At 41.5% G+C, this 134057-nt stretch overlaps 4 protein-coding genes across 13 annotated transcripts in view; 1 reads left to right on the forward strand and 3 right to left on the reverse strand.

Annotated features, from left to right (window-relative positions):
- Window positions 1–327: 327 nt before the first annotated feature.
- On the forward strand, window positions 328–21589 carry LOC133538336 (uncharacterized). Of its 9 annotated transcripts, XM_061879880.1 has the most exons (13): window positions 331–493; window positions 2318–2608; window positions 6561–6809; window positions 6914–7012; window positions 7243–7275; window positions 7658–7690; window positions 8071–8100; window positions 8456–8485; window positions 9380–9409; window positions 10727–10756; window positions 12059–12088; window positions 14970–15466; window positions 20572–21589. In XM_061879880.1, exons 1-13 carry the CDS (start codon window positions 451–453, stop codon window positions 20920–20922), a joined length of 1746 nt encoding a protein of 581 aa, XP_061735864.1. In that variant the 5' UTR covers window positions 331–450; the 3' UTR covers window positions 20923–21589. The 9 variants fall into 9 exon arrangements, with proteins under 9 accessions (XP_061735873.1, XP_061735864.1, XP_061735865.1 ...); XM_061879889.1 differs by lacking the exon at window positions 2318–2608 and having other exon boundaries at window positions 328–493; XM_061879881.1 differs by lacking the exon at window positions 12059–12088.
- A 33403-nt stretch (window positions 21590–54992) lies between these two features.
- LOC133538338 (uncharacterized) lies at window positions 54993–65796 on the reverse strand. Its single transcript, XM_061879893.1, has 2 exons — window positions 60412–65796; window positions 54993–59309 (listed from the first exon to the last, which is right to left on the reverse strand). The coding sequence occupies exon 1, from the start codon at window positions 64466–64468 to the stop codon at window positions 63752–63754; it is 717 nt and encodes a 238-aa protein (XP_061735877.1). The 5' UTR covers window positions 64469–65796; the 3' UTR covers window positions 54993–59309; window positions 60412–63751.
- Window positions 65797–67606: 1810 nt separating this feature from the next.
- On the reverse strand, window positions 67607–73495 carry LOC133538340 (uncharacterized). The gene has a single exon (XM_061879896.1). It carries the CDS (start codon window positions 69796–69798, stop codon window positions 68779–68781), a length of 1020 nt encoding a protein of 339 aa, XP_061735880.1. The 5' UTR covers window positions 69799–73495; the 3' UTR covers window positions 67607–68778.
- A 5007-nt stretch (window positions 73496–78502) lies between these two features.
- heg1 (heart development protein with EGF-like domains 1) overlaps window positions 78503–134057 on the reverse strand; it is a 68792-nt gene continuing 13237 nt past the window's right edge. The window contains exons 2-14 of one of the 2 annotated variants that reach the window (XM_061879894.1): window positions 125125–126010; window positions 116116–116552; window positions 114647–114760; window positions 106624–106746; window positions 106424–106527; window positions 103849–103904; window positions 92256–92434; window positions 88611–88745; window positions 88509–88551; window positions 88398–88435; window positions 88230–88317; window positions 78816–78993; window positions 78503–78728 (exon numbers count right to left, since the gene is read on the reverse strand). In XM_061879894.1, the coding sequence (XP_061735878.1) occupies window positions 78585–78728; window positions 78816–78993; window positions 88230–88317; window positions 88398–88435; window positions 88509–88551; window positions 88611–88745; window positions 92256–92434; window positions 103849–103904; window positions 106424–106527; window positions 106624–106746; window positions 114647–114760; window positions 116116–116552; window positions 125125–126010 (2525 nt within the window). In that variant the 3' untranslated portion in view covers window positions 78503–78584. Of the gene's footprint in view, window positions 78729–78815; window positions 78994–88229; window positions 88318–88397; window positions 88436–88508; window positions 88552–88610; window positions 88746–92255; window positions 92435–103848; window positions 103905–106423; window positions 106528–106623; window positions 106747–114646; window positions 114761–116115; window positions 116553–125124; window positions 126011–134057 lie in introns of those variants that run through there. The other variant, XM_061879895.1, reaches the window with a different exon arrangement.

Genomic DNA, 134057 nt, shown 5'->3' on the forward strand with positions numbered 1-134057 from the left:
TTATGATCTTCAAGGGGTTGAATAATTTTGTCAATGAGATATTAAGAAACATTTCCTTTTTTGGTATTTTGTAAAATATAGTGTTACAATTTAAGTTGCATTTGTCTATTTGACTTATCTTTATTTGATATGACTATAAACAAAATACGGAATAAATGTCCAACTTGCTAAAACACCAACATTGTGTGGGGGTTGAATAATTTTGATCTCAACTGTAACTAGATTATTTTTTTATACTGTATATACTTTATTATTTTTGTTGAAGTGGGAATGCTGAGCTTGCGCTCTTAATGTGAAAATCTCCTGCTCTATTATAATCAACATATCCTTGCTTTCACTTTCATTTTCTTGCTTGAAGAGGAGAGCAGGGCATTACATTTGTGCTCAGTGGTGTCTATTATCATCAAATAGTGTATTAATATTGCTGAAAGTGAATATTCAAGGACTACAATGGACTACCAACACATATGTTTCCTTTTTACTTGCAGTTTAGGTAAGTTTTGTTCTTACTTAAAAATATATATTGTTGTTAATGTGGTGTTGAAAAGTGCAGGTTAGAACTACATAGGACGCCATGTTAACATGTTTTGTTGCATGTGTACATAATTGTTGGGTAGACTATTGCATCATTTACAGTACAGTATACATTTGTAAATACTGTGCAGTATTTATTCACTAATTTCACTGAAGTATATTTGATATTTATGACGAGACATGAAGTCAGGTAGAACTATAGCTAGTTTTTACCCTCGACTAAAAGAGGAAGTGTGACATTCTTCTCCTTCCTGAACTTGCTAGGCTGGTCTGACATGTACCTGCTGCCTCTTGTTTTGCCTCACATCCTATTTCTCTACAATTCACTCTTTCTGATATATTTCTCAGATTTAACTTCATTTTCTCAAGTGTAGCTCATTTTTATTACATTAGAGTTTAAATTAAATGTCGACTCTAAATAGTACATGTAAATGTTAAATCTAATTCTTAGTTTTAAATATAAATATTTATGTTGAATCTAAACTCAAATCTTACATACAAATCTTTATGTTAAATCTAAATCGATATGTTAAAACTAAACCTAAATCTTAATTATAAATCTGTATGTTAAATCGAAACTTAAATCTTAATTATAAATCTTTGTTGAATATAGATATATATGTTGAATCTAAACCTAAATCATGTTTGCGACCAATCTAAACCTGAGACTAGATGTGACCAATCTAAGTCTAAGACTACTTGTGACTAATCTAAGTCTAAGACTAAATGTGACCAATCTGAGTCTAAGGCTAGATGTGACCGATATAAGTCTAAGACTAGATGTGACCAATTTAAGTCTAAGACTATGTTTGACCAATCTGAGTCTAAGGCTAGATGTGACCAATCTAAGTCTCAGACTAGATGTGACCAATCTAAGTCCAAGACTAGATGTGACCAATTTAAGTCTCAGACTAGATGTGACCAATCTAAGTCTAAGACTAGATGTGACCAATCTAAGTCTCCGAGAGCCAGTTCCAGCTCATGGTGCCCAAGACCAGACTTAAGACCAGGTGTGACAGGGCCTTCTCTGTGGTCGGCCCTAAGCTCTGGAACACTCTGCCCCTCCATGTTCAAACTGCTTCCACAGTGGAATGTTTTAAGTCTCGTCTTAAGACCCACTTTTATTCTTTGGCTTTTAACACTATGTGAGTTGTGTGGTCCTCTGTCCTCTGTTGTCCTCTGTGTTTTTTTTAAATACATTTTGATTTCTATTTTACTGTTTTAATTACTTTTACCCTTTAAAATTGTTTTTAATCTTACTTTTTTTAATATTGTTTTTATATTGGTTTTATATTTATTTATGTTTTGTTTTCATTCAGTCATTGGTGGAGTATAATATTGTTTTTAACATGGCTGTGCAGCACTTTGGAAACATTGTTGTTTAAATGTGCTATATAAATAAAGTGGATTGGATTGAATAAAACTAGATGTGACCAATCTAAGTCTAAGACTAGACTTGACCAATCTAAGTCAAAGACGAGATCTGATTTGACCAATCTAAGTCTACAAACCAAACAGTCCTGTTGCGATCGATGAAATGTCCTGAGAATATTCCACAGTCATAATTAAGTTCCACAGTAGTAATGATGTTCCACAGTAATGATCGTATTCTACAGTAGTGATGATGTCCTTTCCCCCCAGTCTGTACACATTTTACAAATGACTTTCCAAAATGAATGTTTTATTATACCCTGATCCAAAAATCTTGTTAAAATGGAGATCAAATGTCCATGTTTTATTGTTTGAAAAAAGGTTCATCCATTTATTTATGCATCTTTCCCAGTTTCTGCACGGGATGTGAAATATGTACTGAAGGGTCAGGAGATAACCTTGGGACCTTCAAGTTATCGACAGCCAACTAGAATATTCTGGACACGTCATGTCTACGACATTGTATCTTTTGATGGCACCGTGGAGTCTGTGGCCCCTACATACGAGAACAGAATCCTTCTGGACAGGAACTCTGCAGTACTCACCATCAAACAGGCAACTTATGAAGACAGTGGAAACTATGACCAGGAAGTCAGAGTCAACAAGAAGCTCTTTCACAATGCGTATAAAATTGAGGTTATAGGTAAGTTTACCTTTTCATCCATGAAACAGAAATATTGTACTTACACAAATCAATATGTAATACTGAATAATAAAAACAAGATAATGCTGGATCAGTTCGCAGCCAAGTGTTCAGCGGCTGGAATGAGGTTCAGCGTCTCCAAATCGGAGGCAATGGTTTTCAGCAGGAATCCGATGGTTTTTACAGTCCAGGTAGAGAACGAGACTCTGTCCCAGCTGGAGGAGTTTAAATATCTCAGGGTTTTTTTCACGAGTGACGGAAAGATGGAGAAGGAAATCAGCCGGAGAATCGGAGCAGCGGGGGCAGTATTGCAGTCTCTCTGCCGCACTGTTGTGACAAAACGAGAGCTGAGCCAGGAGGCAAAGCTTTCGGTCTACCAAGCTATCTACACTCCTACTCTCACCTATGGTCATGAAGTCTGGGTCATGACCGAAAGGAATAAGATCGCGGATACAAGCAACCGAAATGACTTTCCTCAGACGGGTGGCTGGCATGTCCCTTAGAGATAGGATGAGGAGTTCAGTTTCCCAAGAGAGAATTGGAGTAGAGCCGCTGCTCCTTGGCTTGGAAAGGAGCCAGCTTAGGTAGTTCGGGCATCTCGTGCGGATGCCTCACGAGCGTCTCCCTAGGGAAGTCCTTGTTGCATGTCCCACTGGGAGGAGACCCCGGGGCAGGGCAAGGACCAGATGCGTGGATTACATCTCCTCTCTGGCCTGGGAACGCTTCGGGATCCCCCGGGAGGAAGTTGCCAATGTTGCTCTGGAGAGGGAAGTTTGGGGGTCTCTGCCCGCGACCCGATTCCGGATAAGCGGTTGAAAGATGGATGGATGGATGGATAATGCCGTGTCTTCCTGATTATGAAGTTATTCTGACAATGTTTGATGCGCTTGAAAGAGTGGCAGCACATCACAGTAGCTTCTGTGACCTCTTTCATTTGACTTTATTTTTGGTATTATTCACAACTTTCCTTGCTTATTTTTTTTTTTATTACCTATATTTTCCATAAACCACTAATGGTTCCTGGATGCTTTTGTGTGTTTTCGTTACTTTTCTTTTTCTTTTTGGGCCATATTATGTTTGGCTTTGATCAGTTGAGCAGCCGGCCCTTTGTTTACACATGCACAGAGTTGTTAGCGCTTTCCTTGCCAGCTATGGGGATGGCAACACTTGAACAGCAGACTGGACTAGAAGGACAACAGCAAAGCTGTACACAAGAAGGGCATGAGCAGACTCTTTTTCCTGGAGAAGCTTAGGTCCTTTAATGTGTGCAGCAAGCTGTTGGAGATCTTTTTACAGTCTGTTATGGCCAGTGCCCTGTACTTTGCAGTGGTTTGTTTGAGGAGCAGCACCAGCAAAAGGGACTAAAACCGGATGGACAAACTGATCGCCGGCCAAACTTTTGGCATGCAGTTGGAAGCGTTTGTGTGAATGAGGGAGAGGAGGACGCTGGACAAACTGCTTGCCATCATGGACAATCCTGCCCACCCACTCCATCAGACAATTGAGGGACAGCGGAGTTCATTCTCCAACAGGCTCCTTCATCTACGTTTCCACAGTGTTTGATTCAAGAACTCCTTCATTCTGCACTCCATCCAGCTGTATAATCACTCGCCATACAGCAATAGATGATATCTGTCTATGACCTGACACCTTCTATGTTAGCTACCTCTCTTTGTTTATTATGTCTATTTTCGGCTGGATCTACTCTCTATTTTATGTTGCCCTTTTTTGCTGCAGCTGTTGTATATACTATAATATTGTTCATGGCATTTGGGATTTGTTGTGGTAAACTGAATTTTCCTTGTTTTTTCTGTACTGATTTGCACATCTTATTGACTCTCACTCTCGCCCACAGTCTGGAGTGCAGCTAACGCTGGCCAACCTTACACACCTGGACTTGATTAAGGGTGGCCTATTTAGTCTGGGTGATGACTGCCTGTCAGTGCCAGAACTTTGTGTCCACTGCAAGTTTCTACTCGCATGTGTCTTGGCCTCCTTCACACTAGCAGTCTCTCAAGTCTGTCTTGTGCACCTCTCAGTCTTGTGCCTGTTATATCCTAGCCTTGCCTAGCGTCTTCAGTTAGCATTTTGTTTCTTTGTTTAACTTCATTTTTGAAGTAATTATCCCCGCTACTTGGTACCTCTGTTTGGTATTTTTCCCTGCCTGTATTATTCCTACCTTTGTCTAGCGTTTTTTGTTGTATTTTTGGTTGTTCGATATAGTAGTTCTTCATGGTGTGTTTTTGTGTTTCCACCATCGCCTTTTGTTTTGGCTACGTCCCACTTTCGCCAAAATAAAGGAAGAACTTTGCTACAACCAAAATACGTCTCTGCATCTTTGGGATCCACTCTCATTGATCATAACATTTGTTATGGTGGCAGAGGGGTAGTGCGTCTGCCTCACAATACGAAGGTCCTGCAGTCCTGGGTTCAAATCCAGGCTCGGGATCTTTCTGTGTGGAGTTTGCATGTTCTCCCCGTGAATGCGTGGGTTCCCTCCGGGTACTCCGGCTTCCTCCCACTTCCAAAGACATGCACCTGGGGATAGGTTGATTGGCAACACTAAATTGGCCCTAGTGTGTGAATGTGAGTGTGAATGTTGTCTGTCTATCTGTGTTGGCCCTGCGATGAGGTGGCGACTTGTCCAGTGTGTACCCCGCCTTCCGCCCGATTGTAGCTGAGATAGGCGCCAGCGCCCCCCGCGACCCCGAAAGGGAATAAGCGGTAGAAAATGGATGGATGGATGGATATACCAATATAATATAATTGTAGCAATGCTTGTGCTTGGGTTCTGATGGATCACAGGAAGGTGGCACAGTCCAGGCAGCGTTTACACTTTTCAATGTCTTTTCGTTACACTCAAATATCTTTTCGTTATGTTCAAATATCTTTTCGTTACACTCAAATGTCTCTTGGACTTTTCAGCTCATACTTGCAATCATCAGTCCTTTTCGGGTTTGTCCATGCACCCTGCGTTCCTCCCGCTTGTGCCTCGTCTTTGCGTCTCTTCCGCGTTCCTTCTCTGTCAAGGTCTCCCGCGCTCCTAATAAAGGGACAGGTGATTAGATAACTCGTTCCAGCTGACATTTTCCACTCACCTGTCAGCTGCTTCATGGCCGATCGCTGCACACACCCCGCCCGCAGGCAACGCGCGGACTACGCCCCTTGCCACAATAATATACTAATATAATATACCAGTGTACCTCAAGTATCTCAGAATCTTGTTCACGAGTGAGGAAAAAGTGGATTGTGAGATCAACAGGTGCAGGCGTCTTTAGTAATGCAGACGCTGTATCGATTCGTTGTGGTGAAGAAGGAGCTGAGCCGGAAGGCAAAGCTCTCAATTTACCGGTCGATCTGCGTTCCCATCCTCACCTATGGTCACGAGCTTTGGGTTATGACCGGAAGGACAAAATAATGGGTACAAGCGCACGAAATTAGTTTCCTCCGCCGATTGGCGGGGCTCTCCCTTAGAGATAGGGTGAGAAGCTCTGTCCTCCGGGATGAGCTCAAAGTAAAGCCGCTGCTCCTCCACATGGAGAGGAGCCAGATGAGGTGGTTCGGGCATCTGCTCAGGATGCCACCCGAACGCCTCCTTGGGAAGTTTGTAGGGCACGTCCAACCGGTAGCAGACCCAGGACACGTCGGGAAGACTATGTCTCCCGGCTGCCCTGGGAACGCCTCGGGATACCCCGTGAGGAGCTGGATGAAGTAGCTGGGGAGAGGGAAGTCTGGGTCTCTCTGCTGAAGCTGCTGCCCCCGCAATCTGACCTCGGATAAGCGGAAGGAGATGGATGGATGGATGGATGGAATATACAGTATAATTTACTGTATATAATATGTAAATATTACATATGTTATATTTTATATTTCTACTATGGTACATGTTTATACCTGCTGAGCTACTGTGTTGTTTTTGTACTCTGACCCATTTTCTTCTTTGTGTTTTCAGACAAAGTATCCAAACCCAACATAAGTTGTGAGATGATTGACACATACCAGGCGACGCTCGTGTGCTCAGCAGAGTCCAAACATTCTCCTTTATTAAAGTTTAAGTGGAGATCAGATGGAAATGAGCAAACTGGACCAAATTTAACAATAACTCTCCAGAAGTTTCTTAATCATCAAGTTTATATTTGTGAGGTCAGCAACCCTCTGACCATTGAAATGGCTGCATTCACTGCTAAGGACTGCTTATCTGGTAAACATCATCAATAATAATGAAAGTGAGATATTGAAATGTGAACATTATTTTGATATGAATGCACACAGAAATGTTTCTATGACTTTTGTGTTCCTTTGCAGGCAAATTATCTGTTGCTGAAAAGGTTGTCGTCACTTCCATGGTTGCACTCGTGTTTATTGGGCTCTGCATCTTTTTGGTATTTTACAAAAAATATCGTGGTAAGTGAAAAGAAAAGTCACACTCTAAAAACACAAATTCACAAAAATTATTAGTGAAATGTAACACTCTTGTCCCTATGAGGAAGATTAAAGTGATGATGATCTCCTGATCTCTTGGTGCAATCAAAGCTGATTCATCAACTGCAACGTCAAACTTTTCTCTCCTCGTTTGTGTGCAAACATTTTCATGAAAACTGTACAAAAAATAATTTCTGTCTTTGCTCTTGCAGAACGCCGTAAAAGAGACCAACGTAGAATAGAAGGTAAGATCTGGTTGTAGATCTGCATGCAGTGTCTTGGTGATTGTTAACAATTAATCCTATGAATTATTTTGGTTGAAGTCTACTTTATTTCTTCTTCTTTTATTTGTTTGCTGCAATGTTAGTAGTTTCCATACTGAGTTAACTTGTTAGTAATAGAACATGTTAGCTATCATGTATGATCATCTGAAATCCATAATACATTAAGATAATAAGTATTTAAGGCTCGATGTGACCAATTTAAGTCTCAGACTGGATGTGACCAATCTAAGTCCGAGACTAGTTTGACCAATCCAAGTCTAAGATAAAAATTTTGACCAATCTTAGTTCAAGACCAGATGTGACCAATATAAGTCTAAACCAGATGTGACCTTTGCTCTTGCAGAACTCCGTGAAAAAGAACAGCGTATAATACAAGGTAAAATCTGGTTGTAGATCTGCATGCAGTGTCTTGGTGATTGTTAACAATTAATCCTATGAATTATTTTGGTTGAAATCTACCTTATTTCTTTTTCTTGTATTTGTTTGCTGCAATGTTAGTAGTTTCCATACTGAGTTAACTTGTTAGTAATACAACATGTTAGCTATCATGTATGATCATCTGAAATCCACAATACATTAAGTTAATAAGTATATAAGGCTAGATGTGACCAATATAAGTCTCAGACTGGATTTGACCAATCTAAGTCCGAGACTAGTTTGACCAATCCAAGTCTAAGATTTGTTTTGACCAATCTTAGTTCAAGACTAGATGTGACCATTATAAGTCTAAACCAGATGTGACCTTTGCTCTTGCAGAACGTGAAATAGAACAACGTATAGGAGAAGGTAAGATCTGGTTGTAGATCTGCATGCAGTGTCTTGGTGATTGTTAACAATTAATCTAAGACTAGATGTGACCAATCTCAGTCTAAGACTAGATTTGACCAATCTCAGTCTAAGACTAAATTTGACCAACCTAAGTCTAAGACTAAATGTGACCATTCTCAGTCGAATACTAGACCTGACCAATCTAAGTCTAAGACTAGATGTGACCAACCAAAGCCTAAGACGGCATGTGACCAACCTAAATCTAAGACTTGACATGGCCATTCTAAGTCAAAGACTACCCGTGACCAATGTAAGTCTAAGACTAGATGTGACCTATATAAGTCTAAACCAGATGTGACCTTTGCTCTTGCAGATCATGAAAAAGAACAACGTAGAAGAGAAGGTAAGATCCGTCAGCTGTTTGCTGCAATGTTAGTACTTTCCATACTGAGTTAACTTGTTAGTAATACAACATGTTAGCTATCATGTATGATCATCTGAAATCCATAATACATTAAGATAATAAGTAATTTAAGACTAGATGTGACCAATTTAAGTCTAAGACAAGATCTGACCAATCTAAGTCTAAGAGTAGATGTGACCATTTTAGTCTAAGACTGGATATGAACAATCTAAGTCAAAGACTAGATGTGACCAATCTTAGTCTAATACTGGATATGAACAATCTTAGTCTAAGACTAGATGTGATATATCTAAGTCTAAGACTAGATGTGACCAATCTAAGTTTAACACTAGATGTGGCCAGTCTAAGTATAGGACTGGATCTGACCAATCTAAGTCCAATACTAAATGTGATCAATCTCAGTGTAAGACTACACCTGAGCCAACGTTCCCTCTAAGATACGCGCCTGTGCAATTGCACACTGCTCACGCGTCCTCTGCGCACGGCAAAGCTAGGCCGCGCACAAAATCGATTAAAAAGACAAGCGCATAACAGTGTGCACGTCTGTCGTTGCTCACATGTGCGCCAATAAATGCTCAAGGAGTTTTGGCGTTTGCTCACACATATGAAAAAATGGAGGTAAAATTGCACCAATCTAAGTCTCAGACTAGACATGACCAATATAAGTCTAACTCTAGATTTCACTAATCTAAGTCTAAGACAAGATCTGACGAATCTTAGTCTAAGACATGATCTGACGAATCTTAGTCTAAGACAAGATGTGACCAATCTAAGTCCAAGACAAGATGTGACCAATCTAAGTCCGAGATTAGTTTTGACCGATCTAGTTTGACCAATATGAGTCTAAACCAGATGTGACCTTTGCTCTTGCAGAACGTGAAAGAGAACAACATATGAAAGAAGGTAAGATCTGGTTGTAGATCTGCATGCAGTGTCTTGGTGATTGTTAACAATTAATTCTATGAATTATTTTGGTTGAAATCTACCTTATTTCTCTTTCTTTTATTTGTTTGCTGCAATGTTAGTAGTTTCCATACTGAGTTAACTTGTTAGTAATACAACATGTTAGCTATCATGTATGATCATCTGAAATCCATAATACGGTAAGAAAAATATATTTAAGACTAGATGTGACCAATCTAAGTCATAGACTACACGTGACCAATGTAAATCTAAGAGTAGACATGACTAATTTCAGTCTAAGATTAGACTTGACCATTCTAAGTCCAAGACTAGATCTGACCGATTAAAGTCCAAGACTAGACGTGACCAATCTTAGTCTAAGACTATTTGTGTCCAATCTAGGTCTAAGACTGGATGTGACCATTCTAGTCTTACACTAACTCTGACCAATCTCAGTAATAGACTAGATGTGACCAATCTGAGTCCAAGACTAGGTGTGACCAATATAAGTATAAGACTAGATGTGACCAATCTAAGTCTAAGACTAGGTGTGACCAAGCTAAGTGTTATACTAAATCTGACCAATCTTAGTTTTAGACTATTTGTGACCAATCCAAGTCTAAGACTGGATGTGACCAATCTAAGTCTTATACTAAACCTGACCAATCTTGGTCTAAGACTAAATGTGACCAATCTTAGTCTAAGACAAGACCTGACCAATTTGAGTCAAAGACTAGATGTAAACAACCATAGCCTAAGACTAGATGTGACCAACCCATTTCTAGAACTGCATGTGACCAATCTAAATCCAGGACTAGACCTGACCAATCTATGTCCAAGAATAGACGTAACAAATCTAAGACTAGATGTGACCTATCTAAGTCTAAGACAAGATGTGACCAATTTTAGTCTAAGACTAGATGTGACCAATATAAGTCTAAACCAGATGTGACCACTTTAAGTCTAAGACTAGATCTGAGCGATCTAAGTCTAAGACTAGATGTGACCAACCTAAGTCTAAGACTACATAAGACCAATCTCAGTCAAAGACAAGACCTGACCAATGTATGTCTAAGACTGGATGTGACCAAACTAAACCTAGGACTGCATGTGACCAATCTAAGTCTTAGACTAGACATGACCAATATAAGTCTAACTCTAGATTTCACTAATCTAAGTCTAAGACAAGATCTGACGAATCTTAGTCTAAGACAAGATGTGACCAATCTAAGTCCGAGACTAGTTTTAACCGATCTAAGTCTAAGATTAGAAGTGACCAATATAAGTCCAAACCAGATGTGACCTTTGCTCTTGCAGAACGTGAAAGAGAACAACGTAGAAGAGAAGGTAAGATCTGGTTGTAGATCTGCATGCAGTGTCTTGGTGATTGTTAACAATTAATCCTATGAATTATTTTGGTTGAAATCTACCTTATTTTTCTTTCTTTTATTTGTTTGCTGCAATGTTAGTAGTTTCCATACTGAGTTAACTTGTTAGTAATACAACATGTTAGCTATCATGTATGATCATCTGAAATCCATAATACGGTAAAAAAATATATATATATTTAAGCCTAGATGTGACCAATCTAAGTCAAAAACTACACGTGACCAATGTAAATCTAAGAGTAGACATGACTAATCTCAGTCTAAGATTAGACCTGACCATTATAAGTCCAAGACTAGATCTGACCAATTAAAGTCCAGCACTAGATGTGACCAATCTTAGTCAAAGACTATTTGTGTCCAATCTAAGTCTAAGACTATTTGTGTCCAATCTAAGTCAAAGACTGGATGTGACCAATCTAAGTCTTATACTAAACCTGACCAATCTTAGTCTAAGATTAGATGTGACCAATCTTATTCTAAGACAAAACCTGACCAATATGAGTCAAAGACTAGATGTAAACAACCATAGCCCAAGACTAGATGTGACCAATTTGAGTCAAAGACTAGATGTAAACAACCATAGCCTATGACTAGATGTGACCAACCCATTTCTAGAACTGCATGTGACCAATCTAAGTCCAAGACTAGACCTGACCAATCTATGTCCAAGAATAGACATGACAAATCTAAGACTAAATGTGACCTATCTACGTCTAAGACAAGATGTGACCAATCTTAGTCTTAGACTAGATGTGACCAATATAAGTTTAAACCAGATGTGACCACTCTAAGTCTAAGACTAGATCTGACCGATCTAAATCTAAGACTAGATGTGACCAACCTAAGTCTAATACTAGATGTGCCCAACCTAAGTCTAAGACTAGATAAAACCAATCTCTGTCAAAGACAAGACCTGAACAATGTATGTCTAAGACTGGATGTGACCAAACTAAATCTAGGACTGCATGTGACCAATCTAAATCTCAGACTAGACATGACCAATATAAGTCGTACTCTAGATGTCACTAATCTAAGTCTAAGACAAGATCTGACGAATCTTAGTCTAAGACAAGTTTTGGAAAAGTTTTTGTTGTTTAAATGTGCTATATGAATAAAGTGGATTGGATTGGATTGGATTGACCAATACGAGTCTCAACCAGATGTGACCAATCTAAGTCCGAGACTAGTTTTGACCAATCTTAGTTCAAGACCAGATGTGACCAATACAAGTCAAAATCAGATGTGACCTTTGCTCTTGCAGAATGTAAAAGATACCAACGTATAAGAGAAGGTAAGATCTGGTTGTAGATCTGCATGCAGTGTCTTGGTGATTGTCAACAATTAATCCCATGAATTATTTTGGTTGAAATCTACATTATTTCTTATTATTTTATGTGTTTGCTGCAATTTTAGTAGTTTCCATACTGAGTTAACTTGTTAGTAATACAACATGTTAGCTATCATGTATGATCATCTGAAATCCATAATACGGTAAGAAAATAAACAGTTAAGACTAGATGTGACCAATCTAAGTCTAAGACTAGATTTGACCAATATATGTCTAAACCAGATGTGACCAATCTAAGTCTAAGACTAGATTTGACCAATATATGTCTAAACCAGATGTGACCAATCTCAGTATAAGACTACACCTGACCAGTCTAAGTCTAAAACGAGATGTGACCAATCTTAGTCGAGACTAGATCAATATAAGTGTAAACCAGATGTGACTAAGTCTAAGACTAGATCTTGTCCTGATTTTATAAATTATTTAATTACAAATATATGCAAAATATAATTTTAATGGCAATAAATCTTACTGTACTTTTATTTTTCTTTCTTTGGATGTTTTGTTGACATCTAATCTCTCTGATGAAGTATTATAGACAACATTCTGGAGTGTTTGCATCTTCCATCCATCCATCCATTTTCTACCGCTTATTCCCTTTCGGGGCGGCGGGGGGCGCTGGCGCCTATCTCAGCTACAATCGGGCGGAAGGCGGGGTACACCCTGGACAAGTCGCCACCTCATCGCAGGGCCAACACAGATAGACAGACAACATTCACACTCACATTCACACACTAGGGCCAATTTAGTGTTGCCAATCAACCTATCCCCAGGTGCATGTCTTTGGAAGTGGGAGGAAGCCGGAGTACCCGGAGGGAACCCACGCATTCACGGGGAGAACATGCAAACTCCACACAGAAAGATCCCGAGCCTGGATTTGAACCCAGGACTGCAGGACCTTCGTATTGTGAGGCAGACGCACTAACCCCTCTGCCACCGTGAAGCCCGTATTAGAAGACAGAAAAATGTAATTATTAAAATCATAAAGGAAGAAATTCAGTCGAGCACCTTTTTATGAACACCAAAATAAATTGGGTTCTTTGTTGTCAGCCTATAATCCATCTCCTATCTAACTTTCACCTAAACAGATTACATCATCCCAATCGATTCAATATAATGTAATAAAGTATTGTTAATATTAACAAACAAGTTAATGGCATTAAAATGTGTTCAAATAATTTTAATTTAATGCCAGAATTACTTTGTTGTCCTTTTTTAAAGACATCTGTACACAAAACCCAAAAGCAGTGAAGTTGTCACGTTGTGTAAATGGTAAATAAAAAGAGAATACAATGATTTGCAAATCCTTTTCAACTTATATTCAACTGAATAGACTGCAAAGACAAGATATTTATTTTTTAACTGGAAAACTTTATTTTTTCAAACATTAGTTAATTTGGAATTTGATGCCTGCAACATGTTTAAAAAAAGCTGGCAAAGTGGCATAAAAGACTGAGAAAGTTGAGGAATGCTCATCAAACACTTATTTGGAACATCCCACAGGTGAGCAGGCTAATTGGGAACAAGTGGGTGCCATGATTGGGTATAAAAGCAGCATCCATGAAACGCTCAGTCGTTCACAAACAAGGACGAGGCGAGGGTCACCGATTAGTCAACAAATGCCTGAGCAAATTGTTTCAGAACAACATTTCTCAACCAGCTATTGCAAGGAATTTATGGATTTCACCATCTACACTCCGGAATATCATCAAAAGGTTCAGAGAATCTGGAGAAATCACTGCACGTAAGCAGCAAAACTGAAAACCAAAATTGAATACCTGTGATCCCTCAGGCTATACTGCATCAAAAAACAACATCAGTGTGTAAAGGATATCACCACATGGGCTCAGGAAGTCTTCAGAAAACCACTGTCAGTAACTACAGTTGGTCGCTACATCTTTAAGTGCAAGTTTAAACTCTACCATGCAAAGCCAAACACATTTATCAACAACACCCAGAAACGCCGCCGGCTTCGCTGGGCCTGAGCTCATCTAAGATGTACTGATACAAATTTGAAAAGCGTTCTGTGGTCTGACGAGTCCACATTTCAAATTGTTTTTGGAAACTGTGGACGTCGTGTCCTAACGAACAAAGAGGAAAAGAACCATCCGGAGGGTCAAAGTAGAAAAGCCAGCACCTCTGATGGTATGGGGGTGTATTAGTGGCCAAGGCATGGGTAACTTACACATCTGTGAAGGCACCATTAATGCTGAAAGGTACATACATGTGTTGGAGCGACATATGTTGCCATCCAAGCAACGTTATCATGGACGCCCCTGCTTATTTCAGCAAGACAATGCCAAGCCACGTGTTACAACAGCGTGGCTTCGTAGTAAAAGAGTGTAGGTACTATACTGGCCTGCCTGTAGTTCAGACCTGTCTCCAATTGAAAATGTGTGGCACAATATCAAACCTAAAATATCAGAAAGCAGACTGTTGAACAACCTAAGCTGTACATCAAGCAAGAATGGGAAATAATTCCACTTCAAAAATGTTTCTCCTCAGTTCCCAAAGATTTACTGAGTGTTGTTAAAAGGAAAGGCCATGTAACACACTGGTAAAAATGCCCCTGTGACAACTTTTTTGCAATGTGTTGCTGCCATTAAATTCTAAGTTCATGATTATTTGCAACAAAAAATGAAGTTTCTGAGTGTGAACATGAAATATCTTGTCTTTGCAGTCTATTCAGTTGAATATAAGTTGAAAAGGATTTGCACAATATTGTATTCTCTTTTTATTTACCATTTACACAACGTGACAACTTCACTGCTTTTGGGTTTTGTAGATCAGTGATTACACTAACTGATGCATTTTGTTTCCACAGCATATCATGAATCCTTCCAAAAACTAAATCTAATGATGGAGTTATACAACATCAAGAATCCCAACGAGTTGTGGTTTTTGGACACATATGACCAACTGACGCCGTATGGTATTACAATTAGTGCCTGCACTGACATATTTAGTGACACCATATTCTGGATGGAAGCAGACAACAACCACGGTGATCCTGCAGTATTTCTCAACCACTTCCTGGACACAGTGACTCGTATTGGAGGTTGTCCACAGCGACTGCTGGTCACACCAAGGAGAGAAAATGAACACATCACAAAAGCGCAAGAATTCCTGCGTAGGAATCGTACAGACTGTTATGCTGGGGAGGACATTGTGATGGAAGGATTCAGCTTGAGACGTCACAGGTGGATACACACATGGGAGCCATGGAACTTAGCTTTTGCAAATCTCCAGGAATTAGGAAAATTCAAAGGAAACAATTTGGACAAGAACCTCATAGAGTTCTGCTTCCTCCACATCATCCAGGTAAATATAAAATAAATGTCTTATAACACAGCTGTCAAACTCAAAGCCCGGGGGCCCGCCACATCATTTAACACATCATTAAACCCTGAAATAATACCAGTCAAAACATTTTATCATTTACTAAATGTCATCTTTTCATTGTGACGGACAGAAAAACATGTATTGCATGCAATTGAGTATATTTTTAAAAAACTTTATTAACTATTAATGCAACAAATATAATAATATCATTGTAAGCTTCTTTACTCACAAGTACCACAGATGCACACTGGAAACCAGTGGGTCACGGTTGACAGGTTTTAATATCACACGTTGTTTTTAAATTCGCTCTCTGATCATTGACTTTTCAGTCTCTCCAACAACCGCTCCCTCCTCTGGTGCCCGATCACTGTTAAAAAGACAACAGATGATTAGATTAACGTGTACCACCTGCGACATCTAATCACCTGCCAGCTGCGTCTCGCCGTCCTGCCCATGCCACGCCCCCGTCTAAGGGTGTGCTGTCTCCAGCCACCCAGACGGGGTCGCTGATCTTCATACCTGCAGTGTGCTATTCACAACCTCCCTCCACATACCTCCACCGCCAGACTTAGGTTGGGCACCGTCTGGCCGCACTTACCTAACCCCCCCCCACCCCCGCCGTCCTGGGCGCGGGAGAGGAAGTCCGCCACGACCATCTGTGCTCACGGCCTATGGATCACTCTGAAATTGTAGGGTTGTAAAGCAAGATACCACCGGGTGGTCCGCACGTTGGCATCTTTCATGCGGTGGAGCGACTGGAGGGGCTTGTGGTCCGAGCAGAGGCTGAATGGGCGTCCCAGCAGATAGTACTGGAGGGCACCGACCGCCCGCCGGATGGCGAGGCACTCCCTCTCCACCGTGCTGTATCTGACCTCCCTTTCTGACAATTTCCTGCTGATATACAGGACCGGATGGTTGGTGCCCCCCCGCTGCTGAGAAAAAACGGCTCCCTGTCCTCTGCCTGACGCATCCGCCTGCAAACAAAATGGGATAGAAAAATCAGGCATGTGCAGTACCAGCTCCTCGCAAAGTGCTTTCCTTACCTTCTCGAATGCCTGCTGGCACTGCTCCATCCACTGGACCAGATCTGGGGCACCTTTCCAGGTGAGGTCAGTTAGCGGGCTGGTCAGGTCTGCAAAACGGGGGACAAACCTCCGGTAGAAGCCCGGCAGCCCCAAAAACTGCCTCACCTTTTTTGTCTTCGGGGTCGGGCAAGTCGCAACTGCTGCGGTTTTATCTATCTGAGGCCGCACCTGGCCTTCCCCCAAGTGGTACCCCAGATACTGTACCTCCCTCCCGCCAACCGCGCACTTCGCCGGGTTGGCGGTGTGCCCTGCCCGCCTCAGGGACTCGAGTACTGCTCACACTCGCTGCATATGCTCCGCCCAGCTGTTTCCCTGGATGATGACATCATCCAGATACGCGGCGGCATATGCAGCGTGCGGTCGCAGCACCCGGTCCATGAGTCTCTGAAATGTGGCGGGCGAATCAAACAAGCCGAACGGAAGGGTCACAAATTGGTATAATCCTTCCGGAGTGGAGAATGCTGTTTTTTCCTTGGACTCTGGAGACAAGGGAATCTGCCAGTAGCCCTTAGTCAAATCCAATGTCGTAAAAAAAGGAGCAGTGCCCAACCGGTCCAGGAGCTCGTCGACCCGGGGCATTGGATAGGCGTCAAAACGTGACACATCATTCACCTTGCGGTAGTCTACACAGATCCGTACAGACCCATCTTTCTTCCATACCAGAACTATGGGGCTACACCATGCACTGTGGGACTCTTCTATTACTCCCAATTCCAACATGGCTTTTAATTCTTCCCGAACTACTTTGCGCTTGAGTTCGGGTAGCCTCTAGGTCCGAGACCTCACAGTCACGCCTGTGCTGGTCTCTATGTGATGCTGGGTGAGAGTCGTGCGGCCTGGCAGGGGGGAGAACACGTCAGCAAAATGTTGCTGCAATTTGGCCACGTCTGCTTTCTGGGACAGCGTAAGATGATTATCACAGCGGAGAGGGGAGGGCCGGGGGGAGGGGGGAACCTCCGGCCCCAGCCTCGCTCACCGCTATCGCCGTCACCATGGAGACGTGCTCCGCTTCCCTCCACCCTTTTAGTAGGTTGAGGTTGTATATTTGTGTTGCCCCACCCCGGTCAGACCGCCTGACCTCATAATCCACGTCACCCACTCGTCGTGTGACCACGAAGGGTCCTTGCCACTTGGCGAGTAATTTGGAGATGGATGTTGGGAGTAACACAAGAACTTTCTCTCCCGGTGAAAATTGTATAAGTTTCGCTCCCCTGTTAAACAGGCGCTGTTGACGTTCTTGAGCTTGGAGCAAATTCTCACGTGACAAGTGCCCTAATGTGTGGAGTTTTGCTCTCAAGTCCATGACGTACTGAATTTCATTTTTACGGGGGCTTGGACCTCCCTCCCAGCTTTCTTTAACTCGGTCCAGTACTCCACGCGGCTTCCTGCCGAACAATAGTTCAAATGGAGAAAATCCTATTGAGGCCTGGGGAACCTCCCGCACTGCAAATAACAGGGGATCCAACCATTTATGCCAATTTGGGTTGTCCTCGTGTACGAACTTCCGGATCATGGATTTCAAAGTTCTATTCATCCGCTCCATCAACCCATCTGTCCGTGGGTGGTAGACGCTAGTCCGGATAGACTTGATCCCCAATAAACCGTACAGCTCCTTTAACGTGCGTGAAATAAAGGACGTGCCCTGGTCAGTTAGAATCTCTTTCGGGATTCCAACTCGGGAGGTAACTTGAAACAGTGCCTGCGTGACACTCTTTGCAGAGATGGAGCGCAGTGGCACTGCTTCGGGATAGCGCGTTGCATAATCCACCAGGACTAGTGCAAAGCGATATCCCTGGGTGTTCGGGTGAAATGGCCCGACGAGGTCTATGCCAATTCGCTCAAACGGGACCTCTATGAGTGGTAATGGCCTCAAAGGTGCTCTAGGGGTGGCCGCAGGGTTGACTAGTTGACAGTCCGGGCATGCGGCGCACGTCTGCTCGAATGCCTGGCCAATAGAACCGGGCCATTATCAGATTAAGCGTGGGTTAAAATGTGCCGCCTGGAAAATCTTTTCTCGACGGCTTTTTGGTACCAACGATTGGGTGATTTCCTCTCCTGTCTGAGTGTCACGGCTCATTCTGTATAGTCTGTCCCTAATCAATACAAAATGAGGGAAATCCCGCGTTATCCCCGGGCGAACCCGCTGCCCATACATTGCAATCACTTGATCCCAGGTCTCGCGCAGAGTGTCATCTAGAGACTGCTCGAGTGGAAAATCATCCGTGGGGCGCCATTGGGGCACCGGGAGGACCTCCTGGGAAGTCCCCGCAGGCCCGCCTTCCCCATCGGCTGCGTCGGATAATCTCGCGTCACCGATGAGAACAGCGCGGGTATCCCCTTTCCCTACCGTCCGTGAACGCACCCCTGCACACTGCTTCATTAACCCTTTAAATCTCGACCAATTTGTTCCCAAGATTAAGGGGTGCGCTAGGCGCGAACTTACTGCCACCTTAACACTATGTTTTTCCCCCCTAAAAAAAATTTCTACCGGCACAACGGGATACGTGTGAATAACCCCATGCACACATTTAACCTGGACCCGTGTAACCTTACTCAATACCCCGGGTCGAACCAGGTTTTGGTGAGTCATGGAATGTTCACAACCTGAATCCACCATCGCCCGGTGTATACTCCCTTGTATCCTTTCCGGTACATAGTATGTCTCTCCCGGTCCCGGGGAGGAGGCTGGAGGGTTGACCACCCGGATCACCTGCCCCACCTCCATCGCTGGACACTCCCGTTAGAGGTGACCTAGCCGTCCGCACCTCCAGCACACCTGCCCCGGCATTCGAGGTGCTGTTTGCAGGGGAAACTTAGTGTCTACTGCGGCCGGGCCCTGCGGAGGAGAAAACATATTCATGTTTCGTGGCCTGGGCCACGGCTGGGCTCCCTCTGCTGGTGATGACCGCATTTTGCGCGGAGCTGGTACTGGCCGCTCCGCTCCTCCTGCAGCCTTCTCCCGCCGTACCGTCAGGTGGTCCTCCGCCAAGGCTACCGCTGCTGTTAGCTCTTGTGGTCGGTGGTAGCGGAACCATGCTGACGTCCGCGCCGGGATCGCCTCCAGGAATTGTTCCAGGATCACTTGTTCGATCACCTCTTCTTTTCTTCCGGGGTGGAGCCAACTGGTTGCCGCATCTGTCAGCTGTTGGCCCAGGACGAAAGGCCGCTGATCTTGACCAAGTTTCATGTTTCGAAACTTTATTCTGTAGTCTTCTTTGGATCCTCCCGTCCGGTCCAACACTGCCCTCCTCATGTCCCGGTAGCTCATCCGGGACACTGGTGGCAGGCTGAGCGCCGCTCGCTGCGCCTCTCCCACCAACAATGGCAGCAGCCGCACCACCCACTCCTCCTCCGGCCAACCGCACGACTTGCCTGTGATCTCGAACATGTCCATAAAGCTATGGGGATCTTGTGTTTCCACCATCCTGTGCATGCCTACTGCCATCAAAGTCGTCCTCTCTGTCGCGTGTTTTCCTGCTCCAACCTCTCTGACATCGTCTGCAGAATCTGGCTCTGCTGTGCGATTTGGCCTTGCATCGCCTCCATCTGCCGGTGATTTGCGGAAGATATTTCTGCTAACAGCTGCCCCAGTGCTTCTATTGGGCTTGGTGACAACATCGCAGCTTCCTTCTTCTTTTTGTTGGGCGCCAATTGTAAGCTATATATATAAATATATTCATATATACATACATGTATATATACACACACGCACGAACGCACGCGCACACACACATACAGCTATACACATTCTGTACAACACCCATACATACATACATATATATATATAATGTATAAATATATAAATGCATGTATCCATACACGCACACGCTATACGCATGTACAGACACACATACATACACACACACAAACACACACACCAATATATGAACAAACAAATGCATACATAAGCCAGCGGAGCAGCGATCCAGTCCCAAGAACCATCCAATCCATTTTCTCTCTCCCAAAAGTCTGCTAATATTCTCATGTTTTGCCTTGTAGGATTGGCTGAAGGAGACTGTTGGAGACTTCAACGGGATCCTAAGTGACCAGAACAGAGCCAGGTCACAAGATGATGGACCAGCAGAGGACAAACTCCAACCTGTTCTCCCAGAGGATATTGATGAGTGCAGGAGGAGGTGGAGTACCCCAAGAGGGCGGTACCCCTGTGATGAAACACTCTTCAATCGCTGGGAGCTCATTAGGACTGAAAATGGTTGGGAAGCTCCAGTGGACAATATAGAAGCTCGAAAACTGTATTTACATTTAAGAGAGAAGATTTATGAAGATGTTATAGAAACAAGTCATGATGAGGAAGTACAGGTGCAATTGTTGGCAGGTTTGTTAGAATAAGGATGTTAACCAACATGAATGATTTTATCAAATGATCCATCCATTTTCTACAGCTTGTCCTTCTCATGGTTGGCGGGGGGATAGGGTGGGGGGGACATGTAACCAAATATTAACATTGCTATATGTATATAGATTGCAAAACATTTTAACGTTTTCAACTCTAAGTGAACACTTGAGTAAAATGTCCAGGTCCCATTTGCTTTTATTTTGAAGTAACATCCTGGTTTCCTGCAGAACCGGAAGCTGCTTTGTTACTTTGTTGTTTTAATATGTGGCACTGTGTTTTGGCACATAGTCCGTGCTTTTATTTTGAAATAATATCCCGTTTACTGGCGCAACTACAAGCTATTTTGTTCTGTTTTTGATTTTATTTCGAAGTAACATCCTGTTTCCGGCTCAGCTAAATAGCTGTTTTGTTCTGGTTTCCATCTATGTGGCAATGTGTTTTGTCGCAAAAAACGTGCTTTTATTTTGAAGTAACATCCTGTTTTCTGGCACAACTACAAACAGTTTTGCTGATTTGTTTTTTGATATGTGGCACTGTTTTGGCGTACAATTTGTGCTTTTATTTTTGAAGTAACATCCTGTTTTCCGACTCAACTAAAAACCACGTTGTTTTAATTTGTAGCACTGTGTTTTGGCAAATAAACTGGGGTTTTATTTTGAAGTAACATCTGTTTTCCGGCGTAACCGGAAGCTTCTTTGCTGCTTTGTTAAAGTTGGCATGTATCAACTACCAAGTTACATGACTATGAGGTGTACGGCTGTAATATTAGCTGAAGGAGTTAGCATGCTAACCTGATAAGGTTAGCATGCTGAAAGTTAGCCTGTGTCAAGTACCAAGTTAATTGACTCTCAGGTTCAAAATTTGATAGAAAAAAAAAAGTTTGCATACTAACATTAGCATGATGGGGCGTTAAGGTTGGACATTCAGGTTAGTTATTAAAATCTGTGCCATATAATGTAGTAAAAAGTGATAAATCATATTAGATGTTTATACATTTGGCAGGTTGTCATAAATAGTATTATATGAAGACTAGTTGGCAATTGGTCCAGGGTGTAGACCGCTGGGATAGACTACCTAGAGAGGGGGACAAGGTAGAAAGTTGTTGAAATTTGTGTTGCATGATTGATCATATTTCATATCCTATTTGCTCAAATCTATAAACTGTGTACAACAGTTTGACAACAAGACCATGTTTAAAAGGAAATAACATCCGGTGCCCCTTACAAAAAAGGTGAAAAACAGGTAAACGCTGAGGGGGGGTTACATAAAAGGATATTAAAGACATTAAAAGAGCAGAGCTGATATAACTAGCCACTTTTACACACAGCCACAAAAGTACAAAAAAAAAACACAAAAAAACATATCCACTGTGGTGGCCTCTGCGGTGTTCCACACCATCGTCTGCTGGGGTGGGGGGAGCATGGCCAGAGACAAGAGCAGACCCAACAAAGCAACCAATTGAGTCAAATTCACCCTCAGCCGCCCACCAACTCTCGGCCAGTGTCCAGTCCGCATGGATGAGCGAGGATACGTCCAAGGAGACCGACGTGTCCGATGCCTAGTCATTCAGCCAAGACACTGTGAAGCCTGTCTGTCCCGGCGCTCAGCACCAGCTCCGCAGCCAGTCTCTTCATCCGCATCTCTTCCAGTCTCTCCAAATGGACTCTGGTGTGGCAGAGACCCAGCAGCTGGTCTCCATGGCCAAAAGGCTCCCGGGAGGCAGATCTAGAAGTTCACAAAAAAGCACCACAGAAGTCACGAAAGTGGCACCCCTTGTCACACAGTCCCAAAGGGTACACAACCAAAAGGCAGAAAAAACACATGAAAACAAGAGGGAAACACCAGGAACACCAAAGGACGACACAAGAGCACAGAGCTCCTGCCACCAGCAGCCACTACAGCGGCGCCATCCTGAGGAAAAAAAGCTTAAAGTGAATCTTAATGTTAAAAGGCTACACAGTTCAGAATAAAATGATATAAAGATATATACCAAGCTACTTTGACTCATGGTGCTGTTAGAATACCCAGAAAGCAGTGGGAGTACAAAGGTGATAACTGAGAATGGGAGACTGAATGCTCTTTGGGATGCAGTTCATGGCGGCATGTTATGTACGAGCAACCCAATTATGTTAATGGGCCTCAAAAAATGTCAAATTATATCTCCCGGAAAAGGGTGGAGTGCAATTTCCTGGTTGGAGAAGAGATATTGCCCCAAGTGGAGGACTTAAAGTACCTCGGAGTTTTGCTCACGAGTGAGGGAAGAGTGGAAGGTGAGATCGACAGGCGGATCGGTGCGGCGTCTTCAGTGGTGCGGACGCTGTATCGATCCATTGTGGTGAAGTAGCTGAGCTGGAAGGCAAAGCTCTCAATATACCAGTCCATCTACGTTCCCATCCTCACCTATGGTCATGAGCTTTGGGTTTTGACTTAAAGGATAAGATCACGGGTACAAGCGGCCGAAATGAGTTACCTCATTAAAACACATTCTTTAAAACAAGGTGCTATGATTCTTTGACCGCACCCCCCCTTGTTTTACAAATAAATATTGCTAAATAGTGCTTTAACCACCTAGGCCTTCAGTGATGTCCCACTTCAATGATTACCTTGCCATCCATCCATCCATCTTCTTCCGCTTGTCCAATGTCGGGTCGCAGGGGCAGCAGCTTAAACAGGGAAGCCCATACTTCCCTCTCCTCAGCCACTTGGTCCAGCTCTTCCTGGGGGATCCCGTGGCGTTCCCAGGCCAGCCGGGAGACATAATCTTACCAACGTGTCCTGGGTCGTCCTCATGGCCTACTGCCGGCCAGACGTGCCCTAAACACCTCCCTAGGGAGGCGTTCGGGTGCAATTCTGACCAGATGCCCAAACCACCTCATCTAGCTTCTCTCCATGTGGAGGAGCAGTGGCTTTACTTTGAGCTCCTCCGGATGACAGATCTTCTCACCCTGTCTCTATGGGAGAGCCCCGTCACCCGGCGGAGGAAACTCATTTTGGCCGCTTTTACCCGTGATCTTGTCGTTTCGGTCATGACCCAAAGCTCATGACCATAGGTGAGGATGGGAATGTGGATCGACCGGTAAATTGGGAGTTTTGTATTCCAGCTCAGCTCCTTCTTCACCACGACGGATTCAATCAATCAATCAATCAATGTTTATTTATATAGCCCCAAATCACAAATGTCTCAAAGGACTGCACAAATCATTACGACTACAACATCCTCGGAAGAACCCACAAAAGGGCAAGGAAAACTCACACCCAGTGGGCAGGGAGAATTCACATTCAGTGGGACGCCAGCGACAATGCTGACTATGAGAAACCTTGGAGAGGACCTCAGATGTGGGCAACCCCCCCCCTCTAGGGGACCGAAAGCAATGGATGTCGAGCGGGTCTAACATGATACTGTGAAAGTTCAATCCATAGTGGCTCCAAGACAGCAGTGAGAGTCCCGTCCACAGCAAACCATCTCAAGCGGCTCAGCAGCGTAGAGATGTCCCCAACCGATACAGGCGAGCGGTCCATCCTGGGTCCCGACGAGCGGTCCATCCTGGGTCTCGACTCTGGACAGTCAGTACTTCATCCATGGTCATCGGACCGGACCCCCTCCACAAGGGAGGGGGGGACATAGGAGAAAGAAAAGAAGCGGCAGATCAACTGGTCTAAAAAGGAGGTCTATTTAAAGGCTAGAGTATACAGATGAGTTTTAAGATGAGACTTAAATGCTTCTACTGAGGTAGCATCTCGAACTGTTACCGGGAGGGCATTCCAGAGTACTGGAGCCCGAACGGAAAACGCTCTATAGCCCGCAGACTTTTTTTGAGCTCTAGGAATCACTAATAAGCCGGAGTCTTTTGAACGCAGATTTCTTGCCGGGACATACGGTACAATACAATCGGCAAGATAGGATGGAGCTAGACCGTGTAGTATTTTATACGTAAGTAGTAAAACCTTAAAGTCACATCTTAAGTGCACAGGAAGCCAGTGCAGGTGAGCCAGTACAGGCGTAATATGATCAAACTTTCTTGTTCTTGTCAAAAGTCTAGCAGCCGCATTTTGTACCAACTGTAATCTTTTAATGCTAGACATGGGGAGACCCGAAAATAATACGTTACAGTAATCGAGACGAGACGTAACAAACGCATGGATAATGATCTCGGCGTCTTTAGTGGACAAAATGGAGCGAATTTTAGCGATATTACGGAGATGAAAGAAGGCCGTTTTAGTAACGCTTTTAATGTGTGACTCAAAGGAGAGAGTTGGGTCGAAGATAATACCCAGATTTTTTACAGAGTCACCTTGTTTTATTATTTGGTTGTCAAATGTTAAAGTTGTATTATTAAATAGAGGTCGGTGTCTAGCAGGACCGATAATCAGCATTTCCGTTTTTTTGGCATTAAGTTGCAAAAAGTTAGCGGACATCCATTGTTTAATTTCATTAAGACACGCTTCCAACTGACTACAGTCCGGCGTGTTGGTCAGCTTTAGGGGCATGTAAAGTTGGGTGTCATCAGCATAACAGTGAAAGCTAATACCGATTGATACAAAGTCCGCATTACTGAAGACGCTGCATCGATCCATCGTCGATCTCACGATCCACTCTTCCCTCACTCGTGAACAAGACTTCAAGGTACTTGAACTCTTCTACTTGGAGCAAGATCTCTTCCCCAACCGCAAGATGGCACTCCACCCTTTTCCGGGCGAGACCCATGGAGGGGCTGATTCTCATAATTACCTCTCAAAATACCAAAATTTATGACCATAAACTGAGCATTGAAACACTTCAACAGTGTATGAAACGGGTTATATTCCGGCGCATTTAAAAATCAAACCAGCATCAGCAATTAAAACATATCTTATGTGGTACTGTCAAAATTACAATAATTGTGAAAAAAAAACATATTAAACTTGACAAAATAGAGAAATATAATATTTGAACTCACAATTTGTATCACTCACCCGACACCATACACACCAGTGGTACCTCTCGAAGTCGGTTGATTCGAGTGGAAGTGGCAGACATTTCCCCATTTCATCCCTGGGACAGATCAGGTAGCTTCATGGGCTGGCGGAGCTCGCCTCACAAGATGTAGTTTCTCTTGAAATATCCTTCTTGAAAATGGCCTTGCAAATATATATCTGCCACCTGATCAACACTTTGCTCTCCTTCTTTGTGGGGCAACACTTCCTGCTTTCGTAAAGTGAAACTTCTGATTGGATACCAACTTGGGAGTTGCAAGTGAGTATCCAATCACAGGACGCGTAAATGTCCCGTTCACCGTGAGGCCACCTAGAAGGCCTTACTGACAAAAACTGGTGATATGATTGGCTGTCGCAATTATCTATCAACTGTATGTGTCCGGTCACTTACAGTGCGCATATGGTTGATTCTGAAGAACCCGGGAAGATTTGGTACAGCATGGCAACATAAGTATGTATATATTTTTAAATATGATCATAATTTCCGGTTATGTTAGGCGAGCAGAGAAGTTCTTGTTGGCCTTGATGGCACACCACTGCTTGTGTGTAGTGCGGCCACCTCCCGGTCTCTTGTATGTAGTGCTTCCACATGCTGGTCTCTAGTATGTAGTGCTGCCACCTGCGGAAGAACTGGTCCAAACGCAACAATTGGGGGCTCGTCCGGGATGACACGCTGAAAATTAGACTGCTCTTGCAAACTTACGGACAGGCTCACTTGGCCAACATGTAAGGTAAGCAGAGCCTCTTTCTAAAATCTGCATTAGGAGTCTGTCCTGAAGTTTTTAAGGCAAACACTGTTATATACCACAGAGACAGAGTGCTGATTTTGATAGATTGGTTGCATTATTGCCTTGTCCGCCATTACATAAAAGTTGTAAATAAGTGGTCAACTCATGGCATTGTGTCAAGATTACCGTGAAGGGTTGCTTCACTGACGAGTGGGCAAATAGTCGGGTGTGACTCACCCTGGGGAATTGGTCACCCCTAAAAGAGTAACGGGACGGATACCCGTTGTGTGGATAGTAAATACTCCCCGGTTGTGAGGTCCAAGTGACATTAACATGTGCACGGAAATTAAGGATGGGTTGGAAGCCATTTGTGAAAGTACAATAAAATATTCCCCGGTTGCAAGATCCATGTGACACTAACGTGTGCACGAAAATTACGGACTGTAAGGGTGGAGGCCCTTATATACCACATGACAAACTCCGAGGTTGGAGGCCATTTGTAAAAAGTACAAAGAAGTCCCCGGTTGAGAGATCCTGGCGGCACTCAGGTGTGCGCTAAAATTAAGGAAAAAGACACAATGGCAAAGGAGTGTGAGAGACAGGAATGTGATGGCGGCTGGGAAAACGTGATCAATCGTTACTGTTTAATGATCAATTGAACGTACTGTTGTCGACAATAAAATTAACAAGAAGAAAAAAAAAGAGAGAAAATAAAAAGAGAACGTTTCTTGATAGGGGTAAGAGGGAGTTTACAACACTCTTAAAGTAGTGAACTCAAACATTTGGTAAATGAAGAAAAGTGACAGGTGAAGGTGGTCGTGGATGGTGTTCGTGTGTCAGCGTATGCTGTTGATGGTTCGCTGCATTGGTTTGTTTGTTTGGTTGGTTGTTAGCTCCTAAAACTGAAATACATTTGTGTTTTATAGTTGTTTTTATAATACTTAGTTCAAAAATTGTATGAGTGAATGATCCATCCATTTAGTTATCTTCCTCCGCTTATCGGATGTCGGATCGCGGGGGCAGCAACCGAAGCCGGGAGGCCCAGCGACTTCACTTACACAGGGCCATCTTGTGAAGGTCAGAGTGAATGATAAATGTTGTTTGCAGTTACTAAGGATTGATATGATACAGCTGCGCTTCTGGGTGAGACATGAGATAAGAGCTGTCTTAAAAAAACAAGGACGTCTGAAGAAAGAAAAAAAAAAAATACAGACAAAGGTCGACAGACTCTGCGGTAAACAAATTCTAAATCAGAGGACATACCGAGCTATGATAGCTTAAGTAAATAGACAACAAGCGAACCACCAAGAATAATTGAAATAAATGCGTGCTCTTATTTTGTAGAATATCACACAACAGGAAGTCAGAATGCACAACTAACTAACTGATAGACACAAAGGATAGTGTCATTAATTTATAGATAATCCAAAGCTTGTGCAGTTCAAAGGATTCATTGGTAATCTTTAGTTAATTTAAAAAGCTACTTAAATATACATAAAGTAGTGCGTATGAATCGTTTAAATAGGGGTATTGATTGACATTCAATGGGACAATTAATGTTGAGGTTTTAAAACATTAATTTACAAATTCTGAAGCAAAAATGTCAAAAGACCCGAAAGGTCAAAAATCAGATAAAGTATATTCAACAGTGAGTGACTTCAACAGTGAAGAAAAGAATCCGCAACAGATGTGAGACCAGACGGATGGACTCGGATGGTGGACAACGCGGTGCTTCAAGGTCAGTCCGGGGTGGAAACTGTTTCGCCTGTGACCAACCTGGTCACTGGGTTCAAGACTGTCCCAACATTTAAATGGGTTGTACTTGTATAGCGCTTTTCTACCTTCAAGGTACTCAAAGCGCTTTGACACTACTTCCACATTTACCCATTCACACACTGATGGAGGGAGCTGCCATGCAAGGCGCCAACCAGCACCCATCAGGAGCAAGGGTGAAGTGTCTTGCTCAGGACACAACGGACGTGACGAGGTTGGTACTAGGTGGGATTTGAACCCGGGACCCTCGGGTTGCGCACGGCCACTCTTCCACTGCGCCACGCCGTCCCTTTTTTTCCGAACGGGAAAGGTCCCGTCAGGCAGAGGGCGCCCACAGCAGAAGCCCCAGCGGGAAATGCAGACAGGCCCCATGCTGGACATAAGTGTCAATGGACAATGTTATCAGTTCGTGATTGACACTGGTGCCACCCAATCATCTCTGAATGCAGAGGTACCAAAGAAACTGTGTTTTTCCCTTTTGAAGGTCGAAGGCTTCGCTGAGGTCACAAGAATGTTACCTGTAACCAAACCGCTCCCGGTTCAAATTGCTGGAGACACCCTGAAGCATCCCTTCGAGGTCGACCTGAACACACCGTGCCTGCTTGGTAATGACCTGCTTTACAAACTGTACCCTGACATTCAATATCGCACAGAGGAGACCTTCCTGGTGTTACCTGACGGTATGGCCACCAAGCTGCGGCACCACTACCAAGGCACCTCCATGAGCATGAGCTCATACCACAGCCTGGAGCACCAAACATGCCTGGCGCCTGCTGAGTACCTCAACTCCTGCTGCAACTGTTCTATCAGTGAAAACCCTGGCTGACTGAGCTGTTGCCGTGTGCACCACCACCCGACTTGCCATTTGTTATGATCACAAGAAGACGACATATCAGGAGGCCTTTGACTCCTTTTTATATATATATACATATATGTTGGAACTCAAGGTGTGGCTACTTACGTTGACATATATTTTCAACAACTAGCCTTGTATAAGATAGACACCAATGCTGTCCCACATTGTTCCCTTGCTCTCTGTCCCGCCTACGGAAACTAAAGACTTGGGTCCAATGATGAAACCACACAAATACCACATTATTAATTGTTTCAGTTGTCTGTTAAACTAATAGCTATGGGCTGCACTTTGGACACTGCGGCTGTAGGCTACAAGGAGCTAGCAGCTACACAACAGCTGAGCTAAAACTACACATGACATTTAAGCATATCAAATAATTATAGTTGCTTATTACATGCACAAAGTAGTCAAGACAGAAGTCTAATAGAAAGTATTCGGTAACAAACGGGTCCGCATCATTCAACTTTCTGTAACATGAGCTTGACTTAACGAATTAAAGCGGCCACCAGGTGTGGTAGAATGTCAAATTACTATTGCAAAAGCATCTGCCATAAGGTTGGTGTTTTTCTATTTTGTCGCCTTCGCCAGGTTGAATAATTTACTTGACTATCAGCTAAAATTTTTCTTAGATGTTTCTGAAAGTAAAAGTATTACAAACACCTTTGATGTCCCTTCTTCAGAAACAGAAGGGGGAGGAGTTGAGAGTGGAGTCAGACTCCTTACAACAAAATCGACAATCATCCGACTGACAATTTCCATAGTTTTAACATCTTTCAGTTAAAAACATAAAGACAAATTTAGAAGTAGTAATAAAATCATTGACTAAAAAATGATTTGTTATTTAGAGTCCTGACATTCAACAGACCCATCCTGATGATGTTATTGACAGGCTTCGATGTTGGCTTTGATTAGGAGAAGATAGGAATGAGATTGTTTTGGTTAGCAGGGTGGCTAAGTTTCCCAATTGTTACTATCTTGGTTGTCACGACAGGAATCTAGAAGGGGCCCTGATTAGATGTAGGCATGACTGTTGTCAGTAAGGGGGGAGTGGAGTAGTTTTAAAAATGATTTTCATTGGGTAAAAAGTTGTAAATAAATTTAATTTGAAAATAACGATGTTGCACATCGATAGTGGTTTAGTAGATAAATCTGAAATATGGAGGAGGTGAGGTCAAATCTGTGTAAAGGTTGTGATTTCATTGATATGATCAATCAGGTAAAAGGGAAAAGGTACTTGCTGACTTGCGTTGACAATTACAGTGGTTGGCCGGAAGCAACCACAACCTAAAAAGAGGATGCAAAATCAGTAATAAAAAGGCTTGTTAATGACCTAATAACCCGACATTGTTACCCCCAAAAAATTAAGTCGGATAACGGCACCCATTTTTAAAAATGCTCAGTTAGCCTTGGTTGAAAAGGTCCTCGGACTAAAACGCAGGTTCGGTTGAGCGTACCATCCTCTTTTTAGGTAAGGTCGAGAGAATGAACAGTCATTAAAACAAATTGGCTAAAATCTGTGCACAGACCAAATTGAAGTGGGTTGACGCGTTACCATTGGCTTTAATGACCACTCGAATGTCCATGAACAAAACTGGTCTTTCACTCTATGAACTGCACACAGATCAGCCCTTCCCAGGTCCAGCCGCCCCCTGGAAAGAGGGATCAGCGTAAAACCAAACTGATAAGTTGAGCAAATTCAAAATTATGTGCCAGTTCCTCTGTGCAGATTCGAGGATGACAGCCCGCCACTCCAATTTCCCTTCCGCCCGTCGAGAGGGTCAGGGTCAAGGTCATTAAGCACAAGTGGACGGAGCCCAGGTGGACCGGTCCCTTTGACTGGCTGGTAAAGGGGACACCTGGTACCACCTCTCCCTTTGCACTCCTGCTGAAGGACCTGATAGATCTCCAGCAGATGTCACTGCCGACATCGCCACATCACCTGCCCCTCTCGACCCTCTTCCAAGCGCCTTTTGAGCCTTAGGCATCTGCAGAAGACTCACGTTTAGACACAGAAGGGGAAGTCATGCTGGTAACCTCTCCCCCCAGGTCATAGAAGAGCGAGGCTTGAGTAATTTACACACATAGTCTAACAGCCCAGAAGAAGATGTAGAGAGAGAAAGATCTCCCCACGTTGAGCTGCCGCCTACCGTCGTGTAGATCTGCCAGACCTGCTCAACTGCTGTTTCATATATCCAAAGCTATCATTACTTGAGCTCAACCTATATACTCGATGTTATGTTTTCAGCATAACTATTGGTGTCACTACAATAAGTGAAACGTTTGATGTTTATCCCCGTTTAGTTACCTGAATTACTCTGATTTTGATAGACGAAAGGCAGGATGTTACACCCAGCAGTATTCCCTGACAGATTGGTACTTAGGCTTGTTCTAAAGTCCTTGTGCCTCAGTCCTTCCTTCCTGACGACAGTGACTGACAAGTGTCTTAAAACATAGGGGGGACTTGAAATACACTGGATCAAGGGGGACAGCAAGACTTATTTTTTTTTATCTGTGCAGTGTGATTGATTGCGGGGGACATAAAAGCTATTACTGTGGTAGGAACCTCTTTTTTTGATACGACGCAACCCAGAGCTATTGGTGTCGGAAGCAGAATACATACTCTAGTGCAGGGGTGCCCATTACGTCGATCGCGAGCTACCAGTCGACCGCGAGGGGTGTGTCAGTCGATCTCCAGCCAGGCTTTAAAAAAAAATAGACCTAAAAATTAGTGATCATCAATCTTCACCAAGACGTCACTTAAATGACATTCACGGTACCGGAGGGTCTTGTGAGATGACGCTGGCTGCTGCAAGATCATTATTATTAAAAATGACCGAGAGGAAGGCGAGAAACACTTTTTATTTCAACAGACTCTCGCGCCGTACCTTCGTCAAAACTCTAAAGGCCGACTGCACATTTCCTATCTTCACAATAAAAGCCCTGCTTCATGCTGCCTGCGCTAACTAAATACAGAGTCTCGGAAAACTGGCGTGCACAAGCGATCCCTCAGAAAGCGCAGGCAGCATGAAGCAGGGATTTTATTCTGAAGATAGGAAATGTGCAGTCGGCCTTTAGAGTTTTGACGGAAGGGACGGCGCGAAAGTCTGTTGAAATAAAAAGTGTTTCTCGCCTTCCTCTCTGTCATTTTTTCATTATAATGAACTGGCAGCAGCCAGCGTCATCTCACAAGACCCTCGGGTGCCGTGAATGTCAATCAAGCAAGCTACGGAATTTGCCGCCAATGTTTTTCTTGTAAAGTGTATGGAAGCTGGATGAATTAGATGCCAAAAAACAACCACTTTCATGTGGTATTGTACAGAAAGGACAACTTTTTTCTCCTCCATTTGAAAATGTGGGCGTTATCATCATTACTGTCTGATTCCAATCAATGCAAGTCATCAGAATCAGGTAATACACCAATTTATATTCTTGTCTTCGTGAAAGAAAAACATCTATATCTGTTACACATGCTTGTATTATCATTAAACACATTTAACGTGTTTACTAAAATGTCTCTTTCATCCATCCATCCTTCCATCCATCATCTTCCGCTTATCCGAGGTCGGGTCGCGGGGGCAGCAGCCTAAGCAGGGAAGCCCAGACTTCCCTATCTCCAGCCACTTCGTCTAGCTCTTCCCGGGGGATCCCGAGGCGTTCCCAGGCCAGCCGGGAGACATAGTCTTTCCAACGTGTCCTGGGTCTTCCCCGTGGCCTCCTACCAGCTGGACGTGCCCTAAACACATCCCTAGGGAGGCGTTCGGGTGGCATCCTGACCAGATGCCCGAACCACCTCATCTGGCTCCTCTCGATGTGGAGGAGCAGCGGCTTTACGTTGAGCTCCTCCCGGATGGCAGAGCTTCTCACCCTATCTCTAAGGGAGAGCCCCGCCACCCGGCGGAGGAAACCCATTTCGGCCGCTTGTACCCGTGATCTTATCCTTTCGGTCATGACCCAAAGCTCATGACCATAGGTGAGGATGGGAACGTAGATCGACCGGTAAATTGAGAGCTTTGCCTTCCGGCTCAGCTCCTTCTTCACCACAACGGATCGATACAACGTCCGCATTACTGAAGACGCCGCACCGATCCACCTGTCGATCTCACGATCCACTCTTCCCCCACTCGTGAACAAGACTCCTAGGTACTTGAACTCCTCCACTTGGGGCAGGGTCTCCTCCCCAACCCGGAGATGGCACTCCACCCTTTTCCGGGCGAGAACCATGGACTCGGACTTGGAGGTGCTGATTCTCATTCCGGTCGCTTCACACTCGGCTGCAAACCGATCCAGTGAGAGCTGAAGATCCCGGCCAGATGAAGCCATCAGGACTACATCATCTGCAAAAAGCAGAGACCTAATCCCGTGGCCACCAAACCGGAACCCCTCAACGCCTTGACTGCGCCTAGAAATTCTGTCCATAAAAGTTATGAACAGAATCGGTGACAAAGGACAGCCTTGGCGGAGTCCAACCTTCACTGGAAACGTGTCCGACTTACTGCCAGCAATGCGGACCAAGCTCTGACACTGATCATACAGGGAGCGGACTGCCACAAAAAGACATTCCGATACCCCATACTCTCTGAGCACTCCCCACAGGACTTCCCGAGGGACACGGTCGAATGCCTTCTCCAAGTCCACAAAGCACATGTAGACTGGTTGGGCAAACTCCCATGCACCCTCAAGAACCCTGCCGAGAGTATAGAGCTGGTCCACAGTTCCACGACCAGGACGAAAACCACACTGTTCCTCCTGAATCCGAGGTTCGACTACCCGGCGAAGCCTCCTCTCCAGTACACCTGAATAAACCTTACCGGTAAGGCTGAGGAGTGTGATCCCACGATAGTTGGAACACACCCTCCGGTCCCCCTTCTTAAAGAGAGGGACCACCACCCCGGTCTGCCAATCCAGAGGTACCGCCCCCGATGTCCACGCGATGCTGCAGAGTCTTGTCAACCAAGACAGCCCCACAGCATCCAGAGCCTTAAGGAACTCCGGGCGGATCTCATCCACCCCCGGGGCCTTGCCGCCGAGGAGCTTTTTAACTACCTCAGCGACCTCAGCCCCAGAAATAGGAGAGTCCACTACAGATTTCCCAGGCACCGCTTCCTCAAAGAAAGACGTGTTGGTGGGATTGAGGAGGTCTTCGAAGTATTCCCTCCACCGATCCACAACATCCGCAGTCGAAGTCAGCAGAACACCATCCGCACCATACACGGTGTTGATAGTGCACTGCTTCCCCTTCCTGAGGCGCCGTATGGTGGTCCAGAATCGCTTCGAAGCCGTCCGGAAGTCGTTTTCCATGGCTTCCCCGAACTCTTCCCATGTCCGAGTTTTTGCTTCCGCGACCGCTAAAGCTGCACACCGCTTGGCCCGTCGGTACCCGTCCACTGCCTCCGGAGTCCTATGAGCCAAAAGAACCCGATAGGACTCCTTCTTCAGCTTGACGGCATCCCTCACTGCTGGTGTCCACCAACGGGTTCTGGGATTACCGCCACGACAGGCACCAACAACCTTGCGGCCACAGCTCCAATCAGCCGCCTCGACAATAGAGGTTCGGAACATGGTCCACTCGGACTCAATGTCCCGCACCTCCCTCGTGACATGTTCAAAGTTCTCCCGGAGGTGTGAATTGAAACTCTCTCTGACAGGAGACTCTGCCAGACGTTCCCAGCAGACCCTCACAATGCGCTTGGGCCTGCCAGGTCTGTCCGGCATCCTCCCCCACCATCGCAGCCAACTCACCACTAGGTGGTGATCGGTAGAAAGCTCCGCCCCTCTCTTCACCCGAGTGTCCAAAACATAAGGCCGCAAATCCGATGACACAACTACAAAGTCGATCATGGAACTGCGGCCTAGGGTGTCCTGGTGCCAAGTGCACATATGGACACCCTTATGTTTGAACATGGTGTTTGTTATCGACAAACTGTGACGAGCACAAAAGTCCAATAACAAAACACCACTCGGGTTTAGATCCGGGCGACCATTCTTCCCAATCACGCCTCTCCAGGTTTCACTGTCGTTGCCAACATGAGCGTTGAAGTCTCCCAGTAGGACAAGGGAATCACCCGGAGGAGCACTTTCCAGTACTCCCTCGAGTGTACCCAAAAAGGGTGGGTATTCTGAACTGCTGTTTGGTGCGTAAGCACAAACAACAGTCAGGACCCGTCCCCCCACCCGAAGGCGAAGGGAAGCTACCCTCTCGTCCACTGGGTTGAACTCAAACGTACAGGCTTTGAGCCGGGGGGCAACCAGAATTGCCACCCCAGCCCGTCGCCTCTCACTGCCGGCAACGCCAGAGTGGAAGAGGGTCCAGTCCCTCTCGAGAGAACTGGTTCCAGAGCCCTTGCTGTGCGTCGAGGTGAGTCCGACTATATCCAGCCGGAACTTCTCTACCTCGCGCACTAGCTCAGGCTCCTTCCCCCCCAGTGAGGTGACGTTCCACGTCCCAAGAGCTAGCTTCTGTAGCCGAGGATCGGACCGCCAAGTGCCCTGCCTTCGGCTGCCGCCCAGCTCACAATGCACCCGACCTCTATGGCCCCTCCTATGAGTGGTGAGCCCATTGGAGGGATGACCCACGTTGCCTCTTCGGGCTGTGCCCGGCCGGGCCCCATGGGAACAGGCCCGACCACCAGGCGCTCGCCATCGTGCCCCAACTCCGGGCCTGGCTCCAGAGCGGGGCCCCGGTGACCCACGTCCGGGCGAGGGAAATCTGGGTTCATTTCGTTGTAATTCCATAGAAGTCTTTGAGCTGCTCTTTGTCTGATCACTCACCTGGGACCTGTTTGTCTTGGGAGACCCTACCAGGGGGCATGAACACCCCCAGACAACATAGCTCCTAGGATCATTGGGACACGCAAACTCCTCTACCACGGTAAGGTAGCAGCTCAGAGAGGAGTCTTTCATAAATAAATAAATATAAATGATATATATAAATGAGGTAGATCCCCTCGAGTTGGTCAATTGAAAAGTAGCTTGCCTGCAGAAAAAGTGTGGGCACCCCTGCTCTAGTGGGTGGTGCCCCTGGGGGGAGCAGGTAACACACTACACAGGGCATTGGAATCCCACTGGCCCCTAATATTACATCAAAACTACTCGGGAAGGGATGACCTTCCAGAGGAACTTTGATCGTTCCCAGAACCCCATCCCCCTTACAAATGCCAACGTGGGTGTCATGCCCAATTGGCCCAGTCCGTTTTATGTTGTGTTAGGGGTTGACCAGACTGGTACAGAATCTAAAGGGATTATCAAAATTAAAATACTCGAGAGGGCGCCAAAGTATGGGTGATTGTGTTGCTTGTTCCGCTGGATGTCCTTTTCCCCACACTTACCCCCCTTTTAAGTTGACTGACACAATTGGCTCAAACTGTCTTATCTCCTTGTTTTCTGAACCCACGCCGCCAGGGTGTGATTTATTGGCTAATGTGTACCCTCCTGTTGACAATTTCACCCGACTACTTTCCTTTTGTGGCTCAAAAGATGAATTACATGTGTTTTCAATTGACAGGACCCTCTTCGTCCCCCAACAAATTGGGTGACATTAACCCTTCATGGTGCACCACACTGATAGATGGCTCCAAAATAGGCCCTTGGGCACGGGCTGACATATTCTGGTATTGTGGGGAACACAGATTGTACATTAGAATCCCGACGTCAGCCGTTGGGCTTTGTGCTATGGTTAGACTGGTGACCCCACTCACCCTAGTGGGTACCAAATAAACACCCCTTGGAACTCCTGTTTCAGCAGCCTCTTTAACTTCTCGCCAAAGTCGTCATGTTTTATCTAGGAGGAGTGTAAGGGGCTCCTTTGATTTGAGGAGAAACCCTGGTGGTGTTTACTTGATGTAATAGGGCAACCAAGAGGGGTCCCAAGACAATATTAATTGTGGTGTGAATCCTGTGCAGGTTTCGAGAACTTTCCTAACATCCTAACAGAGGGAGAGAGGAGGCGCAACTTCCATTTTAGAATTAGATCAATTTGGACCATGCGATTGAACTGTTGTATCTAGATTGATCCCCCAAAGCGCTTTGGATTAAAGTATCAAAATGAGCAACCTCTGCCTCTGATTGATTTAAAACCAGCTTATGTGTCATCAAAAGAACCGGCGGAAGAACTGGTCCAAACGCAACAATTGGGGGCTCGTCCGGGATGACAAGCTGAAAATTAGACTGCTCTTGCAAACTTACGGACGGACTCACTTGGCGAACATATAAGGTAAGCAGAGCCTTTTTATAAAAGCTGCATTAGGAGTTTGTCCTGAAATTTGTAAGTCAAACACTGTTTTACACCACAGAGACAGAGTGCTGATTTTGATAGATTGGTTGCATTATTGCCTTGTCCGCCCTGATCAGACTTCCGGTCTGATGAGGTAGAAGGACAGACGTACGAGAGTCAAACTTTTCATTTACTCTTTAAATCTAACTACTTTAAGTTTTTTTTTCCTGGCTGACGCACCCTTTTTTTTGTGTGAAATACTGTGGTTATTGCGATGCAATGAGCAACTTGAAGACAAAATCCACAACAACAACAACTTGAGCAGCAAGTGTCTCAGCTAAGCTAGCTAACATGGCGGCCGCAGCAGCAGCTTCAGGGTCGGAAGACAAGAGAGCCGAACTCGAGGGTCAATCTGACCCAGTCACCAAGAACGACATAGAGGCTCTCCTCAATAAACAGCGCGATTGTTTCAAGGCCGATATGACTTTTCTGATTCAACAGTTGACTGAGTCCCTGAAGCTGTCAGTCGATTCATTAGGACAACAGGTGACGTCATTTAACAGCCGTCTGACTAAAACTGAAGTCACAGTTGGTGAAAACATTGGAAAAACTCACCGAGATGGAAGCCGCTGTGAAGTCTCTGCTGTCTCAAACTACGGTGCTCCTGGAACGAGTGGACGACCTCGAGAACCGGTCCCGCCGCTCTAATTTGAGAATTATCAACATCCCAGAGGGAAGCGAGAAAGAACAGGATCCGACCAAATTTGCGTCTGACTTGCTGATGGTGGTAACGGGTCCTGATGTTTTCAGCAGCCCACCGGAGATAGAGAGAGCTCACCGCTCCCTCGGTCCCAGACCACTGGATGCTGGCGCCGGAAAACCGCGGACCTTCATCGTTAAATTCCTCCTTTTCCAGGAGAAAGAAAAAGTGCTCAGACGGGCCAGACAACATAAACTGTATTACCGCGGCACCGAGCTGAGAGTTTACCCGGACATCAGCCCTGCTTTGGCCAAGAAACGAGCTGCTTTCAACCCCGCCAAAAATGCGGTCTACCTGAAAGGAATAAAGTTCCGCTTGCTGCATCCCGCCCAGCTCCAGGTCAGGAATGAAAACTTGTACTTTGATTCTCCACAAAAAGCCCAACACTTCTACGACGAGCGCATCGCTTCCACAGGTTAGTGGAAGATGACTTTGTAAGGAAGGTGTTTCAGGCCAAAAGCACGTTGAAGAGGACATTAGCGGGTGCGTCAGAAAAAACAATGGACATTGTTTATCCATCCTTGCAGGCAACTAATCATCCTGTTGTGCAACTTTTTTGAGGTATGGTTACATCTGTCGGCCAATTTTTGCACTGCAACTTTTTTTTCTTTTATTTATTTATTTTTTTTCTTTTTCTTCTTCCTTAAAAGTTATGACTAACTTAAATATTATAAATTGAAATTTTTATTTCTCTATCTTATCTAATTTTTTCAATTTGAAACAAACACTTACCAGGGGCTACTTGTTGTTATTATTATTATTATTATCATAATCATTTATTTATTTATTTGTTTATATAAAATTATTTTATTTTATTTTATTTTTCTCCCATTATTATTTTCTATATATAATTTTGCTGCCAATATAGTGCTTGTTCCTATTTAAGTGACACCTAGTGTACATTATAGACACATCTGCAGATACAGGAGCCCTATCTGCTCGGTGATATTAGTGCACAGATTGTTATACGAAAGTAACAGAGTTTATGAAGTCCCGCTGCTAGTTCTAGCTCTTAGGACAAGCTTAGGGTGGTTTAGGAGTGTTTATCTGTTTTCTGTTTCTATGGGTTAAGTTTTGGGGGTTTTGTGTGTTAGGTCCCACAAACTTGTTTTTTTCTTTTAGTCCTGTCTGTATGTTAATTCCACTTCCTTCTACAAGGCATTGTGTCATCTCACCCTATTTTTTACAAATGTGATTATGTCTAATACAAACAAAAAAGGGTTATCTTGCTTGAGATTTGTTTCTTGGAACGTTTGTTACGTCTCGTCTCGATTACTGTAACGTGTTATTTTCGGGTCTCCCCATGTCTAGCATTAAAAGATTACAGTTGGTACAAAATGCGGCTGCTGGACTTTTGACAAGAACAAGAAAGTTTGATCATATTACTCCTGTACTGGCTCACCTGCACTGGCTTCCTGTGCACTTAAGATGTGACTTTAAGGTTTTACTACTTACGTATAAAATACTACACAGTCTAGCTCCATCCTATCTTGCCGATTGTATTGTACCATATGTCCCGGCAAGAAATCTGCGTTCAAAAGACTCCGGCTTATTAGTGATTCCTAGAGCCCAAAAAAAGTCTGCGGGCTATAGAGCGTTTTCCGTTCGGGCTCCAGTACTCTGGAATGCCCTCCCGGTAACAGTTCGAGATGCTACCTCAGTAGAAGCATTTAAGTCTCACCTTAAAACTCATCTGTATACTCTAGCCTTTAAATAGACCTCCTTTTTAGACCAGTTGATCTGCCGCTTCTATTCTTTCTCCTATGTCCCCCCCTCCCTTGTGGAGGGGGTCCGGTCCAATGACCATGGATGAAGTACTGGCTGTCCAGAGTCAAGACCCAGGATGGACCGCTCGTCGGGACCCAGGATGGACCGCTCGCCTGTATCGATTGGGGACATCTCTACGCTGCTGATCCGCCTCCGCTTGGGATGGTCTCCTGTGGACGGGACTCTCGCTGCTGTCTTGGATCCGCTTTGAACTGAACTCTCGCGGCTGTGTTGGAGCCACTATGGATTGAACTTTCACAGAATCATGTTAGACCCGCTCGACATCCATTGCTTTCGGTCCCCTAGAGGGGGGGGTTGCCCACATCTGAGGTCCTCTCCAAGGTTTCTCATAGTCAGCATTGTCACTGGCGTCCCACTGGATGTGAATTCTCCCTGCCCACTGGGTGTGAGTCCTTGCCCTTTTGTGGGTTCTTCCGAGGATGTTGTAGTCGTAATGATTTGTGCAGTCCTTTGAGAAATTTGTGATTTGGGGCTATATAAATAAACATTGATTGATTGATATTAACTAAGGTCAGGCAAAAATGAAAAGACTTTCTTAATAAATGCTTCATCATCCCAATTGGGTGCACAAAGGTTGGCAAGGACAACAGACATATTGTTAAGAGAACCTGAGACTATTACAAAACGACCTTGATGGTCAGTTATGACATTTGTTGGGCTAAATTGGGTTCTTTTGTGTATTAAAATAGCTGTGCTCCTTGCTTTGCTGCTAAAATTTGAATGAAACGATTGTCCAACCCATGAGGCCTTTAATCTACGGTGATCCTTGGTGGTCAGTTGAGTCTCTTGTCGGAAAGCAATTTCCGTTTTAAGGCGTTTTAAATGGGAAAATACTCCACCTCTTTTGACTGGGCCGTTGATCCCTTTAACGTTCAATCAATCAATCAATCAATGTTTATTTATATAGCCCCAAATCACAAATGTCTCAAAGGACTGCACAAATCATTACGACTACAACATCCTTGGAAGAACCCACAAAAGGGCAAGGAAAACTCACACCCAGTGGGCAGGGAGAATTCACATCCAGTGGGACGCCAGTGACAATGCTGACTACGAGAAACCTTGGAGAGGACCTCATATGTGGGCAACCACTCCCCCCCATCTCATATGGATGGATATATAATAATTAATATATATAAAATGCGGCTGCTAGACTTTTGACAAGAACAATCAATCAATCAATCAATCAATGTTTACTTATATAGCCCTAAATCACTAGTGTCTCAAAGGGCTGCACAAACCACCACGACATCCTCGGTAGGCCCACATAAGGGCAAGGAAAACTCACACCCAGTGGGACATCGGTGACAATAATGATCCAGTGGGACGTCTGTGACAATAATGATTATGAGAACCTTAGAGAGGAGGAAAGCAATGGATGTCGAGCGGGTCTAACATGATACTGTGAAAGTTCAATCCACAATGGATCCAACACAGTCGCGAGAGTCCAGTCCAAAGCGGGTCCAACTCAGCAGCGAGAGTCCCGTCCACAGCGGAGCCAGCAGGAAACCATCCCAAGCGGAGGCGGATCAGCAGCGCAGAGATGTCGAGGCGGATCAGCAGCGCAGAGATGTCCCCAGCCGATACACAGGCAAGCAGTACATGGCCACCGGATCGGACCGGACCCCCTCCACAGGGGAGAGTGGGACATAGAAGAAAAAGAAAAGAAACAGCAGATCAACTGGTCTAAAAAGGGAGTCTATTTAAAGGCTACAGTATACAAATGAGTTTTAAGGTGAGACTTAAATGCTTCTACTGAGGTGGCATCTCGAACTGTTACCGGGAGGGCATTCCAGAGTACTGGAGCCCGAACGGAAAACGCTCTATAGCCCGCAGACTTTTTTTGGGCTTTGGGAATCACTAACAAGCCGGAGTCCTTTGAACGCAGATTTCTTGCCGGGACATATGGTACAATACAATCGGCAAGATAGGATGGAGCTAGACCGTGTAGTATTTTATACGTAAGTAGTAAAACCTTAAAGTCACATCTTAAGTGCACAGGAAGCCAGTGCAGGTGAGCCAGTACAGGAGTAATGTGATCAAACTTTCTTGTTCTTGTCAAAAGTCTAGCAGCCGCATTTTGTACCAACTGTAATCTTTTAATGCTAGACATGGGGAGACCCGAAAATAATACGTTACAGTAGTCGAGGCGAGACGTAACAAACGCATGGATAATGATCTCAGCGTCTTTAGTGGACAGAATGGAGCGAATTTTAGCGATATTACGGAGATGAAAGAAGGCCGTTTTAGTAACGCTTTTAATGTGTGCCTCAAAGGAGAGAGTTGGGTCGAAGATAATACCCAGATTCTTTACCGTGTCGCCTTGTTTAATTGTTTGGTTGTCAAATGTTAGAGTTGTATTATTAAATAGAGTTCGGTGTCTAGCAGGACCGATAATCAGCATTTCCGTTTTTTTGGCGTTGAGTTGCAAAAAGTTAGCGGACATCCATTGTTTGATTTCATTAAGACACGCCTCCAGCTGACTACAATCCGGCGTGTTGGTCAGCTTTAGGGGCATGTAGAGTTGGGTGTCATCAGCATAACAGTGAAAGCTAACACCGTATTTGCGTATGATGTCACCTAGCGGCAGCATGTAGATGCTGAAGAGTGCAGGGCCAAGGACCGAACCCTGGGGAACTCCACACGTTACCTTAACGTAGTCCGAGGTCACATTGTTATGGGAGACACACTGCATCCTATCAGTAAGATAAGAATTAAACCAAGACAGGGCTAAGTCTGACATACCAATTCGTGTTTTGATACGTTCTAATAAAATATTATGATCGACGGTATCGAAAGCAGCGCTAAGATCGAGGAGCAGCAACATAGATGACGCATCAGAATCCATCGTTAGCAATAGATCATTAGTCATTTTTGCGAGGGCTGTCTCCGTCGAGTGATTTGCCCTGAAACCGGATTGAAAGGTTTCACATAGATTGTTAGACGCTAAGTGTTCATTTAACTGCTCCGCAACAATTTTTTCGAGGATTTTTGAAATAAAGGGAAGGTGAGACACCGGTCGGTAGTTTACCATGAGGTCAGGATCGAGGTTAGGTCTTTTAAGAAGAGGATGAATAACCGCTTTTTTGAATGCTAGGGGAACAGTGCCCGAGGAAAGTGATAAGTTTATAATATTTAGCACTGATGGACCTAATAATACAAAGAGCTCCTTGATCAGTTTCCCAGGAAGAGGGTCAAGTAAACATGTTGTTTGTTTTATTCCATTTACACGTTGTAACAATTCCTCTAATGTTATTTCCTCAAAACGAGAGAAACTATTTTGGAGGGCAGTATCCGCCGTATATACAATCGTGTCAGTGTTAATAGAACCCCGTTGTAGCTGGGACGCATTGTCTTTAATCTCCTTTCTAATGACTTCAATTTACTTACTAAAGAATTGCATAAAGTCATCAGCTGAGTGGGTGGAGCTACTGGAAGGAGTCCCTTGTTGGGTTAGCGATGCTACCGCACTAAACAAAAATTTAGGATCGTTTTTATTACGGTGGATGAGATTTGAGTAATAATTAGCTTTAGCTAAGGTAAGCATGCGTTTATAAGTTATTAAACCATCACTAAATGCTTGATGGTGCACCTCAAGTTTAGTCGTGCGCCATTTGCGTTCCAGCTTTCTGCATAATAATTTCTGAGCTCTAGTTTCTTCTGTAAACCACGGGGTGCGCTTTTTTGGAGCCTTTTTTAACTTTAGCGGTGCTATGTTATCAATGGTTTCGCGCAGGGCGTCGTTAAAGTTGTTAGTGAGGTTATCAATAGAGCCCACATACTTTGGGAATGGTGCCATTACCGAGGGCAGTAGGTCAGCAAGAGTTGTCGTTGTGGCCGTATTAATGTTGCGGCTGCTATAGCAGTTATTATTATTATTAGTTTGACGAACATGCGTCTGAACCTCGAATTTTATAAGGTAATGATCGGACAATACTTTAGTATACGGGAGTATCGTAACTTTTGAAACGGTGATGCCCCTGACAAGCACTAGGTCTATCGTATTACCGTTGCGATGCGTGGGTTCATTTATTATTTGTGTGAGACCACAGCTATCAATTATAGTCTGGAGCGCTACGCACGGTGGGTCCGATGGGGTATTCATATGGATATTAAAGTCCCCCATTATGATTATATTATCGGCGTGTGTCACTAGATCAGCAACGAACTCTGAGAATTCATTGATAAAGTCCGAACAGGGCCCTGGGGGGCGGTAGATAACAGCCAGGTGTAGAGGCAGCGGTGTGACAGACCTCATAGTAAGCACCTCAAACGATTTATATTTATTATTTATGTTAGGACTAAGGTTAAAGTTTTCGTTGTATATTAGTGCGACCCCCCCACCCCTTTTAAGCGGACGGGCAATATGCGCATGTGTAAAGTTAGGAGGACATGCCTCATTTAGCGCAAAAAAGTCGTTTGGTTTAAGCCAGGTTTCACTGAGACCGATGACGTTAAGATTGTTGTCTCTGATAATATCATTAACTAACAACGTTTTGGGAGACAATGATCTTATGTTTAAAAAACCTATATTATAGGTAGTGGGCTGTTTTATGGAGTTTTTGATCAAATTATCCGTAGTAGCAATATTAATAATGTTGTGTTTATTATGCCCAGTGCATTCAGTATAATTACGACCATATCTAGGAATTGATACGACGGGAATGTTCCGATTGTTTGATTGTTGCTTTGATAAACTGCACGCATCATGGTTAGCCTCCTCAGTAACGGGGATTTTCCGATTGTTTGTTTGTTGCTTTGATAAACTGCACGCATCATAGTTAGCCACCTCAGTAAAACACATGTCCAACTCTAAAACACTCAAAGCAGAAAAAACTTGTTCTAATTTAACTGACTCCTTACCCAGACCAGTAGTCTCGCATCCTTTATTTAAATCCGTCTTCAGGGTGGAGGGAAGTGGTGTTCTGTGGGGATTAGCCTTCTGCTTTGTTTTTAGCCCCGCTCGACATCCGCGTTTCCGATCACACCGCTGGCGTCTGCTCCGTAGACGGCCCCCGCTGCTACTAGACTCCCCTGCTTCACAGGCCGCTGGATGTAGCCGCCGACGTATCCCCATGCTAGTTAGCATGTTTAGCACGCCCGCGTCTATCAGTCCAAAACGGCCCGATATGTCCACATCCAGAAGTGTCTGGCGGTTGTACGTGATCACGGAGTGACCACGATGCGAGCCAGCCATGAAGTCTGCAGAACTGTCCGGCATTTCCGCCAAATGTTCCATCTTTAGCAAGAGCACCGCAGTGTCGCAGCCCGTCCGGGCGCCGCCATCTTGCCATATCAACAAGAACAAGAAAGTTTGATCACATTACGCCTGTACTGGCTCACCTGCACTGGCTTCCTGTGCACTTAAGATGTGACTTTAAGGTTTTACTACTTACGTATAAAATACTACACGGTCTAGCTCCATCCTATCTTGCCGATTGTATTGTACCATATGTCCCGGCAAGAAATCTGCGTTCAAAGGACTCCGGCTTGTTAGTGATTCCCAAAGCCCAAAAAAAGTCTGCGGGCTATAGAGCGTTTTCCGTTCGGGCTCCAGTACTCTGGAATGCCCTCCCGGTAACAGTTCGAGATGCCACCTCAGTAGAAGCATTTAAGTCTCACCTTAAAACTCATTTGTATACTCTAGCCTTTAAATAGACTCCCTTTTTAGACCAGTTGATCTGCCGTTTCTTTTCTTTTTCTTCTATGTCCCACTCTCCCTTGTGGAGAGGGTCCGGTCCGATCCGGTGGCCATGTACTGCTCGCCTGTGTATCGGCTGGGGACATCTCTGCGCTGCTGATCCGCCTCCGCTTGGGATGGTTTCCTGCTGGCTCCGCTGTGAACGGGACTCTCGCTGCTGTGTTGGATCCGCTTTGGACTGGACTCTCGCGACTGTGTTGGATCCATTGTGGATTGAACTTTCACAGTATCATGTTAGACCCGCTCGACATCCATTGCTTTCCTCCTCTCTAAGGTTCTCATAGTCATCATTGTCACCGACGTCCCACTGGGTGTGAGTTTTCCTTGCCCTTATGTGGGCCTATCGAGGATGTCGTGGTGGTTTGTGCAGCCCTTTGAGACACTAGTGATTTAGGGCTATATAAGTAAACATTGATTGATTGATTGATGTTTTTTCCTTGGCTTCTGGTCTCCGTCTAAATGTGAATAAATGTGAACTAATGGCTGTGAAGAGATGTGAAATGATGTCTGTATCTCAAATTCCAGTTAAGGATAGTATTAATTACCTAGGAATACATATCACTAAAAATCAAAACTCTAGATGGGCATTGAACTTCAATCCAATTGTAGAAAAAACTAAGAAAAGATTTAACCAATGGCTACAGAGAGATTTATCCTTAAAAGGCAGAACCTTACTTTCCAAAGCAGAAGGTATCTCCAGGCTTACGTATGCAGCTATTTCTTTAGATGTTAACCAAAAAATATGTAAAACTATTGACAAAATACTGATTGACTTTATTTGGAAAAACAAAATTCATTATATTAAGAAATCTGTTATAATGAACAATTACAATCAGGGTGGTCTAAACTTTCTTGACTTCACTACACTAAACAACACCTTTAAAATTAATTGGATAAGACACTACTTGAAAGACCCTACCTCAATTTGGAACTTTATTTCTCATCATGTATTCTCTAACCTTGGAGGCCTAAAATTTTTGCTATTGTGTAATTATAACATTGACAGGATTCCTGTTGCGCTCTCAAACTTCCACAAACAAGCCCTTCTAGCATGCTCTCTTGTATACAAGCACCATTTTTCACCTACCAAATATTTCATCTGGAACAATAAAGACATATGTTACAAAAGGAAATCTCTTTTCCTCAACAATTGGTTTAACAATAACATTATTTTAGTGAGTCAGCTTTTCAATAAGGAAGGTCAACTTTTTAATTACCAAGAATTTCTCAACCAATTTAAGATACCTGTGACTCCCAAAACCTTTGCTATTGTATTTGATGCCATTCCAACAGGTGTTATTATGTTGTACATTCCAACAGGTGTTATTATGTTGTACATTCCAACAGGTGTTATTATGTTGTACAATCCAACAGGTGTTATTATGTTGTACATTCCAACAGGTGTTATTATGTTGGACATTCCAACAGGTGTTATTATGTTGTACAATCCAACAGGTGTTATTATGTTGTACAATCCAACAGGTGTTATTATGTTGTACATTCCAACAGGTGTTATTATGTTGTACAATCCAACAGGTGTTATTATGTTGTACATTCCAACACCTGTTATTATGTTGTACAATCCAACAGGTGTTATTATGTTGTACAATCCAACAGGTGTTATTATGTTGTACATTCCAACACCTGTTATTATGTTGTACATTCCAACAGGTGTTATTATGTTGTACATTCCAACAGGTGTTATTATGTTGGACATTCCAACAGGTGTTATTATGTTGTACAATCCAACAGGTGTTATTATGTTGTACAATCCAACAGGTGTTATTATGTTGTACATTCCAACAGGTGTTATTATGTTGTACAATCCAACAGGTGTTATTATGTTGTACATTCCAACACCTGTTATTATGTTGTACAATCCAACAGGTGTTATTATGTTGTACAATCCAACAGGTGTTATTATGTTGTACATTCCAACACCTGTTATTATGTTGTACATTCCAACAGGTGTTATTATGTTGTACATTCCAACAGGTGTTATTATGTTGTACATTCCAACACCTGTTATTATGTTGTACATTCCAACAGGTGTTATTATGTTGTACAATCCAACAGGTGTTATTATGTTGTACATTCCAACAGGTGTTATGTTGTACATTCCAACAGGTGTTATTATGTTGTACAATCCAACAGGTGTTATTATGTTGTACATTCCAACAGGTGTTATTATGTTGTACAATCCAACAGGTGTTATTATGTTGTACATTCCAACAGGTGTTATTATGTTGTACATTCCAACAGGTGTTATTATGTTGTACAATCCAACAGGTGTTATTATGTTGTACATTCCAACAGGTGTTATTATGTTGTACATTCCAACACCTGTTATTATGTTGTACATTCCAACAGGTGTTATAATGTTGTACAATCCAACAGGTGTTATTATGTTGTACATTCCAACACCTGTTATTATGTTGTACATTCCAACACCTGTTATTATGTTGTACATTCCAACAGGTGTTATTATGTTGTACATTCCAACAGGTGTTATTATGTTGTACAATCCAACAGGTGTTATTATGTTGTACATTCCAACAGGTGTTATTATGTTGTACATTCCAACACCTGTTATTATGTTGTACATTCCAACAGGTGTTATTATGTTGTACATTCCAACAGGTGTTATTATGTTGTACATTCCAACACCTGTTATTATGTTGTACATTCCAACACCTGTTATTATGTTGTACATTCCAACACCTGTTATTATGTTGTACATTCCAACACCTGTTATTATGTTGTACATTCCAACAGGTGTTATTATGTTGTACATTCCAACACCTGTTATTATGTTGTACATTCCAACACCTGTTATTATGTTGTACATTCCAACACCTGTTATTATGTTGTACATTCCAACAGGTGTTATTATGTTGTACATTCCAACAGGTGTTATTATGTTGTACAATCCAACAGGTGTTATTATGTTGTACATTCCAACAGGTGTTATTATGTTGTACAATCCAACAGGTGTTATTATGTTGTACATTCCAACAGGTGTTATTATGTTGTACAATCCAACAGGTGTTATTATGTTGTACATTCCAACAGGTGTTATGTTGTACATTCCAACAGGTGTTATTATGTTGTACAATCCAACAGGTGTTATTATGTTGTACATTCCAACAGGTGTTATCATGTTGTACAATCCAACAGGTGTTATTATGTTGTACATTCCAACAGGTGTTATTATGTTGTACATTCCAACAGGTGTTATTATGTTGTACATTCCAACACCTGTTATTATGTTGTACATTCCAACACCTGTTATTATGTTGTACATTCCAACACCTGTTATTATGTTGTACATTCCAACACCTGTTATTATGTTGTACATTCCAACACCTGTTATTATGTTGTACATTCCAACACCTGTTATTATGTTGTACATTCCAACAGGTGTTATTATGTTGTACATTCCAACAGGTGTTATTATGTTGTACAATCCAACACCTGTTATTATGTTGTACATTCCAACAGGTGTTATTATGTTGTACATTCTAACAGGTGTTATTATGTTGTACAATCCAACAGGTGTTATTATGTTGTACATTCCAACAGGTGTTATTATGTTGTACATTCCAACAGGTGTTATTATGTTGTACATTCCAACAGGTGTTATTATGTTGTACATTCCAACAGGTGTTATTATGTTGTACAATCCAACAGGTGTTATTATGTTGTACATTCCAACACCTGTTATTATGTTGTACATTCCAACACCTGTTATTATGTTGTACATTCCAACAGGTGTTATTATGTTGTACAATCCAACAGGTGTTATTATGTTGTACATTCCAACAGGTGTTATTATGTTGTACATTCCAACACCTGTTATTATGTTGTACATTCCAACACCTGTTATTATGTTTTACATTCCAACACCTGTTATTATGTTGTACATTCCAACAGGTGTTATTATGTTGTACATTCCAACAGGTGTTATTATGTTGTACATTCCAACAGGTGTTATTATGTTGTACATTCCAACAGGTGTTATTATGTTGTACATTCCAACAGGTGTTATTATGTTGTACATTCCAACAGGTGTTATGATGTTGTACATTCCAACAGGTGTTATTATGTTGTACATTCCAACAGGTGTTATTATGTTGTACATTCCAACAGGTGTTATTATGTTGTACATTCCAACAGGTGTTATTATGTTGTACAATCCAACAGGTGTTATTATGTTGTACATTCCAACACCTGTTATTATGTTGTACATTCCAACACCTGTTATTATGTTGTACATTCCAACAGGTGTTATTATGTTGTACAATCCAACAGGTGTTATTATGTTGTACATTCCAACAGGTGTTATTATGTTGTACATTCCAACACCTGTTATTATGTTGTACATTCCAACACCTGTTATTATGTTTTACATTCCAACACCTGTTATTATGTTATACATTCCAACAGGTGTTATTATGTTGTACATTCCAACAGGTGTTATTATGTTGTACATTCCAACAGGTGTTATTATGTTGTACATTCCAACAGGTGTTATTATGTTGTACATTCCAACAGGTGTTATTATGTTGTACATTCCAACAGGTGTTATGATGTTGTACATTCCAACAGGTGTTATTATGTTGTACATTCCAACAGGTGTTATTATGTTGTACATTCCAACAGGTGTTATTATGTTGTACAGGGTTTACACACCTCCTCTTTCTGCTGTAAAAATTGTGAATGATCCTGTGGGGAAACTTTGCTTTGACCAAAAAAATAACAGAAAAGTCCGCAGCTTATTCCAAAATGATTGTGTGTCTGTCTCCTATGTAATTTCCCTCTGGAATAATGTTGTAAATGACATCTGTTGGACCAAAACGTGGTCCCTTCCTAACAGGTATTTACTTACCAACAAAGTCAAAGAGATATCATTTAAAATCATCCATCGCTATTACCCTGTAAAGACTGTGATGGTCAGATACAAAAAGGACATTGATGTTACCTGCACCTTTTGTAACATGCACCCAGAGACTGTTAACCACTTGTTTTGGACTTGTGAAAACACTCGATCACTATGGCAGGGCATCTGTCGCTTCATCCTGGACAATATTTATGACAAATTTGTGCTTTACTTTAAAGATGTGATTTTTGGTTTTACACTGTATGAACAAAAATTTGAAAAGGAATTCTACCTTTGCAACCTCATTATTTTATTGGCTAAGTTTTATATTCATAAATGTAAGTTTCTTAATACCCGTCCTATCTTTTGTGCCTTTAAAAAAGATCTGGAACTTTACATTAAAACGCTCTCTACCTCTAACAACAAAAAAGCTGTGAAAACGATGATGCTGTGTTCCAAATTTAAGTTGTTTGATGAATCTGAATAAGCCTACGGCTTTGCATTTTGTTTATTATTTATATATATATATATATGTTTGTATTCTTTTTTTATTATTTTGAACTTACAACCCCCTGGCACTGTTTTGTACTGTTCTCATAATGTTTTATAATTTTGTATATTGTTGTTTGTCATTGTTGAAATTGATAAATAAACCTTTAAAAAAAAACAAAAAAAAAAACATGCACTTGCAAAACTAAATATTGCAGGAACTTCATTAAAAGCATCTTTTTGAATCGTAAAACCCTAATTAAGTTATTTTCATTTTAAAGCCGTCTCGAACACATATTTAGTGATTATTTAGTTTTTGTGTCAAAAATCTTTGTTTGCATGTAGCTCCTTATTACGACGCTAGAGGTGGCAGTGGACGCATCAGTGGAACAGCTAGCACTAAAGGTGATCAGAACTTGTTTAATGTTTAATTAGCAAGGCGTCGTGCTTCAATATAAAGTGAGTAACTCTGTTCACGTTTGAATTTCTCTTGCCAGATGCTAAAAACTGTCTTTAAACGTCTTCAGTGACCATAACGTCGTGCCATTACTTAATTACTTGGTCTGTTAGCATCTAGCTCACAACTGCTAGCTTAGTAGCATCATCTAGATATCAAAGCTTGTTTTGTTACCTTTTATTCTTATGACGCTATTTACTTTCTACATTAGTTATGTTGAACTTCTGCTTATCTTTGTGTTGTAACGATTAATTAGACAAGAAACACGTGCTTTTTATCGTCTTATAGAGGAAGACAAGTCGTGTGCTGAAAGACATAAACATCCCATCAATATGTATTCCAGTGAGAGCAGACATTGTACAGTAAGTAGTTGTTTTATCATGTTTGTATACCTTGTTTAGCACTGAGCAATACTGTGTTACAGATGTTGTTATTATAAGCGCAAACACAGACAAACTCTTTTTTAGCGGCGCTGTCACGCCAGATTTCTTCCCCCTACAAAAACCTTTCCCCCCCATTTACTTCTGGGGTCCTGATTAATACAGACGTTTTGTTAACGCTATATTATAAAAATATAACGCTATATTATAAAAATATAACGCCATATTATAAAAATACAGACGTTTTGTTATAAAAAAAAAAAAAAACATTTAAAAAACAATTTACAAACACAAGCTATGGGATGACGTAAGACATGGGTGTCAAACTCTGGCCCGCGGGCCAAATTTGGCCCGCCGTTTAATTTCATTTGGCCCTTGAGGCAATATCAAATTAACATTACAGCTGGCCCGCCGGTAACACCACATTCCCCGCTAATACTCATACTTGCCAACCCTCCCGATTTTCCCGGGAGACTCCCAAAGTTTAGTGCCCTTCCCGAAAATCTCCCTGGGCAACCATTCTCCCGATTTCCACCCGGACAACAATATTGGGAGTGTGCCTTAAAGGCAGTGTCCTCTACAACATGCCTTCACGTCCTCTTTTCCTCCATATAAACAGCATGCTGGCCAAGTCACATTATATATGCGGCTTTCACACACACATACTTGGTCAACAGCTATACAGGTTACACTGAGGGTGGCCGTATAAACAACTTTAACAATGTTACAAATATGCGCCACACTGTGAACCCACACCAAACAAGAATGACAAAACACATTTCGGGAGAACCCCCGCACCGTAACAACATAAACATAACAGAACAAATACCCAGAAGCCCTTGCAGCACTAACTCTTCCGGAATGCTACAATATTCACCCCCCGCTACCACCAAACCCCGCCCACCCAATTTTTTATTTTATTTTCGAATTTATTAGCCTGTAGAAAAAGTTAATGTTGATATTTACCTCAGAAGGCTGCAAATAGAAAAGAGGCATTCATATTTTTAATTCCATTTTATTTAATATACCACTAATGTTTTTTCGTTTGTTTTTTGAAAGTTGATTTTGCACTATTACGTTATATAAGCTCTGCCTGTTCCATGGGAGGAAGCCCGAGTACCCGGAGGGAACCCACGCAGTCTCGGGGAGAACATGCAAACTCCACGCAGAAAGATCCCGAGCCCGGGATTGAACCCAGGATTACTCAGGACCTTCGTATTGTGAGGCACTGTGACACCGTGCTGCCCTATTTAAGCCTTGCTTGTTCAATATTCATTGCAAAACTTGTTTGGGTCCCTATTTAAAGGTTCATTTGTTCAACCTTGGCCCTCGGCTTTATTCAGTTTTAAATTTTGGCCCACTCTGTATTTGAGTTTGACACCCCTGACGTAAGAGGAAACGTGACCCCGGAAGTAAATGCGTCATCCCATAGCTTGTGTTTGTAAATAGTTTATTTTATTTTATTTTTTATAATATACTGTTAACAAAACGTCTGCATTTTTATAATATAGCGTTAACAAAACGTCTGTATTAATCATGACCCTGTAAGTAAATGGGGGGAGGGGGATTTTTGTAGGGGGGAAGAAATTTGGCGTGACAGCGCCTTGATCACAGAACGCTAATTAGCGTATGCCGCTATATTCACATAGTGAGCTGCTGCCTCGCCTCTGAGTTGGTGAAAGTTAGTTCTAGTTCACAGGTGTCAAACTCAAGATTTGGCCTGCGTGATTATTTTATTTGGCCCCTCGAAAGCCTGGAAATTATATGCGTCATTAAAGGCCTACTGAAAGCCACGACTACCCACCACATAGTCTGATAGTTTATATATCAATGATGAAATATTAACATTGCAACACATGCCAATACGGCCTTTTTAGTTTACTAAATTACAATTTTAAATTTCCCGGGAGTTTCGTCTTGAAAACGTCGTGTAATGATGACGCGTACGCAAGACGTCACGGGTTTTAAGGAAATATGAGTGCTGCACACACACACAGCTAAAAGTCGTCTGCTTTAACTGCATAATTACACAGTATTTTGGAGATCTGTGTTGCTTAATCTTTTGCAATTTGTTCAATTAATATTGGAGAAGTCACTGTAGAACAGGGGTGCCCACACTTTTTCTGCGGGCGAGCTACTTTTCAATTGACCAACTCGAGGGGATCTACCTCATTTATATATATAATTTATATTTATTTACTTATGAAAGAGACATTTTTGTAAACAAGTTAAATGTGTTTAATGATAATACAAGCATGTGTAACACATATAGATGTCTTTCTTTCACGAAGACAAGAATATAAGTTGGTGTATTACCTGATTCTGATGACTTGCATTGATTGGAATCAGACAGTAATGATGATAACGCCCACATTTTCAAATGGAGGAGAAAAAAAGTTGTCCTTCCTGTACAATACCACATGAAAGTGGTTGGTTTTTGGCATCTAATTCATCCAGCTTCCATACACTTTACAAGAAAAACATTGGCGGCAAATTCCGTAGCTTGCTTGATTGACATTCACGGCACCCGAGGGTCTTGTGAGATGACGCTGGCTGCTGCCAGTTCATTATTATGAAAAAATGACAGAGAGGAAGGCGAGAAACACTTTTTATTTCAACAGACTTTCGCGCTGCCCCTTCCGTCAAAACTCTAAAGGCCGACTGCACATTTCCTATCTTCACAATAAAAGCCCTGCTTCATGCTGCCTGCGCTAACAAAATAAGAGTCTCGGAAAACTGGCGTGCACAAGTGATGTGCACGCCAGCTTTCTGAGGGATCGCTTGTGCACGCCAGTTTTCCGAGACTCTGTATTTAGTTAGCGCAGGCAGCATGAAGCAGGGCTTTTATTGTGAAGATAGGAAATGTGCAGTCGGCCTTTAGAGTTTTGACGGAAGGTACGGCGCGAGAGTCTGTTGAAATAAAAAGTGTTTCTCGCCTTCCTCTCGGTCATATTTTCATAATAATGATCTTGCAGCAGCCAGCGTCATCTCACAAGACCCTCCGGTACCGTGAATGTCATTTAAGTGAAATCTTGGTGAAGATTGATGATCACTAATTTTTAGGTCTATTTTTTTTAAAAGCCTGGCTGGAGATCGACTGACACACCCCCCGCGGTCGACTGGTAGCTCGCGATCGACGTAATGGGCACCCCTGCTGTAGAAAGATGGAGTTGGGAAGCTTTAGCCTTTAGCCACACAAACACACGGTGATTCCTTGTTTAAAATTCCTGGAGGTGAAACTTTACTATGGATCAGAGAGAACATGAATCCCGACCACATGTCAACCAGCAGGTTTCGGTGAGAAAATTGTGGTTAAAAAGTCAGTTCTTACCGGAGAAAAGCTGAGCTTGTGTCGTCCATAGTTGCCGTCGACTCCCCTGAGACACTGGCGTCAAGACACCCGTGGAGACACCCTTCCGACTATCAGGTACTATTTAACTCACTAAAACACTAGCAACACAATAGAAAGATAAGGGATTTCCCAGAATTATCCCAGTAAATGTCTCTAAAAACATCGGAATCCGTCCCAATGCAATCGCGTTTCGTTTTTTTAATAATTTTTTTTTCTATCAATATCTTGAAACACAAATCTTTCATCCTCGCTCAAATTAATGGGGAAATTGTCGTTTTCTCGGTCCGAATAGCACTTTTTGTTGGAGGCTCCCATTAAAAATAATGTGAATATGTGAGGAGCCATCAACTTGTGACGTCATCGTCTGCTACTTCCGGTAGAGGCAGGGCTTTTCTCTTAGCACCGAAAGTTGCGAACTTTATCGTGGATGTTCTCTACTAAATCCTTTCAGCAAAAATATGGCAATATCGCGAAAAGATCAAGTATGACACATAGAATGGACCTGCTATCCCCGTTTGAATAAAAAAATCTCATTTCAGTAGGCCTTTAAAGTACTTTATACTTTCTTACTAAATGTATTTTCTACTTAAAGACAAAATACATGTACCGTATTTTTCGGAATATAAGTCGCTCCGGAGTATAAGTTGCATATAAAAACATATTTTCTTACTAAATGTGGATCAAAGTCGCATTTTTGGGGGAAATTTATTTGATAAAACCCAACACCAAGAATAGACATTTGAAAGGCAATTTAAAATAAATAAAGAATAGTGAACAACAGGCTGAATAAGTGTACGTTATATGAGGCATAAATAACCAACTTAGAAGGTGCCTGCTATGTTAACCTAACATATTATGGTAAAAGTCATTCAAATAACTATAACATATAAAACAAGTGATAAGTTTACCAAACAATCTGTCACTCCTAATCCATAAATCCCATGAAATCTTATACGTCTAGTCTCAGAGCTAAATAATATTCTATGATATTTTACGGTAATGTGGTAATAATTTCACACATAAGTCGCTCCTGAGTATAAGTCGCACCCCCGGCCAACTTGGAAAAAAACTGCGACTTATAGTCCGAAAAATACGGTACTCAAAGTTATCACATATTTCTTCAACATAAATATTATAATATAACAAATATATGATCATACATTCCAACAATGTTTTTGTTCAACGAGAAATAAATAGTTTTATCTGCTCGACTTGTGATTTCAAAGGAAGTTATTCATCAAATTGTCAAATTTAATAAATAGATTTTACAGCGACTTAATGATATTTAATGTGGTTTTACAGCATTTTACTGTACATGGAAAAACAGTATTACTGTTTTTTGACCATAAAATGCTGGCAACTGAGCTGCCAGTTGTTTCACTTTTTTCCAGCCGTGCACGGTAAAATGTACAGTTGTCGTTTTTAACGGTAAAATCTGTCCAGCTAAATTGCCAGAATTTTACTAAATTGCAGTTATAAAATATAAAATGCAGTTTCATATTTACAGTAAAAAAAAACACTGTAGCATTCTATTGACTGAGCTGCCAGTTGTGTACCGTGCAACACATTGGTACTGTTTTTCCCCATTTACAGTAACATGCTGAAAAAAAAAACACTGTAAATTTTTACGGTAACATTTTGGCGACTTACCTGTCAGTTTTTGTTTTGTTTTTTACTGTAAAATTGACCCCTTTTTTATTTTTTCATTTTTTTTACATTGTACATAAAAAAAGAAGTGAAGTGTGAAGTGAATTATATTTATGTAGCGCTTTTTCTCTAGTGACTCAAAGCGCTTTACATAGTGAAACTCAATATCTAATTTTCCCATTTAAACCATTGTGGGTGGCTCAAGTGTCTTGCCCAAGGACACAACGGGAGTGACTTGGATGGGGGAAGCGGGGATCAAACCTGCAACCCTCAAGTTGCTGGCACGGCCGCTGAACCAACCGAGCTATACCGCCCCCAAGAAATCATCAAATGCATAGGATATTGTGTAATCACTGTTAGAGGTGGCCCTCTGACGGCAAACATCACTGTGATGTGGCCCTCAATTAAAACTTGTTTTAATTGAATCGTTTTTTGGTGATTTAACCCCCAATTCCAACCTTTAATGCTGAGTGCCAAGCAGGGAGGTAATGGGTCCATATATAAATAAACATTGATTGATTGATTGATTGATTGATTATAGTCTTTGGTATGACTCGGCCGGGGTTTGAACTCACAACCTACCGATCTCAGGGTAGACACCTGAAACACAAAGACTTGAAAAAACAATTTAAACCCTTTGTAAAGATTATGATGAACTGTTGGTGTAAAGGGGAAGATATAAACATCCCCTCAGTCTTTATCCCAGTGAGAGCAGACATTGTACGGTAAGTGATTGTATTGTTATGTTTGTATGTCTTGTTTAGCACGAAACAATACTGCGACATGATGCATAGTGTTTGACTAAAGCTGCATCTGTTTAGCGCACAGCATCTAAAACTTGTAGATCATCGTCCTTATATTCAGGCTCAAAAAATAGAAGTTTCTGGATCATCATTTGTCCCAAAGTATTCTTTGTTGTCTTTCATCAAGTCGACCATGATTGGTAGTGTTGTTGTTGTTGAAGGGAAAGTGAACATTGTGATGTGTCGGTGGACTTAATACGCCACCGTATGCTTAAAATTAGGAAAATATGTAAATATTACATGTTATTATGAATGTTGCTAGATACTACATATATACTTAAAGTTTGTATGTAAAACCTTGATGGAGGTTTTTTTGGATCACTTAATAGGCAGATTAGATAATGCTGAGTGCCAACCAGGGAGGTAATGGGTCCATATATAAATAAACATTGATTGATTGATTATAGTCTTTGGTATGACTCGGCCGGGGTTTGAACTCACAACCTACCGATCTCAGGGTAGACACCTGAAACACAAAGACTTGAAAAAACAATTAATTTAAACGCTTTGTAAAGATTATGATGAACTGTTGGTGGAAAGGGGAAGATATAAACATCCCCTCAGTCTTTATCCCAGTGAGAGCAGACATTGTACGGTAAGTGATTGTATTATTATGTTTGTATGTCTTGTTTAGCACTAAACAATACTGCGACATGATGCATAGTGTTTGACTAAAGCTGCATCTGTTTAGCACACAGCTTCTAAAACTTGTAGATCATCCTCATTATATTCAGGCTCAAAAATAGAAGTTTCTGGATCATCATTTGTCCCAAAGTATTCTTTGTTGTCTCTCATCGAGTCTGCCATGATTAGTAGTCTTGTTGTTGTTGTTGAAGGGAAAGTGAACGTTGTGATGTGTCGGTGAAATTAATACGCCACCGTATGCTTAAAATCAGGAAAATATATAAATATTACATGTTTATATGAATGTTGCTAGATACTACATATATACTTAAAGTTTGTATGTAAAACCTTGATGGAGTTTTTTTGGATCATTTAATAGGCAGATTAGATTGAATCCCATTACCACCATTGTTAGCTGACTTTTGCTAGTATTTATTTACAATTTAGAATGCAAAAAAAATGAAATACTTATAATCTTACCTTATTATCAATCAATCAATGTTTACTTATATAGCCCTAAATCACTAGTGTCTCAAAGGGCTGCACAAACCACAACACAAACCACTACGACATCCTCGGTAGGCCCACATAAGGGCAAGGAAAACTCACACCCAGTGGGACATCGGTGACAATGATGACTATGAGAACCTTGGTGAGGACCCCCCCCCCCTAGGGGACCGAGAGCAATGGATGTCGAGCGGGTCTAACATGATACTGTGAAAGTTCAATCCATAGTGGATCTAACACAGCCACGACAGTCCAGTCCAAAGCGGATCCAACACAGCAGCGAGAGTCCCGTCCACAGCGGAGCCAGGAGGAGACCATCCCAAGCGGAGGCGGATCAGCAGCGCAGAGATGTCTCCAGCCGATACACAGGCAAGCGGTCCATCCTGGGTCCCGACTCTGGACAGCCAGTATTTCATCCATGGCCATCGGACCGGACCCCCTCCACAAGGGAGACTAGGACATAGGAGAAAAAGAAAAGAAACGGCAGATCAACTGGTCTAAAAAGGGAGTCTATTTAAAGGCTAGAGTATACAAATTAGTTTTAAAGTGAGACTTAAATGCTTCTACTGAGGTAGCATCTCGAACTGTTACCGGGAGGGCATTCCAGAGTACTGGAGCACGAATAGAAAACGCAGACTTTTTTTGGGCTTTAGGAATCACTAATAAGCCGGAGTCCTTTGAACGCAGATTTCTTGCCGGGACATATGGTACAATACAATCGGCAAGATAGGATGGAGCTAGACCGTGTAGTATTTTATACGTAAGTAGTAAAACCTTAAAGTCACATCTTAAGTGCACAGGAAGCCAGTGGAGGCGTAATATGATCAAACTTTTCTTGTTCTTGTCAAAAGTCTAGCAGCCGCATTTTGTACCAACTGTAATCTTTTAATGCTAGACATGGGGAGACCCGAAAATAATACGTCACAGTAATCGAGACGAGGCGTAACAAACGCATGGATAATGATCTCAGCGTCGTTAGTGGACAAAATGGAACGAATTTTAACGATGTTACGGAGATGAAAGAAGGCCGTTTTAGTAACGCATTTAATGTGTGACTCAAAGGAGAGAGTTGGGTCGAAGATAATACCCAGATTCTTATTATATTCTTAAAAGAGGGAAAGAAACAACCAGTGATACGGTGAAGACCTCAACGGCGGAGCAGGCGAAAGACGGTAGATTTTAAGAACTACCACAATGGCTGCGATGGCGGAGGGAGGCTGCAGCAGAAAAGGGTCCCCAGTCGTCTTGGACTCCAGGCCACAGGACCCTGACCCGATTTTGTCAAGGATCGTGTGGTGACTATCTTTGCACCAGTCTCCCCACGTTAAACTAAGTCACACACAGGCCTCCTGTTATGGTTTACTAAGGACGTGACGGCAAACGAACACCAGGTGGCAGTGTACAGTAATTTATTATATATATATAGTAAGTATTTATATATATAATAACACTACAAAACAATACAAACAATAAACTAGAGAATGATGTGTGTGTCAAAAACCCAAGAGTGTGTGTTGTAAGACTATGTGTGTATAGATTTGCTGGAGTGTCTTACCCAAGTGTTGGAGGTGCGTGTTGAGAGACGCGATGCAGTCCAACAAGGGCACAGGCAGGGTAGTCCGTGGAAGGAAGCGAGGAGTCGAGGGACGAAGGAGATCCGGGGAAGAGTGAGACGCACAGCTCACTTTGCAGGTGACGGAGAGTTCTGCGGGGACAGGGGAGAAGACACTGAGAACCACGGAAAGACTGAACACAGGGACAACAGGATTTGCAATAAGCAGGATGATCGCTTAAGGTACTTCAACAAAGAACTAAGTTCCCGCCAGGATCCCTGGGTCCACTGGTCTTTTAAGCAGCTCACGTCATCAGACGGAGAGTCTTCGCGGTGTCTTGGCTGGGTGAGCAGGTGTCGGACACCTCAGTCACCTTGGACGTATCCTCGCTCATCCATGCGGACTGGACACTGGCCGAGAGTGGAGTCGGCTGTCTTGGTTGCTTTGTTGGGTCTGCTCCTGTCTCTGGCCATGCTCCCTCCACCCTAGCGGACGATTGCGTGGGACACCGCAGAGGCCACCGCAGTGGATATGTTTCTTTTACTTTTTATTCATAGCTGTATGTAGAAGTGTCTGGTTGTATCTGCTGCTTTAATGTCTTTAATGTCCTATGTGTTCTTTGATGTTTGATGTTTCCCTCTTACACACATGTAAGAGGGATGTGTACTATGGCTATGAGTTGTTGTTTTTTCCCTTGGCCTCAGTCTGCACCCCCTCTCCAGGGCCCAGGCTAAGACCGATTTTTATTTTATTTTATTTTAATCTTCTATTTTTTTCTCCCATCCCCCTCCTCCCTTGTTTACCTGTATCTCATCTTTTTTGTAAGGGGCGCTGGAAGCCGGCAGACCCGTCAGCGATCCTGTTCTGTCTCCCTGTAATGTTTGTCTGATCTTGAATGGGATTGTGCTGAAAATTTTAATTTTCCTGAAGGAACTCTCCGATGGAATAAATAAAGTACTATCTAATCTAATCTAATCAGTCACAGGTGTGGACTGCGGCCAGCTGCGGCGGAGAGTGGGCGCGGTCCGCTTGATGAGCGCGGGGGCGTGTCCGGGTGCGCTGTCAGCGGGCCCTCTGGGTGGAACCGCAGCGGAGGAAGATGCAGACCGCATGTGACACAACACATCCTCCATAAAGGGAAACACCCCTGCCAGGAGGATCGTCATATTCTATCGAGTGACCGCCGATGAAAGTATTATTTCATGTTTTGTTTGTACACAACAAGCCAGACAGTGTATGTTCTGTAGTTGTAATAACACGCATGATGTGCTGTGTGTATCATGATCAATATATAGTGTTACTCACTCCATGGACAGTTGTCTGTTTGGTCCAGCTGGCCGGGGATGTTTTTTCTGGTTTATTTGGGTAAACACCCAATTTAAATGTACCACGCCCCCTTTTAAATATGCAAATCATATTGAAATTAGCCGTGTGCCTGAGATCTGCACACTCCGCCCAATCACAAGTCAGGAGGAGGTGTTTCCTGCAAACTAACGAGGGCTGAGATGATGATGCTGTCAATGCTTTGAGAAACGCACACAGGACGAAACAGAAGAAATGGTCAAACATCAGGAAGAAGGTGAAGCAGAAAATGGGTGTGGCCAAAACAAGCGATGGTACCGGAGATAAAGTAGTGCTGCACAAAGTCTGAAAAGATAGTCGCTACAAAGACAAGTACAACTTTAGAAGAGTTGGGCGACTCTGATTACCCCAATATAAATACAACTTGTGTAATTTACAACATGTGTTCATACAGTAGCCTGCTCACAGCCAGATTAGAGTTTCATGTCCAACTGATGTCATATTTGGTTTGCAATCTTTTACATTTTAACATTCCAGCATCTCAGAAAGGATACAACAGACTTTGACTCTTGTTTGTTCACTCAATTTATTATCACAACCCAGGAGAGCTTCTTGCGGCAGCAGCCGTATGTGAAATAAATATATAATATCCCACCTCCACCCACAGAGACAAAAACAGTGAATCACTGACATGATGTTTCCTTCACAGGGGTATAGATCTCTTAGAAAGTTCTGGGCACATTTTCATTGCACTTCCAGGAAGTGTCAGAAATGGGAGAAGTTAGACGTGATTATTACATTCCGTGTGTGATCCGGATCATCCACTGGATTCAGGACTTTAATGGTTGAGGTCTGCGCTCACTGAGTGCTTTTGTAGTTTGTAATATAATGTTTGCTTATTGTCAGTATTGTCACAGTTTTTACCCGACACGTAGAGGGAGGCCGGATCGATCCATAAAATGGTGGTGTTGACCAAGGGCAGTATCAGTGTATGATTTTTTTATTTTGTTTTTAATGTTCACAACTTCAGGGGACAATTCACAGGAAGACTTAGAGTGCACAAAGTAAAGGATTTAAAAGAGTACTGTGGCTATTGTTGACATTAGCTGCGTCTCAATTCCTTGACAGTGCACATTTGTGGACGGGACAGCGGGGCACGAAGGCTGTCCGAAGCCCAACAAGCTCCAAGTGTCCTGCGAATCCAACCCAGGGTAAATGTAAGTATAGCTTTATTTGTTTATTTGTAACACGTAACCGCAGATATGTAGAGTTTGGCGTGACATGAGTAATTCCAATTTGTGTTCAAATACGAGACCTGGACTATCGTAATGTTGACCGACCTCCATGCATGTTTGCTCCTATTTATCCCCAAGAGATATCGCTGTTCCTATTTTATCTCTTTCCTTGTTTTAAATATTGCTTTGTACTAAGGCACCTTAAATAATACCAATAGGGCCTTGCGTACTTTGACTTTTCAGTATTCAGCTCTTGGTGGGAAATGTTTGAACTAAAGTATCAGAATTATCGATATTTTGATTTGAGAATCGATATTAGAGCATAAATATCTGGTATCGGCAGTGTCGATATTTCCGTATGGATCGGCACATGACTGGTGCCAGCACACAAATGCCAACCGAGATGCAAATAAAGTTGTAGCGACAGTATCGGTTTCTAGGAAAGTGAACATGTAAATGAAAGACCAGCAGAACAAGGACTGAACAGTTTTTAGATGAACAAATCATCGTTTAACATTTCCACTATTTGCCATGTCAGCTGATTCAGAAGTCGAATCATCTGTTGCCGTGCCAACGCTGCACAGGGATCCGAGCGCCCGCCTTAGCGCCGCTGCCCTTTGCCGATACACGGCTTGACCGACGGCCAGGTTGACGGTGGTCCCAAAGATGTACAAAGTGGTGACCGTGGAAAGGACGGCAATCCCAAAGTAAAACTGCGCAAATTTTATGGTGAGCGAGTCCAGGTGAATAAAAACCGCACAGCCAAAGAAAATCACGCACTGACAAATGCCGGTCGCGCAGACTCTCAACCAGCTCCGGAGTCTGGACCTGGAGACCGAAATGCGTTCTGTGTCATCGTTCTCATGTGACCCTGCAAGTATCGCAGGGTGGTGATGATCGAGAAGATCATCAGGCACAAAGTGTTCAGCATGTGAACCCTGGTGATGATGAAAACAACCAAGTGATAAAGCTTCAGCTGAGAACTGTCGGGAATCTGGTTCCTTGTCCCGTTGTTGTCAGGAATCTGGTCCCACGTCCCGTTGTTGTCGTCGGTGAAGATAGCAGGCTTGGAAATCAAAGACTTGGCAATCTCCACAACGGTTTCGTGAAGATAAACGAGGCAATCAAGAAGAAGAACCACGAAAATGGTCACCTTGATATTCCTCTTCAGCCAGTCGAAGAAAGCGCGGCGTGCGGGGACAATGTGGGCGAAGTAGAAGAAGCTGAGCCAAACATAGCCACTCATGCTGATATTGACAGAGTACTGAAGCATAAAGAAAAGCACCAACCAATAGTTGTTGTCGCCCATCGTCAAGAAGGTCAGCGTCAAGAAGACGAGATACACAGAGGAGCATCCGATGAGAAGCTCCAAGAGGAACCTCAAAGGCTGCTTGGGTCTATCGGTGCCTTGTGGCCATCCCAGGCAAAACAGAAAAAACAAGTTCATGGCCAGGATGAAGATGGCAAGAGGAGTGTTGATGATTAAAAACTGCGTCATACTGATCTCCAGCTGAACGTTCATCGTGCAGGCTTGAAGGAGTCGGAGGGTTGCAAACACTCTTCAAAGTGTGAGCACCGCCCGTGCGCTTTGTGACGGACCAGCTCTCAGGTAAAGCAGGGATAATGTACTAGAACCATCATATGCATAACAGGCGGTCCCCAAGGAAGGAATATCAATGCAGCGTTGCCGTATCCTTTGGTCGTATGCAGATGACCAGGGCTGTCTGGACACTCACATTATTAATATATCATTCACCTTCAGCGACTCCAAAAGGGACAAGCGGTAGAAAATGGATAGATGGATGGGCATTCACCTTCACTGGCACAACACAATTATATTATGGTGGATGTTCTTGAAGCTTCCAGGAAATGTGGGAAATGGGAAAACGAACAGATGTATTAAGAGTTGATTTTAAACTAAAAAAATTGGCGTGCGTTGAAATCCATGAAGAGAATACGCAATAAAAAATCTGACGTTTTAAGTAGGAACTGCACTTTTTTGGGGATTTGCATTCTAACAAATAAAAATCGGCCTGTTCTAGGTCGTTAGTGTTGCGTCTGACCAGTCTTCCTCTCAGAGAATTAAAGTCACCAGTCAATCCCAAGTTCTTTAGAGGACATATATGCTGAATAAGAACGACCATCCAGACAATATAGGAATATTATGAAGTTTTACCAAAGCTTTAGGAGACCAGTCCTACAGTTCGTTTATAGCGGCATCTTGAGGCGGTCTGAAAAGCAAACTGGAATACGAAAACAGCCCACACAGTCCAGATAGGAATACAGCCTCATTGTTCTAATACAGATAAGATAAAAAAACGGAGTTCTTCAACTCCCACATTCCAACCCCTCAAGACAACTACACAGACATCTGCGGACACAAGATACAAGCATAGAAAGAGTACAAATGGAAAAATACTAGCTGCTTTAAACATGACTACGAATAAAGAAATAACTCTTAAACATACATGCATTCTCCACACGAGCAATGCAGCTAAGGTTAGCAATCATCTCTACCTCCAAATCACTTAAAAAATGCATTCAAAAACGATCACCGATACTTCGTTTACGTTCTGTAACCTGTATAATAACCAAGCTGTAGCAACATTGTTATTGTAAGAGAGAACACTGAGGAACTCTTGTTTTAGCGTACTAACACATCAGCGTGCTACAGTATCAAGAAATCAATCAATGTTCATTTATATAGCACTAAATCACAAGTGTCTCAAAGGGCTGCACAAGCCACGACGACATCCTCGGTTCAGAGCCCACGTAAGGGCAAAGAAAAACTCACAACCCAGTGGGATTTCAATGTGAATGACTATGAGAAACCTTGGAGAGGACTGCAGTTGTGGGTGACTATTCCCCCCCCCCCCACCCTTCTAGGGGAAACTTGATGCAAGGACGGCGTGTGGGTCTAGCATAATATTGTGAAAGTCAAGTCCATAGTGGATCTAACATAATAGTGAGAGTCCACTCCATGGTGGGGCCAGCAGGAGACCATCCCGAAAGAAGACTGGTCAGCAGTGCAGAGATGTCCCTAACAGGCGAGCGGTCCACCCCCAGGTCCCGACTCTGGAGAGCCAGCACTTCATCCATGGCCACCGGACATGTGCCCCCCCCCCTTTCCACAAGGGAGAGTGGGGCAGAGGAGAAAAAAAAAGAAACGGCAGATCAACTGGTCTAAAAGGGGGGTCTATTTAAAGCCTAAAGTATACAAATTAGTTGTAAGATGGGACTTAAATGCTTCTGAGGTAGCATCCGTAACTGTTACTGGATAGACTTTCCAGAGAACTGGAGCCCGAATAGAAAACGCTCTATAGCCCGCAGACTTTTTTTGGGGCTCAGGGAATCACTAATAAGCCTATGTTCTTTGAACGCAGATTTGTTCAGTATTAGCCATAAAAGCTAAATACGGCAAGCGATGAGCTAGCGTCTACGTTTGAGTTTGTAATACACAACACAATGGGATAGGACACCAATCTGGACTGAGTGAAAAACATGAACAATCATATTACAGTATCTGTAAAGTATTGAGTCCTGGGCATGACGTTAAAGTGCATCTGGCAGTGGAGGCTCCTCTATGGGGGTTTTGGGGCACTAGGAGGTTAAACCCTGTACTACTGTTACTCCAGGTGGCCCTTGACAAAGGCCTAGTACCTGACTGCCCCCGAACCAGTGATACGGTGAAGACCTCATCGGCAAAGCAGGCGAAAGATGGTAGATTTTAAGAACTACCACAATGGCTGCGATGGCGGGGGAAGGCTGCAGCAGAAAAGGGTCCCCCAGTCGTCTTGGACTCCAGACCACTGGACCCTGAACCGATTCTGTCAAGGATCGTGTGGTGACTGTGCACCAGTCTTCCCACGTTAAACTAAGTCACACACAGGCATCCTCCATAAAGGGAAACACCCCTGCCAGGAGGATCGTCATACTCTATCGAGTGACCGCCGATTAAAGTATTATTTCATGTTTTGTTTGTACACAACAAGCCAGACAGTGTATGTTCTGTCGTTGTAATAACACGCATGATGTGCTGTGTGTATCATGATCAATATATAGTGTTACTCACTCCATGGACAGTTGTCTGTTTGGTCCAGCTGTCCGGGGATGTTTCTTCTGGTTTATTTGGGTAAACACCCAATTTAGATGTGCCACACCCAATTTAGATGTGCCACGCACCTTTTTTAAAATATGCAAATCATATTGAAATTAGCCGTGTGCCTGAGATCTGCAGACTCCGCCCAATCACAAGTCAGGAGGAGGTGTTTCCTGCAAACTAACAAGGGCTGAGATGACGATGCTGTCAATGCTTCGAGAACCGCACACAGGACGAAACAGAAGAAATGGTCAAACATCAGGAAGAAGGTGAAGCAGAAAATGGGTGTGGCCAAAACAAGCGATGGTACCGGAGATAAAGTAGTGCTGCACAAAGTCTGAAAAGATAGTCGCTACAAAGATAAGTACAACTTTAGAAGAGTTGGGTGACTCTGATTACCCCAATATAAATACAACTTGTGTAATTTACAACATGTGTTCATACAGTAGCCTGCTCACAGCCAGATTAGAGTTTCATGTCAAAATGATGTCATATTTGGTTTGCAATCTTTTACATTTTAACATTCCAGCATCTCAGAAAGAATACGAAAGACTTTGACTCTTGTTTGTTCACTCAATTTATTATCACAACCCAGGAGAGCTTCTCGCGGCAGCAGCCGTACGTGAAATAAATACATAATATCCCACCTCCACCCACAGAGACAAAAACAGTGAATCACTGACATGATGTTTCCTTCACGGGGGTATAGATCTCTTAGAAAGTTCTGGGCACATTTTCATTGCACTTCCAGGAAGTGTCAGAAATGGGAGAAGTTAGACGTGTTTATTACATTCCGTGTGTGATCCGGATCATCTACTGGATTCAGGACTTTGATGGTTGAGGTCTGCGCTCACTGAGTGCTTTTGTAGTTTGTAATATAATGTTTGCTTATTGTCAGTATTGTCACAGTTTTTACCCGACATGTAGGGGGAGGCCGGATCGATCCATAAAATGGTGGTGTTGATACCAAGGGCAGTATCAGTGTATGATTTTTTTATTTTGTTTTTAATGTTCACAACTTCAGGGGACAATTCACAGGAAGACTTAGAGTGCACAAAGTAAAGGATTTAAAAGAGTACTGATGGCTATTGTTGACTTTAGCTGCGTCTCAATTCCTTGACAGTGCACATTTGTGGGCGGGACAGCGGGGCACGAAGGCTGTCCGAAGCCCAACAAGCTCCAAGTGTCCTGCGAATCCAACCCAGGGTAAATGTAAGTATAGCTTTATTTGTTCATTTGTAAAACATAACCACAGATATGTAGAGTTTGGCGTGACATGAGTAATTCCAATTTGTGTTCAAATACGAGACCTGGACTATCGTAATGTTGACCGACCTCCATGCTTGTTTGCTCCTATTTATCCCCAAGAGATATCGCTGTTCCTATTTTATCTATTTCCTTGTTTTAAATATTGCTTTGTACTAAAGCACCTTAAATAATACCAATAGGGCCTTGCGTACTTTGACTTTTCAGTATTCAGCTCTTGGTGGGAAATGTTTGAACTAAAGTATCAGAATTATCGATATTTTGATTTGAGAATCGATATTAGAGCATAAATATCTGGTATCGGCAGTGTCGATATTTCCGTATGGATCGGCACATGACTGGTGCCAGCACACAAATGCCAACCGAGATGCAAATAAAGTTGTAGCGACAGTATCGGTTTCTAGGAAAGTGAACATGTAAATGAAAGACCAGCAGAACTAGGACTGAACAGTTTTTAGATGAACAAATCATTGTTTAACATTTCCACTATTTGCCACGTCAGCTGATTCAGAAGTCGAATCATCTGTTGCCGTGCCAACGCTGCACAGGGATCCGAGCGCCCGCCTTAGCGCCGCTGCCCTTTGCCGATACACGGCTTGACCGACGGCCAGGTTGACGGTGGTCCCAAAGATGTACAAAGTGGTGACCGTGGAAAGGACGGCAATCCCAAAGTAAAACTGCGCAAATTTTATGGTGAGCGATTCCAGGTGAATAAAAACCGCACAGCCAAAGAAAATCACGCACTGACAAATGCCGGTCGCGCAGACTCTCAACCAGCTCCGGAGTCTGGACCTGGAGACCGAAATGCCGTTCTGTGTCATCGTTCTCATGTGACCCTGCAAGTATCGCAGGGTGGTGATGCTCGAGAAGATCATCAGGCACAAAGTGTTCAGCATGTGAACCCTGGTGATGATGAAAACAACCAAGTGATAAAGCTTCAGCTGAGAACTATCGGGAATCTGGTTCCATGTCCCGTTGTTGTCAGGAATCTGGTCCCACGTCACGTTGTTGTCATCGGTGAAGATTGCAGGCTTGGAAATCAAAGACTTGGAAATCTCCATAACGGTTTCGTGAAGATAAACGAGGCAATCAAGAAGAAGAACCACGAAAATGGTCACCTTGATATTCCTCTTCAGCCAGTCGAAGAAAGCGCGGCGTGCGGGGACAATGTGGGCGAAGTAGTAGAAGCTGAGCCAAACATAGCCGCTCATGCTGATATTGACAGAGTATTGAAGCATAAATAAAAGCACCAACCAATAGTTGTTGTCGCCCATCGTCAAGAAGGTCAGCGTCAAGAAGACGAGATACACAGAGGAGGATCCGATGAGAAGCTCCAAGAGGAACCTCAAAGGTTGCTTGGGTCTATCGGTGCCTTGTGGCCATCCCAGGCAAAACAGAAAAAACAAGTTCATGGCCAGGATGAAGACGGCAAGAGGAGTGTTGATGATTAAAAACTGCGTCATACTGATCTCCAGCTGAACGTTCATCGTGCAGGCTTGAAGGAGTCGGAGGGTTGCAAACACTCTTCAAAGTGTGAGCACCACCCGTGTGATTTGTGACGGACCAGCTCTCAGGTAAAGCAGGGATAATGTACCAGAACCATCATATGCATAACAGGCGGTCCCCAAGGAAGGAATATCAATGCAGCGTTGCCGTATCCTGTTTGATACACAATCTTTGGTTGTATACAGATGACCAGGGCTGTCTGGGCGCTCACTCTATTAATATATCATTCACCTTCACTGGCACAACACAATTAGCTTATGGTGGATGTTCTAGAAGTTTCCAGAAAACTTTGGAAATTGGATAGCGAACAGGGTTAGATGGTTGAGGTCTGTGCTCACCAAGTGCTTTTGTAGTTTGTAATATATTTTGGCTTATTGTCAGTATTGTCACAGTCATTACCCGACACGTAGGGGGAGGCCGCATCGATCCATAAAATGATGGTGTTGATACCAGGGGCAGTATCAGTGTATGATTTTTTTTATTTTGTTTTTAATGTTCACAACTTCAGGGCATAAGTCACACTTTGAGTGCACAAACTAAAGGATTTGAAAGAGTACTGTGGCTATTGTTGACTTCAACTGTGCCCAAATTCCTTGACAGTGCACATTTGTGGACGAGACAGCGGGGCACGAAGGCTGTCCGAAGCCCAACAAGCTCCAAGAGTACTCTGGCTATTGTTGACTTTAGCTGTGTCTCAATTCCTTGACAGTGCACATTTGTGGACGAGACAGCGGGGCACGAAGGCTGCCCCAATCCCAACAAGCTCCAAGTGTCCCGCGAATCCAACCCATGGATTTGTCCTTTTCTTCCATTTGTGTACATGTCGAGCATCCTTCGCAGCCCTCGGTATCCCAAGACCCTTTGCATGTCCAGCTCTGAACAAATATTTTCAACATGGCGGCGCTATGCAAAGAGAAGAGTGACTTCAAAACGTAAGTATAACTTTATTTATTCATTTGAAACATGTAACCACAGATATGTAGAGTTTGGCGCGACATGAGTCATTTCAATTTGTGTTCAAATACGAGATCTGGACTATCGTAATGTTGTTTGCTCCTTTTTATACACCCAAAATACCGTTGTTCCTATTTGATCTTGTTTTAAAATATTGCTTTGTACTACGACACTTTAAGACTTATTTCAATGCAAAGTGCATAACAAATCAAATCTATTATTATTAACATTTTATTCCTATTCCACTCAGCGGTCTTTGAAAGCATCGTAAAAACACCTGTGTGTCTTATTGTATGTTTAATGTGCACAATTAAATATCTTAGTTGCTCACACAGTTATGTATTTAAAGTTAAAGTATCAATGATTGTCACACACACATAATTTGTCCTCTGCATTTGACTCCTCCCCTTGATTACTCCCTGGGAAGTGAGGGGAGCAGTGGGCAGCAGCGGTGCCGCGCCCAGGAATCATTTATTATATAAATTCAGACCCTTTCTTAACGGAGAAAGACGTTAATGTTTTTTGTTTTCATGTTAGATTTTAGGGCCAGTCAAATGCCAGTCAAAGTGCAGTTAACAATTATGGTTTGTACATCATTGTCATTCAAAATAGTGATACTAAACCAAGTATACTAAAGTGAGTTTTATCGCAGTTATCATTAGAAGCCTTTTCTGGGACTTTCCGAAGCACAACATGAAAAAAACAAATGTATTCAACACGTTTGACTTCTGTCATGTTATAAATAATGAAGGCTGCCCAATTAGGTCTTACTATAATAAGGATGCACAAAAAATGTATTCTCATCCGGATTGCAATTCTTGTTAATGCCAATTCTAAAATCAATTCATCCATATTTTAAAAAATAAAAAAAATGGATAAAAAAAAATGTAAATTTGCACTAACAATCATTGTTTTAATATTTAAAAAATAACAAAATTGATAAATAAACCAAACAGTAAATTTACACTAACAATATTTTTTTTTTATATTTAAAAACATTGATAAATAAAACAAACAGTACATTTACACTAACAATATATATTTTTTTAAATATGTTTGAGTGCCATGCTTTTCTAACCTGTAACTTGTTTTAAAAAAGGTTTCGTTATAAATATTAACCCAAACTAGATGAGGCGATTCTTGAAGGAATGGCGTGTGAATGCTCCGATGATGAAGTTGAACTGAAATCCTGGAATTTATTTTAGAATTGTTGAAGTAGAGCACGCAATTCCCAAACAGGCTAAATATTTTGAGGTTGGAAGGATTTGAATCAGATAAAAAATGTGGGAGTTGTGCAACTTTGAAGAATGTCCCATTCATTTCAATGGGAATTTCCCCAAAATTTGTGAATTTCGGAAAAAGCAGGAATTTTTCCAGTTCAAAGAACATCTTTATTTTTTGTCCTGATTAGGAGATTCGTCTTAATCAGGACAAAAAAAAAAGGGAATTTTTTCAGTTCAAAGAACATCTTGGTTTTTTGTCCTGATTAAGAGGAATCTCCTAATCAGGATAAAAAACCAAGATGTTCTTTGAACTGGAAAAATTCCTGGTTTTCCCAAAATACCAGGAATTCTATAATACCACTTCTCAATTCAACATGTTACTACTTCAACATTTCTCGACCAATTTGAAAAATTCCGACACCATCCATTTCAACTCATTAAGACCATTCAAGTTTTTTTTTTTACCATTTTCCCAAAAATTCCCGCTTTTCCCGAAATTCACAAATTTTAGAGAAATTCCAATTGAAATAAATGGGACATTCTTCAAAGTCCCATAACTCCCACATTTTTTATCTGATTTAAACCCTTCTAACTTCAAAATATTCAGCCTGTTTGGGAATTGTGTGTTCTACTTCAACAATTCAAAAATTTATTCCAGGATTTCCACATGTTTCACCCAATTTAAACTGTTCAGCCTATTCGGGAATCGCGGGCTTTCCCTTGACAAATTCCAAAAATTCCCAGAATTCCAGGACATTTTTCCCATTGAAGATAAATTGGCTATTCGTCAAGCGTCTACGATTTCCACATTTTTCAACCAATTCAAACCATTTCACCTTCAACACATTCTGGAAATTTAAAGTACCCTTTTTCCAAGTTCCCCAAAAAATTCCAGGATTTTCCAGTATTCCTGCTTTTCCAAAGCCCTATTTCAACTCTTTTTCTTGCCAACTAATACTTCCTTATTTTTCAACCGTTCCACCGTCCAATTGAATTGAGAAATGGTATGTCGGAATTCCTGGAATTTTGGGAAAACCGGGAATTTTTTCAGTTCAAAGAAACATCTTTGATTTCCTGATTAAGAAGAATCTCTTGATTAAGAGGAATCTTTTAATCAGGACAAAAAAAAAGATGTTCTTTGAACTGAAAACATTTCCAGAATGTGTTGAAGGTGAAATGGTTTCAATCCTTTGAAAAATGTGGAAATGGTAGACGCTTGAAAAATGGCCAATTCATTTTGAATGGGAAACATGTCCTGGAATTCTGTGAATTTTTGGAATTTGTCAAGGGAAAGCCTGCGATACAGTTCGAACAGTTTGATGTGGGTGAAAAATGTGGACGGTAGAGCGTGCCAAAATCTGGAGGAGAAGAAGAAGAAGAAGAAGTTGAAGAATAAAAGCCATATGTGTGAATGCTTTGAAGCATTCACACGATAACATCTGGCAGGAATCGGTTTGAATTAAGAATCAATTCTGAATCAAATGGTCACCCCAGAAATCGTTAGTTGCCCAAATATTTACACTCCTATGCTATATGCACATTATTATTATTTACTCCACTCAGATTTCTTTCCCCCTGGCAACAGAAAGCTGAAACCTGATTGGATAAATGCTGCAGTTTCAACAAAACATCCCCACAATGGAAACCGACTTCTGTGCAATGATTTTTTTATTTAAATAAACATCTGACTAAAACGCCAGAATTGACCGAACATGTAGAGCATAAAAATAATATTTCAAACAAATTATGATACATCTTTACATTCCAGCACTCAGTGGCCGTTATAATACTTCTAGTGTACGAACACACACACACACACACACACACACACACACACACACACACACACACACACACACACACACACACACACACACACACACACACACACACACACACACACACACACACTTAAAGCCACAGGTTTACCTTTCAGTGTATATGAATGAAACGTCCACAATGCCACATGATGGACGTTCTGTGAATAAATAAAGGCTGCTATCGGATTGTCTATCAACTCTATTTTCACTTTCTATGAACTTAAAAGAGGACTGCAATTCATTTTAATTTTTTTTTAGAATTTTGCACATCATTCACAATCCTTATGTAAGACAAGAACACATTTTTTCATGCATTCTAACTCATAAAGTCTGAGGTGGCTAACACTGAAGCCAAAAACAGTACACTATTGCACACATAACATTTTTCTAAAAAACATCCAAAAAGTGCCAAGAATACTCTGTTTACATGTGGTGACCTGAATATTAACAAGTATTAGCGATGTTGTTATTATAAGCGCTAACGCAGAGGAACTACTTTTATAGAGCTAACTACCTTATGCTGCTATGTTGACGTAATGAGCTGCTGTATCGCCTCTGAGTTGGTGAAAGTTAATTCTAGATTATAAATCATGGCTCTCACCTGGATAGTAGAAGGTTTTGGACATAAACCCACAAGTTGGTCAACTTTGACAGCCAATTTAGGGCGAGAATGACATCAAAAACACTTTACCCTTACCCTTTGTGAGAATTAATGATGAATTGTTGATGTAAAGGGGAAGACATAAACATCCTATCAGTCTTCATCCCGGTGAGAGCAGACATTGTACAGTAAATGATGGTTTTACTGTTTGTATATCTAATTTAGCACTTAGCTTAGTGTTGGACTAATGCTGCATCTGTTTAGCACACAGCTTCTAAAACTTGTAGATCATCCTCCGTCTACTCAGGCTCAAAAATAGAAGTTTCTGGATCATAATGGGTCCCAAAGTAGTCGTTGTTGTCTCTCGTCAAGTCTGCCATGATTAGTAGTCTTGTTGTTGAAGAGAAAGTGAACGTTCGGATGCGTCTGTGAAATTAATACACAGCAGTATGCTTAAAATGATCCATCCATCCATTTCTACTGCTTGTCCCTTTTGGGGTCGCTGGAGTCTATCTCAGCTGCATTCGGGCGGAAGGCGGGGTACACCCTGGACAAGTCGCAACCTCATCGCAGGGCCAACACAGATAGACAGACAACATTCACGCTCACATTCACACACTAGGGACCATTTAGTGTTGCCAATTAACCTATCCCCAGAAATGTGTAAATCCATCCATCCATCCATCTTCTTCCGCTTATCCGAGGTCGGGTCGCAGGGGTAGCAGCCTAAGCAGGGAAGCCCAGACTTCCCTCTCCCCAGCCACTTCATCTAGCTCTTCCCGGGGGATCCCGAGGCGTTCCCAGGCCAGCCGGGAGACATAGTCTTCCCAACGTGTCCTGGATCTTCCCCATGGCCTCCTACCGGTTGGACGTGCCATAAACACCTCCCTAGGGAGGCGTTCGGGTGGCATCCTGACCAGATGTCCGAACCACCTCATCTGGCTCCTCTCGATGTGAAGGAGCAGTGGCTTTACTTTGAGTTCCTCCAGGATGGCAGAGCTTCTCACCCTATCTCTAAGGGAGAGCCCCGCCACACGGCGGAGGAAACTCATTTCGGCCGCTTGTACCCGTGATCTTATCCTTTCGGTCATGACCCAAAGCTCATGACCATAGGTGAGGATGGGAACGTAGATCGACCGGTAAATTGAGAGCTTTGCCTTCTGGCTCAGCTCCTTCTTCACCACAACGGATCGGTACAACGTCCGCAATACTGAAGACGCCGCACCGATCCGCCTGTCAATCTCACGATCCACTCTTCCCTCACTCGTGAACAAGACTCCTAGGTACTTGAACTCCTCCACTTGGGGCAGGGTCTCCTCCCCAACCCGGAGATGGCATTCCACCCTTTTACGGGCGAGAACCATGGACTCGGACTTGGAGGTGCTGATTCTCATTCCGGTCGCTTCACACTCGGCTGCAAACCGATCCAGTGAGAGCTGAAGATCCCGGTCAGATGAAGCCATCAGGACCACTTCATCTGCAAAAAGCAGAGACCTAATCCAACGGCCACCAAACCGGAACCCCTCAACGCCTTGACTGCGCCTAGAAATTCTGTCCATAAAAGTTATGAAGAGAATCGGTGACAAAGGACAGCCTTGGCGGAGTCCAACCCTCACTGGAAATGTGTTCGACTTACTGCCAGCAATGCGGACCAAGCTCTGGCAATGATCGTACAGGGAGCGGACCGCCACAATAAGACAGTCCGGTACCCCATACTCTCTGAGCACTCCCCACAGGACTTCCCGAGGGACACGGTCGAATGCCTTCTCCAAGTCCACAAAGCACATGTAGACTGGTTGGGCAAACTCCCATGCACCCTCAAGAACCCTGCCGAGAGTATAGAGCTGGTCCACAGTTCCACGACCAGGACAAAAACCACACTGTTCCTCCTGAATCCGAGGTTCGACTATCCGGCGTAGCCTCCTCTCCAGTACACCTGAATAAACTTTACTGGGAAGGCTGAGGAGTGTGATCCCCCGATAGTTGGAACACACCCTCCGGTTCCCCTTCTTAAAGAGAGGAACCACCACCCCGGTCTGCCAATCCAGAGGTACCGCCCCCGATGTCCACGCGATGCTGCAGACTCTTGTCAAGCAAGACAGCCCCACAGCATCGAGAGCCGTAAGGAACTCTGGTCGGATCTCATCAACCCCTGGGGCCTTGCCACCGAGGAGCTTTTTAACTACCTCAGCGACCTCAGCCCCAGAAATAGGAGAGTCCACAACAGATTCCCCAGGCACTTCTTCTTCATAGGAAGACGTGCTGGTGGGATTGAGGAGGTATTCGAAGTATTCCTTCCACCATTCCACAACATCCGCAGTTGAGGTCAGCAGAACATCATCCGCATCATACACGGTGTTGATAGTGCACTGCTTCCCCTTCCTGAGGCGGCGGACGGTGGTCAAGAATCGCTTCGAAGCCGTCCGGAAGTCGTTTTTCATGGCTTCCCCGAACTCCTCCCATGTCCTAGTTTTTTCCTCCGCGACCGCTGAAGCTGCACACTGCTTGGCCTTTCGGTACCTGTCTACTGCCTCCGGAGTCCTATGAGCCAAAAGGACCCGATAGGACTCCTTCTTCAGCTCGACGGCATCCCTCACCGCTGGCGTCCACCAAGGGGTTCTAGGATTGCCTTCCCGACAGGCACCAACTACCTTGCGGCCACAGCTTCGATCAGCCGCCTCGACAATAGAGGTGCGGAACATGGTCCACTCAGACTCAATGTCCAGCACCTCCCTCGTGACATGTTCAAAGTTCTTCCGGAGGTGGGAATTGAAACTTTCTCTGACAGGAGACTCTGACAGACGTTCCCAGCAGACCCTCACAATGCGTTTGGGCCTCCCAGGTCTGTCCGGCATCCTCCCCCACCATCGCAGCCAACTCACCACCAGGTGGTGATCGGTAGAAAGCTCCGCCCTTCTCTTCACCGGAGTGTCCAAAACATAAGGCTGCAAATCCGATGACACAACTAGAAAGTCGATCATGGAACTGCGGCCTAGGGTGTCCTGGTGCCAAGTGCACATATGGACACCCTTATGTTTGAACATTGTGTTTGTTATGGACAAACTGTGACGAGCACAAAAGTCCAATAACAAAACACTACTGGGGTTCAGATCCGGGCGGCCATTCTTCCCGATCACGCTTCTCCAGGTTTCACTGTCGTTGCCAACATGAGCGTTGAAGTCCCCCAGTAGGACAAGGGAAGTTAAGTGAAGTGAATTATATTTATATAGCGCTTTTCTCAAGTGACTCAAAGCGCTTTACATAGTGACACCCAATATCTAAGTTACATTTAAACCAGTGTGGGTGGCACTGGGAGCAGGTGGGTAAAGTGTCTTGCCCAAGGACACAACGGCAGTAACTAGGATGGCACAAGCGGGAATCGAACCTGCAACCCTCAAGTTGCTGACACGGCCACTCTACCAACCGAGCTACGCACCCGGGGAAGCACTTTCCAGTACTTCCTCGAGTGTTCCCAAAAAGGGTGGGTACTCTGAACTGCTGGACCTGTCCCTCCACCCGGAGGCGGAGGGAGGCTACCCTTTCGTCCACCGGGTTGAACTCCAACGTGCAGGCTTTGAGCCGGGGGGGCAACAAGAATTGCCACCCCAGCCCGTCGCCTCTCACAACTTCTACTCCAGTGCGACTTATATGTTTTTTTCCTTCTTTATTACGCATTTTCGGCAGGTGCGACTTATACTCCGGAGCGACTTATACTCCAAAAAATGTGGTGTGTATATATACTTACGGAGTGTGTATAAAACAATGTTATTGTAAGAGCGCCCATAAACTCCGTTGTTAGCTGACTTTTGCTAGCGTTTATTTATGTTTTAGAATGCATAAAGAAACCAACAATGTACTCTTTTCTTCCATAAGGATTGTGAATGATAGACAAAAAAGTGCAATTCTCCTTTCAATGTAGTGGTTTTAAGAAAAGCATTTTCAATCAATGCTTTCAAACTTCTATATATATGTGTATATATATATATTAAATATATATACTTCAGCATAGCAATAGTTTGCATTTAGTAGTCCGTTGAGGGAAATGAGTTGGAGCCATGCAAAGGCGCTGCAAGCCTCTCAGGCCACATTTGACTTGCAAAAGAGTGCACTTTAGTAATCTGAAGTCACAAGTACTCAATGACTGCGAGGGTGCAAGAATACTTCCCGGGTTAGAAGTAGTCTCTTCGCCGGGAATCGTCGCTGACGAAAGACGGGTTCCACTGGGCGGGGTAGATGCAGGAGTGGCGAGACCCCGGCAGACCTGTGAACGGGTACAGGCCGTTTCTCTCCAAGTCAGAGTTCCGTAGCGCGGGCTGCAATAATAATAATAATAAAATACAAATAAAACATCACGCTCTCGTGGTGCCGTGGAGAGAGATGTGAGACTGGGGAAGTCTTACGGAATAGTAAATGTCGGTCATCTGCAGAAGGTTCTTGGTGCTGCCGTTCTCCTGCATCTCTATGGTCTCCCGCCCCCACTCCGTGGAGATGCGGTTGCTCTTGGGGAAGTCGGCGTACGGAGACATCTGAAGGTCTCCGCTCTTGAAGATGATCTTGTTGATGTCGTTCTTATCCCTCCTGGAAGGGGGAAATACTCCTCGTTATACTTGCGTGCATTGAGTTAAAAAGCATTAGAATCGATCAATCAATCAATGTTTATCGATATAGCCCTAAATCACAAGTGTCTCAAAGGGCTGCACAGGCCACAACAACATCCGAAGATCAGCACCCATGTAAGGGCAAGGAAAAACTCACAACCCAGTAGGACGTTGATGAGAATGGCTATGAGAAACCTTGGAGAGGACCGCAAATGTGGGAAACCCCTCCCCCACCCTCTATGGGAGACCGGATGCAATGGACGTCGAGCAGGTCTGACATAACATAGTGAGAGTCCAGTCCATAGTGGATCTGACATAATAGTGAGAGTCCAGTCCATAGTGGATCTGACATAATAGTGAGAGTCCAGTCCATATTGGATCTAACATAATAGAGAGAGTCCAGTCCATAGTGGATCTAACATAATAATGAGAGTCCAGTCCATAGTGGATCTGACATAATAGTGAGAGTCCAGTCCATAGTGGATCTAACATAATAGTGAGAGTCCAGTCTATAGTGGATATAACATAATAGAGAGTCCAGTCCATAGTGGATCTAACATAATAGAGAGAGTCCAGTCCATAGTGGATCTAACATAATAGTGTGAGAGTCCAGTCCATAGTGGGTCTCACATAATAATGAGAGTCCAGTCCATAGTGGATCTCACATAATGATGAGAGTCCAGTCCATAGTGGCTCAACATAATAGTGTGGGAGTCCGGTCCATAGTGGATCTAACTTAATAGTGAGAGTCCAGTCCATAGACGATCTAACATAATAGTGTGAGTCCAGTCCATAGTGGACCTAACATAATAGTGTGAGAGTCCAGTCCAGAGTGCATCTCACATAATAGTGTAAGAGTCCAGTCCATAGTGGATTTAACATAATAGTGAGAGCCCAGTCCATAGTGGATCCAACATAATAATGAGAGTCTGGTCCATAGTGGATCTAACATAATAGTGAGAGTCCAGTCCATAGTGGATCTAACATAATAGTGTGAGAGTCCAGTCCATAGTGGATCTAACATAATAGTGAGAGTCCAGTCCATAGTGGATCTAACATAATAATGAGAGTCCAGTCCATAGTGGCTCAATATAATAGTGTGGAAGTCCAGTCCATAGTGGACCTAACATAATAGTGTGAGAGTCCAGTCCGTAGTGGACCTAACATAATAGTGTGAGATTCCAGTCCATAGTGGATCTCACATAATAGTGAGAGTCCAGTCCATAGTGGATCTAACATAATAGTGTAAGAGTCCAGTCCATAATGGATCTCACATAATAGTGAGAGTCCAGTTCATAGTGGATTTAACATAATAGAGAGTCCAATCCATAGTGGATCTAACATAAGAGTGAGAGTCCAGTCCATAGTGGATCTAACATAAGAGTGAGAGTCCAGTCCAAAGTGGATCTCACATAATAGTAAGAGTCCAGTCCATAGTGGATATAACATAAAAGAGAGTCCAGTCCATAGTGGATCTTACATAATAGTGAGAGTCCAGTCCATAGTGGATCTAAAATAATAGTGTGGGAGTCCGGTCCTTAGTGGATCTAACATAATAGTGTAAGAGTCCAGTCCATAGTGGATTTAACATAATACTGAGAGCCCAGTCCATAGTGGATCCAACATAATAATGAGAATCCAGTCCATAGTGGCTCAACATAAAAGTGTGGGAGTCCGGTCCATAGTGGATCTAACATAATAGTGAGAGTCCGGTCCAAAGTGGCTCTAACATAATAGTGTGAGAGTCCAGTCCATGGTGGATCTAACATAATAGTGAGAGTCCAGTCCATAGTGGATCTAACATAATAGTGTGAGAGTCTAGTCCATAGAGGATCTAACATAATAATGAGAGTCCAGTCCATAGTGGATCTAACATAATAGTGTGAGAGTCCAGTCCATAGTGGACCTAACATAATAGTGTGAGAGTCCAGTCCATAGTGGATCTCACATAATAGTGAGAGTCCAGTCCATAGCGGATCTAACATAATAGTGTAAGAGTCCAGTCCATAATGGATCTCACATAATAGTGAGAGTCCAGTTCATAGTGGATTTAACATAATAGAGAGTCCAGTCCAAAGTGGATCTAACATAAGAGTGAGAGTCCAGTCCATAGTGGATCTAACAAAAGAGTGAGAGTCCAGTCCTTAGTGGATCTAACATAATAGTGTGGGAGTCCGGTCCATAGTGGATCTAACATAATAGTGTAAGAGTCCAGTCCATAGTGGATCTCACATAATAGTGTAAGAGTCCAGTCCATAGTGGATTTAACATAATAGTGGGAGCCCAGTCCATAGTGGATCCAACATAATAATGAGAGTCCAGTCCATAGTGGCTCAACATAAAAGTGTGGGAGTCCGGTCCATAGTGGATCTGACATAATAGTGAGAGTCCGGTCCATAGTGGATCTAACATAATAGTGTGAGAGTCCAGTCCATGGTGGATCTAACATAGTAGTGTGAGTCCAGTCCATAGTGGATCCAACATAATAGTGAGAGTCCAGTCCATAGTGGATCTAACATAGTAGAGTGAGTCCAGTCCATAGTGGCTCAACATAATAGCGTGGGAGTCCAGTCCATAGTGGATCTAACATAACAGTGTGAGAGTCCAGTCCATAGTGGACCTAACATAATAGTGTGAGAGTCCAGTCCATAGTGGATCTCACATAATAGTGAGAGTCCAGTCCATAGTGGATCTAACATAATAGTGTAAGAGTCCAGTCCATAATGGATCTCACATAATAGTGAGAGTCCAGTTCATAGTGGATTTAACATAATAGAGAGTCCAGTCCATAGTGGATCTAACATAAGAGTGAGAGTCCAGTCCATAGTGGATCTAACATAAGAGTGAGAGTCCAGTCCAAAGTGGATCTTACATAATAGTAAGAGTCCAGTCCATAGTGGATCTAACATAAGAGTGAGAGTCGAGTCCATAGTGGATCTAAAATAATAGTGTGGGAGTCCGGTGCTTAGTGGATCTAACATAATAGTGGGAGTGCAGTCCATAGTGGATCTAACATAATAGTGAGAGTCCAGTCCATAGTGGATTTAACATAATAGTGTAAGAGTCCAGTCCATAGTGGATCTCACATAATAGTGTAAGAGTCCAGTCCATAGTGGATTTAACATAATAGTGAGAGCCCAGTCCATAGTGGATCCAACATAACAATGAGAGTCCAGTCCATAGTGGCTCAACATAAAAGTGTGGGAGTCCGGTCCATAGTGGATCTAACATAATAGTGAGAGTCCATGCCACAGTGGATCTAACATAATAGTGTGAGAGTCCAGTCCATGGTGGATCTAACATAGTAGTGTGAGTCCAGTCCATAGTGGATCTAACATAATAGTGAGAGTCCAGTCCATAGTGGATCTAACATAATAGTGTGAGAGTCTAGTCCATAGTGGATCTAACATAATAATGAGAGTCCAGTCCATAGTGGCTCAACATAATAGTGTGGGAGTCCAGTCCATAGTGGATCTAACATAATAGTGAGAGTCCAGTCCATAGTGGATCTAACATAATAGTGTGAGAGTCCAGTCCATAGTGGACCTAACATAATAGTGTGAGAGTCCAGTCCAAAGAGGATCTCACATAATAATGAGAGTCCATTCCATAGTGGCTCAACATAAAAGTGTGGGAGTCCGGTCCATAGTGGATCTAACATAATAGTGAGAGTCCAGGCCACAGTGGATCTAACATAATAGTGTGAGAGTCCAGTCCATGGTGGCTCTAACATAGTAGTGTGAGTCCAGTCCATAGTGGATCTAACATAATAGTGAGAGTCCAGTCCATAGTGGATCTAACATAATAGTGTGAGAGTTTAGTCCATAGTGGATCTAACATAATAATGAGAGTCCAGTCCATAGTGGCTCAACATAATAGTGTGGGAGTCCAGTCCATAGTGGATCTAACATAATAGTGAGAGTCCAGTCCATAGTGGATCTAACATAATAGTGTGAGAGTCCAGTCCATAGTGGACCTAACATAATAGTGTGAGAGTCCAGTCCAAAGAGGATCTCACATAATAATGAGAGTCCATTCCATAGTGGCTCAACATAAAAGTGTGGGAGTCCGGTCCATAGTGGATCTAACATAATAGTGAGAGTCCAGGCCACAGTGGATCTAGGATAATATTGTGAGAGTCCAGTTCATAGTGGAGTTATCAGGAGACCGTCTCATTACATTTAAAGCAGTGTGGGTGGCACTGTGAGCAGGTGGGTAAAGTCTCTTGCCCAAGGACCCAACGGAAGTGACTAGGATGGCAAAAGCGGGGATCGAACTTGGAACCCTCAAGTTGCTGACACGGCCACTCTACCAATTGAGCTATTCATTGGTGACTGCGTTGGTGACACTTTTAATTTCAGTGTGTATCGGCCTTTGTTGTACTTTTACAACAACAACACAACTACATCAACAGTTTATAAACATATAATAGTAATATTTACTAGAGATGTCCGCAAATGGCTTTTTTGCCGATATCTGATATTGTCCAACTCTTAATTACTGATTCCGATATCAACCGATACGGATATATACAGTCGTGGAATGAACACATTACTATGCTTCATTTTGTTGTGATGCCCCGCTGGATGCATTAAACAATGTGACAAGGTTTTCCAAAATAAAACCAACTCAAGTTATGGAAAAAAAAAGTGCCAACATGGCGCTGCCATATTTATTATTGAAGTCACAAAGTGCATTTTTTTTTTTTTTTTACATACTTAAAAACGGCAGCTTGGAATTTAAAACATACTCTCCCTGAGAGTATATTATAGCATCCCGGAAGAGTTAGTGCTGCAAGAGATTTGGGTATTTGTTCTGTCATGTTACGGTGCAGATGTTCTCCCGAAATGTGTTTGTCATTATTGTTTGGTGTAGGTTCACAGTGTGGTGCATATTTGTAACAGTGTTAAAGTTGTTTATACGGCCACCCTCAGTGTGACCTGTATGGCTGTTGACCAAGTCATGAATGCTTGAATGGTTTGGAGCATTCACTTGTGTGCGTGTGTGTGTGTGCAAAGTTGTAGATATTATGTGTTTGTGCCGGCATGCAAAGCAGTGCCTTTAAGGTTTATTGGCGCTCTGTACTTCTCCCTACGTCCGTGTACCGCTCCATACAGTGGCATTTTAAAAAGTCATACATTTTACTTTTTGAAACAGATACAGATAATTTCCGAAATTGTATTTTAAAGCATTTATCGGCCGATAATATCGGCAGTCCGGTACTATCAGACATCTCTAATATTTAATATTAAATTAGATTTTGACACGCCGTCACCGTTGATAGCATGAGAACACGTGCAAACTTTTGACTGGTACTGTGTGAATCATGAGGGACACACTGAATAATGATCATGCGGGGACCACTTGGATATTTTTCATTTTTTTCCTATAATATGGATTTTTTGGAAAAGAAAAAAACAGGCTGCATGTCAGCTCTGTGTTATTAGTGTCAACATTTATTCTTGTTACATTTACCTGCTCTGTTATTCCACTTTGGAAGTTAGTTTAATATTAACAGCAGTTTTAAATTACAGTGAAACCTCAATTTACAAACCCGTCCTTTGCAAACTTTTCAGTGCGAACACTTAATTTATTTTTTATTCGTCGACACACACATATATACTGTATGTACATGTGTCTGTATATATGTACATATGTATATACGTACACACATACACATATATACACACAGTATATATATATATATATATATATATATATGTGTGTACGTACATATACATATGTACATACATACAGACACATATGTACATACAGTATATATACACATATGTACATATATATATATACACATATATACACATGTGCATATATATATATATATACACACATCTATAAATATATATACATATATATATATATACACACACTACATATATATCCACATACATTTGTACATATATACATGTTCATATATATATATACATATAGATATGTATATATCTATAAGTATATGTATATACACACATATACATATGCATATGTACATATATATGCACAAATCTACATATACAGTATATACACACAAATATTTACATCTATACATACATACATATAGATATATATACACACAACTATATACATATATGTACATATATACACACATGTACATACATATGTACATATATACACATATATATACATATGTACATATATACACACATATGTACATATATATATGTATATATTTATACAGTATACATATATATCCATACACACATGCATACATGCATATGTGTGTATGTATATATATATATATATATGTACATATATATATATATATAGGCTTGAGATGAAGGCTAATTAGCTTTTAACGTAACGTTAGCTCATTTTTCTATGTGTGTGTGAGTGTGTGTGCGTGTTTTAGGGGCAGCAAAGCCCTGTCTGTCTGTTATTTCATTGAACTCCATTGTGTTTAGGGATGAATAGTCTCTCCTATTGCAATTGTACTATTTTTCAGCGATAGTTACATGAATCATTAGTAATGTAGCAGCCTAGTTTTGAATAGCAGGGTCCCTGCTATCACATGTTGATAAAAATACAACATTTACTTAATAAAAGTCAACTACTGGCTTCCCAAATGCTGTAATAAATTAAGCATGATGAGTTGACTTGAAACAGTTTCAATGGAAACTGTTTAATGTTACACTTTTTATATGTAGAAGAAAGGTTTTTTCATTTTATTTAATCAAAGCAACAACTTGAGGCAGTTTAATGTGGATTAACATGGGCAGAATTATTATAGTGTTCCCAATGTTATATATATATATATAAACATATATATATATATATATATATATATATATGTTCCATCCGGCTTGGGAGAGCCGCCGCAGTGATGGCCAGGCTGTCCAAAAGAGTATGGTCGAACAACCAGCTATCCACGCGCACTAAACTCCAGGTCTACCAAGCCTGCGTCATTAGCACACTGATGTATGGCAGCGAGGCCTGGACCACCTACACCAGACATGAGAAACAGCTGAACAGCTTCCACCTGCGCTGTCTTCGCCGCATCCTGGGAATCTCATAGCAGGACAAAGTTCCCAAGATGGAAGTCCTAGATCGTGCTCACTCCACCAGCCTGTTCACCATGCTCAGCCAACGCCGCCTGAGATAGCTTGGCCATGTCCACAGGATGGACCCCAGCCGGCTCCCCAGAGCTGTCCTGTACGGCGAATTGTCAACAGGCTCCAGACCCCTTGGTCGCCCCCGACTGCGTTTCAAGGACGTGTGCAAACGTGACATGAAACTGGCAGACATCAACCACCACAACTGGGAGGAAGACTGTTGCCACAGGAACCCGCCATGCTGAGGAGAAGCATATCTCCCTGTTGTAGGCGAGGAGACAAAAAGCGGAAACTGCGTGACGCGGGACCTGCTCCTGTGTCAGAACCCTCCCCATACGTCTGCGCCAACTGCACCAGAGATTGTCACTCCAGAGTGGGGCTGTACAGCCACAGCCGCCGCTGCAAGAAAGAATGAACTCCCCCACACGCAACCCATCGTCACTACTGACGGACGGATACCTATGATGATATATATATGCATATATATGTACATATATACACACATATACATACATACATACATACATATATATATATATATATATATATATATACACATACATACATACATACATACATATATATATATATATATATATATATACACACACACACACACACATGCATACATACATATATGTGTGTATATATAAATATATATATTAGGGGTGTAACGGTACGTGTATTTGTATCGAACCGTTTCGGTACGGGGGTTTCTGTTCGGCACGCGGGCATATCGAACGAGTTCGGAAGCAGAAGTCTTCACAAGCTGCTCTGCTTTCTGCCTCTGCCTCATTGTCCCGCCCACACAACCAACTGATTGGTTACATACAAAGCCAATCAGCAGTGCGTATTCAGACTTCAAGAGCGATGTAGTCAATGCTTTAGCGTCGAGCAGATATTCGTCTAGCAGGGAGGCAGCGCACTCTACCCAAATTATACTAAAACACTTCCCAGTCACAACTATTACTAACATCACTATGAGCCCGTTGACCTTCTAGAAACTTAAACTGCAGCTCAGCTCGCTCACAGTATAGGCTTGAGATGAAGGCTAATTAGCTTTTAGCGTAACGTTAGCTCATTTTTCTATGTGTGTGTGAGTGTGTGTGCGTGTTTTAGGGGCACCAAAGCCCTGTCTGTCTGTTATTTCATTGAACTCCATTGTGTTTAGGGATGAATAATCTCTCCTATTGCAATTGTACTATTTTTCAGCAAAAGTTACATGAATCATTAGTAATGTAGCAGCCTAGTTTTGAATAGCAGGGTCCCTGCTATCACATGTTGATAAAAATACAAAATTTACATAATAAAAGTCAACTACTGGCTTCCCAAATGCTGTAATAAATTAAGCATGATGAGTTGACATTAAACAGTTTCAATGGAAACTGTTTAATGTTGCACTTTTTATATGTAGAAGAAAGGTTTTGTCATTTTATTTAATCAAAGCAACAACTTGAGGCAGTTTAATGTGGATTAACGTGGACAGAATTATTATAGTGTTCCTAATGTTAAAAGGATAAAGCCATTGTTTACAAACTTGGTAAATAAATAACCCAAAAATGTATATTTTGTCGATTTCTTACTGTACCGAAAATGAACCGAACCGTGACCTCTAAACCGAGGTACGTACCGAACCGAAATTTTTGTGTATATATATATATATATATACATATATATATATATATATATACACAAATATTTACATACATCTCTACACAAACACTTTTTCAGGGCCAATTATTCATGTTTACATCGTTTCTTATGAGGAACTCTGCTTCACTATGGGAACTTTTTGCTTTATGAACCATGTTCCAGAACAATTGTAAATTGAGGTTCCCGCTGTATTTCTTAAGTATTTTACCGTGAGTTGTAAAATATTTAGCTGCGAGCTGCAGTTGGCCCAACAGGTCACAACATTAGGTATGCCTGCAGGATCTATTGAATATGTACTGTAACTCAGTTTGACATGTATTCCTTTGATTGCTTTATCCTTCCATGCTTACAGTATCATTGAGGTTGTAGTTTGCAGCCATCAAAGTTTCCAATACTTTGTCGGTCACTCACTCCCTTCAAGTGAGCCATAAATACATCAAGATATGGAGGTACATTGTAGAGGTAAAATGAATCTCACTTGCAGCAAGTGACGATGAGCGCGATGACGAGGATAAGGAGCAGGACGCCCCCTGCAGGCGACACGACAACAGCAATCAGCTTGTAGACTGTGAGGGCACACAAAGGCAGATGCATTCTCTCATTGGAGGTTATTCCAAAGTCAACAGCTCAATGTTGCACTACTTACAGTTCCCACAGTTGAATCCTCCAAACCCAAAGATGCACCTGAGAAGTGACAAATAATCTGCAGTAAGAACGAGGCCTGCTCTAAAACTCTTAAGTACAAACTGAAACTCACGGGACGCAGGTGTTATTTTCCAGCCGGTAGCCATCGCCACATTCTGGGGACAAGAAGCCGGCGTCACACAAGCACCGTGCACACCTGCAGACGTCTGCTTACCTAAGCAGGACAGGTCGTCAGGGTCGTGTTTGTAGTAGCCCTGCAGACACTGGCACTGGGCGCTGCCGTTGACGTCTGAGCAGGCGGAACGCTCGCCGTCGCACGGAATCTTCTGGGCCAGACAAAGACTCTCCACTGAAAAACAAGCAGTTAAATAACAAGGTGTAACATCTTCTTTGTATGGAAAGACGTGCTGTCAGTGGTGATTATGGAGTACTTTGCACCCTCTAGTGGCCAAGTACAATCATAACAAATTCTTTGTAGGGCGTCAAACTCCATTGGGGGCCGTTATGACTCAGAGGGGCGCTCTGTTTTTGTTAACACCCCCAAACATGCTTTTGCATGATCAAATATTTTTTAAATGTGGTATAGGGTTGTCCAAACTTTTCCAAGAGGGCCACCTCTGTATTTGGGGGGCCACTTGGATACATTTTGTACATTAAAGATGATCAAAACAATGTACATCCCAACAGGCTAAACTCTTGGAAAAAATAAAACATTGTAGCTTTGGTGTTAAAGGTGATACACCAAATAGTTGTTATTGTTATATCTAATATACATCATTAATATTGAATTATATTTATTTTCAGAACATATCATCAAGTCAATAAAAAAAAAAGTAAAGCTGGCCCCCAGAATGCACTTTAAACACCACTGGAGTAGAACACGCAGAATTATATTTAGCCAGAAAGTGCCTCATTATCACCAGCATTTCACAGGCCACGTAAATAACGTGGCAGACCACATAAAATAATATGATAGACCATGTAAAATAATTCGGAAGGCCACCTAAACCATAAAAAAACAATGTAGCAGACCACATAAAGTAATGTGGCGGATCACAAAGAAACTAGGAAAACCACTTAAAATAACGTGGCAGACCACAAAACCATTTGGTGGACCACATAAAATAACGTGGAGGACCACAAAATAATGTGGCGGACCATATAAAATGATCTAATAGGCCACATAAACGACCAGACAGGCCAAATATAATGTAGCAGGGCACATAATTGATCTGACTGGCCAAATGAAAAATAATGAAGCAGGCCAAAATTGATCAGACAGGCCGCATTAAAAAAATCTAGCGGGCCACATAAATGGCCTGACAGGCCACATAAGAATAAAGTAGCAGATTACAGATTACGGGTTAATAATGAAGCAGGCCAAAATTGATCAGACAGGCCGATTTAAAAAAATCTAGCGGGCCACATAAATGGCCTGACAGGCCACATAAGAATAAAGTAGCAGATTACAGATTACGGGTCACTTAAAATGATCTTAAAGGCCACATAAATGACCAGACAGGCCACTTTAAAAATAATGTAGTGGGGAACATAAATGGCCTAACAGGCACCACCCATTCAACCATCCATCCATTTCCTACCACTTATTCCCTTTGGGGTCGTGCGGGGCGCTGGTGCCTATCTCAGCTAAATCGGGCGGAAGGCGGGTTACACCCTGGACAAGTCAGCACCTAATCGCAGGGCCACATTAAAATTAATGTAACAGGCCACATAAAAAATAATGTAGCGGGCCACATAAATGACCTGATAGGCCACATAAAAATAATGTAGCAGATTACAGCAGACTACATAAAATAATTTGGCAAACCACAGAAAATAACGTGGCGGAGCACATAAAAAGATCTGACAGGCCACGTAAATGACCAGACAGGCCACTTTAAAAATAATGTAGTAGGGCACATAAATGGCCTGAAAGGCCTCTAAAAAATAATGTGGCGGGCCACGTAAATGACCAGACAGGCCACTTAAAAAAAATGTAGTGGGGTACATAAAAGGCTTGACTGGCCTCATAAAAAATAATGTAGCGGATTACAGCAGACCGCTTTAAGTAATGTGGTGGACCACATAAAAGGATCAGACAGGCCACATTATTAATGGGGGCCAGCCACACCTGGCCCCCATTGGCCTTAAATTTGACACCTGTGGCTAACAACCAGTGGTGTGTTCAAGTTGTGTGTGATGTCACTATGTCCAGAGTGGCAGAGGTGGTGTGTGATGTACAAATCCTGTTTTCATATGAGTTGGGAAATTGTGTTAGATGTAAATATAAACAGAATACAATCCTTTTCAACCCATATTCACTTGAATATGCTACAAAGACAACATATTTGATGTTCAAACTCATAAACATTTTTTTTTTGCAAATAGTCATTAACTTTGGAATTTGACGCCAGCAACACGTGACAAAGAAGTTGGGAAAGGGGGCAATGAATACTGATAAAGTTGAGGAATGCTCATCAAACACTTATTTGGAACATCCCACAGGTGTGCAGGCTAATTGGGAACAGGTGGGTGCCATGATTGGGTATAAAAACAGCTTCCCAAAAAATGCTCAGTCTTTCACAAGAAAGGATGGGGCGAGGTACACCCCTTTGTCCACAACTGTGCGAGCAAATAGTCAAACAGTTTAAGAACAACGTTTCTCAAAGTGCAATTGCAAGAAATTTGCGGATTTCAACATCTACGGTCCATAATATCATCAAAAGTTTCAGAAAATCTGGAGAAATCACTCCACGTAAGCGGCATGGCCGGAAACCAACACTGAATGACCGTGACCTTCGATCCCTCAGACGGCAGTGTATCAAAAACCGACATCAATCTCTAAAGGATATCACCACATGAGCTCAGGAACACTTCAGAAAACCACTATCACTAAATACAGTTGGTCGCTACATCTGTAAGTGCAAGTTAAAGCTCTACTATGCAAAGAGAAAGCCATTTATCAACAACATCCAGAAAGGCAGCAGGTTTCTCTGGGCCCAAGATCATCTAAGATGGACTGATGCAAAGTGGAAAAGTGTTCTGTGGTCTGACGAGTCCACATTTCAAAATGTTTTTGGAAATATTCGACATTGTGTCATCCGGACCAAAGGGGAAGTGAACCATCCGGACTGTTATCGACGCAAAGTTCAAAAGTCAGCATCTGTGATGGTATGGGGGTGCATTAGTGCCCAAGGCATGGGTAACTTACATATCTGTGAAGGCACCATTAATGCTGAAAGGTACATTCAGGTTTTGGAACAACATATGCTGCCATCTAAGCGCCGTCTTTTTCATGAACGCCCCTGCTTATTTCAGCAAGACAATGCCAAACCACATTCAGCACGTGTTACAACACGAGTGGGGGTACTTTCCTGGCCCGCCTGCAGTCCAGACCTGTCTCCCATAGAAAATCTGTGGTGCATTATGAAGCGTAAAATACGACAGCGGAGACCCCGGACTGTTGAACGACTGAAGCTCTACATAAAACAAGAATTGGAAAGAATTCCACTTTCAAAGCTTCAACAATTAGTTTCCTCGGTTCTCAAACGTTTATTGAGTGTTGTTAAAAGAAAAGGTGATGTAACACAGTGGTGAACATGCCCTTTCCCAACTAATTTGGCACGTGTTGCAGCCATGAAATTCTAAGTTAATTATTATTTGCAAAAAAAAAAAAGTTTATGAGTTTGAACAGCAAATATGTTGTCTTTGTAGTGCATTCAACTGAATATGGGTTGAAAAGGATTTGCAAATCATTGTATTCCGTTTATATTTACATCTAACACAATTCCCCAACTCATATGCAAACGGGGTTTGTAACTTTGTCCTGAGTGGCAGAGGTGGTGTGTGACATTCCTACCCTGGTAGGTGAGTCGGTGGTGCAGGACCACTCGGCAGTGGGACTGCCAAGAAGTGCAGTTTTTTAAAGACATCTGAATGCTGTTGTAGACTTCAGCGCTGGTCACGTCAGTGGAGACAGAGAACATGTTGACGGCGGAGATACGAATACCGTCCACTTCTCTGGAGGGGGTGTTGTATCTGCGTGGGGGTTTGAAGCAACATTTCATCATCTTGACAATTTCCAAATGAAAATTCATTCAATTAATTTATTTTCTACCAAGCAGAAACGTTAAATATATACAATGGAACCTCGATTATTTGCAAACTTTTTTGACTCACAAACTTTTACATGAAGTGAAGTGAATATTTATATAGCGCTTTTCTCTAGCGACTCAAAGCGCTTTACATAGTGAAACCCAATATTTAAGTAACATTTAAACCAGTGTGGGTGGCACTGGGAGCGGGTGGGTAAAGTGTCTTGCTCAAGGACACAACGGCATTGACTAGGATGGCGGAAGCGGGAATCGAACCTGCAACCCTCAAGTTGCTGGCACGGCCGCTCTACCAACCGAGCTAAACCGCCTCTATGGAGCCAAATATGCCTCCGTGTACCAAACGCTTCATTCATTCATTTTGTCTCACGCCTACAGGCAAAAAGCAGGGCAAAGTATTGTTAATAAAGATGTCAATAAATGCTTTAAAATGTAATATCGGAAATTATCGGAGGTGTTTAGGGCACGTCCAACCGGTAGGAGGCCACGGGGAAGACCTTGGACACGTTGGGAAGACTATGTCTCCCGGCTGGCCTGGGAACGCCTCGGGATCCCCCGGGAAGAGCTAGACGAAGTGGCTGGGGAGAGGGAAGTCTGGGTTTCCCTGCTTAGGCTGTTGCCCCCGCGACCCGACCTTGGATAAGCGGAAGATGATGGATGGATGTTTCAAAAAGTCAAATTAATGACTTTTTAAAACGCCGCTGTACGGAGCAGTACATACACCAGTCTTCAGCCCCTCCCCTCTCCCCTCTCCCCTCTCCCCTCTCCCACACACAACACAGGAGTTTTCTGGCGACGCTTGATGACCTCATCAAACCACCGCGAGCGCAGTATAACAACAACAAGAGTGTATCGTTGCCGATGCTGTAGCTGTGGCGAACAAGCGAGCTCCCTCGGTGATTGACTAACGACACAATGTATATGGTTTGGGATTATTTTTAAAATGTGTCTGACGGATAAAAAAAACTGGCAATTTGCAACGACTGCAAAAACGTGGTTGTGCGAGGAGGAACCAAGACGTCTTCCTTTGATACGAGCAATTTGATCTCTTCAAGGATCATAAGGAGATACACGAGGAATACAAGCGGAAGATGGATGGAAAGCAAACACGGTAAAAAGTAGTACCACACGGTTGTCGCTTAAAGACTCCGCCGAGAAAAAACAAAAATACAACAAAACCCACCAAGTTGTAAACAAGGACAACGCAGTATGGCAAAAGATACGGCGGAGTTTGGTGTGGCTAGTCTGCCCTGCATGGCGCACACTTTGCAGCTGGCATTGAACAAGGTTCCCTGTCTCAACGCAGCATTTCAGAAGCTCTGGCTGACTGCTACGCCACTTCAAGCACTCACCACCAGCTTGCAGCACATTTGTGTTACTCATACAAATACGTTCGAGCAGGGCAGATTGAGCCCAGTTTATAATTCCCTGTTATACAGTATACCAGGCAGTCTTGCACTAAAGGAGGACTATGTTATTGTTTACTTTATTACTCTAGTATACTCCGGACTAAAGCTCTGTGTGCCTTCATTGTTTTTGTAGCTGTTTTTTTGAGGAATTTTTAAAACAAATAAAAAATAATGCACTTTGTGAAATTCAAAGTAAAGTATTTTCCATAGTTGTAGTGGGTATCAGGATTATCTCAGGGAGAGCATGTCCCAAATCCCAAACTGCTGTTCTGAGGCATGTTAAAAAAAAATAATGCACTTTGTGACTTCAATAATAAATATAGCAGTACCATGTTGGCATTTTTTTCCATAACTTGAATTGATTTATTTTGGAAAACCTTGTTACATTGTTTAATGCATCACAACAATATTAGGCATAATAATAATGTGTTAATTCCACGACTGTATATAACGGTATCAGTTGATATCGGAATCGGTAATTACGAGTTGGACAATATCGGAATATCGGCCAAAAAGCCAATATCGGACATCTCTAATTGTTAAAGAGGCGGAGCCCTCCACGTCCCTTGCTGCACAGAACACTGCTAGTCAGCGCTTTATTTAGCATGTGTACTTTTTCTGTTAGGTTTTTTTTGAGGCGTTTTGTACATTTTGATAACTCAATACGAGTCCCAAAAAGACAACAGACCAGTGTGGAAAGAAGGAGGGAATTGTTGTGAGTTGAAAAAAAAAAAAGACTATTAGAATACATAACGGTGTTCACAAGTAAAATTAAAGACAACAATCGCACACACGCGTCCCTTTGGTGCCCTCACTAAAGATCAGAAATCACATAGCGACTTGTGTGAAATTATTACCACATTATTGTAAAATATCAAATAATATTATTTAGCTTCATTCACGTAAGAGACTAGACGTATAAGATTTCATGGGATTTAGCGATTAGGAGTGACAGATTGTTTGGTAAAGGTATAGCATGTACTATATGTTATAGTTATTTGAATGACTCTCACCATAATATGTTAGGTTAACATAGCAGGCACCTTCTCAGTTGGTTATTTATGCCTCATATAACGTACACTTATTCAGCCTGTTGTTCACTATTCTGTATTTTTATTTTAAATTGCCTTTCAAATGTCTATTCTCTGTATTGGATTTTATCAAATACATTTCCCTCAAAAGTGCGACTTATATATGTTTTTTTTTCCTTCTTTATTATGCATTTTCGGCAGGTGCGACTTATACTCCGGAGCAACTTATATTAAATACGGTATATTCTCACTAATAACAAGCGCACTTTTCTTGTTAGAAAAAACAAAACTGATCGTTTTGCTCAATATTTTGAAAAATATTCTTAAATGAAGTAAACGCCTGTGCCATTATCTTGACATAATGAGAAATATAAATTAGTTTTTAGTATACCGTACTTCCTAATTTAAAACCTCTTCTCACGCCTGCGCTTACCAAAAGCATGCGGTAAAAGTAAGCATGTGCTAATTATTTTAAAACCTCTTCTCACTCCGGCACTTACCAAAGGTATGCAGTAAAAAATTGAGTGTGATGTAAGCTTGGACCTTAAATCCTACTGAATAGCTCTTAATCTTCTTTCCTTTATGCGATTTCAAATTACCGGAATTGAAATCAGCCTCCTCCAATTCAAGGAAATACGGTATACTGAAAAGTAATTTATTTTTCTTAATGGAAAGGCAACAAGGCAACCGCTTGTTACTCTCGGGGTCTCCAAGCCGCTCAGGTAAATCGTATGGTCTAAAAATGCATTTTCCCATCGACAACATGACCTCATCGCGCCAAGTGCGTGCTCTTTTAGTCAATTAGTGCACATGCATGCATATACAGTATGTTTGAATTGTAATTTTGAAGAATTCATCTAAATGTGCATGAACTATTTCTATTGAAAATTGTTAGAAATTTAAATGTCAGTTTACTGTGAATACATATTTTCTATTGTTTCATTGAAGATAAAACAGCAAAGTCCATTTGGCTGTCCATCCATCCATCCATTTTCTACCGCTTATTCCCTTTCGGGGTTGCTGGCGCCTACCTCAGCTACAATCGGGCGGAAGGCAGGGTACACCCTGTCATCCGTTTTAATTATGAAACACAATTGTGTAATGATTTTTTTTTTTCATGCTCGCAGTAAGAAATGATTACTTTAAAAAAGTACTTTTATACTTGTGAGTGTCGATGACACGGCTTTGCATCAGTTGATATTCTAGTTTCACGCTAGGACTGGGCGATATATGGAATATACTCAATACATGTCTCTGTGCGATATACAAAATGACTATATTGTGATATTGGAGTATACATTTTCACGCAGTTGCTTTTAGCTGCGGGCATTACACTACAGGCTCGTCCCACTCTTTCCTGTCTCTCCTTCTCACAGAGACTTAAAACAAGCGCACCTTCTTAAATACGTCACATACTGTGGAGTGGTGCGAGTAGTAATACGACAGAAAGAAGGTTCGAATCTGGTAACAAATTAAGGAAGAATTAATTCCCAAGAAAAACAGCAGGGGTTCCATCGTCTGGCGGTGGTTTGGCTTCAAGCGGGAATATGTTGAACAGACAACCGTAATGTGTCAAGTATGCGGCAGAAGCATTGCTACAAAAAGTAGCACCAACTATTAATTTGTAGCATCATTTCAAAAGTAACCCGCTAGAGAACGAGGAGTGCTTGAAACTCTGCATGTCAACATTTACGTTCGTTGCCACGTTCACAAAATGCCGAGGCAACCATTTCCACATCAACACCGTTTGAAAAAAATAGTCAACAACAGAAGGAGATAATGTCCGCAGGAACCTACCACATAGTGAAGGACATACACTATTTGATTTCCTATTATGCAGCTCATTTTTTTTTTACACTTATTGAAATATATCTTGTGTGACATCATTCACAAAAATGCACTTAATTGGTTTTAAACTATTGTAGCGGCGTTCTGTACAAAAAGTGCACTTTAATTTAGTGTTGTTTTGATACGTCATCTTAAGTGACATCATGCACAAAAGTGCACTTTATTTGTTTTAAACTATTGTAACAGCATTCTGTACAAAAAGTGCACTTTAATTTAGTGTTGTTTTGATATGTCATCTTAATGCCATCATGCACAAAAGTGCACTTTATTTGTTTTAAACTATTGTAGTGGCGTTCTGTACAAAAAGTGCACTTTAATTTAGTGTTGTTTTGATATGTCATCTTAATGACATCATGCACAAAAGTGCACTTTATTTGTTTTAAACTATTGTAGCAGCATTCTGTACAAAAAGTGCACTTTAATTTAGTGTTGTTTTGATATGTCATCTTAATGACATCATGCACAAAAGTGCACTTTATTTGTTTTAAACTATTGTAGTGGCGTTCTGTACTAAAAGTGCACTTGAATTTAGTGTTGTTTTGATACGTCATCTTAGTGACATCATGCACAAAAGTGCACTTTATTTGTCTTTAACTATTGTAGCGGCGTTCTGCACAAAAAGTGCACTTTAATTTGGTGTTGTTTTGATACGTCATCTTAGTGACATCATGCACAAAAGTGCACTTTATTTTTCTTTAACTATTGTAGCGGCGTTCTGCACAAAAAGTGCACTTTAATTTGGTGTTGTTTTGATACGTCATCTTAGTGACATCATGCACAAAAGTGCACTTTATTCGTCTTAAACTATTGTATCGGCGTTCTGTACAAAAAGTGCACTTTAATTTGGTGTTGTTTTGATACGTCATCTTAGTGACATCATGCACAAAAGTGCACTTTATTTGTTCTAAACTATTGTAGTGGCGTTCTGTACTAAAAGTGCACTTTAATTTAGTGTTGTTTTGATACGTCAACTTAGTGACATCATGCACAAAAGTGCACTTTATTTGTTTTAAACTATTGTAGTGGCGTTCTGTACTAAAAGTGCACTTTAATTTAGTATTGTTTTGATACATCATCTTAGTGACATCATGCACTAAAGTGCACTTTATTTGTTTTAAACTATTGTAGCAGCATTCTGTACAAAAAGTGCACTTGAATCTTGTGTTGTTTTGATACGTCATCTTAGTGACATCGTGCACTTTATTCGTTTTAAACTATTGTAGTGGCGTTTTGTACTAAAAGTGCACTTTAATTTAGTGTTGTTTTGATACGTCATCTTAGTGACATCATGCACAAAAGTGCACTTTATTTGTTTTAAACTGTTGTAGTGGCGTTCTGTATTAAAAGTGCACTTTAATTTAGTGTTGTTTTGATATGTCATCTTGGTGACATCATGCACAAAAGTGCACTTTATTCGTTCTAAACTATTGTAGCGGCATTCTGTACAAAAAGTGCACTTTAATTTAGTGTTGTTTTGATATGTCATCTTTATGATATCATGCACAAAAGTGCACTTTATTTGTTTTAAACTATTGTAGTTGCGTTCTGTACTAAAAGTGCACTTTAATTTAGTGTTGTTTTGATATTTCTGTACAAAAAGTGCACTTGAATCTAGTGTTGTTTTGATATGTCATCTTTGTGACATCGTGCACTTTATTCGTTTTAAACTATTGTAGTGGCATTTTGTACTAAAAGTGCACTTTAATTTAGTGTTGTTTTGATACGTCATCTTAGTGACATCATGCACAAAAGTGCACTTTATTTGTTTTAAACTATTGTAGCGGTGTTCTGTACAAAAAGTGCACTTTAATTTGGTGTTGTTTTGATATCTCATCTTAGTGACATCATGCACAAAAGTGCACTTTATTCGTCTTAAACTATTGTATCGGCGTTCTGTACAAAAAGTGCACTTTAATTTGGTGTTGTTTTGATACGTCATCTTAGTGACATCATGCACAAAAGTGCACTTTATTTTTTTTTAACTATTGTAGTGGCGTTCTGTACTAAGAGGGGAATTTAATTTAGTGTTGTTTTGATACGTCATCTTCGTGACATCATGCACAAAAGTGCACTTAATTTGTTTTGAATTATTGTAGATGCATTCTGTACAAAAAATGCACTTTAATTTAGTGTTGTTTTGATACGTCATCTTAGTGACATCATGCACAAAAGTGCACTTTATTTGTTTTAAACTATTGTAGCTGCGTTCTGTACAAAAAGTGCACTTTAATTTGGTGTTGTTTTGATACGTCATCTTAGTGACATCATGCACAAAAGTGCACTTTACTTGTTTTAAACTATTGTAGTGGCGTTCTGTATTAAAAGTGCACTTTAATTTAGTGTTGTTTTGATATGTCATCTTGGTGACATCATGCACAAAAGTGCACTTTATTCGTTTTAAACTATTGTAGCGGCATTCTGTACAAAAAGTACACTTTAATTTAGTGTTGTTTTGATACGTCATCTTAGTGACGTCATGCACAAAAGTGCACTTTATTTGTTTTAAACTATTGTAGCTGCGTTCTGTACAAAAAGTGCACTTTAATTTGGTGTTGTTTTGATACGTCATCTTAGTGACATCATGCACAAAAGTGCACTTTACTTGTTTTAAACTATTGTAGTGGCGTTCTGTACTAAGAGGGGAATTTAATTTAGTGTTGTTTTGACACGTCATCTTAGTGACATCATCCACAAAAGTGCACTTTATTTGTTTTTAACTATTGTAGCAGCGTTCTGTACAAAAAATGCCATTGAATTTAGTGTTGTTTTGATACGTCATCTTAGTGACATCATCCACAAAAGTGCACTTTATTTGTTTTTAACTATTGTAGCAGCGTTCTGTACAAAAAATGCACTTGAATTTAGTGTTGTTTTGATACGTCATCTTAGTGACATCAAGCACAAAAGTGCACTTTATTTGTTTTTAACTATTGTAGCGGCGTTCTGTACAAAAAATGCACTTGAATTTAGTGTTGTTTTGATACGTCATCTTAGTGACATCAAGCACAAAAGTGCACTTTACTTGTTTTTAACTATTGTAGCGGCGTTCTGTACAAAAAGTGCACTTGAATTTAGTGTTGTTTTGATACGTCATCTTAGTGACATCAGCCAAAAAAGGGCACTTTATTTGAACAAGTACAACAAGTAAAACACTGTAACATAAAATCTGCTTAGTGGGAAGAATGATCTTATCAGACAGAAAATAAGCAAATATCACCCTTATTTGAGATATTTCATCTTACTTAGATGTCAGTATTCTCAGTGTGTGTGTGTAGTGGTGGTAAGGCGGCTCCAGGAGGAGGTTGTGAACTCACTTCTTGCTGAGAGTGGAGCGGCTGTAACAACACTAAATTTAGTGTTGTTTTGATACGTCATCTTAGTGACATCATGCACAAAAGTGCACTTTATTTGTTTTAAACTATTGTATCGGCGTTCTGTACAAAAAGTGCACTTTAATTTGGTGTTGTTTTGATACGTCATCTTAGTGACATCATGCACAAAAGTGCACTTTATTTGTTTTTAACTATTGTAGCGGCGTTCTGTACAAAAAGTGCACTTGAATTTAGTGTTGTTTTGATACGTCATGTTAGTGATATCAAGCACAAAAGTGCACTTTATTTGTTTTTAACTATTGTAGTGGCGTTTTGTACAAAAAGTGCACTTGAATTCAGTGTTGTTTTGATACGTAATCTTAGTGACATCATGCACAAAAGTCCACTTTATTTATTTTAAACTATTGTAGCGGCATTCTGTACAAAAAGTGCACTTGAATTTAGTTTTTTGATATTTCATCATGGTGACATCATGCACAAAAGTGCCCTTTATTTGTTTTTAACTATTGTAGTGGCGTTCTGTACAAAAAGTGCACTTGAATTCAGTGCTGTTTTGATACGTCATCTTAGTGACATCATGCACAAAAGTGCCCTTTATTTGTTTTTAACTATTGTAGTGGCGTTCTGTACAAAAAGTGCACTTGAATTCAGTGCTGTTTTGATACGTCATCTTAGTGACATCAGCCACAAAAGTGCACTTTATTTATTTGAAACTATTGTAGCGGTGTTCTGTACAAAAAGGGCACTTGAATTTAGTGTTGTTTTGATATGTCATCTTGGTGACATCATGCACAAAAGTGCACTTTATTCGTTCTAAACTATTGTAGCGGCATTCTGTACAAAAAGTGCACTTTAATTTAGTGTTGTTTTGATATGTCATCTTTATGATATCATGCACAAAAGTGCACTTTATTTGTTTTAAACTATTGTAGTTGCGTTCTGTACTAAAAGTGCACTTTAATTTAGTGTTGTTTTGATATTTCTGTACAAAAAGTGCACTTGAATCTAGTGTTGTTTTGATATGTCATCTTTGTGACATCGTGCACTTTATTCGTTTTAAACTATTGTAGTGGCATTTTGTACTAAAAGTGCACTTTAATTTAGTGTTGTTTTGATACGTCATCTTAGTGACATCATGCACAAAAGTGCACTTTATTTGTTTTAAACTATTGTAGTGGTGTTCTGTACAAAAAGTGCACTTTAATTTGGTGTTGTTTTGATACCTCATCTTAGTGACATCATGCACAAAAGTGCACTTTATTCGTCTTAAACTATTGTATCGGCGTTCTGTACAAAAAGTGCACTTTAATTTGGTGTTGTTTTGATACGTCATCTTAGTGACATCATGCACAAAAGTGCACTTTATTTTTTTTAAACTATTGTAGTGGCGTTCTGTACTAAGAGGGGAATTTAATTTAGTGTTGTTTTGATACGTCATCTTCGTGACATCATGCACAAAAGTGCACTTAATTTGTTTTGAATTATTGTAGATGCATTCTGTACAAAAAATGCACTTTAATTTAGTGTTGTTTTGATACGTCATCTTAGTGACATCATGCACAAAAGTGCACTTTATTTGTTTTAAACTATTGTAGCTGCGTTCTGTACAAAAAGTGCACTTTAATTTGGTGTTGTTTTGATACGTCATCTTAGTGACATCATGCACAAAAGTGCACTTTACTTGTTTTAAACTATTGTAGTGGCGTTCTGTATTAAAAGTGCACTTTAATTTAGTGTTGTTTTGATATGTCATCTTGGTGACATCATGCACAAAAGTGCACTTTATTCGTTTTAAACTATTGTAGCGGCATTCTGTACAAAAAGTACACTTTAATTTCGTGTTGTTTTGATACGTCATCTTAGTGACGTCATGCACAAAAGTGCACTTTATTTGTTTTAAACTATTGTAGCTGCGTTCTGTACAAAAAGTGCACTTTAATTTGGTGTTGTTTTGATACGTCATCTTAGTGACATCATGCACAAAAGTGCACTTTACTTGTTTTATAAACTATTGTAGTGGCGTTCTGTACTAAGAGGGGAATTTAATTTAGTGTTGTTTTGACACGTCATCTTAGTGACATCATCCACAAAAGTGCACTTTATTTGTTTTTAACTATTGTAGCAGCGTTCTGTACAAAAAATGCACTTGAATTTAGTGTTGTTTTGATACGTCATCTTAGTGACATCATCCACAAAAGTGCACTTTATTTGTTTTTAACTATTGTAGCAGCGTTCTGTACAAAAAATGCACTTGAATTTAGTGTTGTTTTGATACGTCATCTTAGTGACATCAAGCACAAAAGTGCACTTTATTTGTTTTTAACTATTGTAGCGGCGTTCTGTACAAAAAATGCACTTGAATTTAGTGTTGTTTCGATACGTCATCTTAGTGACATCAAGCACAAAAGTGCACTTTATTTGTTTTTAACTATTGTAGCGGCGTTCTGTACAAAAAGTGCACTTGAATTTAGTGTTGTTTTGATACGTCATCTTAGTGACATCAGCCACAAAAGTGCACTTTATTTGAACAAGTACAACAAGTAAAACACTGTAACATAAAATCTGCTTAGTGGGAAGAATGATCTTATCAGACAGAAAATAAGCAAATATCACCCTTATTTGAGATATTTCATCTTACTTAGATGTCAGTATTCTCAGTGTGTGTGTGTAGTGGTGGTAAGGCGGCTCCAGGAGGAGGTTGTGAACTCACTTCTTGCTGAGAGTGGAGCGGCTGTAACAACACTAAATTTAGTGTTGTTTTGATACGTCATCTTAGTGACATCATGCACAAAAGTGCACTTTATTTGTTTTAAACTATTGTATCGGCGTTCTGTACAAAAAGTGCACTTTAATTTGGTGTTGTTTTGATACGTCATCTTAGTGACATCATGCACAAAAGTGCACTTTATTTGTTTTTAACTATTGTAGCGGCGTTCTGTACAAAAAGTGCACTTGAATTTAGTGTTGTTTTGATACGTCATGTTAGTGACATCAAGCACAAAAGTGCACTTTATTTGTTTTTAACTATTGTAGTGGCGTTTTGTACAAAAAGTGCACTTGAATTCAGTGTTGTTTTGATACGTAATCTTAGTGACATCATGCACAAAAGTCCACTTTATTTATTTTAAACTATTGTAGCGGCATTCTGTACAAAAAGTGCACTTGAATTTAGTTTTTTGATATTTCATCATGGTGACATCATGCACAAAAGTGCCCTTTATTTGTTTTTAACTATTGTAGTGGCGTTCTGTACAAAAAGTGCACTTGAATTCAGTGCTGTTTTGATACGTCATCTTAGTGACATCAGCCACAAAAGTGCACTTTATTTATTTGGAACTATTGTAGCGGCATTCTGTACAAAAAGTGCACTTGAATTTAGTTTTTTGATATTTCATCTTAGTAAAATCATGCACAAAAGTGCACTTTATCTGTTTTTAACTATTGTAGCGGTGTTCTGTACAAAAAGGGCACTTGAATTTAGTGTTGTTTTGAGACTTCATCTTAGTGACATCATGCACAAAAGTGCACTTTATTTGAACAAGTGCAACAAGTAAAACACTCTAACATAAAATCTGCTTAGTGGGAAGAATGATCTTATCAGACAGAAAATAAGCAAATATCACCATTATTTGAGATATTTCATCTTACTTAGATGTCAGTATTCTCAGTGTGTGTGTGTAGTGGTGGTAAGGCGGCTCCAGGAGGAGGTTGTGAACTCACTTCTTGCTGAGAGTGGAGCGGCTGTAACCTCGGAGGAGGGACAAGGAGGCGTTGAGCTGAAGTGTGGGGAGAAGAGACGGTGACAGGCTCATGAAAAACAGAGGCAAGCAGTAAAAGTCCTCTCTCAACAGTAAGAATATTGTCAATTCCACACTATAAGCCGCCACTTATTTTCCCTACGCTTTGAACCCTGAGGCTTTTAGAACAGTGCGGCTGTTTCATGGAATTTTCTTCGCTGACGGCTATGATACGAATATTTAAAAAAAAAAAGAACAAGCAAACTGGCGACTGCACAAGATCAAGGCTGCGGAACAGAGACACACTGCAGGCTTACACACAAACATGCATCCACAAAAATATACGTCACACATACATACCCCACAACCCCCAATCCAACGCCCTCAACGCAAATCCCGTAGGGGTCATGGGAGGATGGTCAGCGCCTGAGAACTGCGGCCCGCCACCATGGCCCCGCACTCCCTTCCCTCTGTTGCTAGATATCTCGAGATGTACGTTGTAATATGTATATGTGCTTTGTTTTTTCCCAGTCTAGATTGTATTTTTTTTTACTCATCCTTCCCCAGCGTTTTGCCTTTTTCCACATCTTTTACGGGCGCCTTGTGGCAAACCATTAGCGTTCTTGTTCTGAAACCCTGTACACTGTTTGTTTGTCTAATCTTAAACGGGTTCGTGCTGAAAACAAAGTTGAGAATGACTTTATATTGTCAGTAGTGCCTTTTTATTTTAGTTTTAAAAATGTTCTGCTGTTAGTGTGCCCCTGGATTTTTTCAATGAAAAAAATGTACCTTCTCTGGAAAAAGGTTGATAAACACTGCTCTTGGCTGCCGCTAGTGATGGGCGATACCGACTAACATCTATATCGCGATAAACAAAACCCAAAATTAGTGAAGTTGGCATGTTGTGTAAATGATAAAAAAAACAGATCCTTTTCAACTTATATTCTTTTGAATAGACTGCAAAGACAAGATATTTAATGTTCCAACTGAGAAACTTATTTTTTATTTTTTTGGCAAAAAATCATTAAATTTGAATTTAATGGCAGCAACACATTGCAAAAAAGTTGTCACAAAGGATTTTTTTACCACTGTGTTACATGGCCTTTCCTTTTAACAACACGCAGTAAACTTTTGGGAACTGAAGAGACACATTTTTGAAGCTTTTCAGGTGGAATTCTTTCCCATTCTTGCTTGATGTACAGCTTAAGTTGTTCAACTGTTGTGGTATTTTAGGCTTCATATTGCGCCACACATTTTCAGTGGGAGACAGGTCTGGACTACAGGCAGGCCAGTCTAGTACCTTCACTTTTTTTACAATGAGGCCACGCTGTTGTAACACATGGTTTGGCATTGCCTTGCTGAAATAAGCGGGGGCGTCTATGATAACCTTGCTTGGATGGCAACGTACGTTGCTGCAAAACTTGTATGTACCTTTCAGCATTAATGGTGCCTTCAAAGATGTGTAAGTTACCCATGCCTTGGGCACTAATACACCCCCATACCATCACAGATGTTGGCTTTTACACCTTGCGCCTATAACAGTCCAGATGGTTCTTTTCCATCTTTGTTCCGGAGGACACGACGACATTTGAAATGTGGACTTGTCAGACCACAGAACACTTTTCCACTTTTGCATCAGTCCATCTTAGATGAGCTTGGGCCCAGCGATGCCAGCAGCGTTCCTGGGTGTTGTTGATAAATGGCTTTGGCTTAGCATCGTAGAGTTTTAACTTGCACTTACAGATGTAGCGAACAACTGTAGTTACTGAGTGGGTTTCAGAAGTGTTCCTGAGCCCATGTGGTGATATCTTTTACACACTAATGTCGCTTTTTGATGCAGTACCCCCTGAAGGATCGATGGTCTGTAATATCATCGCTTACGTGCAGTGATTTCTCCTGATTCTCTGAACCTTTTGATAATATCACGGACCGTAGGTGGTGAAATTCCTAAATTCTTTGCAATAGCTTGTTGAGAGATGTTGTTCTTAAACTGTTCAACAATTTGCTCTCGCGTTTGTTGAAAAAGTGGCAACCCTCGCTCTGTCCTTGTTTGTGAATGACTGAGCATTTGATGGAAGCTGCTTTTATACCCAATCATGGCACCCACCTGTTCCCAATTATCCTGTTCACCTGTGGTATGTGCCAAATAAGTGTTTGATGAGGCTTCCTCAACTTTTTCAGTCATTTTTGACACCTGTGCCAGCTTTTTTGAAAACATGTTTCAGGCATCAAATTTCAAATGATCTAATATTTACAAAAACTAACAACATTTTTCAATTACGAACATTAAATGTCTTGTCTTTGCAGTCTATTCAATTGAATATACGTGAAAAAAGGATTTGCCAATCATTGTATTCTCTTTTAATTTACCATTTACACAACGCGCCAACTTCACTGCTTTTGGGTTTTGTATATTGCAGCCTCCTGCGGTAATCATGGTGAAATAGCTTTTACAGCCCCAAATATCGGTTATGGGCCTCCATGACGACTAAAATACATGTCAGTAGATCTCTACCGTTCTTTGAGCAGATCTGTGCCATTAGAGGACTGTTTCTCACCAGCTGAAGAAGCTCTCTCTGGATCTCGTGCAACGTGGCGCTCTTGAGGACTCGGTTGTCATGTGACACTTTGTTCAGGCTGAATGTTCCCAGGAACGTTTTTGCTGCGGAGGGTGGCGACACGCAGACAATTGAAAAAAAACGGCGCCTGTGACAAACAATAGCGGCCGAGGACAAGGAGGCGAGGAGCGTAATCTTACCTCTGGTGCAAGTACGTCCGTCCTCCAGGTCGAAGCCGAGCGGACATTCGCAGCTGAAGGAGCCCCTGGTGTTCACGCACGTGGAGCCCATAGGGCAGGGGTCCTTCTCACACTCATCCATGTCTGCACAAACAAGGTTTCAAACATACTTTGTATTTAAGGAATGTCAACATGGATCATTTGTTGTTGTTGACGGCTTTCATTGAATCTTTACCCAACATGACGGCTGCAACAGAGACAGAACACTCAGTTCAATTTCAGTCGGAGATGTCCGATAACACCGGACTGTTGGTATTATCGGTCGATAAATGCTTTAAAATGTAATATCAATCAATCAATCAATCAATGTTTATTTATATAGCCCCAAATCACAAATGTCTCAAAGGACTGCACAAATCATTACGACTACAACATCCTCGGAAGAACCCACAAAAGGGCAAGGAAAACTCACACCCAGTGGGCAGGGAGAATTCACATCCAGTGGGACGCCAGTGACAATGCTGACTATGAGAAACCTTGGAGAGGACCTTAGATGTGGGCAACCCCCCCCCCTCTAGGGGACCGAAAGCAATGGATGTCGAGCGGGTCTAACATGATACTGTGAAAGTTCAATCCATAGTGGCTCCAACACAGCCGCGAGAGTTCAGTTCAAGCGGATCCAAGACAGCAGCGGGAGTCCCGTCCACAGGAAACCATCTCAAGCGGAGGCCGACCAGCAGCGTAGAGATGTCCCCAACCGATACAGGCGAGCGGTCCATCCTGGGTCTCGACTCTGGACAGCCAGTATAATATCGGAAATTATCGGTAAAATGTATGACTTTTTAAAACGCTGCTGTACGGAGAGGTGCACGGACGTAGGGTGAAGTACGTCTCGAAGTCATACTTGCCAACCCTACCAATTTTCCCAGCAGACTCCCGAATTTCAATGCCCCTCCCGAAAATCTCCCGGAGCAACCATTCTCCCCAATTTCTCCCGACTTCCAACCAGACAACAATATCGGGGACATGCCTTAAAGCAGGGGTAGGGAACCTATGGCTCTAGAGCCAGATGTGGCTCTTTTGATGACTGCATCTGGCTCTCGAAAAAAACTGAGCTGACATTGCTTAACACGATAAGTAATGAATAATTCCACTTGTAATCACAGTGTTAAAAATAACATTCAAAATATAAAACATTCTCATGCATTTTTATGCTCAAGAAGTTGCGTTAATGGTAAGAAGTAATTTATCTATTATTGGTTAGTGTTGGGCTTGCCCTCCTGGGGGTTCTTCAGACCACCAAGCACCGACATGAGAGCATGTTTTATGGTAAAATATTATTGTTTTTTTCAATTAGTCTCTCAGTTGCTTTCCAGCAATTGTCTTTTTCTCTTTCGTCCTCACTCGCGCTCTGGCTCCAGCCCCAACCCTGTCTCTCCTCCTGGCTGCTGCTTATAACAGAGCGACAGGTGATAAGATAAAAATGCCCAGGTTGGCCATCTACGCACCTGTCGCTGATTTCGAGGACGGTCCTGGCAACATCCCGCTTTGCTGCAGGCCTGCAGGCCACGCCTCCTCCACAGTTTGCTTCAGAATAACAATGTTATTACAAAGAATAAGAGACCTATTATACTCTGGAAATGTTGGTCTTACTTAAAAAGGCACGCGTTTGTGTTCAGCGTTAAAAAAAATATTATATGGCTCTTAGGGAAATACATTTTAAAATATTTGGCTTCTTGGCTCTCTCAGCCAAAAAGGTTCCCGAACCCTGCCTTAAAGGCACTGCCTTTATATGTCGGCCCAGCCACATAATATCTACGGCTTTTCACACACAGAATCCAAGGCATACTTGGTCAACAGCCATACAGGTCACACTGAGGGTGGCCGTATAAACAACTTTAACACTGTTACAAATATGCGCCGCACTGTGAACCCACACCAAACAAGAATGACAAACATTTCGGGAGAACATCCGCACCGTAACACAACAGAACAAATACCCAGAACCCCTTGCAGCACTAACTCTTCCGGGACGCTACAATATACACCCCCGCTACCCCCTACCCCACCCCAACCTAATCCCCGCCCACCGCAACCGATATCAAGGGTAGTATCAGTATGTGACTGATACCAGTGATTACATCTAGAGATGTCCGATTAATATCGGACTGCCGATATTATCGGCCGATAAAGTGAAGTGAAGTGAACTATATTTATACAGCGCTTTTCTCTAGTGACTCAAAGTACTTTACATAGTGAAACCCAATATCTAAGTTACATTTAAACCAGTGTGGGTGGCACTGGGAGCAGGTGGGTAAAGTGTCTTGCCCAAGGACACAACGGCAGTGACCAGGATGGCGGAAGCGGGAATCGAACCTGCAACCCTCAAGTTGCTGGCACGGCCGCTCTACCAACCGAGCTATGCCGCCCCAATAAACACAACAGAACAAATACACAGAACCCCTCGCAGCACTAACTCTTCCGGGACGCGACGATATACAACCCCCACCCCCAGCCTCCTCATCCGCCCTTGAGGGAGAGCATGTCCCAAATTCCAAGCTGCTGTTTTGAGGCATGTTAAAAAAAAATAATGCACTTTGTGACTTCAATAGTGCGATGAGGTGGCGACATGTCCAGGATGTACCCCGTCTTCCACCCGAATGCAGCTGAGATAGGCTCCAGCTCCCCTTGCGACCCCAAAAGGGACAAGCGGGTAGAAAATGGATGGATGGATGGACTTCAACTAAAAATATGGCATTTTGTTTTCTGTAACAAAACAGTGAATAGATAATATACCATAGTGAGTAAACAAATATTAAATACATAAATAATCTTTTTATTTTTTTATAAATGGGTTGTACTTGTATAGCGCTTTTCTACCTTCAAGGTACTCAAAGCGCTTTGACACTACTTCCACAGGGTTCAAGATATTCGTCATATTTGTTGTTCTTTGTACTTTGTGAACACTTGTAGTTTGAACAGTCTCATCATTTATTTCCACTTAAGGCTATATACTAAAGGTTTTAAGTGTTGTACGAGCATTAGGGCTAGGCGATATGGCCTATTAATATCTCCATATTTTTAAGCCATATCGCGATACACAATATATATCTCCATATTTTGCCTTAGCCTTGAATGAGCACTTGATGCATATAATCACAGCAGTATTGATTGATTGATTGATACTTTTATTAGTAGTTTGCACAGTACAGTACATATTCCGTACAATTGACCACTAAATGGTAACACCCGAATAAGTTTTTCAACTTGTTTAAGTCGGGGTCCACGTTAATCAATTCATGGTATGATGATTCTATGTGTCTACATTAAAACATTCTTCTTCATACTGCATTAATATATGCTCATTCTAAACTTTCATGCAGAAAGGGAAATCACAACTAAAAGTGTATTTATTAAACAGTTATTAAACAGTGGCACAAACATTCATGTCATTTCCGAAACAAAGTGCAAGATGGTCTGACATTTTAAAACAAGCTATTAGTGCACTTTTGTGCATGATGTCACTTTGATGACATATCAAAACAACACTAAATTAAAGTGCACTTTTTGTACAGAACACCACTAAAATAGTTTAAAACAAACAAAGTGCACTTTTGTGCATGATGTCACACAAGATATTTCAATCAATCAATGTTTATTTATATAGCCCTAAATCACAAATGTCTCAAAGGACTGTACACACCACTACGACCACGACATCCTCGGAAGAACCCACATAAGGGCAAGGAAAATTCACACTCAGTGGGACGCCAGTGACATTGATGACTATGAGAACCTTGGAGAGGGCCTCAAATGTGGGAAACCCCCCCCAGGGGACCGAAAGCAATGGATGTCGAGCGGGTCTAACATGATACTGTGAAAGTTCAATCCATAGTGGCTCCAACACAGCCGCGAGAGTTCAGTTCAAAGCGGATCCAAGACAGCAACGAGAGTGCCGTTCACAGAAAACCATCCCAAGCGGAGTCGGATCAGCATCGTAGAGATGTCCCCAACCGATACACAGGCGAGCGGTCCATCCTGGGTCCCGACTCTGGACAGCCAGTACTTCATTCATGGTCATCGGACCGGACCCCCTCCACAAGGCAGGGGGGGACAGAGGAGAAAAAGAAAAGAAGCGGCAGATCAACTGGTCTAAAAAGGAGGTCTATTTAAAGGCTAGAGTATACAAATGAGTTTTAAGGTGAGACTTAAATGCTTCTACTGAGATAGCATCTCGAACTGTTACCGGGAGGGCATTCCAGAGTACTGGAGCCCGAACGGAAAACGCTCTATAGCCCGCAGACTTTTTTTGGACTTTAGGAATCACTAATAAGCCGGAGTCTTTTGAACGCAGATTTCTTGCCGGGACATATGGTACAATACAATCGGCAAGATAGGATGGAGCTAGACCGTGTAGTATTTTATACGTAAGTAGTAAAACCTTAAAGTCACATCTTAAGTGCACAGGAAGTCAGTGCAGGTGAGCCAGTACAGGCGTAATGTGATCAAACTTTCTTGTTCTTGTCCAAAGTGTAGCAGCCGCATTTTGTACCAACTGTAATCTTTTAATGCTAGACATGGGGAGACCCGAAAATAATACGTTGCAGTAATCGAGACATAACAAACGCATGGATAATGATCTCAGCATCGTTAGTGGACAAAATGGAGCGAATTTTAGCGATATTACGGAGATGAAAGAAGGCCGTTTTAGTAACGCTTTTAATGTGTGGCTCAAAGGAGAGAGTTGGGTCGAAGATAATAACCAGATTTTTTTACCGAGTCACCTTGTTTAATCATTTGGTTGTCAAATGTTAAAGTCGTATTATTAAATAGAGGTCGGTGTCTAGCAGAACCGATAATCAGCATTTCCGTTTTTTTGGCGTTGAGTTGCAAAAAATTTGCGGACATCCATTGTTTAATTTCATTAAGACACGCCTCCAGCTGACTACAACCCGGCGTGTTGGTCAGCTTTAGGGGCATGTAGAGTTGGGTGTCATCAGCATAACAGTGAAAGCTAACACCGTATTTGCGTATGACGTCACCTAGCGGCAGAATGTAGATGCTGAAGAGTGCAGGGCCAAGGACCGAACCGTGGGGAACTCGACACGTTACCTTAACATAGTCCGAATAAAAGTGTCAAATAAAAATGAGCTGCATAATAGGAAATCAAACAGTGTATGTCTTTCGCTATGTGGTAGGTTCCTGCGGACGTTATCTCCTTCTGTTGTTGACTATTTGTTTTCATACGGTGTTGATTTGGAAATGGTTGCTTGGGCATTTTGTTGATGTGGCACCGAACGGAGATGTTGACATGCGGAGTTTCAAGCACTCTTCATTCTCTAGCAGGTGACTTTTCAAATGATGCTACATTATCAGTGCTGCTACTTTTTGTACGCTTTTGCCACATACTTGACATATTACGGTTGTCTGTTCGACATCTTCCCGCTTGAAGCCAAACCACCGCCAGACGATGGACCCCCTGCGTTTACCAGATTCGCACCTTCTCATTCTCGTATTACCACTCGCACCGCTCCGTTAGCACCACTGCTAATGTTACCATGCCGCTACCTCTCTACTCCTTGAGGGCATATACGTATGTGACGTAGCAAGAAGGTGCGATTGTTTTACGTCTCTGTGAGAAGGAGAGACAGGAAAGAGTGAGAAGAGCCTGTAGTGTAATGCCCGCAGCTAAAAGCAACTGTGTGAGAACGTATACTCGAATATCACGATATAGTCATTTTCTATATCGCACAGACAAACCCGCGATATATCAAGTATGTCGATATATCGCTCAGCCCTAATGAGCATACAAATGTTTTAAATTAGATTTTCCTCTAAGGTTATATTTCCTTGTCCTTTTGTTGTGAATAATTTTTATACATTCTTGGCTAGCAGGTTATAGTTTGCTTGGTACATCATTTTAGATGTTTGCAGATGCACCAAATCGATGAATTTCAATATTTTTGATTCAATAAATACAGTTTGTATGCTGTCTTTATCCAACATCATGTATTATTCTAATGGAACTTTTTTGTAACACAGTTACTGAATGAAGTGTACTTTTGTACTTATTTCCCATATTTCTGCACAATAACTCAGATACAGTAACACGAGCGAGCAGTAGAGGCATATGAAGAGATTTTTGGTCCAGAATAGAGATAAATGTTTTAAAATGTGGTATCGGAAATTATAGGTATCGGTTTGAAAAAGTGTAAATGAATGATTTTTTAAAAACGCTGTTGTACAGAGCGGTACATATCCAGTAAAACACGGATATAAACCCCGTCAGCAGCCCCTCCTCTATTCCCCACACAACACAGGAGTTGACGGCTGCAGCATGAGAGGTTTACTGGCGACGCTTGATGACGTCATCAAACCACCGCGAGCAGAGCATAACAACAACAAGAGTGTGTTGTTGCCGGTGCTGTAGCCATGGCGAATAAGCGAACTCGCTCTGTGACTGACTAACGACACCATGTCTATGGTTTGGGTATTATTTTAAAGTGTCTCTCACGGATAAAAAAAATGGCATTTTGCAATGACTGCAAAAAGTTGGTTATGCGAGGAGGAACCAAGACGTCTTCCTTTTAATAGGAGCAATTTGATCTCCCACCTCTTCAAGAATCACAAGGAGATACACGATCAATACAAGCGGAAGATGGATGGAAAGCAAACAGCGAAAAAAAGTAGTACCACACAGTTGTCGCTTAAAGATTCCGCCGAGAAAAAACAAAAATACAACATGGCGCACACTTTGCAGCTGGCATTGAACAAGGTTCCCTGTCTCAACGCAGCATTTTAGAAGCTCTGGCTGACTGCTAGGCCACTTCAAGCACTCACCACCAGCTTGCAGCACATTTGTGTTACTCATACAAATACGTTCGAGCAGGGCAGATTGAGCCCAGTTTATAATTCCCTGTTATACAGTATACCAGGCAGCCTTGCACTGAATGAGGACTATGTTATTGTTTACTTTATTACTTTAGTATACTCCGGACTGAAGCTGTGTGCCTTCATTGTTTTTGTAGCTGTTGTTTTGAGAATTTTTTAAAACAAATAAAAAATAATGCACTTTGTGAAATTCAAAGTATAGTATTTCCCATAGTTGTAGTGGGTATCAGGATTATCTCAGGGAGAGCATGTCCCAAATTCCTAGCTGCTGTTTTGAGGCATGTTAAAGAAAATAATGCACTTTGTGAAATTCAAAGTATAGTTTTTCCCATAGTTGTAGTGGGTATCAGGATTATCTCAGGGAGAGCATGTCCCAAATTCCTAGCTGCTGTTTTGAGGCATGTTAAAAAAAATAATGCACTTTGTGACTTCAATAATAAATATGGCTGTGCCATGTTGGCAATTTTCTCGATAATTTGAGTTGAAGTTGTTGTCTTATTTTGGAAAATTGTTAATGCATCCAGCAGGGCATCACAAAGAAATTAGGCATAATAATGTCAATCAATCGATCAATGTTTATTTATACAGCCCCTAAATTACAAGTGTCTCAAAGGGCTGCACGAACCACAACGACATCCTCGGTACAGAGCCCACATAAGGGCAAGGAAAAACTCACACCCAATGTGTTAATTCCACGACCTAATATATATGTGTATCGGTAGATATCAGAATCGGTAAATAAGAGTTGGACAATATCGAATATCGGCAAGAAAAACATTATCGGACATCTCTAGTCCAGAACATGTTTTGCTTTATTCATTATTGATGTGTTTCTTGCTACTTTATGTTGTATATTTTTACATGAAGTTTCCAGTTCATTTTATCATCTATTTAAATTTTCAACAAATTTCACCACACCTAGTGTGTATGTGACAATCATTGGTACTTTAACTTTAACTTATTACACCCAAAAATGTGTTCTCTTTTACTCTTTCAATATCTACTCCGTCTATTTGTATTTGTGTTGGACTTTCCCTTCTACTGTTACCATTTAGTTTTACTGAGTTTCTAAGATAATCTGTCCTTGTCAAAACATCTTTTTCTTCTGTTATTATTTGTATTAGCTTTTGTGCGTTCTTTCCTGAACACTCACCTTGGTTGCAGGTGGGGCCCGTCCAGGCCTGGGGACAGCCGCACCTGAACCCCCGGTGCTCGTAGCTCACGCACATCCCCCCGTTCAGACACGGGTTTGACACACAAGGGTCTCCTGGAGGTCAGGGAGGACAGCAGTGTGATTAGTCAGATGAAAAGGTGTTTAGAAGACAGACGGCTTAAAGTGTGCACGAGGGTGTCCATCTGGCATCTTAAATTATTTACAGTAGAGTGGGGCCTCTATTATGCAAAACCAACTTTTCTTACCTATTGGTACCTGTTTTCTCCATTTGCGGATGCTTCTGTTGGCCAAGTTTTCCATTTACATGAATACACCTCTGTGTGCGAACACTTCTTTAACTTTGTGTGTGTGTGTAAAATGGATGTATATATATATATATATATATATATATATATATATATATATATATATATACATCCATTTTCTACCGCTTATTCCTTTTGGTGTCGCGGGGGGCGCTGGTGCCTATCTCAGCTACAATCGGGCAGAAGGCGGAGTACACCCTGGACAAGTCGCCGACTCATCGCAGTATATATATATATATATATATATATATATATATATATATATATATATATATATATATATACATATATATATATACATATATACATATATATATGTATATTTATATATATTTCTATATATATATATAAATACACATATATATATACACACACGTTTATATACACATATACATATATATATATACACATATATATATACACACACATGTATATATATATATATATATATATATATATACACACATATACATATATACATATATATATATATATATATATATATGTATATTGTATATACATATACATACATACATATATACATACATACATAGATATATATATTAGGGCTGCAACAACTAATCGATTAAATCGATTAAAATGGATTATAAAAATAGTTGTTGATTACTTTAGTCATGGATTTGTTGGATGTATGCAATGCGCATGCGCTGATGCTCTTTTTTTTTCTTTTCCACCTAAACCTTTATTTATAAACTGCAACAATTAGAAATAGCTAAGAAACAATAATCAAAATAGGTACAAAAAACAGTACAAAACGGCGCCAAAATAAAAAAATCGATTTAAAAAAAAAAAAGAGAGAATCGATTCTGAATCGCACAACATATTTTAATCAATTTTTTTCCCACACCCCTAATATCTAGTATTGAACAGTTTGCAGTTAAATAAAGGAGGAGTGAACATCCCAGTAAACAAAGCAAAGACTTTATAAACAAGTTGTGACAACGTTCACGACACATCGCCTGCTGCAAAACATCAAATAATTTTGATGTTTTGAAACCCGGAAGCGTCCGAGGTCACGTGATTGCAACCCACCCGTTAAAATGACCCTAATCATATGAGAAAAAGAAAGCCACCGCGTGATAAGAATGTGCTGAAATTGAAAAGGATTTGGTTATTACTCACTTGGTGGCGCGGCCTTGGTGGGCTGAACGTGAGTGGGAGATGACGCTGCCACTTCCTTTGTGGTCACCCTGTCTGTGGGCACCCGTGTGGTGGGCGGAGCCTCTGTGCGCTCCGTGGGGTTGGTGCGGGTGTGCGTGTCAGCGGAGCGTGGACTTTGCGGCGTGGTGACACCCGCGTTGGTTCCGCGCTGCCAGGTGGTGATGTCGGCGGGCCGGGTCGTCTTGGTCGTCGCCGTGGGAACTCGGCCGAGAGCCGGGGGTGCCGCAGACACCTGCCGGGGCGGAGTCGGGGCGGCGGTGGTGGGGGAGACGGTGGCCTGGGTGGAAGGCTGTGGCGTGGAGCCCAGCGTGGAAGAGGAGGTGGCGAGGAGCGGACGGACGCTGGTGAACGCGGTCGATTCCCGACTCATGTCAGTCTCCTCTTCTGTTACCTCGGATCTGTCAGGAGCACAAACACAAGTGGATGAGTCGGGGTGTCTAAAACTGCCATACGGATGATATCGGCCGATACTGATACCCATCACATGTATTAAAAGTGCACGGTTATTATGACAGTTTAACAATATCAGCACAATACTTCAAATATTCTACTTTATTATGTGCAATTCTTTGATTGTAAACTACAATTTACTTTTTTTTTTTAATACTTTAGTTTTTCTCTCAAAGTCCTCCTGTGTCTCAGAAATTACTAACAAACATTAACAAAAACAGCAAAAGAAATGTATTTGGGTCAAATAAAAATATCGATGAAATTAGAGATAATGGCTTTTTTGACGATATCCGATATTGTCCAACTCCTAATTACCGATTCCGATATCAACCGATACCGATATATACAGTCGTGGAATTAACACATTATTATGCCTAATTTTGTTGTGAAGCATTAAACAATGTAACAAGGTTTTCCAAAATAAATCAACTCAAGTTATGGAAAAGAAAAAATGCCAACATTTATTACTGAAGTCACAAAGTGCATTATTTTTTTTCAACATGCCTCAAAACAGCAGCTTGGAATTTGGGACATGCTCTCCCTGGGAGAGCATTAGGAGGTTAAGGTGGTTGGGGGTGTGTATATTGCAGCGTCCCAGAAGAGTTAGTGCTGCAAGGGGTTCTGGGTATTTGTTCTTTTGTGTTTATCGGACCTATAATATCAGCAGTCCGATATAAATCGGACATCTCTAGATATAACCACTGGTATCGGTCACATACTGATACCACCCTTGATATCAATGCACCGCCAATTTACTGACTGTGACAATATTGACACACCAACAGTTGTTCTATTATCCTCTCTAAAACTCTTAATAATTGTTGTTAAAATCGGCTAAACTTCTTTAACTTTACCAAGCAATTATTTCTTCTCTTGTTTCACGCTAACTTCGTGGTTAGAGAACTCCAACGCACTTCTTGTCGGGATCCCCAGCAAGAACATCCACAAGCTGCAACACATACAGAATAGTGCTGCTAGGATCCTGATGAGAGTGCGGAAATACGACCTTATCACACCAACTCTCAAATCCCTTCACTGGCTTCCTGTTCCACTCAGGATTGAATACAAAGTCTCCCTACTAACCCACCAGTGCCTCCATGGAAATGCCCCCTTCTACCTCAAAGAACTACTCACCCCCAAATCCTCCACACGTCACCTCCACTCTGGACAGGCTAGCCTCCTCCAAACTGCGAGGACAGAGCTACGTACAATGGGAGACCAGGCTTTCTGCTCCGCCGCTCCCAGTCTTTGGAACGCTCTCCCTGACCACTTGAGGGCACCACAGACCGTGGATGCTTTTAAAAAAGCTTAAAAACCCTTCTTTTAAAAAAAGCCTCTTTTTTTGTAGAAAAATGCATACTAGTTCTGGCTATTAGGCTGTTCTATTTTTTATTTGTATTATCTTTTGATTTATTTATTTTTTAATACACTGTAGCCCTTTGAGGTTGTTTACTCAATGTAAAGTGCTTTTTCCAAATAAAATCTCTTATTATTATTATTATTATTATTAGCATTGCTATTAGCATGCCTGCTCTTAGCTTCCTCTTGGTGTGTAACATGTTTAGCCTCATCCTCCAGTGATAATATACAAGATGATGATGTTAAGAAGTGTAGTTTATTTACAGAAATGGAGCTGATTATTATTTTAGGGGAGCAGCTCCACACTGTGTTTGGAGACGGTATTGCGAATGGTATTCAAAGGCACTAATCAGTAGAGCTGGGGTGGATAAAACAATATCAATTAGACACATAATTATTATCAATAAAAAATGCATTGGATAAAACTTTTGATAAATATTTAAATTTTGGTGGGAAAAGCTGAAGTGATAAGGCAAGGTTGGTTGCATGAACACAGGCACTCGTTCTCCGGTAACAGAGTAAAACCGGACGTGATCACTGATCAATGGAAGGGACGTGCTAACAGCCAATCAGGTAACAGTATCAAGTAGTAGTAGTAGTCCTGGGCATGACGTTAAAGTGCATCCAGCAGTGGAGGCTCCTCAATGGGGTCTTGGGGCAACTAGGCGTTTAACGCCTTTACTACTGTTACCCCAGGTGGCCCTTGGCAAAGGCCTAGTACCTGACTGCCCCCTAGCCAGGGATACAGTGAAGACCTCAACGGCGGAGCAGGCGGAAGACAGTAGATGTAAGAACTACCACAACGGCGGAGGAAGGCTGCAGCAGAAAAGGGTCCCCAGGCGTCTTGGACTCCATGCCACTGGACCCTTATCCGATTCTGTCAAGGATCGCGTGGTAACCGTCTTCTACCTACGTCCGTGAACCACTCCGTACAGCGGCGTTTAAAAAGTCATAAGTTTATACTTTTTCAAACTGATACCGATAATTTCCAATATGACATTTTAAAGCATTTATCGGCTGATAGTATTGGCAGTCCGGTATTATCGGACATCTCTAATGTCAACACTGTTGATCACGTTTCAATTCTTTAAACACTAAAACATATTTATATGGTGCTTTTTTTGCAAATCTTTTCATGTTTGATTGTTGAAAAACCAGGAGCCCCTCTTCTCCCCCACCAGTGTATTGCCGTAAACATGGCTGGGGACCTGCTGCCCCTAGACTCTCGGTCTATTTTCACTCTTTTTCATTGAGTTCAAATCACTTGCCTGATACCTTAATTCAGGCCTGGGCAATTATTTTGACTTGGGGGCCACATTTAGAGAGAAAAAATGTGTCTGGGGGTCAGTATATCTATTTTTGGGAACATTATTACAAAACAATAAAGGCCTACTTAAATGAGATTTTCTTATTTAAACGGGGATAGCAGGTCCATTCTATGTGTCATACTTGATTATTTCGCAATATTGCCATATTTTTGCTGAAAGGATTTAGTAGAGAACATCCACGATAAAGTTTGAAAGTTTTGGTCGCTAACAGAGGTGGGTAGTAACACGCTACATTTACTCCATTACATCTACTTGAGTAATTTTTGGGATAAATTGTACTTCTAACAGTAGTTTTTATGCAACCTACTTTTACTTGAGTATATTTATAGAGAAGAAACGCTACTTTTACTCTGCTCCATTTATCTACAATCAGCTCGTTACTCGCTACTTTTTTTTAATCGATCTGTTAATGCACGCCTTGTTTGTTTTGATTTTGTCAGACACGCATTCAAAGTAGGATCTACGCATGCCTGCGTTTCACCAATCAAATGCAGTCACTGGTGACGTTGGACCAATCAAACAAAACCAGGCGGTCACATGACCGTCACACGTCGAGTCCGACCTAAAAAAGTTGAAAAACGTATTGGGGTGTTACCATTTAGTGGTCAATTGTGCAGAATATGTACTGTACTGTGCAATCTACTAATAAAAGTTTCAATCAATCAATCAAAAGTGTAAAGGAAAAAAGCCACTTTTTATTTCAACCGTACTTCCCGTCAAAAGCCTAAAGACTGATCGCACAGTTCCTGTCTTCACAATAAAAGTGCCGCTCCATCGCGCCTGCTCTAACAAAATAAGAGTCTCCGAAAGCCAGCGCAAACAAGCGAGCAAGCTACGGAGTTTGCCGCCAATGTATTTCTTGTAAAGTGTATAAAAACGAATATGGAAGCTGGACAGATAAGATGCCAAAAACCAACGACTTTCATGTGCAATTAGACAGAAAAGAGGAACTTTTTTTCTCCTCCATTTGAAAATGTGGACATTATCAGCACTATACTGTCTGATTCCAATCAATACAAGTCATCAGAATCAGGTAATACACCAACTTATATTCTTGTCTTCATGAAAGATAGGAATTTATATGTTAAACATGCTTGTATATTCATTAAAACACCTTTAACATGTCAACAAAATCGGCAAAATAATATAAATTATATACTGTATATATAAATTTATGTATGTATATATATATATATATATATATATATATATATATGTGTTGTGTGTGTGTATGTATATATGAGGTAGATCACCTCGAACTTGGTCATTTATTAAATAATTGATTAACGTTGAAAAACTTATTGGGGTGTTACCATTTAGTGGTCAATTGTACGGAATATGTACTGTACTGTACAATCTACTAATAAAAGTTTCAATCACTCAATCAATCAATCGATGAATGCCTACTGAGCCTATGGTGCTGTTAAGCTATTGTGGCTCAATTTGCCTTAATTTTTTTCATTTTAATGTATTATTATTTAATATGTATTATTGTTTTAGTTGCTTAAGAGATATTCCTGGCTATGAATTTGCTCATTGCTATTTTTTTTTTTGTGCATTATTTGTTGCCGTAATCATTAAACAAACTGGTTACTCATCAGTTACTCAGTACTTGAGTAGTTTTTTCACAACATACATTTTACTTTTACTCAAGTAAATATTTGGATGACTACTCCTTACTTTTACTTGAGTAATACATCTCTAAAGTATCAGTACTCTTACTTGAGTACAATTTCTGGCTACTCTACCCACCTTTGGTCGCTAATAAAAAAGCCTTGTCTTTACCGGAAGTAGCAGACGATGTGCGTGTGACGTCACCGGTGTGAGGGCTCCTCACATCCTCACATTGTTTATAATGTGAGCCACCAGCAGAAGAGCTATTCGGACCGAGAAAGCGACAATTTCCTCATTAATTTGAGCGAGGATGAAAGATTTGTGGATGAGGAAAGTTAGAGTGAGGCACACAAAAAAAAAAAGAAAAAGGGACAGTTCCGGGCGGCGGCAGTGGTAGCGTTTCAGATGTAATTAGACACATTTACTAGAACAATTCTGGAAAATCCCTTATCTGCTCATTGTGTTAATAGTATTTTAGTGCGATTCTAAAAGTCATACCTGAAAGTCGGATGGCTGCGGTGAACGCCAGAGTCTCTGAGAGAAGCCATGGAGGAGCCAAGATCACAGCTGCTTTTTTGACAGCTACAGGAGGAGGTCCCATAATCCACTGACGTCTCCGGTAAGAGCTGACTTAATATCACAATTTTCCCATCCAAAACCTTGCTGATTGACGTAGAGAAACATGTTCGCTTGACCGCTCTGTGTTAAAGCTTCACAACAAACAAACACCGGCGGTGTTTCGGTGCTAAAGGCAGCTGCAATCCATCGCTTTCCACCAAGAGCATTCTTATTTGACGTCTCTATTATTAATTGAACAAATTGCAAAAGATTCAGCAACACAGATGTCCAAATTACTGTGTAATTATGCGATGAAAAGAGACGACTTTTAGCCGTAAGTGGTGCTGAACTAGTATGTCCCCTCCAACCAATAACGTCACAAACACGCGTCATCATTCCGCGATGTTTTCAACAGGAAACTCCGCGGGAAATTTAAAATTGTAATTTAGTAAACTAAAGCGGCCGTATTGGCATGTGTTGCAATGTTAATATTTCATCATTGATATATAAACATCAGACTGCATGGTCGGTAGTAGTGAGTTTCAGCAGGCCTTTCATGTCTGATTGAATGCTAAAACGTTATGACAAACGGAATGGAATTTTTCCATTTTTTTATGAACGATAAAACACTGAATATTGACAACATATGAATTCCACACCCCTTTTCGATCGACATATTTTACAATCAAGTGAAACGCAACAAAAATGCAACAAACAGTGAAATATGAACGTGAAGGGTACACAAATAAACCCACCTACAGTCTGATATATCTGATATTTGCTGACTTTTCCCCAGGGATAAATAAAGTACTTTATATTATTTTCTATACATCACTAATCTTTGGAACTTTGGAACGCTTCCCCCCCCACACTGCTTGGTGCCTCTCTGAGCTGCTGTGACGTAGATTACCATAGTAACTAATGAGATGACCATAGTAACTAATTAGATGACCATAGTAACTAATTAGATGACCACAGTAACTAATTAGATGACCGTAGTCACTTCTACTGAGATGCTACCTCAGTAGAAGCATTCAAGTCCCATCTTAAAACCCATTTGTATACTCTAGCCTTTAAATTGTCCCCTTTTTTAGACCAGTTGATCTGCCGTTTCTTTTCTTTTCTCCTCTGACCCCATGTCCCTTGTGAAGGAGGGTGGGGGGGGGCAACATTGGTGAGGAAGGGGCAGAGACAGAGAGACAGACAGAGTTATGATAAACGCGCATGCGTCGCCAGTATCTGCTTTTTACCCATAGATTCATCAGATTTAAATTGTTTATTATCTATAGCAGGGGTGTCAAAAGTGTGCCCTGGAGGCCATTTGCAGCCCACAGCTAATGTTTTAAAGGCCCACGGCACATTCTAAAAATATTATTAAAATAAACAAAAACATAAACAAAAGTGAAATAAAAAAGCTTTAAAGGCTAAATGTAATTTAGAAAAAGTTGCAATGTTGATTAATAAAACAAAGCTTTTTTTCCTTTTCTTTTAAACTGTCATTGCTCAAAACATAATATTGAATCAAAATCAATGTTATTATGAATTATTGACCTATCCAAGTTTCCGATTACTTCACATCAAATATTCCAGTAAGAAAAATATTTTTGGTAGAAAATTTAGCAAATTTGTTAAATAAATAATCAAAACATTTATATTTTGTTGTATATATGAAGAAAAAAAACATATATAAGTCGCACTGGAGTGTTAGTCGCATATATATATTTGATAAAACCCAACACCAAGAATAGACATTTGAAAGGCAACTTAAAATAAATAAAGAATAGTGAACAACAGGCTGAATGAATGTACGTTATATGAGGCATAAATAACCAACTTAGAAGGTGCCTGCTATGTTAACCTAACATATTATGGTAAGAGTCATTCAAATAACTATCTGTCACTCCTAATTGATAAATGCCATGAAATGTTATACGTCTAGTCTCTTATGAGAATGAGCTAAATAATATTATTTGATATTTTACGGAAATGTGTTAATAATTTCACACATAAGTCGCTCCTGAGTATAAGTCGCACCCCCCGGCCAAACTATGAAAAAAACTGCGACTTATAGTCCGAAAAATACGGTGTGTATATATATATATATATATATATATATATATATATATATAGAAAGCAACCCCCCCGTACCAGAAAGCACTCGATGAAAGCGGATACAACTTCACCCTCACCTATGAACCCACTCCAGGAAACCAACCAAAAAAGAGCAGAAAACGAAACAACATCATCTGGTACAATCCGCCATTCAGCAAAAACGTCTCAACCAACATCGGCCACAAGTTCCTCACCCTGATCGACAAACACTTCCCCAAAGGCAACACCCTAAGAAAAATATTCAACAAGAACTACATTAAATTGAGCTACAGCTGTATGAATAACATGCAACAAATCATTTCAAACCACAACAAAGCAATTGCAAAAGGACTGCCTACCCCCAGACTAAACGACTCTGAAACCCATAAGGAATGTAACTGTCGCAAGAAACCTGATTGCCCTCTCAACGGAGGGTGCTTACAGACATCAGTCGTTTACCAAGCAAAGGTAACACGCAAGGACATTAACACATCCGACACGTACGTAGGATTAACCGAAGGAGCGTTCAAAACAAGATGGAATAATCACAACGCCTCCTTTAGAAACCAGGATTCGCGGAATTCTACAGAACTCAGCAAGCACATTTTGAACCTCAAAGACATCAATGTTGAATATTCAATAACATGGCAAATTCTTGCATCCAGCACACCTTACAACAGTGGTAATAAAAGATGCAACCTATGCTTAAAAGAGAAACTGTTTATTATATATCATCCAGATCTATCATCCCTCAACAAGCGCAGTGAAATCATTTCAACATGCCGCCACAGACGGAAACACCTCCTAGGTAACTTATGAGTCAATCACCACACCCTATGCCTGCCTGTACCCACCCACTCTGTGCCCTATATAAACCATTGTATGTGAATGCTTCCATTAAAATCTCCTGATGATTGAGGGAACCCCTCATGAAACAGTTCTGTAGAGACTAAGTAGTCTTGTGATTTTTCCCACACTTACATATACATACATATATATATATACATACATATATATCAATCAATCAATGTTTACTTATATAGCCCTAAATCACTAGTGTCTCAAAAGGCTGCATATATATATATATATATATCCATCCATCCATTTTCTACCGCTTATTCCCTTTTGGGGTCGCGGGGGGCGCTGGCGCCTATCTCAGCTGCATATATATATATATATATACATACATACATACATACATACATATATATATATATATATAATTACACACACACACACACACATACTTTGGAGCCCTTGCCTCGAAAGAAAATAATGTTTGCCTTGGTGCCCTAAAATGACTCCTCCTTTAAGGCTAAACTTGCCTTGACCTTAAAAAGTTAAAATACGAGGCCTGTGTTAATAAACATTTACAAAATATTCTGTGTAAATAATTAATTTCAGAAGGTATATATCTGTGACTCATAGTCCGGTGCGGCTAATTAATAAAAAAAAACTTTCTTTAGACTATATTTAGAGCGTGCGGCCTAAATACCGGTGTGCTGTATAGTCCGTAAAATACAGTATGACAATAGAAAAAAAACCTCCTGCTGTGACATTGAGTACTTACCTGTCAGTTCCTGTGACTGTTGTCGTGGCGATGAAGACTGCAGTGGTTTCCCTCTGAGAGTCATAATGGGTAGTTGTGCTGCTGACCAGAGGGGGCGCTGTGGTGACGACAAAGCTCACACTTTCCTCTTTGCTCTCGGGTGAACTCTCCGTGCCCTCGTGCCTCCGAGTGCTGAAGCTGCCGGTTCCAGCGGATAATTCTGTGGAGGTCTGGACGGTGGAATGTGGGTATGATGCGAGCGTGGGGCGTCCAGCGGGAGGCGTGGATGAGATGGGGTCTGTGCTGGAGATCCCGGGTTTTGACTGTGAAGGCTCCTCCGATGTTGGGATGTATTGGTGCTGGCTGGCATTTACAGGTCCAACAAGAGTTTGGGTCTCTGGGCTGTCAGGCTCTGAAGACGAGGACACAGTTAAGGACGGGGCGCTGTGGGTGTAGTCCTCGGTCTCCGTGGTGGATGCGGCGCTCCAGGTGGAGCGGGGCCGCTGGGAGCTGAAGTCCCGTGTGACCGCCGAGGAGGAGGAGGAGGTGTCAGACAGCAGCGTCCTCTCGCCAGCCCGGCTGACGGCGGTGGCGTTGAAGGTGCGGCCTGTGAGGGCCTGGGTCTGCCACGGGGACGACGCGGGCTCCGCTGTGCGCACGCTGGAGCGCGGGCTGTGCCGCGGCAGATCCTCGGTCACCGTCCGAGGAGACGGTGCTCGGTCGGAGATACCGAGTGACACGTCGGGAAGATGTCGTGTTTGCGGGGAGTCCCTCCAGTCGCTACTACTGCTGCTGCTGGTTTCGGAGGACTGGCCGACTGTGGGGGAGGTAAACATCTCGGTGGACGCACCGATGGTCTCCTGGGACCTGGTGCTGGTTTCTCTCAGGGTTTGTGGTTGCTCAGTGTCTGAGGGAAGACAAAACAGCAGCGTGTTTAGCAAATAGCGGACCATGATACACACATCGCGAGAAAACAATTTATCGGGCCGATACAGATTATTAGTAGTCAAGGAGGCCGATACAAGAAATTTGGAGGCCATATTCATTTGTGTTATCTTCATTATAACACTTATATAAGACTTTTAAAGTCATTTTGATAGTAGGCTAATATCATGTGTTGTCTTCATTATAACACTTATATAAGACTTTTAAAGTCATTTTGATAGTAGGCTAATATCCTGTGTTATCTTCATAATAACACTTATATAAGACTTTTTTAAAATAATTTTGATAGTAGGCTAATATCCTGTGTTCTCTTCCTTATAACACTTATATAAGACTTTTAAAATAATTTTGATAGTAGGCTAATATCATGTGTTGTCTTCATTATAACACTTATATAAGACTTTTAAAGTAATTTTGATAGTAGGCTAATATCCTGTGTTCTCTTCATTATAAGACTTTTAAAATAATTTTGATAGTAGGCTAATATCCTGTGTTCTGTTCCATATAACACTTGTATAAGACCTTTAAAATAATTTTGATAGTAGGCTAATATCATGTGTTCTCTTCATTATAACACTTATATAAGACTTTTAAAAATCATTTTGATAGTAGGCTACTATCCTGTGTTCTCTTCCTTATAACACTTTTAAAGTCATTTTGATAGTAGGCTAATATCCTGTGTTCCTTATAACACTTATATAAGACTTTTAAAGTCATTTTGATAGTAGGCTAATACAACTAAAACATACACTTACATCATGTGTTGTCTTCATTATAACATTTATATAAGGTGTTTAATTTTGTGCGGCCCCAGACAGATTTGTTTTGTGGTCTAATATGGCTCCTTCAACATTTTGGGTTTGTGTAAACCAGTGTTTTGCGACATTTTTTGAGCCATGGCACATTTTTTGCGTTGGAAAAATGCGGAGGCACACCACCTGCAGAAATCATTAAAAAACGAAACTCAATTGACAGTAAAAAGACGTTGTCGCAATTGTTGGATATGACTTTAAAGCAGGGGTCACCAACACGGTGCCCGTGGGCACCAGGTAGCCCATAAGGACCAGATGAGTCGCCCGCTGGCCTGTTCTAAAAATAGCTTAAATAGCAGCACTTACCAGTGAGCTGTCTCTATTTTTTAAATGTTATTTATTTACTAGCAATCTGGTCTCGCTTTGCTCGACATTTTTAATTCTAAGAGACAAAACTCATATAGAATTTGAAAATCCAACAAAATATTTTAAAGACTTGCTTGGTCTTCACTTGTTTGAATTAATTCATTTTTTTACGTTGCTTCTTATAACTTTCAGAAAGACAATTTTAGAGAAAAAATACTTTCTTAAAAATTATTTTAGGATTTTTAAACACATATACCTTTTTACCTTTTAAATTCCTTCCTCTTCTTTCCTGACAATTTAAATCAATGTTCAAGTATTTTTATTTTATTTTAAAGTATAATAAATACATTTTAATTTAATTTTTCATTTTAGCCACTGTTTTTTCAATGGAAGAATATTTGTGAAATATTTCTTCAAATTTATTATGATTAAAATTCAGAAAAAAGTATTCTGGCAAATCTAGAAAATCTGTAGAATCAAATTTAAATATTATTTCAAAGTCTTTTGAATTTCTTTTAAAGTTTTTGTTCTGGAAAATCTAGAAGAAATAATGATTTGTCTTTGTTAGAAATATAGCTTGGTCTAATTTGTTATATAATCCAACAAAGTGTAGATTGGATTTTAACATATTTAAAACATGTCATCAAAATTCTAAAATAATCTTAATCAGGAAAAATTACTTATGCTGTTCCATAAATTATTTTTTTTAATTTTTTCAAAATGATTCGAATTAGCTAGATTTTCTCTTCATTTTTTTCGGTTGAATTTCGAATTTTAAAGAGTCAAAATTGAAGATCAACTATTTTTCAAAATTTTATTTTCTTTTTTTTTTTGTGGTTTCTCCTCTTTTAAACCATTCAATTAAGTGTTTTTTTCATCATTTATTCTCTACAAAAAACTTTCCATAAAAGGAAACAAATGTACGATGGAATGACAGACAGAAATACCCATTTTTTTATATATATATATATATATAGATTTATTTATTAAAGGTAAATTGTGCAAATTGGCTATTTTTGGCAATTTATTTAAGTGTTGTATCAAACTGGTAGCCCTTCGCATTAATCAGTACCCAAGAAGTAGCTCTTGGTTTCAAAAAGGTTGGTGACCCCTGCTTTAAAGCACAACCAAGCATGCATCAATACAGCTCTTGTCTCAAAGTAGGTGTACTGTCACCACCTGTCACATCACACCCTGACTTATTTGGACTGTTTTGCTGTTTTCCTGTGTGTAGTGTTTTACTTCTTGTCTTGCACTCCTATTTTGGTGGCTTTGTCTCTTTTTTGGGTATTTTCCTGTAGCAGTTTCATGTCTAGCTTTGAGCGATATTCCCCACATCTACTATGTTTTAGCAATCAAGAATATTTCATTAGTTTTTATCCTTCTTTGTGGGGACCTTGTTGATTGTCATGTCATGTTCAGATGTACTTTGCGAACACCGTCTTTGCTCCACAGTAAGTCTTTGCTGTCGTCCAGCATTCTGTTTTTGTTTACTTTGTAGCCAATTCATTTGGAATGGGGAAAAATGTCCCGGAAAACCTGGAATTCTGGTAAATCTGTGTATTTTTTGGAATTTGTCAAGGGAAAGCCCACAATTCCCGAATAGGATGATCAGTTTGAAGTTGGAAGGATTTGAATCGAGTGGGTGGTAGAGTGCGCCAAAATCTGGAGAAGAAGAAGTTTAATAAATAGATTCATTTTGGTGTGAAAAAACATATATGTACATTCACACTAGGGCTGGGCGATATTGGCTTTTATTAATATCGCGATATTTTTATGGCATATTGCGATATATATTACGATATTTTGCCTTGGCCTTGAATGAACACTCGATGCATATAATCACAGCAGTGTGATGATTCTATGTGTCTACATTAAAACATTCTTCTTCATACTGCAATAATACATGCTACTTTTAAACTTTCATGCAGAGAGGGAACTCACAACTAAGTCAATTGACCAAAACTGTATTTATTAAATACTCTTCATTCTCTCACGCGTGACTTTTTAAATGAAAGAACAAATTAATAGTGTTGCTACCTTTTCGTAGTAACACTTCTGCTGCATACTTTGCATTGATTGATTGATACTTTTATTAGTAGATTGCACAGTACAGTACATGTTCCGTACAATTGACCACTAAATGGTAACACCCGAATAAGTTTTTAAACTTGTTTAAGTCGGGGTCCACGTTAATCAATTCATGGTACAAATATATACTATCAGCATAATACAGTCATCAAACAGGTTAATCATCATAGTATATACATTGAACAGCATATTGTTGTTGTCTGCTGAATATCTTCGCACTTGGGTGGGCATTTCTTGTTCTTCCTCCATTTGTGATAAGTTTCGCACCATCTCTCTCTTGCATTGTCACAAGCAACGTTAGCTCTCTGCGAGAGCATATGACGCTAGACGTGCGACAGTATGTGACGTATGTAAGAAGGCGGGCTTGTTTTACGCCTCCGTGAGAAGGACAGACGAGAAGGAGTGAGATACGCCAGTAATGCAATGCACGCAGCTTAAAGGGGAACATTATCACCGAACCTATGTAAGTGTCAATATATACCTTGATGTTGCAGAAAAAAGACCATGTATTTTTTTAACCGATTTCCGAACTCTAAATGGGTGAATTTTGGCGAATTAAACGCCTTTCTTTTTATCGGTCTTGTAGCGATGACGTCAGAACGGGACGTCACCGAGGTAACACTCTCGCCATTTTCATTTTCTCCGTCTCAGCTCTGTTATTTTCCATTTTTTGGAACCTTGAAGACATCATGCCTCGTCGGTGTGTTGTCGGAGGGTGTAACAACACTAACAGGGAGGGATTCAAGTTGCACCACTGGCAAGAAATCTGCCGCCAGACCCCCATTGAATGTGCCAGAGTGTCTGCACATTTTACCGGCGATGACAGACATGGCACAGAGATGTATGGATAACATGCAGATGCATTTGCAACGATTAAGTCAACGAAATCACAAAGGTGAGTTTTGTTGATGTTGTTGACTTATGTGCTAATCAGACATATTTGGTCGCAGCATGACTGCCAGATAATCGATGCTAACATGCTACACTAATCGATGCTAACATGCTATTTACACTAGCTATATGTACATTTGAAACTAGATACCCACATTTAATGCGAAACAAACACTTACCAGTCGACGGATTTAAGTTGCTCCAGTGTCACAAGATGCGAAAGTCCTGATCGTTTGGTCCGCACATTTTACCGGCGATGCTAATAAGGCAGCCATGCTATGGGCCACTTCATTGGGTACACCCATGCGATGGCCGAATAGCGTCAATAGCTATTCGCTCAATAGCTTCAGTTTCTTCTTCAATTTCGTTTTCGCTATCTGCCTCCATACTCCGACCATCTGTTTCAATACAGCCGCTGAAATCCGAGTCTGAATCCGAGCTAATGTCGCTACATCTTGCTGTGGTAACCGCCATGTTGTTTGTATTGGCAGCACTGTATGACGTCACAGGGAAATGGGCAGTCGCATCGCAAATAGCGAAAATCAAGAACTTTAAAGCTTTTTTTAGGGCTATTCCGGGAGGGGTTAAATTTTGAAAAAAAACTTCGAAAAATAAAACAAGCCACTGGGAACTGATTTTTATTGATTTTAACCCGTTTGAAATTGTGATAACGTTCCCCTTTAAAGCAACGGTGTGAGAACATATAATCGAATATTACGATATAGTCATTTTCTATATCGCACAGAGACAAACCTGCGATATATCGTATATATCGATATATCGCCCAGCCCTAATTCCCACAATAAATCCCTGTCCCATAAAGAGCAGATGACTCTATTATCTGGTCCGCTTGTATTCATTGCAAATCCCAGCAGGGGGCGCTGATCGAGCTTTAGGATGAGGCAGCAGGAGCAAGGTTTAAAGAGTCCAGAACAATTCATGTCCTGGAACAAAGGCTCCAAGGCCTCACTCAGTACGCAGGAATCAGTCACTTCCTTCCTAAAGCTGAGCGAGCACAAGAAAAGTGTCACTGCGGATCTGGGAGTACAGACTTGTCTGGAATGGCACAAACGTTCATGCTATTGGTGGACATTGTCAAATTGTTACCTAAGGAAAAACATGAAAATATTGCAGGGAGACTATTTAGTAACATGGAGAAGACAACAAATAGAAAAAAATATGAGGATCCTAATGCTAACAAAAACATTTAGTTTCAGAGCAAGGTGATGCTGGACACTAATGTTAGAATTTCAACCATTTTACATATTCAAATAATAAAGCACATAAGCAAACTCATTTTATCGACAATATTGAGAACTGAACCAAAAAAGTTGTGATATTAAGCCAAAATTGGAACCTTTTTCCCATCAGATGGCCAAGTAGGGCTGGGCGATATGACCTTTTATGTACGACCTTTTATTAATATCTCAATATTTTTAGGCCATATTGTGAAACACGATAAATATCTCCATATTTTGCCTTACCCTTGAAAGAACACTTGATGCCAGGGGTGTAACGATACGTGTACTTGTATTGAACCGTTTCGGTTCGGTTCGGAGGTGTACCGAACGAGTTCCACACGGACATATTAAGTATCGCACCGCACGTTTTGTAAACAATGCACACCGAGGCACCATGAAGGGATTTACGTGGACCCCGACTTAAACAAGATGAAAAACTTATGGGGGTGTTACCATTTAGTGGTCAATTGTACGGAATATGTACTGTACTGTGCAATCTACTAATAAAAGTTTCAATCAATCAAAAAAACAACAACACACGGCATGCTAGCAGTGACCGGGCTATGATAGACTGACCACACCTTTTCACCGGATATGTCCTCTTTTGAGGGGCTGTCCGGGTGGAGTTTCTTAAATGCCTCGAATGTCCAGCATTTTAAGGTAGGGTTGCGTGTATTTTCAATGTACGTTCAGGGTTAAGAAGGGGTTAAAAACAAACAAAAAATTGTGTGCACAGCAACATTCGCGAGGGAGGGGGAGAGACAGAGAGAGCGAGAGAGCGAGAGAGTTATGATAAAAGCGCATGTGTCGCCAGGGCTCTGCTTTTTACCCATAGGTTTATCAGATTTTATTTTTTATTATCCATAGCAGGGGTGTCAAAAGTGTGCCCCGGAGGCCATTTGCGGCCCACAGCTAATGTTTTAAAGGCCCACGGCACATTCTAAAAATACTATTAAAATAAACAAAAACATAAACAAAAGTGTAATAAAAAAGCTTAAAGGCTAAATGTAATTTAGAAAAAGTTGCAACGTTGACTAATAAAACAAAGCTTTTTTTTTTTTATTTCAAACTGTCATTGCTCAAAAAATAATATTGGATCAAAATCAACGTTATTATGAATTATTGACCTATCCAAGGTTCCCATTACTTCACATCAAATATTCCACTAAGAAAAATATTTTTGGTGGAAGATTTAGCAAATTTGTTAAAGGCCTACTGAAACCCACTGCTACCAACCACACAGTCTGATAGTTTATATATCAATGATGAAATATTAATATTGCAACACATGCCAATACGGCCGCTTTAGTTTACTAAATTGCAATTTTAAATTTTGGAATTACCCGGGAGTTTCGTCTTGTAAACGTCGTTTAATGATGACGTGTACGCAAGACGTCACGGGTTTTTAGGAAGTATGAGCGCTACGCACACACACAGGTGAATGTCGTCTGCTTTAACGGCATAATTAAACAGTATTTTGGACATCTGTGTTGCTTAATCTTTTGCAATTTGTTCAATTAATAATGGAGGAGTCAAAGTAGCAAGATGGAGTTGGAAAACTTTAGCCTTTAGGCACACAAACACACGGTGATTCCTTGTTTAAAATTCCTGGAGGTGAAAATTTACTATGGATCAGAGCGCGGTCAAGAGAACATGGATCCCTACCAAATATCAACCAGCAGGTTTCGGTGAGAAAATTGTGGTTAAAAAGTCGCTTCTTACCGGAGAAAAGCTGAGCTTGTGTCGTCCATAGTTGCCGTTGACGCCCCTGAGACACTGCGCGTCAAGACACCCGTGGAGAAACCCTTCCGACTATCAGGTACTATTTAACTCACTAAAACACTAGCAACACTATAGAAAGATAAGGGATTTCCCAGAATTATCCTACTAAATGTGTCTAAAAACATCGGAATCCGTCCCAATGCAATGACGTTTTATTTATTTATTTTTTTTAGTCCGTCGCTATCAATATCCTCAAACACGAATCGTTTATCCTCGCTCAAATTAATGGGGAAATTGTCGTCTTCTCGGTCCGAATAGCACTTTTTGTTGGAGGCTCCCATTAAAGTCAATGTGAATATGTGAGGAGCCATCAACATGTGACGTCAACGTCTGCTACTTCCGGTAGAGGCAGGGCTTTTCTCTTAGCACCGAAAGTTGCGAATTTTATCGTGGATGTTCTCTACTAAATCCTTTCAGCAAAAATATGGCAATATCGCGAAATGATCAAGTATGACACATAGAATGGACCTGCTATCCCCGTTTGAATAAGAAAATCTCATTTCAGTAGGCCTTTAAATAAATAACCCAAAAAATTTATATTTTGTTGTTTTCTTACTGTACCCAAAATGAACCAAACCGTGACCATTGAACCGAGGTACGTACCGAACCAAACTTTTTGTGTACCGTTACACCCCTACTTGATGCATATAATCACAGCAGTATGATGATTCTATGTGTTTACATTAAAACATTCTTCTTCATACTGCATTAATATATGTTACTTTTAAACTTTCATGCAGAGAGGGAAATCACACAAAAAAGTGTATTTATTAAACAGTTAGTAAACAGTGGCACAAACATTCATGTCATTTCCAAAACAGAACGTGCAAGATTGTCAGACACATTTTAAAACAAGCTATGAGTGAACTTTTGTGCATGATGTCAC

The sequence above is a fragment of the Nerophis ophidion genome, linkage group LG19 (genome assembly GCF_033978795.1).
Source record: "Nerophis ophidion isolate RoL-2023_Sa linkage group LG19, RoL_Noph_v1.0, whole genome shotgun sequence".
Taxonomy (NCBI): Eukaryota; Metazoa; Chordata; class Actinopteri; order Syngnathiformes; family Syngnathidae; genus Nerophis; species Nerophis ophidion.

Bases quoted from the DNA above. Each gene is read 5' to 3' on its own strand.
- LOC133538336 (XM_061879880.1), top strand. From the start codon at position 451: ATGGACTACCAACACATATGTTTCCTTTTTACTTGCAGTTTAG. The intron at 2,609-6,560 runs GTAAGTTTACCT...TTGTGTTTTCAG, and splicing joins GTATAAAATTGAGGTTATAG to ACAAAGTATCCAAACCCAAC. The intron at 15,467-20,571 runs GTAAATATAAAA...TTTGCCTTGTAG, and splicing joins GCTTCCTCCACATCATCCAG to GATTGGCTGAAGGAGACTGT.
- LOC133538338 (XM_061879893.1), bottom strand. From the start codon at position 64,468: ATGAACGTTCAGCTGGAGATCAGTATGACGCAGTTTTTAATCATCAAC.
- LOC133538340 (XM_061879896.1), bottom strand. From the start codon at position 69,798: ATGAACGTTCAGCTGGAGATCAGTATGACGCAGTTTTTAATCATCAAC.